This window comes from Aedes albopictus, chromosome 2 (genome assembly GCF_035046485.1).
Source record: "Aedes albopictus strain Foshan chromosome 2, AalbF5, whole genome shotgun sequence".
NCBI lineage: Eukaryota > Metazoa > Arthropoda > Insecta > Diptera > Culicidae > Aedes > Aedes albopictus.
The window spans coordinates 226,989,878-227,134,056 of record NC_085137.1 but is presented as its reverse complement, the minus strand read 5'-3'; the positions used below and the strand labels follow the sequence as shown (position 1 = coordinate 227,134,056).

Below are 144,179 nucleotides of genomic sequence, written 5' to 3'. Positions count from 1 at the left end.
TGTGAATGACCCCTCAAAATAGTTTTTACGTTATATCCTTTTCTAGGGATTTTTGGTAATTTTCGTGTGTTCTACAAAGTTGTTCTTTGTTATGAAATTCACCTCCTTCTGCTTTTTTATCATTGGAATAACGCTCCAGGAGGAACAGAGCCTGCATCTGAAGAAATTCTTACTGGTATTACTTCAGGAATATTGCTGGAATTTATTTATAAATTTCTGGTAGAAATTATCAGGAACTTTTGCTGGGATTACGCAGGTATCTCTCGCTTCAGATCATCCTGGAGTTCTTTCAGCTGAAAATGCTTGAGAAACCCCAGCAGTAATTTCTGGAGAAGCCCTAGTAGTAATATCTGTTGCTATTCTAAGACATAGTCCTGAAGGAATTCTTGAAGAAATCTCTGGAGACATAGCAAGAGGATTTTATATAGGACCCCTTAGATAAATCTCTGGAGGATTCCTTGTAAGGATATGCAAAGAAACTATTGCAGACACCTTTGTAGCAATCCCAACAAGGATATTTAAGATAATCCCAACAGGCATTTGTTGAAGATTTCCAAGGTAATGTTTTCATAAATTTCTCTTGGATTGTCTCCGGAATGCCTGTTGGGTTCCTCTAGGAATTGCTACTGGGATTGCCATCCAGGATTCTTGCAAGGAGTCCACTTGAAGTTCCTCCAGGAATTCTTTCTGTGATTTGTCAAGGGATTTCTCCAAGTATTTTTTCATGAATTCCTCCAGCAATAGTTCTTCCAGTGATTCTCTATAGATACTTTCAGAAATTGCTCTCGAAATTCCTTCATAAATTTCTTCTGTAGTTCCAATGATTCCTTTATATTTTATTCTTCAGATTGCTCCTGCAATTTTTGCAAGGATACTTCCAAAAACTCTTCTGGGATTTTCACTAAAAATTCTTGCTGGGATTCCTCAAGCGATACCAGTATGGATTTCTTTAGAAACTATGTACTCCTACTAGGAATCATCTTCAGATTATTTTTGGAACTACTGCTGGGATTGCTACTGGACTGCTGCTGGGATTCTTCTTTAAATTTCAGACTGGAATTCTCCAGTATTTTTCCTGAGTTTCCCACCTGCAGGGAATCATCCAGGAATTCCTGGAAGATTCTCAACAGTAATAATGGGGCTGTCCATAAACCACGTGGTCATAGAGGGGGGGTTCGGCCATTGACCATTTTGTATGGACAAATTTAAAAATTTGTATGGACAAATGACCACGCGGGGGGGTGGGTGGTGGGTGTCGAAAAGCCCCAAAAAAATGACCACGTGGTATATGGACAGCCCCTAATTGGAGATGCTGAAAATACATGAAATTTCTCAAGAATTCGAAAAAAAATCAGTAGGAGTTCCTGAAGGAATCTCAGCAGTAATGACTGGAATACAATAAGACATTCCTAGAGTTATCTTTCACAAATTCTCTTTATAGCAGAAATTTCTGGAAGAATTACAAGAGATTCCCTTGAGGAATCCCAGGAAGAGTTTTCAGAGACACCCCAGCAGGCTTCCCAAATCTTTTGAGAAATCCTCTTGGAATTCCTCTAGAAATGTTTGATGGGTTCTCCTGGAAATTTCTGGAATTTTTCCATGGATTTCTCCTAGGATTCCTCCGCAAATTGCTTCGGTCATCCTTTCAGGGATTTTCCCAAGGATTCCTCCAATAATTTCTCTCGGAATAACCTTAGAAATTCCTTTAGGATTCATTCATGAACTTCTACCAGGATTTCTCCATGTATTCTTGCTGAGAATTCTCAAGCACTTCTAGATGGTATTTCTGAAGTTTTTGCTCTTGGGAATCCTCCTAAAGTATTTCTAGCAGGAATTGCTAGAAGAGTTCCAGCAACACTTCTTGTAGGGTTCCCACCACGAAAGCCCGGAAAAACCACAGTACCATTTCAGGACCAACAGGAATTCTCAAAGAAATTTGAAGAGGATTTCCAGAATACGAAGAGGAATTCAGAGAAAAATCACTAGAGGAATTCGGCAAAAAAAAACCCTGGGTGAGTTTGTGAAGAAATTATTTGATAATTTTGAAAGAAATTCCTGTAGGAATCATATGAAGTAATCTTGGCGGAAACTCAGCACGCATTCTTGAGTAATCTTCATGGTGCATTTTTGGAGGTACCTTTTAAACATCTCTGTAGCAATCACAGAAGGAACTTCTGCAGGAATCACTCACTTACTCATGTATCCTGAGCACCTCTGGGGGTACATAGGGCCAACGTAAAAGATCTCCATCCTGGGCTGCTGCTGGTTTCAGCCTTGACCTCGACCCAGGTCAGGTTCGCCTTCTTTGATTTCCTTGTTGAGGCTTCGTCGCCACGGGCCCCTGTGTCTGTCTCTGCTGCGATGTCCTGCCGGATTCCAATCCAGCGCTTGCTTGCAGATTTCGTCTCCGTTCTTTCGTGGTGAGTGGTCGACTTCCTCTATTTACGTTCTCGAATTTCTGTTGATATCGGTTTCAAATGACATCGTCGATGGAGCTCAGTTCTCGGAGTCCAGTATTGAGGCCACCAGGCCCGGATTATAAACCGCAGACATCGGCTGATGAAAATCTGTAGCTTTTGTATGGTCTCTGCTGACACGCACCACGTTTCGCTGGCGTACAACAACATAGATTTCACGTTGGAGATGAAAATTCGAGTTTTGATGCGTTGAGTGATCTGATTGATTCAGATTCAGAAAGCAGTCCTAGCCGTCTTGATCCGTGTTGATAGCCAACGATTTGGTCTTGCCGACGTTGATGGTAGAACCGCCGTAGAGGAGCGTTTGGGATCCGATAGAGCTCCGGTATGCAGGACTCTGCATGTAAAAGTCTCGTAATGTGCTTCCATGAGATTGACGATTTTATTCGAAACTCCTTTGCGTCTCAGGGCGCCCCACAGATTTTCGTGGCTCAGACGATCGAAAGCTTTTTTGTACTCAATGAACACCAAAAAGAAGGACTCTTGGGATTCGTTCACCTGCTCCAGTATAATACGGAGCGTGACAATATAGTCAACACAAGATCTTCCGGCACGGAACTCCCTTGCTGCCGCCGGAGAGCTGCGTATGTTTTCTCTTGTATCCGATTCAGGATAACTTTGGCACAGAACTTTGAGAACAACACACAATGGATCAATGCAGAAATCACGGTAGGTATCCTAGAAGATTTTCTAGAGGAATTCCTCAAGAAACTCTTGGAGAAATGCGCCGAAAATGTCAAGAGGAACTCTTGGGAATATGAAGAAATCTTTGGATAACGTCTCAAGGAATTCCTGCTGAAATGCTGAAATTCTTGCTGAGATTGCTCCAGAAGTATGTCCACGTTATCATATTCAAATTAATACTGTGATTTCTCCAAGGATTTCTATTGATATTTCCAATGATTTTTCCAGATTTCTCTCTTTAGGAATTTTGCTTGAAATACTACTGGAAATCCCTGAAGGAATCACAGCAAGAAATTTTAAAGAAATATTTGGAGGATTCACAGCAGCACCTTTGTAGGAATCTCAGTTGTAAATACACAAGACAAGGGACTTGCCCTCTCCTTCATCCCGCATTTCTTAGTATTTATCAAAAAGAATTAATGAAAAAAGAAAAGGCTGCCTACGCTAGTGGTTCTTATTGCAAGGGGAATTCCTTCAATAAATTCTGGAAGAGACCTACTATCATTCCAGGTATTTCTATAATATTCGTTCCATGATTCCACCAGGGATTTCTCCAAGAACTCATTAAGAAAATCTATTTATGTTTTTCTTGAGATGCAGGCTCTGTTCCACTTGGAGCGTTATTCCAATGATAAAAAAAGCAGGAGTTGTATTTCATAACAAAGAACAACTTTGTAGAACACACGAAAATTACCAAAAATCCCTAGAAAAAGATATAACGTAAAAACTATTTTGAGGGGTCGTTCACAAAAAACGACACATAACTCTTATAATTAAGCAAATAAGGTAATAGCTTGTTCGGCAAACTTTCCAACAATACATTTTTCTACAACTTTGCAGAAGACACCAACACTCTATCTTCATTTTTGAAAAAAGTGAATTTCTGTTGCACTTTTAGGTGGATTAATCACAAAAGTGAAAATCCCAAAATAAAGAGTTCAGTATACAGAACAAAATCTTCTAAGACACTATACCGCTAAAGTCAATACATAGAGCTGCAAAAAATGGGTTATGGTTGTGTACCCCAGTATACAGTATGTGGCAGGTTCCTCCGGAGATTATGTCCGGTGGCCACATCCGGTAGTTCCTAAACGGTCAAAAACTGTGTGGAATCAATGTTTGGTTGCAGAGGTATAAGTTTTAGTGAAAATAGAGTGCGTTTAATAGCGAATCATAATGGAAAACACTCTGTGTACCGAAAAACAGCCCTTTTTATACGAATCTGACCCAGTGACCCACCGGAATAACTCCGGCCATAGGGACCATTCCGACGTTCTCTGTCCACTTTTACAAACAAGACATATGTACGAGTGCACTGTCAAAAAATTATTCAAATCCGTTGTGTATTCGCTGAACGGCGACATTTTTAGTTCATATGCGCTGACTCAGGCCGATACGGGTTAAGTAAATTAACTCTTCATGTCATCGACCTAAAGTTCGGGGTCACCCCTCAAAATGATGTAACGGCCAAAAGTTTGGGGTCACTCTCGTAAAACATGGAAAAGTGGTTTGTTGATATCTTTGTCATCTTGTATTCAATTTTAATTCTTCTTGGCTTATTTGAAACAAAATGAATGATACTTACTGCATAGACATTGAACCACACATATTTGTTGAAATTTACATACTAAAACTTAACGTAAAGTGGCCTCATTTTTTGAAGTGTGGTGAAATGTGTCAACTTTACATAACATTTTTATATATAAAAATCGTTAAATACGTTAAGTTAAAGATATCACGTAAACACGTGTAAGTTAATTATCTTTGAAATGAGCCAAAAATAATTAAAATTGAACTATAGATGACGAAGATATCACCAAATCACTTTTTCATGTTTTACGAGAGTGACCCCAAACTTTTGGCTGATACATCATATTGAGGGGTGACCCCAAACTTTAGGTCGATGACATGAAGAGTTAATTTATTTTAAAACTTTTTTTCTAGATTTTTTAGCTAAGTTCTGTAAAAAGCAGTTGAGAGCTAATAGAAAATGGGTCATATTACCACTGTCATCTTAACATTTGGTTTGAGGGGGTGACCCCAAACTTTTGATCGGAAGTGTACATACTTTACAATGATAAATCTATACATTTTACTCTCGAGTGACCATTTGGAATGTGAGAACTTCCGAGCGATCACTACTTTGAATGCTGCCCACAAAGTGCTATCCCAGATCATCTTCCGTCGTCTGTCACCTAAAACTAATGAGTTCGTGGTAAGTTATCAAGCCGGCTTCATCGACGGCCGGTCGACAACGGAGAAGATCTTCACCGTACGGCAAATCCTTCAGAAATACCGTGAATACCAGGTCCCAACACATCACCTGTTCCGCCTTCAGAGCGGCATATGACAATATTGAACGCACAGAGCTATGGAAAATCATGGACGAAAACGGCTTTCCTGGGAAGCTGACTAGACACATTAAAGCAACGATGAACGGTGTGCAAAATTGCGTAAGGGTTTTGAGTGTACTATTCAATTCATTCGAATCTCGCCGGGGACTGTGACAAGGTGACGGACTCTCATACCTACTCACTCTTCCACATCGCTCTGAAAGGAGTGATGCGACGATGCCGACGAGCTGGGCTCAACAGCCGAGGAACGATTTTCACACAATCCGGTCAATTTGTGTGCTTCGCGGACAACATGGATATTATCGCCAGAACATTTGGAACGGTGGTAGAGCCGAACAACCGCCTGAAATGCGGAGCAGTTAAGGTCGGACTGGTGGTGGATGCCTCAAAAACAAAGTACATGCTGGTGGGCGGAACTGAACAGGGCCGGATCCGTCTGGATAGTAATGTTACGATAGACGGGGATACCTTCGAGGTGGTGCAGGAATTCGTCTACTTCGGATCCTTACTGACGGCTGACAACAATGTGATTCGTTACAGCATTTTTGAACTCGGTAAGCTGATGATCGTTTTTGGTGTAGAATCATGCTCTGAGTTCGAATACGCAAAGGAAAAAAATACAGTAGAGCGGAATTTTTTCGACTTTTCATACAAGGTTGATAATTTGAAATCGATTTTTGTTCTATTAATCATAGTCGCTCACTTCCAACCCGGGAGCTTCTTGACAGCTGCCGAACAACGTCAGCGTACCTAAAAATTTTGGTCCGGGTGGTACTGTCAGATTCAAAGCGGCAAGCGCTTCTTTTGAAAAGGACGAAAACCGACAATAACAAACCGAACAAAAAATATTGAAACATTAAACAGAAACCTTTATTTGTTGTTTCCACTTTTTTTGTGGTAGATAACTGCAAATGAGGTGCGGCATAATGAATTTGTTTACTAGAAGCGAAAATTATATCTATAAAACAAGTAAAGGCAAAGTAATCGGCTTTCATAAAATTAATAAGAAACTTATGTTTTCTTCTAGTGCGGTTATTAAGCACCAGCAAGTAATAAATTAGATTACTTATGCTAACATTTTACAGCTACATATCTGGTGGCCAAGTAAAAATGGAAGTTAAAAACAATCATTTGCAGATGTTCTTTTTTTCGAGTTTGATCTTCGGTTTGGCCTAGCATGCGCAGTCACCAATTAATATGGAAGACCGTTTAAACATGTGCTTTTATTACATTTCTTACAACAACAAAATGAAAAATCAAAATAATTTCAATTTAATGAAAATTAGTTTTTGCGCTTCTGTTGAATACGTCCTTTTCATACGAAAGGCTAGCCTCTTGTTGACTTCCACTCATTATGAAACAAAAAGATGTTTTCGCATGGACAAAAATTGTTGCGTCAGTGAAGGATGGACCCGTTGTTTACGAACAGTAGCGACATCTGCGATTTGCAAGTAGGTACGCGAAACTGAGCTTATCTGTCAAGTTACGGAGGGGTTGCTCACTTCGCACATCTCATTCTCCGTAATCAATGCTCCGATAGAGCTGATTTTTTTTACTGTAACTCGCCTGCATATAATACGTCAAATAAACGTTGATAAAGAATTTTAAAATTGTTTTTTTTTCGTATTGAAAAAAAAAATACATTTCCTCATATATTTTTGGAAATTTTGCTAAAATTTAAGAAGATCGTCCCCAAAACTCGCCAATATCTTGAATTTCATCAATCTGACGCAAAACCTGCATTCAGATGATCGAATGATATTATATTTAGCTTTTAATTTATAGAAAAAATATTTAAAATTTGTTGAACAAACGCAAGTTATTTGAATTTTATTGAATTCCTTATTTTGAAAAGTTGTAAAACTCGATATTGAGCTAAAACTCGAAAACTTTACTACTTAAAATTTTTTGTAGCGCAGTTTCGATATCAGCACTAAATTATGTTTCAAAAATTTTGGTCGTTGTCACAAGTTCACGACTTTCGTTTTATTTTGTAAACTAGTGTAGGTAATCACTGAAATGAATTTTTCGAAACATTTCTGCAAGGATTCTTCAAGAAGTGTCTCTAAGTATCAACTAAGAGATTCTTCCTAGAATTTATCCAGGAAAATTTCAAAGAATTCATTGGATAACAACTCATGAATTCTTCTACAGAAATTCCTCTAAGAAAATCTAGGATTATCCTTTCGAAAAATCCTGCTAGAATTCCTCCAAAGAATTGTTTAACATCCATCTACCGTAAAAGTTTCCACGAGGATTCCTTCAGAAATTTTTGCTAGCGCTCCTCTAGGAACCCTTCTAAAAATCCCTATTGCGATTTTTGATAAGCCTCCTTCAAAATTCTATCGAGAAAGCTTTTGATAAATCATTCTTTGTTTTCATCAAGCATCTTAGTAAACAATTCGTCAGGAATTGTTAATGATTTTTCCAGGATTTCATCCAAAGAATTGGTTAAAAAATAACTCTAAAGATTGTTGGTAGAGTCCTTGTGCCTATGGTAATCTAACGATCCCAGATTCATCCCATTAAAAAACAAAGCGATTGCAGCACTGATTGATTTCGTATTTTTGTTGTAATTCGCAAAGCACTTATTTTCTTTGTTTTGAGTAGCATAAAAATGGGAGCGTATATGCCTAAATAGTAAAGGAACAGATACCATTTTTTAAAAAAATAATTTCTTCGGAAGTTTCTCCAAGGATTCCTGTATGAATTCCTCCTAAGACTGTTTTGCCGCTTTTTTCAGGAATTCTCTAAGATTGTCTAGAAGCATCCTTTAAGTGATTAATGCGATGATTTCTTAAGTATGTCTTCCAAAAATCTCTTGAAAATTATCCAAAGATTCTTTCAAAATCTCTTCCAGGATCTTGTTAGAAACTCATACAAAGGTTCCATTCATCGGATAAAGCATACCTCGTTTAGTTTATTGAATATTTTCACCAAAGGTTCTACCGAGGATTACTTTTGGGATTTTTCCTGGGATCGCATTCGGAATTCTACCTGTGTTTTATTCCAAAATTCCTGAGGAATTCCTTCAAAGGATCCTTAAGAAATTCCTCCCAAACTTTCTTTATTTTCCAAAGTCTTCTTAGTATCCAATAAATCCTCTTGCGATTTCTCTAAAAATTCGTTAAGAATTTGTACAAGTATTATTTTAGAACTACCTACCATACATGATTTCCCCATGAATTTAACAAATAATTTTATACAAGAAATTCTTCGGGACTTCTTTCATGCTAGGATTCTTTATGTATTTCTATAATTCAGGATTTTTTCGAATATTCTTACGATATTTTCTCCAAGAAATTCTACTGGAATTCCTTCAACGAATCCAAAGTTTCCATCGAGCAATTTTTCTACATACCCTAAAACTTATTTTTGTGCCCTTTAAATTTACGCACCTTTTTTTATGCCCTGCATAAAAAGAGGGAAAGCTACTCAGAACCAAAATTTTGCATAAGAATATTTAATAATGACGGGAACTATTGCAACGGCGGCCAAGGGATGTTTATAGGGGAGAGCAAAGGAAGGTTACAGGTACGTTTTTGGGTGTTTCCGAAGGTCTCATGTGCGTTAAGGGGGTTTCGAAGTCTATTCAGGAAGTCGCAGATCATTTTAGGCTGGTTTCAGAAGCGTTGCGGAGGCGTTTGAAGGGGGTTTGGTTTAAGGAGAATTTTGGAGGCATTTTAGAAAGCTTTAGAGCATTTTCGGCGTTACGGAAGCGTTACGATGAGTTTTTGCAGGTTTCGGACCGACTTGGGTGCGTTACATGGGGTCGTGAGGGTTTCAGAGGGATCTTGTAGGCATTTCAGGAAGTTTCAAAGGATTTTTAGAGACCTAAACACAATAACTTTCAAAACATCCCTGAAAAACCCTTTGCTTTAAAGATTGTCTTGAATCCCCCTGATACGACACTGACCTGAAATGCCTTGAAACGCCCCTGAAACCTCCGTAATTCCATTGAAACGCCCTTGAAATCATCATAATCAATTTGAAATGCCTCTAAAACCCATTTGGACGCCTTTAACAGGGTTCATGAACCCCTAGAAACGAACCTGAAATGCCATCAAACGCCCCCAAAACGCCCTTAAAATGTTCCTGAAACACTCTGAAACTCTCTGAAATACCTTAAAACGCCCCTCAAATCTCTTGTAACGTCCTTCAAAGGCTCCTGAGACCCCTTGAATTGCCCCTAAAGCCCCTTGGAACGCCCCTGAAACCCACATAATACCATTGAAATACCGCTGAATTCCCCGTAATCCCATGAAAACCAGGGTGGCCACTAAATTTCAGTTTTGGAATCCCCGTCTTTTTCCCGGTTTTCCCGGTTTTTCAAAATGGACATTTTTGAAGTATGTAACACCCAACGGCAGCACGAAGAAAGTGTGATTGCTGAAGCACAGGAAAGCATGAACAGGAACGATATGCGGATGCTTTATGGAACTGTAAATGGTGCGTGGCACAAGACTACGCCAGTACCCGCTATGTGCAATGACCTGGAAGGAAGTTTGCTGATAGACAAAACAATGGGGGAAGCAATGTGGAAGGAGCACTTCGAAGATTAGTTGAATGGTAGCAGTGAATTATAATGGATGACAGTAAGTAGTGGAACCAACAACACTGATGAGGTTAAGAAGACCACTAAGAAGCTGAAAATAGCAAGGCTGCTAGGAAGGACGAGTTCCCGGTCGAACTTCTTAAGCACGGAAACGAGCAGCTACATCAATCAATCCACCAGATTATTGTAAACATTTGGGAGGATCAAAAATAAGACTGAGACCTCTTGAAGAGTCCTTCGTCGAAGAATATCAAGCTGAATAAGATGAACATTATCTTGACATTGTAATGTGAACGTTGAACAGATAAACGTAACTGGTACACTGCTTCTTCTGAAATGCTTACTTAAACAACATTTTCTGTAAAATGTTTGTAATGTTGGTATAGTAAGGATGAACCAAGATATCGCATTTTAACTGGATTTTTTATGTAATTTTAGCAAAATTGGCTACATCAGGATGAATTTTTGCATTATTTGAAAAAAAAACTGCTAGAGATTTCAATGAAATCGATTATTTGAAATTAGCTTGCTAATGCAGATATCGGTAAGGTGTAAAAAAAAAGAAATATGGTCAGCAATTTTCTCTCAACAACCATTTTCCCGGTAATCATCTAAAATTCCCGGCTTTTTTCCCGGTCGTTCCAAATTCCCGTCTTTTTCCCGTTTTTCCCGGTTCGAATGCCCTCCTGTAAAACACCAAAAAATCTTGACAGAACGCCCTTAAAAGGCTCCTCAAATCCCCCGAAGCATCCCCTTGAAATGCCCCTGAAGCCCATTTGGAACTCCCTTTTTGGGCTCTCTGGGAACTTTCTGGAAACTCCCTCAGCCCAACCTCAACTGCCCGGAGACCTGTTCGCGCGAACTAGATTCTCTAATTAAAGCCCAAACTTAATTTAAACATAAATTTTCCACTTTTTATGCCTTTTTTTAATTTATGTACATTTTTAATGTATGCAGTCCCAGCCACGTGCATTAAAAGAGGTTCCAGTGTATCTTCAAAGATTTTTTAGCGATAACACCAATATCTTCCGTATTTCCTTCACGAAACTTCTAATATTTTTTTGCCATCGATTTCATCAAGCATTGCACAGTGGGAAAAAATAGGTATAAAACGCGAATAAATTCAATATCTTTGCTCGGAGTTTACGGAATCGAATGAATTTTTGACACACACTGAAAAAATCTTTATTATTTCAAATAAGGAGAGTGTCATCCACCGTACGATGCTGGAAATCAGTGTATTGAGCTCGTTTTACCCCGCGCTCTCTCTCTCTCACACCTTTTTGAGAAAATCCTCATCTATTCCAGACTGGTGTGCAAAATAAGTGGCTTATTTAACTCGTGTTTGTGTAGAAACTTCCATAGTATCGGAAATTTGCATATGATTGGTCCTTCTCTTGTCGATTGCGTTCCACTCCGGGCGAAGATGCATGTGAAAATTTGAAGAAATAGGGGATATCGGGGTTATTTGACGATATTCCAATTTTTTATGCCGTGTGGTGAGCCAAACCAGCTCCATTTGATACTACGGAAGTTTTAACACAAACACGAATTAAATAAATCATTTATTTTGCACGCCAGGATTTTTCCAAATAGTTGAAAATGAGAGAGCGCGGGTTAAAACGGGCCCGATCATCTGAAACTGTAGAGATTTTGGCAGTTTGTGTCAAAATTTCATTCGAATTCATCCACATCGAGCAGAGATGTTGAATTTCTTCGCGGTTTATATTCATTTTTCTCCCATCGTGCATTGATTATAAATGAGGAACTCAAAGAACTTTTTCTTGGATATCCTTCACGATTCATCTAGGAACTGCTTCAAAGAATTTCTCCAGTAATATTACCAAGATTTCCATAAAGTATTTCCTTGAGATTTCCACAAACGATTCATTTGAGGCTAGGAATCCTTTAGAAATTTCTACGAGATTTTTTTTTAGATTTTTATCAAACGTTCCAATGCCTCGAAAGGTTTTTCTAAAAATCCTTTCAAAGATTTAGAAGGAATTTGTTCAAGCATTTTCTTATCTTGAAGGGACAAACGGGGACTTCAAAAAAGGAAACTCGCGGTTGAACAAGTAATAAAACGGAAGGTTTATTAAAAGCGTTTGAACTGCACGAAGTGCGAATACGGAATGATCATGTTTGTTAATTTTCACAAACAGGTAATGTACGTTGCTAGGGTTACCTAGCAACTACACGTCTCAGGGGAGCAACGGCTGATTGCCTACTACTCCAACACCCCCTCTCAATCGGCCAGTCCTACTACGTCCTGGTAGCTTTACTACGCTGGTTACGGAAGTTGCCCGATAGCCGCCGATCCTATCATCAACACGTTGGACATCTTGTGAACGGATCGTCTTCCTCGATTCCAGGGTTTCTCTTCCTTGAGGCAACTTGATGAACGCCGGTATTTGCTTTCTGCTAGCACCAGGTCGTCGCCTCGCTGCCATCCACATAAATTGGCCATCACGTTCGTGTCCTTCGTCAACCGATACAGGCGCATCTGCGGAAACCAATTCGCCAGAAATTTGTCTATATTCAAAATAATCGTTACACTTACCGAGGAGCAGGCGCTCCCGTCCGCTGGGCCTCGACGGCAATTCACTTGGAATGTTGCGTCTTTCTGTTCGCGAAGGGAGCGCATCTTCTTGCTCGCCGTTGGCTTGATCGAGATCATGTCGTCGTTGGCTGTTTCCTCCCTCTTGTTCGAGCTGCCAGGGAAAGGACAACGCACCAAACTTGACGTTTTCAGTAACCGTTCGTTTGCCTGGACCCCGCTTTCTATGACCATTTCGTCTTGAAACCGACCTCGCGAATAGGACCGAACGGGTAGCCTCACCGTCTGTGCTCCGGGCAAGCTGGTGTACGGATCCACGCACTTCAGGAACATTTCTCCTCAGCAACCGGTTGGCTCTCACGCTTGTTCTATGTGATGGTTCATTGCGGCCCTCCTCCGTCAATATTTTTGCATCGGTTTCTTCTAATAACAGGTTGATCTCATAGAAACTTCCTCGTAGATGCCCAGTGGCCAGGAGCTTGCCAACCTTCTTCAAAACGGCCACGCTTCCAGAAAACAGCACTTCGATTCCGGCCCTGGTCAACTTCTTCACCGACATCAGGGTTGAATCAATCGGCACTCGTGATCAACTGGCTGATCTCTTCACAAAATCCCTGGAAGCCAGCCGGTTCCAACTGTTGACGACCTACCTAGGAATGTCGGATTGAGAGGGGGTGTGAAAAACTTAGTAGTCTGGGAGTTTATGACTTCCGGAATAACATTGCGCATGCGTCGTGGTCATCATCATCATCATCATCATCGAAATGGTAACCACGGCAACCGAGTAAACAACTGGTGGGGTATAAATATGAGGCTTTTCACCTCGGCCGGTTCAGTTCAAAACCAACCGTCAAATACCTTGTAATTTCTCCGTAATAAACCAAGTTTTCGTAACACGTGTTTCTCTGCTACCTACAAGATCTTATTTATACCTACTAATTCCTCGAATAATTGCTGTAGGAAATATCCAAAGATCTGTAGGAGATTTCACAATTCGTCCAAGAATCCGATAGAAAGTTCCAGTAAGGAAATTAAATTTATCTTTTTCTTCAAGGATTTTTTTTAAGTAACGTTACAAATATTCCTTGAAGATTGTATTTTTATTTGCATCAAAGAATTTGAGAGGAATTCTTTGGAGTTTGATTCGTTGATTCGTTTGAGTAATAATTCAGGCATTTCATAATAAATGCTTCCAAAATTCCCATACCTTAAAAAATCTTCAAGAATCCTGTATGCAATTCTTTTAATACTTCTGTTCAAGCCTCACGTGTAAAAAAGCCAATAACAAACTTGTTTCGAACGCGCGCCACTATCAGGAAGAACACACATAACGGTATTAGTTAGTAGCAGGTATAGGTATGTGAGGGTGGATCAAGATAATACCTACCCAAACACGTTTGTTTACTAAAACGCTCTAGAGTTCTGTTCACATGTTATGCTAGAATTCATAAAGTTCATTTTTTTTCAAGAATGTAATTAAAAATACCTTCAAAATCAACCCAATGATTCTTTCGTAATACATCTTAGAATTCATCTAGAAGATTTTTTGAGGATTCCTTTGAAAATTTCTTTAAAAATTCCTGCAAGCATTCTTACAATGATTTCTTCTGAAACTCATCCACAATTCCTTTAGAAAATCTCCTAAAGATCCATCTAAAACAATGTTTCCCAAACTTTTAGGAGGTATCGCCCCCTTGGAGCTTGAGAAAAACATTTTCGCCCCAAAAAAAAATTTTTTTTCCATGATAAAAGGCTGAAAATTTGATTAGCGGAACTACTATTTTACACTTTTGTGGCAAAACCGGTATTTAACAGGGGGAGCGACACTAGTTTTGCCAAGCAAAAAAAAACTCAAAAAAAAGCTGAAAAAAGCCCAAAAAAGTAGTTAAAACCCGCAAAAGTTTTGCGGGTTTTACCGGTTTTTTTCGACTTTTTCGGTATTTTTTTGGGGTTTTTCGGTTTGGCAAAACTAGTGTCGCTCCCCCCGATATTTAATATATATCTAAATTAGTATCGCTTTCATTTTCATTGAGTTGCTTTGCAAATGCATCGATTTCTTGCATTAGAAAAAAAATACTGCATTATCGCATGTAAAAACAATACGTTTTGAAATCATGTATGTGCTGTACATATTCTTGAACAAAATCGGGCAAAACAGAACGTTATCTTCAACCAGATGTTTTACTAGTGTTCTAAAAGGGTGTTCTTCAACACGCGAGATGTTTGGTTACAAGTACTCAAATAAGACTGGTGGCAAATTGAAAAAAAAAACAATTACAAAACTATACAAAAAGTACAAATCAGGAACATATTGGTGTATTTTCAAATGTAGTCAGCTTTGCTCAGTAATCGAAAATAAAGAAAAGGCCAGTGATCCAAATTGACAAACTTCCTCTGAATTGGAGAACTTTTTATTGTCAAATAAGTAGACATCTATCAGTCATTACTCGGTTTTGAGAGAATTCAACGCTGAATTTGTGGAAAATTTGCATATAAGCTGCTAGTAATAAGCAATGTCTTGAATCCCTCCGGGAAGCTTCTCTGGAATATTTTCAAACAATGTATGACAAATTTCACCCGAAAAGTGTTCTAAGATTCATCTTAAAATTCATGGTTTTGATAGAAATTTCCATAAAAACGCTTAAAAACAAACTTTCTTATCAAGTCAAAAAAAAAACTGTCCCTTTCATGATTTGGACAAAAATAAATAAATAATTTTCTCCACCGAAGTTTCTTCATATACATTTTATTAAATCTTCAGAATCCCTAGCAATTTTTTCGAAAATTCGTGTAGCTTTCTTATTTGCTTTTTTTCTTGAAATTTTGCCAAAAAGTCCACATAAACATCACAAATTCTTCAAAAATTCAATCGATCTCTAAGCAAACATTTTTTAATAATCTTGGAAAAAAAACTTGAAATGCCAGGGAATTTCAATGATTCAATTGACATTCTGGACTTGTATTTTACTACTTCTGATATTTCTCAATTAATTAAAAAATCGCCCCCCATTTCAGTATTTTCGCCCCCAGTTTTGGTTTTTCAAATTTTCGCCCCCTTTGGCCTGATTTTCGCCCCCTGGGAGGCGATTTCGCCCACTTTGGGAATCACCGATCTAAAGGATTCCTTGAAGAACTTCATGAAAAAATAATCCAAAAAAATCCTTGAAGGATTCTTTGAGATATTTTTGAGTAAATTTCTAAAGAAATGCTTGGATGAGTTCCTAAAGGAATCATTGTAACTATTTCCAAAGCAATGCTTAGAAGAATTTTTGAAGCAACCCCTGAAAAAAGTTCTGAAGTAAATCTTAGAGATTTTTTTTGTGGAGGTCCTTGAAGTAGCTGCTAGATGTAACGTTAAAGGTATCTCCGAAAGAATTCATGGAGTAATCCTTCATAGAATACTTGTAAAGAAAATCTTGATGAAATCATTGGAATACGTTGATTACACTTTTTTGTTAGCTGGCGGGAAGCACGGGCATGCTGGTACATATTCGGGGATCCATATCAAAGCACCCCAATAGCGCTATAGAAGGGTTCCACTTGCAGTCCTAAAGGCTACTGGTTGGGGATCGGGATTCTATAACCTCATCATGACAGGTAGGATGGATACTAGGAATGTTGCATGCTAGTATTTTGAGTCCTGGACAAGTATCAAGGCATTAGAGGACTTTTCAATTTGTGTGGTCACTTCTTGGGCCATATATTTTCTTCTTATTCTTGGCGTAACCTCATCACTGGGGCAAAGCTTGCTTCTTATCTAAGTGCCACACTACTGTCTACATCGTACGAAGACTTCGTTGTAGTTGATCGAGCAGTTCACGCAGTTGCTGGATTGTGCAGTGTAAGTACGATAAACAAACGGAGGAGTCCTCAAAGCTAGGTACGGTTAAGGACAAACTTCTTGAAATCCCGCTTCAACAGTGCATCAGATCTTCAGACGCACAAATCTCAAGAAGCAAGCTTCAAACATCAGTGCATTTAATTATTCTGTTCTTGCTCACTCATAATAAGCTTAAAATAAGAAGATCAGATGCGCTAATTTTGTTTACGAAGAGATTTGTGCGCTTGAAATCGTGAGTAGGTGCCAAAGTCGGCCATTGTGGCGGCCATTTTGGGATTCTAACAAGTCTGTCCTTAAAGTGGCGCTGAATTTCCGAAACACGGTAGGGAAAAAGAAGAATGATCTTCAACTTTTTTTTTTCCTGTTGGGGACATAGTACCACTGCGACCATTAATTTGATCTATTGTGGTGTCATCCTCTTTATTTTTGCCGTACTGAAAAGACTCATCACTATGGAGAAATGATCATCCTCACAGCTATTGGCGTGTTTCCCAATCAGGTACTGCATTTCGTATGGAATCCAATACCTGCTTGGGATGAGAGGCCCAGATTTCCCAAGGCTCCATCAAGCCCTTATCAAGGTAACCGCGGCGCTTTTGGTAAAGTGCAGCACACTCACACAATAAATGCTCAGAGCTTTCGCTCTCAAATTTACAGAAACGACATTTGTTATCTTGTACTTTCCCAATTATACTTAAGTAATATTTGCAAGGGCAGTGGCCTGTTACTAGTCCAGTGTAAATACTTAAATCATGTTTGTTCAGGTTCATTAACCTTAGTGTTTTAGATGCATCTGGTTCTATGAATCGTTTAGATTGACGACAATCTGAAGTATTCGACCAGATAAGTTTTATTTTAGTTTTTTCAATGTTTCTTAATTCCATTTTTAGGGCACAAGGAGCTATTCCAAAAAATGGCTCAGGCCCAATGAATTGTATGGATGACCATATTTTTGCTAACTGATCAGCTTTTTCATTTCCTTCTATTCCGCAATGTCCAGGAACCCAGTACAGATTAACCTTATTGCGATAGGACAACTGCTGCAGTAGCATGGTACATTCCCAAACTAGTCTTGAATTGTAGATTTTGGACTTCAAAGCATTTATAGCTGCTTTGCTATCCGAACAAATACATATATTAGCATTTTTGTAGCGCCTTTTGAGACAGATGTCGGCACATTCCAAAATAGCATAAACTTCGGCCTGAAAAACTGTCGGCCACCTTCCTAATGGTAGTGAAACGTTAACTCCAGGGCCATGTATTCCAGCCCCTACCATGTTATCTTGTTTCGAACCATCAGTAAAAAAGATTGTTGAGCCAGATCGAAAATTTGGTTTTCCAGCTGCCCAATCCTGACGAGTCACGTCGGGAACTCGAAATGAATGATCAAAAAATTTACGTTTTACCATGAAATCTTCATTCATTAGGTATATTGGACGGATATTAAAAGTTTTTAAAATGCTCATATGTCCTCTTAGATCACTACTGGTGGCTCTCGAGGACCTTCTTAGTCTCAGAGCACTTTTAACAGCATCCATTTGTATAAATTCGTGTAAAGGAAGAATATTTAACATCGCGTCTAGGGCTTTAGATGGTGTAGTACCCATTGCCCCAGTTAGTGAAGCAGTTGCAAGCCTTTGAAGCTTGTTCAACTTGGTTTGCGTAGCATTTAGATTGGTTTTTTTCCACCAAACAATAGAAGCATAAGTAATAATAGGTTTCACGATGGCCGTATAAATCCATAGAATCATCTTTGGTTTTAGACCCCATTTCTTTCCAAAAGTTCTTTTGCAGCCCCAGAAAGCATTTCTTGCTTTTTCTATCTGTTGTTCAACATGTTTGTTCCAACACAGCTTGCTATCTAGTATGACTCCTAAAAATTTTACATTCAAAAATAAAGACAGCTGAGCATCACCAAGTTTCAAAACTGAAAAGGTGATTTTGCGTCTTCTGGTAAACGGGATTATTGTAGTTTTTGCAGGGTTAATATTCAACCCTTCATTTTTACACCAGGTTAAAGTGAAATTTAACGCTGTTTGCATCCGATCAGAGATAATCTTATCGTTTTTTCCGCGGACAACAATGACAATGTCATCTGCAAAGCCAATTACTTCGAATCCATGATACTGTACTTTGTCAAGGAGATCATCAACAATTAGGGACCAGAGGAGGGGAGAAATGACTCCCCCTTGAGGACAGCCCTGAACAGCTGTTACTTTTACAACTGAATTCCCAAGATATGCTGATATTTCCCTTTTAGACAGCATCACTTCAATCCAATCAATTATAAGTCTAGAAAAGCCTCTATTTCTCATGGCCCTTTTCATCGACGCAAAACTAGCGTTGTCAAACGCACCTTCGACGTCAAGTACTGCTGCCAGAAGTATTTCTTTATGTTCAAAAGTTTTCTCTATTTTTGTAATTAATGAATGTAGAGCCGATGTTGTTGATTTGCCCGTTTGGTAGGCAAATTGAGCTCTGTTTAATGGTTTATCATTAAGTATATTAGACTTGATATACTCGTCTATAAGTTTGTTTATGCGCGCGGGAAACGGATCAGACTTCGGACACTGAAAAAATCACTTCGCGACGTATCTTATTGAAAGTAACTGTACACTTAACTTCTACGGTTTATTGAAGAACGATAGGTGTCGATACAAAGGACGTCTATTTCCCGGCGAATCTGATACAAAACTAATTTTTATTGCCTATGTACAACTTGAGCTGCCTGATGAGAGACTTCAATTCTCCTAACAGGCCTTTTCTCTTATCTCCTACGTAACTTATCTCATAGCGAAAGGGGTAGATAATACACATGTGGCAGATAGGGATCAACTATATCGCTACCTGTGGATCACGTTTGAACTTCTCTCAAAATCTCTCATGATTAACCCTCGCGTGACCATACCGGCCGCCTTGAAATCTCGGCTATTTCAAAAACACTACCTACTCCTATACTACTTATCCGCTAGATTCTACTGTATTGGTTTGTTTTGTTTACGAATTCACTTCTTTCTTCATATGCTGAACATTGTCGGTCGCCGGGTTGACCGCATTATATACTTCTGCTGCTGCTGCTGCTGGAGCCGGACGTATTGTTCTGCTACTGCTTCGACATCGATTAGACTGGATACGACCTTGACCCTTGTTCGTTGGTAAACATTGGACTGCTGCCGTTGATGCTGTGCGACGTGGATCTGTTGTTGCTTTCAGGAACTGGACATGATGATTGACTTCGGATGGATTTGGCTTCTTCGCATGACACTCGGATGCTGGATCATTCTCGCTGCTGTGCTTTATCTGGAATCTTCTTCGTTCCAGGGCTGTGGACTTCACGACTGCGGGCTTCGACTCGATGCGGATACGGCTACAGTTGGACTTCTGGTTGGTTTGCATACTCGGTTGCTCGGTGGTGGTCCGTCTTCGTTGATGAATAGACGAGGCCCCTGTGGCCGCCGTCGATGGTGCTATAAATCAAATGAACGGGTGCTTTTTCAAACTGAATTACTGTACAAAACAAGGACTTGCCTGGAACGGAGGCCAGTTGGCCTCCGCGGCGCCGCCAGGCGCTGATGATACCCCTACACGTCACGATGGTGATTGTCGGTACTTGCTGGCGAGTTGCTCATGTGCTGACGGAACATCAAAATGCCGAGACCGTTGTACGAGTTGGCCATACTCGTTGACGACCTCTTCGTTGGTTCCTGGAGGATGAATAGCGCTCTTCTACCTCCGCTGCGGGCTCGCGTACTTGTACCTCAAATAGCCAAGCGTGGAATAGTGTTTAGCAGGGTTTCTGATAGTGCAGTCTAGGACTGCCACGGTAACTGACTTCACGGACAAATTCTGACAATGCTGAACCTGGTTCAGACCGACTGCTACATGCACCGTTCATGCAAAACCACCACCAGAACAAAACAGATTACCTCGATAATTGGAGAGACCGGATCGAATAGTGACTGATTTCCATCGTTTCTTGGACTGGAAACGAGGACGGAATGTGGCTACGAATGAAAAATGAGCCGATTAACTTTTTGAATTTCGATAAAATACTTAACTTAACTGGTCTGCGGAGGCCTTTCGACCTCCGCCGGTGGAGGAGTCCTAGTTCTCCCCTGCTGACGATTGGAAATTGTCGCTGATTGGAAGGATGCAGACCTTCGAGATTGCTCTTTTGTAGCAGCCATCCTTCGTTCGAACAGTCACTACCCGAATGTTTCCGTCTGCTCCGGTGTGTACCTCTGTTATCCGACCCAGAAGCCAACTCAACGGTGGTTGATTCTCGTCCTTCAGCACCACCATCGTTCCGACCTTCACGTTGTCTCGCTTCTTGGTCCACTTCGTGCGATTATGCAGGTTCGACAAATATTGAGTGGACCATTTCCTCCACAAAAGTTGCACAAAATGCTGCACGGTTTGCCATGCAGACAATCGGTTTTCCGGTAAGCCATCAAGGTTCGGCTCCGGAATCGCTGCCAACGGACGTTGGATGAGGAAATGACCCGGTGTTAGAGCCTCGTAGTCACTGGGGTCGTTGCTAACCGGAGTGAGCGGGCGAGAGTTTAGAACTGCCTCAATCTGCGTGAGCAGTGTCTGGAACTCGTCGTACTGCAGGGTTTTTGCCCCGATGGTTCGTTTCAACAGTGTTTTGAAGGACTTCACTGCGCTCTCCCACAATCCTCCGAAGTTTGGGGAGCGGGCGGGGATAAAACGAAACTCTATATTGTCGTTCGCTGTTTCTCTGACCACGGTGTTCTGGAACTGCTGGTCGATGAAGAGCTTCTTCAGTTCTGCCAACTCTCGATTGGCCCCGATGAAATTTCTGCCGTTGTCACACATGATGAGAGACGGTCTTCCGCGTCGTGACGTGAAACGTCTGAGGGAAGCTAGGAATGCCTGAGACGTTTGATCAGCTACCAATTCCAGGTGGGCTGCCTTCGTTACCAGGCAGACGAAAACGACGACAAAGCATTTCACGGGACGGGCAGAACGCTGAGGATATTTCATTTGGAATGGTCCACACAGATCAATGCCGACGCGTTGGAAGGGACTACAAGGTGTAACCCTCTCTGACGGAAGATCCGCCATCAGTTGCTCGTGAATCTTCGGCTTGACACGGAAGCAGCGAACACAGTCGTGGATAACCTTTCGAGCTACATTGCGAGCATTTGTCGGCCAGTATTTTCCACGAACAGACGACACTAGTAGTTGTTGGCCCGCGTGGAACAGATTCTGATGGTATTCAGCCATGACGAGCGTGGTGAACGGATGACGATGATCAATGACATATGGGTGTTTCCGGCCTGCAGGAACCTTGGCGTTCCGCAACCGGCCGCCGACGCAAATAATGCCATCTACCATCTCGGGATTCAGTGAAGCGATACGGGAGGAATCTTGAACCGTACGACCACGTGACAATTCGGCGTATTCTTGCGGAAAGGATTCTTTCTGGGCGAGGCAAACTAGCAAACGAAGCGCTGCGTCACGTTCGGCGAGTGTAAGATGAGCTTGCTTGCGACGCTCCCGATTTGTGGCTCTCGCATTGAAGCAGAACCGTTGCAGGAAGGCTACCAGCGTCACAAGATCTGTTAGTGATGACCGACGACTGAAGATTTCGCTAGGCTCCGCGCTGGGCAACAGTGCCGAAACAGCTCCCTTTTCCTCCAGAATCGACGGCTGAAGTTGACTTGTGTCTGGTTCAGAATTTGGCCAGTTTGCTCGGTCTTGGAGTAGCCAGTGAGGTCCATGCCACCAGAGGGACTCGTACTGTAGCTGTGGGGGTGCCATGCCCCGAGAAATGATGTCTGCTGGGTTCTCTGTTCCGGGAACGTGATTCCAGGTCCCGGCCTTGGTGACGTGCTGGATCTCCGATACACGGTTGCTGACGAATTCTTTCCATCTGGAGGGGACTGACGCTAACCAGTATTTCACAATTGTCGAATCTGTCCAGAAATGCGATTCCACGGTCATGTGGATGCTGTCGATAACCTTCTCGTAGAGATGTGCGAGTAACAGTGCCGAGGAAAGCTCGAGTCGTGGAGTGGAGAGTGACTTCTTCTTCTTCTTGAGATTCTCTAGAGGAGCAACTCGAGACTTCGCTGTAAGCAACCGTACGTCTACGGTACCATCATTTGTAACGGTTCGGATGTAAATGCACGCGCCGTAAGCCTTTCGTGAAGCATCACAGAACCCATGTAGTTCGACGGATTCCAGTGACTTTGTGACTCCAATCCAACGTGGAACCGTGATTCCGTCCAAGCCGATCATGTTTCTGCGGTACTCTAGCCATCTTTCCCTCAACTCTTCGCTTAATGGAGTGTCCCAGCTGCATTCACGCTCCCAGAGCTCCTGTACGAACAGTTTTGCTTGAACGATGACTGGACCGATCAATCCCAACGGATCGAACAAACGGGAGATATCCGACAAAACTGTCCGCTTGGTTACAGCATCTGACTCGTTCCACTTCGGAGTGCTGAAGCGGTAAGCATCTGTTCGTGGTTCCCACTGTAGCCCTAGCGTTTTCACAGTGGAATCACTTGAATCTAGCGTGAGAATTGTTCGATCATCGCGAAGATGCTCCGGAACGTGGCGTAATATTTCCTCGCTGTTGGAATTCCACTTCCTTAACGTAAAACCACCAGACTGCATCAAATCCACCATTTCTTCTACAAACTGCTTTCCTTCATCTATCTCGTCGACTCCTGACAGCATGTCATCGACGTAGAAGTCTTCCTTCAGAACGGCTGCTGCCATGGGATGGGATTCCTTTTCCTCCTCTGCTAATTGCACCAGACATCTAGTAGCGAGATATGGTGCGGACGCTGTTCCATACGTCACTGTCGCCAACTCGAACGTTCGAATTTCTTGGTCGGTGTTGCCCTTCCACACGATCCTCTGCAGCTTTCGATCGGGACCAGAAACAGCTATCATGCGATACATTTTCGCCACATCCGCAACGACAGCAAAACGATGAAGACGGAATCGGAGATTTATGTTGATTAGCTCATCTTGCACTACCGGGCCGACCATCAATGCCTCGTTCAGCGATACTCCTGTTGAGGTCTTGCACGAAGCGTCAAACACCACTCGTAGTTTGGTTGTTGTGCTCTCTGGCTTCAGCACCGCATGATGAGGCATGTAGTATGCAACTCCTTCACAGTCCTCAGAAACCTCCACCATGTGACCCATATCCAGGTATTCTTGGATGAAGTCGGAGTATTGAGTTCGCAATTCCGGGTTCACAGACAAACGCCGCTCCAAGCAGTTCAGTCGTCGAATGGCAATGGATCTTGATTCGCCTAGTCTCTCGACGAGATAATCTTTCTTCGGTAGTGTAACGATGAATCGCCCAGTTTCGTCGCGCACTGTCGTTTTCGCAAAAATCTCCTCGCAAGCAGATTCTTCCACGGAATGATTGCTGACCGTACGACAGGTTTCAATCTCCCAGAATTTAGTTAGCTGGTCTTGCAACTCCGTTGTAGAACAAACGTTGACTACGGAACGTGGTTCGTTGATTGGGATATCCGGAACTCGGCCAGAAACGATCCAGCCGAAAACAGTGTTCTGCAGTGTAGGTCCATTCTCCGTCGCTTTCAGCCGTCCATCGGCCAACAAATCCAGGTAGTACTCCGCCCCGATTATCACATCCACCGGCCCAGATTCGTAGAAGTCTGGATCCGCCATGAACGTCGACTCAGGAAGGTTCCATTCCGATGGGTTGAAACTGGAGGTCGGCAGCGAAACAGTCAGCTTCGGCAAGACGAAAAACTGCATCTCTTCTTCGAACGGAGAAATCATTCGCGACCTTGGAGAAACTTCTGCGCTCACTCGCTTGGTAGACACACTCTGTGCAGACCCAATGCCTTGCACTGATAAGAATGTGGGGGAGACTCGGAACTTGAGCTTGTTCGAGAACTCCCTAGTCATGAGACAATGTTGGGAGCAAGAATCCAACAAAGCTCGAGCAAGCATAATGTTTCCAAAACGGTCTTTGACTCGTACGAGTGCCGTTGACAAAAGAATGTTGTGGGCAGGTGTTTTGGGTAGTGCAACGTAGTTGTGGCTTGTGTTGGGTTGACTTGTGCTTGGCTGTGGTCTATTGATTTGTGAGTTGGCAGTGTGTGTGGGTGCATTGTTTGACTGAGTGTGTGCTTGTTGGTTCGGTTGCTGTGGGTTTGATTGTGGTTGACGTTGTTGTGGGCTGGCTTCTTGATTTCTCGTCTGCGCGGGTGGAACGGAGGATCTTACCGGGGTGAAGTGCAGCATGGTGTGGTGTTTCTGCCGGCAGTGGTGACAGACACCTTTATCGCACGTCCTAGAGAAATGACCAGGATGCAGGCAGTTCCGACACAGCTTGCTCTTCATCACCGCTTCGTTGCGCTCCGTGACCTTCATTTTCTGGAACTTGGTACAGTGAAATGGAGAATGCCAAGACTCGCCACAAAATGGACATTTGTTGGACATCTTCACCACAGCGTGGCACACAGCAATCTTCGACTGGCGTTGATCGGAACTGGTAGACTTCGACGGAGCTATTGACTGCAGGACGGAACACTGATTGCGAAGGAAAGTTACCAAATCCTGGTATTTCGGCACGTTTTTGGAATTATGGTGCGCTTCCCATAAACGCAACGTCGCTGTATCCATCCGGGCACAAAGCATGTAGGCGAGAATAGTACTCCACTGGGCTGTTTGCTCGCCTACCTTGTCCAACATCTGCAAGTTCTTTTCGAACTCGCTGACGAGGTGATTCAGTCCGTCGTACGACTCCTTCTTGAGTGGCTCCAGTGAAAACAGCGCATCCAAATACGCTTTAACGATCAGCTTCTTGTTTTCATAGCGTTCTTGGAGAACCTTCCACGCAACCTCATAGTTGGCAGCCGAGAGTTCGATGGTGTTGATTTCCTTCAGAGCATCTCCCGTAAGCGACGTCCTCAGGTAGGTAAATTTATCCATCGGATTCAACTGCCCGTTTTGATGGATTAGGCTGCGGAAAGTATCACGGAACATCACCCACTCTCCTAGTTTTCCACTAAACACAGGTAAGCTTATTTCCGGCAACTTCACCTTGGAATGAGTAGTGGCTTGCTCAGCAGGGGTTCCACTGCTGCGCTGGGGTGGATCCTTTGGTGGAAGCAGTTTCAACAGGGCAACTTTCAACTTGCAGTAGCGGTTTTCGAAGTTTTCGGCGGCAAGAAAATTCTGTTGTTCACGGTTAGTTGCATCCTTCTCAGCAGGATCGATGTCGTCTCCATCGTCCTCTTCATCCTCCATCAGCAACTCAATCTTCTCACGTAGCACGAAAAACTCCACATACACTTCTTCTAGGCCATTAAGTCGCACTTCTACTTCACACTCGTCACGATCCTTGTCAAATGCTATCACAAACTTCTCCACGATAGACACCTTTTGCTGAAGCAAGCGTTCACGCTTCAACAAAGTTCGCAAATCACTGGCCATCACTGCACTGGTCAAATCTAATCAAATTCAATCACGCACTGATCACCAATCACCGGTATAATCTCACTGTGACAGATCTACTCGACGTTCCACGATCGCGAATCAAACAGACAGATTTAGGACTGTGCAACCCAATAACAGCAGCGAGGGGGAATCAACCACAGAGAACAACAGCCGACAGACCCAAGCGGAACTTCGAGACCAACAGGAAAGCGGACACAACTCATGCACCTTGCCAAAGAAAGACTCACATGCATTTACAAATTTTATTTTCAGCCTTGTCTCGGTTGGCCACATGCAACAAGCCACTGTAAAACTACATGCAAAACACTTCCCCGTATTCGATTTGCAGCTCCGTTGATGGCGCCGACCTCCGCTGCTCCGCTGCTATTCAATCCTGCTTCGATGGCGCCCGGTCAGGGGTTCCTTTGTCGCCCTTGATGGCGCTCGAACTGCACCAGCGATGGCGATTGACCGCGTCCGAAATGGCACTTTCTTCACGGCCGGCCTTTCTTCACAGGCGGTAGGCCACTTTCTTCCTCACAAACGGCAGTTTCACGAAATTTCGTAGCCTTCCGTGGCCGTTACTGTCCACTGCACAGTTTAATGTTACTCGCAAGTCTATTGCAACTGCACTGTCGTGCTCCACAGGAGTGCATTCACAGTTCACACACTTTTACTAAAGTTCACGGGTCCCGTGTCCGAAAACCGATCCTGGCCGTCCTCGATCCGGCTCGAAGGACCAAAATGTTTATGCGCGCGGGAAACGGATCAGACTTCGGACACTGAAAAAATCACTTCGCGACGTATCTTATTGAAAGTAACTGTACACTTAACTTCTACGGTTTATTGAAGAACGATAGGTGTCGATACAAAGGACGTCTATTTCCCGGCGAATCTGATACAAAACTAATTTTTATTGCCTATGTACAACTTGAGCTGCCTGATGAGAGACTTCAATTCTCCTAACAGGCCTTTTCTCTTATCTCCTACGTAACTTATCTCATAGCGAAAGGGGTAGATAATACACATGTGGCAGATAGGGATCAACTATATCGCTACCTGTGGATCACGTTTGAACTTCTCTCAAAATCTCTCATGATTAACCCTCGCGTGACCAAAGTTTTTCCATTAGTTTTAGAAAGATCGACGTAAGACTTATTGGCCTATATGACTTCGGCGACAATTTATCTTTTTTATTAGGCTTGGGTATGAAAACTACTCTAACTTGTCTCCACTTTGTTGGAATGTACCTCAGTAGAAAACTAGATTTGAAAAGTATTATCAAAATTGGAATAATTTTATCCTTGCACTTTTGTAAATGCACTGGTAAAATTCCATCTAAACCTGGAGTTTTAAATGGATCAAAAGAGTCTAGTGCCCATTCGATCTTTGAATATGTGAAAATGTAGTTTGCTAGGTCAGTGTTTTCCGATCCATTAGTTAATCCACAAAAACTGACATTTCGACTGCTTTGAGCAGAAGGAAAAGGAATAGATCCTGGAAAATGAGTTTCCATCATTAAATTCAAGGTTTCTTGAGAATTTCCAGTGAAAGACCCATCAGTCTTTTTTAGCGTTCCAAGACCATTAGCATGATCTTTGGAGAGAACTTTTTGAAGTCTTGCAGTCTCAGGAGTACTTTCTATGCCTTCGCACATGTGTCTCCAATTAAACCGCTTTGATCTTCTAATTTCTCTATTATAGTTTGTTAAAGCCTCTCTGTACGGAGACCAGTTTAGGGTGAGTTTTGCTCGATTGAATTGTTTTCGAGCAGTTTTTCTAAGTTTTTCTAATCTTGGATTCCACCAAGGAACGTCTCTGCTACTGGAGCGTACCTTAGTTGGACAGCTTTCATTGTAAGCCTCTGTAATTGAAGTAGTGAAGCAGTCAGCTGCTTTTTCAAGTTCAATGGAAGTGGTAATGACATCCGAAATCAGTTCATTTTGATGTAGTAGTCGAGAACAATATAGTTCCCAATTCGTTTTTCGAGGATCTTTAAACGTTTCCCTTAGAAATTCTTTTGCTTCAAGCTCGAATAGAATTTGTTTATGATCTGACAATGAAACTTCATCAGATACACTCCAATTTTCTATTCTACTTGATAATATTGAGCTACAAAGAGTTAAATCCAACACTTCTTGCCTTATGGCATTAACAAATGTAGGAGAATTTCCCCTATTGCATATGTCGATGTCATTTTGAGTTATGAAATCAAAAAGGGACTCACCTCTGTTGTTGATTCCCGTGCTACTCCACACAGTATGGTGGGCATTAGCATCGCATCCGATGATATACCCTCTGTTCTGGCTTCTGCAGTGGGACACAAATGCTGCAACTTCTGGAGGAGGTACTTCCTCAACATCGCCAGGAAAGTACGCAGATGCAACAAAAATTTGTGTTTTTCCTTTCGCGGTTGGCACCTCTAGTGAAATTGCAGCAATGTCCCTTCCGATGAATTCTGTAATTGGTGTAAAATTAGCATTGCGGTTTATTAGGATTGCAGCTCTTGGAGCAAGCTGAGTATCATCATAAACCAACTTACATCCTGTAGTTTGTATTCCTAAAATCTTACGGTTTCTTGTCCATGGCTCTTGCAGGAGCGCCACGTCCAGTATGCCTTTTATAAATGTTTTACTTAATATCGCTGAAGCTGCCTTTGCATGGTGAAGGTTTTCTTGTATGAATTTTATGCTTCTGTTAGTCATTTCTTATAGATTTTTTTTTTCCTAAGCTTTAGTTGATTTATAGGCAGTTTTATCCGCCATTGTTTCATGCTGTTGATCTTCAACTTACTTTGTTCACTCTGCTACATCTTTCGATTTAGTGAAAAACAACGAATAACAGATAGTTTTCCGACGAAACTGCTTAGGCTGATTCATGCAACGCTCACACTAAACGCTTTCAGCAATATTTTGCTAAATTTTGCCGAGCTGAAGGGTCCAGCAATTTTTTTGCTGAACTTTCAGCAAAATTTGCTGAATTTCAGCAAAACGTTACTGATGATCAGCAGAGTTTACTGAACAAATCAACAAAATTTTGCTGAATTCCAGCAAAAATTTTGCTGATGCCTCCAGCTCGGCAAAATTTTGCTGAAACTCTCAATCGATTTTTGGTGTGCTGGATGAATCAAAACCATGTGATCGGGAAACGGATGAGATTTTCACGTCCTTTGTAACCTTACAATTTACTTTCATATCATCGGTTATAAATACGATTCAAGATAAAATAGAGCCCCAAGTGTTTTCTTTTCTCTCATACAAGCTTCAACCCTACTAGCCAAACGTTGCTAATAACACTAGCAATCACCATAAAATATTCATCCATAAAATTCAAAGTGGCATTTAGTGTCGCTTTCGTTCAAAATCAAGACATGCTCTGAGACATCTAAATCCAATTAAACTTATCAAAAATGTATCTTCCCGGCTCTTGAACACCACCCGTTGAAATCATACCTAGTTCATCTCGTCAAATGTCTACGCAACCGACGAGCAACCAACAGTCATCATGATACAGTTCCACGAGGAAACCTTGATTCTGTCCCCATTGCATTGAAACAAATAAAAACAACCACCGTCTCCACTTACCAAGCCGCGTAATCTCGATATAGTCTGGGCTGGGACACTGACGACGCACGGGGTGATGTCTATCCGTCTGGCTCTCAGACTCAGGTCTGACTCTGACTGTCGTTGTCTGCACTTGCCCGGTGCGCCCCGTTTCTGTGAGAACTTTGCGCTCGGTGGGTATGTGCGCTCTCAGCGTAATTAAATTATGCGCAAAGTATATAAACAACAGTCGCAACAAATTTCAGCCCACATCAAACAACAGCAAGAGAAAAGAAAACAAATCTCATCGAGTGTCTCGTTTGGCGTCGTCTTCATCAGCGGACAGAGAAGTCCCACATATTGGCCGGGTCCCGACTGGTGATACCTAGATTTGCTTGTACGATGAGACATCGGAACGTTGTTGGTTCATTCGGAGATGGGGCAGTGGAGGGTTTCAACTTTGCTGTGGTTGTATGCGTTACAGTTATCAAGGACCTGGGGTTCGCAGGGTGATCTTTGGATGTAGCAAAATAATATAAACAAGTTTTGATTGTGGGATTACTTTTGTTTTGTTTACATGTTGGAAAGAAAACTGCTTTCAAATGGAACATTCCTAATTAAAGTTAAATTGTATGGACAGCAAGGACCTTGAACATTGACAGTATTGGTTTCCTTTGGATCAATGAGTCAATCATGTAAACTAGAAGGTGTTGGAAGTAGTTATCTTTGCAAATCCAACCTGAAGTTATTTTAAAAAACCTTCAAATTGTGAGTGATATTAAAAAATATCCTTAATTACGCCACTATAGACTGATTTAGAAACTGTAAATACACTAACAAGCAAGACTGCCATTTCAGGGCTGATGCATATTGTGTTACTTGGAATTTGATTCAATTTCCTTTGAACATTAATTCAAAATCAGTGATTTTGAATTCAACCATCGCGTAACAATAACGACAATATCGCAACCGGAATTTGTTGCGACATTCTATCCAATGCGACATAGGTTTGTCCCAACTTGAACAGAATGGGACAAAGATCGTGCACAACGAGTTTAGAGATGTTTAGGGCTTGCATTTTGATTCTCGAGCGGTAACTTCGAGTCGGTAAACACTGCAATGCTGCTGAAGATGTATCATCAAAAAAGTTCGATTTTAGCTTGGTAATAATTGATTACACTAGTTTACAGCATTTTTGAACTCGTTTAGCTGATGATCGTTTTTGGTGCAGAATCATGCCCTGAGTTCGAAAACGCGAAAGAAAAAAATTACAGTAGAGCGGAAATTTTTTCGATTTTCCATACAAGTTTGATGATTTGAAATCGATTTTTGCTCTATTTTTATGCAAAGTCATTCACTTCAAACATCTCATTCTCCGTAATCAATGCTCCGATTGAGCTGAAACTTTTACTGTAACTCGCCTACATATGATATGTCAAATAAACGATAAGAAAGAATTTTTAATTTTTTTTCTTATTGAAACAAAAATACATGTCTTACAATATTTTTGGAAATTTTGCTAAAATTTGAGGAGATCGTCACTAAAACCCGCCAATATCTTGAATTTCATCAATCTGACACAAAACCTGCATTCAGATGATCGAATAGTATTATATTTAGCTTTTAATTTATGAAAAATGATTTAAAATTGGTTGAACCTAACGCAAGGTATTTAAATTTTAGTAATTCGATATTGAGCTAAAACTCAAAAACTGTTCTACTTAAAATTTTTTGAAGCACGGTTTCGAAATCAGCACTAAATTGTGCTTCAAAAATTTTGGTCGTTGACAGAAGTTCACGACTTTCGTTTTATTTTGTAAACTAGTGTTATTGTTGTTGTTATTATTGAGTTGAAAAGTACGCAACAAATTCAGCTTCCGTTTTGTCTGCAACAAAAATTTTCGAGATCATGTCATTATCTGTTACCAGTTCGGATAAAGAGTAATCGCTGCGTCTTCTTTGTTGCTTGTTTTGAGCCTCTTTTGTCTCTCTTCACTGGTATTTGGATTCTCCTTGTTGGTCCCATATTGTAAATGTGAATGAACTAGAATATTCTTTTATTAGTCTAAACATGCTGTTTCTGGCCATTTTTCATGATTTTGTTAATCAAATAGCGAAAAAATGATTTATGACCGCCTCCCCGAACAAATGGAACCACTGTGCAGTGGGTGCCATCAGAAGAATCGGCTTGTTGTGATGATGATGATGTCAACTTGAGTTTGGGACACCGCTGTTAAGGACAAACATCTTGAAATCCCGCTTCAACATTCCATAGAAACTTCAGACGCACAAATCTCAAGAAGCAAGCTTCAAACAACAATGTATTTCATTATTCTGTTCTTGCTCACTTGTAATTAGCTCAAAATAAAAAGTTCAGATGCACTGGTTTTGTTTACGAAGAGATTTGTGCCCTCGAAATCGTGAGTAGGTGTCAAAGTCGGCCATTGTGGCGGCCATTTTGGGATTCTAACAAGTCTGTCCTTAAATACAGTCGCCGCGGCGCGCTCGTTTTCATTTGTATATTATTGTTTTTTTTAAGCGATCCGATTATTTTTCAAAGCTATTTGTTGCTTAGTGGGAAGTGATAACAAGTGATTAGAAGCAAAGTCCGATTAAGATTGGTGAAAATCAGACCGCAAACAGTGTAACAAAAGTGCATCTACGTCGTGAGTAGGATAAATACTTGCCCTTACTTTGTTGTTTTGCGTGCGATGTGTTCTATTGTGTTTTACAGCCGGGCAACCCGAGTAGAGAAAAGTACCAACAAGTGAACAAACCGTTTTTTTCTGATCTCAGCTAGAAGTTTTATTTTTTAAGCAAAGTGACTTCTGAATCCTCTATAAGGATTCGTTGAACGAGCATTTCGTCCCCCGCCGGCATGGCGCTGGCGGGCAACTTCCCACCCCTCAGAAGAGACCCAGGGGCCCTGGAGGAGGTGGAGGATCGTCGAATTGGATTAACGGAGAGTACACTGGCACTCGATGAACCCGGAAGGTCCTGCAGGACCACTGCAATACCTGCAAATGGCAGCAGTCTTCGGAAACATGCCACAGGATCCTTTCCTACTCCGAACTTCTATTGAGAGTGCCATCGGTGGCAAAATCGATGGAGCATTCAAGGAGAACCGAGGAATGGCATACGTCCTGGAGGTAAGAGGCCCTGAACAAGTGAGGCGTCTCCTCGCGATGAGCAAACTTGCAGACGGCACCGAGATCAAGATCGCTGAACACCCGGCACAGAACCAGCGCATTTGCGTAGTCTCCAACGCCGACGTCACAAGCTTCTCGGATGATTACATAACGTCACAGTTGACTCCCCAAGGAGTAAAAGCAGTTCGACGAATCCGGAAGAAAACCGCCAACGGTGACTGGGAGAACATTTCAACAATCATCTTGACGATTTCAGAAAAGGGAACGGTAATCCCCCCGCACATCGATTTCGGTTGGTCGCATTGTCGGACGCGTAATTATTATCCATCTCCGATGGTATGCATCCATTGTTGGGTAAAAGATGTCAACAGCCAAACCGTGTTTGCGAAAGTTGTTCTAGAGTCCACACCTCCGACCCTAGTAATCTGAAGAGTATCAGTTCAGCCCAAACAGGAACCTCGACACACACAGTAGAGCAACGTATACAATGCACTGAGTCCGCATTCTGCAAACACTGCAAATCGAATGATCACTCGGTTTCCAGTAGGAAATGTCCTTACTACCTCCGCGAGGTAGATATTCAGCGGATCCGCATTGACGAAGGAGTATCATACCCACAAGTCAGCCGAATCTATGAGGGCCGGATAAATGCAGCAAGCAGCCGAGATACCTACTCCGGAACAGTGAACGCTAGCAAGGACGACGAAATTAACGCGCTGAAAAAGAACAACGCTCGACTCGAGGCTAATTGAAAAGCCCTAGAGAAACGTCTCCAGGAGATGGAAAACGCGCTTAAGCCCGGTAACGTGAGTGAGAGGATCGATGTGGCCCGAAACCATGGAACCATTGAGGACCTTGTCCGGCAAGTGGCAAAACTTTCCGCAACGGTCAAGCGTTTGGAGCAGACTCTAGTCAGCCGGGATGCGGAAATAGCTGAAAAAGATGCCGAATTAGCCAAACTTCGTGAAATCTATTCCGTGTTAGGTTTGACCATCCAGATAAGTACATACGGCGCTTGGACCAAAGCCGTAAACATCACTCTGGATTTAAAATCCCTCTTGGCAAGACGTCTGTGTATCTTTTTATTTAAAGACCCATTATCTCTCTAAAGAAACCGTGCCGTTTGCTCTGCTAGGGCCAGCTGCCTGGAATGTCCAACTATATGACCAGCTGCTACGAACACGCTATGGACATCATGCCGTCATTGAAGCAGGAGTGTCTCATGAGCATCTCAGGCACTCCAACCCAAGCTGTAAGTCACAAACTGTGGCCGCGTCAGGGCCAGAAAAACCCTGCTGTCTTCGCTATCCAGTGGAATATGAATGGCTACCTAAACAACCTTCCAGACTTGGAGATATTATTGCACCAGTACCAACCTGTGGTAATCGCACTGCAGGAGATTCACCGTGCAGATACCACATCAATGAACAATACCCTTCGCCGCCAGTGCCGATTGTACACTAAAACTGGAGCCAACATATACCAGTCTGCTAGTCTGAAATCCCAGCCGACTGAATCTCCATTGACACGGACCTTCCCATTTTCACCTTGCGTCTTTCGTGGCCTTTCCCTGTATCGATAGTTTCACTCTACTTGCGCAACGGAAAACTGGTCAATCTTGGAAAGAATTTCTACAAAGTGTTCCGACAAATTCCAGGTCCGTTGGTCATCCTTGGGGATGTAAACGGTCATCACACGACATGGGGTAGCCTCCACATAAACACTCGCGGATCTCTCGTCGCCAGGCTAGCATATCAGTTGGAGTTGGTGATCCTTAATGACGGTTCTGCCACTTTCTCCCGATGGCGTTCAGAAACAACGGTGGACCTTTCATTGGTTACGGCGGCTATCACGCACCGCTTCCTATGGTCGACCGAATCGCACCTACACGGAAGTGATCATACACCGATCCTTCTGAAGCTGAACGATACTGCTGCGCCAGAAACAAGCCGTCGTCCCAGATTATTATTCGACAAGGCGGACTGGCCGATTTTTGGAGCCGTCGTCGAAACAAAACTCGACTCCTCACCACCAAAGTCTATTCAGGACTTCATGATCCAAGTCAGCTCCTCCGCCTACGATACGATTCCGAGGACTAGCCCTAACCATGGTCGCCGTGCACTCCATTGGTGGAGCCACGATGTCCGAAGAAGCGTCAAACTACGTAGAAAAACACTAAGAGCTGTACAAAAACTACGGAAGAAGTTACCTGCTAACCATCCCAACCTTATTCAAGCTCTGGAGCAGTATCCCACTGTTCGCAACACGTGCAGGCAGGTCATACGTGAAGCTAAGGAAAAAGCATGTACAGAATTTCTCGATGGAATCAACGAAGACGAGCCTGCGTCTGAACCATTGCAGATGCACTTGTGGATTATTTCCACCAATTTTCCTCCTACCAGTGCTACCCGGACGGTTTCCGAGTAAGTCATCCATCTCCAAATAAAGCCATACGATGATTCGTGGTACCTGTAGAAAATGGTCAAAACTTAAACCTTCCGTTTACACTTACTGAACACGAATACGCCCTCAAAAAACCAAAGGGGACCTGATGGCATCGGGTATCCGATGCTACAAAACTTATCGTTAAATGGCAAGGTCGCTCTTCTCGATATGCTCAACCAGCAGTGGACCTCCGGAACACTCCCAGAAGCTTGGAAGCATAGTTGCATGGTAGCCAAGCCATCCCTAAAATACTGGACCGGCCTCTGATTCCAGTAGCTACCGTCCCATTGCCCTCACCAGTAGCGTCGTGAAGGTACTGGAACGAATCGTTAGCCGTCGCCTAGTAGATTTTCTAGAAAATAATCAGCTGTTGAACAACAGGCAGCACTCGTTCCGTCCAGGCTTCGGAACAGGAACGTATCTGGCATTCCTCAGTCAGATCCTGGACGAGGCTTTAAAGGAAGGTGAACATGTCGAACTAGCATCTCTAGATCTGGCAAAGGCCTACAATGGGTATTGGACACCTCGTGTTCTCCAAAACCTGGTAGGCTGGGGAATTACTGGGAACATGCTGGCGTTCCCCGAGCAGAAGAGAATAACAACAGCATAAGAAAATGTGTTATTTTGACAAAATAACTGAGTAATGAAATAAGTTATTTTCATGTTATTAACATAACACATTATGTTATGAACTTGGCTGTCATAAGCGGCAAAATAACAAAAATCATAACAAAAAAAAATTCCTGGAAGACCAATTTAATAAATTGTAGAATGGCAGTACGGGTTTCAGGAGCGTTAGAGGAGATTTCAACCCCCTCAATCTAAAGGAAATGCCTTCGAAATCTTTCTGAAATTCCCTAAAAAGCCTTGATACGCCTTTGATGCATACCTGAAACTCTCTTCAGAAGATTTTTTTTTTTCTAAACCTCTCAAGAAACTGAAAAATGAAAATCTAACATATTTGTAATAGATACATTAAAATTCAACTGCAGTGTAAACCGTTCAACAATAAGCGACAATCGGTCAACATTAGGATAAGCTACCTTAAGCTTAAGGAAGTGTTCAACATTGTGGTTTTCGACTTTCGTTATAAAGCAAAGCAAAGCAAAGCAAAGATAACCGTACACATCGTAGTTGCTACTCCGTGATTGACCAGAACAATCGAAGTTGCACAGAGAGCCAATGAATGTGAAAGCTTGGGACTACCCTACCCTACTAACCACCATTCCTTCCCGTGACAACTGTGGGGATGCTGTGGATTCCACGGTTTCTAGTAGCAATGGTTGTCGAACTAACATTCCTTCCCTTTCCTGATGACCGTAAGGACGTGGCCAGCGCCGTTATTGACTTTAAATAGCTGAACTCTCGAATTGTGCACATTGAGAATAGCAAAAATTGTTTAAATTTAAACTAAATGTAAATCATGATCATTGTACATTTACATTGCTGGAATCGACAAAATAGTTTAAAATTGCATTAAAATCAATGCACATATTTGGAGCATGAAAAAGAACACAATTTTAAAGTTGTTTTGATACGATTTTAAAGCAAAGTGTATTATTCAATAGTGCCCCCAAAATTGCATCGAATACCGTTTATTTTTCCATTGATCGTGTAAAATTACAGCGCATTACATTGGCGAAACCAAATATGGCCACCTGGAGCAGTTGTTTACAACTAGAGTTTACCGTGATATTTTTTTTTCTGTAACAGTGCCTAAGTGTTTTAATAGTTGAACATTTAAGAAAATACTGGAGGATAAGAGCCAGAACGCATTCTACTATTGGTAAGATCAATGCAGCTGCGGAACAATAATATGATAATTGAAAACTGATATTTTTCAGGTAAGAACCCAGGCGAGATAGTTGCAAGCAGCAGCAGCTAATGACGATTACGGGCGGCGGTGGCTGAAAATGATAGAATGGGAGCCGGCTTAAAATTTTTGGAACCTTAAACCAGTTTTCCTGCATTATTGTGAAATATAGTGAAAAGTGTCAGCATGAAATTAGCAAGAAATAAAATGATTGAAAGTATGTTTATGTGTTTTCTGTTTTCTGCTGTTTATTTCGTTGTCGGGGAAAATCCATTCAATGGGAACAAAAGGAAAGGGAACAACACAAACCGGGAGAGCGGTCGTGTAAAAATCAACGTCGTTTAAATTTACTTGTATTTCATACTAATTCAAGTCGTGTAAAATTAAAATGTGATGCAATTTTGCGTATAAATCGATGCTCCAAATATGTGCATCAAATTAAACTCAAAATTACATTTTTATTTTATCTGTGTAAGGTGTGGATCTAGGAGCCACCTCTGTTAGGTGATATGATCCACTAGTTATATGGAAATACACGTCGCGGTCTTCATCACGATTATGATTTATTTGATCACGATGACCACTGATCCCGGATTTCGTGCTCGTGTTTCCATCGCCCTACCGTGGAAACCGACTGATCTACGATTATTGTAGCGCGATTCTGAACCCGGATTTTTCACTCGCACTTCCATCGCCCTACCGAGAAAACCGACTGACCAACGAATATTGTAGCGCGATTCTGATCCCGGATTTTTCACTCGCACTTCCATTGCCCTATCGAGAAAACCGACTGACCCTGTGGTTTCCGACTTTCGTTATAAATATGATTAAATCCCTTAGAAAATGGAATTTAAGAAAATTCAAATTACCGTCGAACTATGCACGGAAACCCAAATGAAAACAACAACTCCAGTATAAAACGTTTAAATATTGGCGAATTACCCCTGTCTAGAAAACGAAATGCTCAACAAAGCTGAAATTTCGACTGATTAGTAAGCAAAGTTGGATTGACCAAATGTCAAAATTTCAGCTTTATATATCATTCCGGTCCCCACATATATGTTCAAGATACTTCAAAACACAACTCCGGGTACCGTGCCATGCCCTAATACCGTGACCTTAAGGATACTCTTCACTTCAAAGAGCCCTGTAAAAATCAATAATCTACGTTTCTTGATTTTTCAAACGCTATATTATTGCTTATTGTGTGTATTATGTATAATAAATATGATTAATGAAATTCCAAATGTTTAATCCATTGTTAAAATCAAAATTGTAAAACATAGCATTGTTCCTAATACCGTGTATGTGACTCGCATACATTGGTGGTCCTTTGAATCATCACCATATCAATCATACTAAGTTCATACTTAGAAGAACCTATGCGTCAAACGTTGCCTAGAGGTTTGTGCAATTGCTTCATAAAGTAAAAAGTATCAATAATATTTTCAGTTTGCAAGTTTTAGCCGAAACACGGTATTTGGAACACTAAAGGAACCATGCCCTAATACCGTGTATTGTTACTTTGCACTCACATTGTGTAAATATTTTTAATTGCTTGTTTTTGTGAATATGTGCCAAATTTATCACGCCTAACATGAGAAGGTTTGATATGCTAATGATTGAACTAGTTACTCAGTTAAAAAAATAATACACTTAGTAAAATATTTGAGTTTGTTGTCAAATACACGGTATTAGGAGGCACACGGTATTAGGGCATGGCACGGTAATCGAATTTGATCTGTATCATCAATAATTTATTCTTTAAAATTCTACAGAAACATATTTAAAAAGATTATAGTGTGATAAAAAACAACTACTATTTTCGAATTCCTTACTTACAGCTGTTAATTATAATTGTAGTTGCATGCATATCAAAGACCCAGTCGTAAACCCGGAGCTTCGACTTACCTGAAAGAAGAAAAGAGAGAAAAAATATAAATAGGAACATTTAGAATTGTATTATGCAAAAAAGAACGAATCAGAAATCACAACGAAAATCATCAACAACTTTGAATGTGAGCTTGTGAGCCCTAGTGGACAATATAGCTGCATGTATACATGTATATTAGGTTAAGCAGTTGAGTAAAAATACGGAGCAATACCCGTCCACATCATACGGCTCCGTGCATCGTGCGCTGAAAACCCCTCCATCAAACCGAGCTGGCATCAGATCACAGCAAATCCGAAGAAATTTATGTTTTCTCGCTGCGGTGGATTCGTACATTAATACCCTTCGCCAAGTCGGTCGATCTCCGATGCAAATGCATCCACCAAACGCGCACACATTTCGTATAGGTAGGACAGTGGATGCGGCCCAGTACGCAGCGCTCAAAACGGGTTATTAATTTATCAGCCTGGGATAATCGGGTCCGATGTGCGAATGACCACCGCAGGAGGGATTTCAGTACCCCGACGATCCGGGATGATCGGACCATCAGCAGATACCTCCGGCTGAATCTGAATGAATTCGATACGCTTTTCCCGGCTCGAATCTCACTTTGTTGTGGTGCAATGTTGTAAATACCTACCTACCTACCCACTTCGAATGAGATGGTTGCGATTGGGGAAATTATGAACGAATCAAGCACGGTTCGTTTGGCCGCTGTTGGGGTGCAGTTCGTCCGCAAGTCAAATGTCACCAATCAATATGGAATCAGCGAAAGAAGGTGGAGGCGAAAACTTGGAGGTGGATGGTTAACATGAAGAAGATTTGGCCTTATTTTTGGGACGGGACAGTAAACTGGTCATTGGAGTGTGGGTTCAAAAGAAATGCCAAAATTGACTGAAGTTTATGTGATGTGTTGTGCTGCCGACGAGCGTGAGAAACAGCGAATTCACCGTGGGGTTTTGGTTCGAAAATTGGGATGAAGACGCAATAAACAGATGCTTTTGAAGTACATCGTACAGCACTAGCATGCAAGCCGTATAATTTAGGAGTCCATATACATCTAACCAGGTGGCCAGAACTGAGGAAAGATACATGCTCTGATTTATATTTCTTAATGATCATTGGTTGAGTTGTGAAGTTGTGAGTCGACAACCTGGAGCGTCCAACGTAGCTCTTTTTTATAGAATGAGGAAATCTGCTGATCAGATACCCAAGAGATGGGTTCTTGGGTGATGTGGGGATTCCTCATTCACTCTCTTCCATATCTTTGCGGTATGCCCGTTCGGGGTGACTTCGAGAAGGTGGAGGCGTAAATGAGTACTATTTATTGGTTAGCGTTCCACCAACTACCGCCTCAAGTTGTCCTCTCTTCCCTGGAAGATTAGGGCCTGGCTAGTACTAGGGTACTAGGGATGTAGTACCGGTACTACCGGTACCGAAAATCGACGAGCTTTACGCTCGGTGGAAGTTTGAACCTCAAATACGCCATCATACGCCGCGTTCCACTGACTGTACCGGGCCCAGGATGGAGCCCTGAGGTACCTTCGCAGAAACGTTGTAACTCCTCTCGCCTTCCTCGGTGTCCGGCGAATGTCCGGTAAATTTCAATGAGGACCGAGCAACGAGGCATCACCGAGGCGTCAGATTTTCGATAAATTTCGTGAGTACAACAGTACAGAATCCTTCTTCTCAACCAAATTATGAAGTCGCTAAAGCTTGTGATCTCGCATCAATCTTATATTGAAAAAACCCAAATTAATCCACCTATAGGTGATAGTGCCTTTCTCGTCGTATATGTTCTCACGATCTTTCCGTCGACGTAAGTCAAAGTGTTCCTGAATCCTGATATTTTTTTAGAAAAGCAAGCATTTTATCAAAGCCATCATTGAATTGACTTAAAACTTATTGATGGCACATACTCCGACGTTGTGTTCAGCGTAAAAGCAGAGCTGAATAATATCAGATTGCTCAGTTGACTGCTTGAGTACCTTCACTAACATTGGGAGCTGATCAATATCAAGACGATACTAACAAGCTAAGATATAACTTTTTACACATTCACAGATCACTTTGCATTCTTCGATAAAGGTTTTTCTGCACATTCTAGGTTATATTTGATTGGCCGTTGAAAACAATAACGTATCCCAAGTAACAATCCTAATTCTATTTGGTTTTATTTGTTTTTATGATAGTTTTATCGGAACATTGCATATTCTAGTTGATCTTATCGGAGTTTCAGCTGAGCACAACTATTCTTCATCAATATGTGGTTTTAAAAACATTTCCAAGAATATTTGAGGTTCAGTTCATAAAACCATAAACACAACAAGAACTGTTGAACTTATTTTCAGTTCTATAAGGTTCTTGTAGTTATCTTCAATCATCCATTCATGATCAAGAGCAACTGTTCTCGCATGAGAACAGTTTGGTACATGAAAAATACAAGAAAAAACTCAAGCATCAGATTTTGATTCTCATCGTTTCATTATTGCTGCCAATCAAGAACACCTACCCGGAAACCCAACCGCGACACGGTGCAGTGCCAAGTTCCTCCGGTTGCAGCATCCGAAATGAGGTTGGTTTGGTCATCCAGGACGTCGATTCCCTTGTAATCGGGAGTCAAATCATCGACCTGCAAAATCACTTACCTGTTGGAAATGCTGACCGGAGGAATAAGGCGCTGCACCACATCAAGGCCGGTTCCCGGAATAGGTCTGCCTGGTTGGCAACGGTACCGGGCTGATGATTAAATTTATCGCACGAAGTTCACAAAATCCACCGCGGTGCGATAATTTGTTGTTTGTTTACAATTTGGCGTACATGATTTATGACGTTCTTGGCCGAGTTTGCATAAACCTTCATCAAGAACGTTATAAACCTGAGTACTCTTGAGTAATACTTCTTACCCTTGCATAAGATGAAATAGATTTAAGACGTTCTTGATGGAGGTCAACCAGGCTGCATTGAGAACGTTATAAATCCTAGTATTCTTGAGTTATGCTTTTAGCTCTGGCATGAGTTGAAAGAAATTTAAGACGATCTTATGGTGATGTTGATTAAAACCATCGATGATGGACCGACCACCGGCCTAGATTTCAATGGAAGCCATGTTGAGAAAACTCATGAGCAATGTTCGCATGACCAGGAATAATATTTTTAAATATTTTATTAATGCGTTATAATGGAAGCGCGTTGCAATTTTTGGAAGTATCTTGCAACATATATACGATGAATTTTGCTTGGCATTTGGCATCCTTGCTACATCCCGAAAATATTTCCAATTTGTGTAATAAATTAATCCCGATTACAATAATGTGTCATTTTCATTGTGCTTTTAATTTCAATTTAATTCACCAAGCTTTTCTGTCAACATAGAAGCTGCATCAGCAACAACACTGACAAATTTATTATCGTTTTATCGTGCACTTGAAGATTTCTACAAGGAGAGAGCAATTCGCCTTGAGGACAACTTGGGAAGTACAACAAGTTTTAAGAGAAATTTTAAAACAATTCTCCAAGAGCATCTTAGGATGGGCCTCTTTGATCTTATGGCGGGTTTATGGTTGAGTTGATGTCGTGTTGTAGAGCAATTGTGGAGCCTCGTAGCCGTGCGGTTAGGGTCACCAAGCTTATAATCGCACCATGTTATGGGGTGAGGGTTCGATTCCCGCTTCGGGCGTTGAAACTTTTCGTGAGAATAGTTTCTTCCCCGTTTCCACTGGTGCATGCTCCGTTTGTCCGTTGTCTAGTGTTAAGTTTAATACAGTCTGTACAGCCGAAAGCTGAAGACGTTGTCCGTGTCTTTTTTTTTTTAATTTGGTTTATGCATGGTTTTAAAGAACAGGTGTTGAAGAATACTTCAAAAGCATTATAAAATTAATTTTGTTACTTGGGAGTGAGTTTAGTGAGACGTCTGTTTGTATGTGGGTTTAATATGTCAAGATTTTGTTCTCTTACACATATTTATCGCTTGCATTGATTTTATTTTGTGAATGCCGCCATCGCGTTGCTTCGCCACCCCGTAAGGCCACAGAAGAACCGACAGACACTAACCGTGCACGTCGGCATCGTTGAAGACCTGGAGGAGTACACTGTGTGGTGGAGAGAGGTGGAAGGTAGAAGAAGGGGCCCCTAATAGATGAAAAGACAGGTTAGAGTAGATTAAGAATGTGGGAATGTGCAGGGAGAAGAAGAGGCCGGAAAGTCCGGGAATAAATGTGTAAATGTAACGTGACGTGAGTTTTTATGTACGACAGTGCGAATATTCCCTGCCCGCGAATAACTGGTCAAGAAGCATGCCGACCCTGAGGTGTTGTTTCAGGGAGTCTCAGGAAGGCTCCCCTCTTGAGCTAGTCGGCAGTTACACTTTGGCGCCCAACTTAAAATCGTCTTCTTGACAGTTTTTTGGAAGGGTCAGTTTGGAAGATCGCACTGGATCAAACTGGTTTCGACGGAGGTCTCTGGTAAAACTTCCAGGCCTTCACAAATTTAACTTACCACATTTGGACTTACTCTTTCTTCTTACACAGTTCGCAAAATCATTTCATTTGCGACGGAGGGGTTTTGTTGTCCAGAAACACAATGAACATAAACAAACGATTGTTCAAAAAAGAACATTAGATATCAATACTAGTCATTTTTAACTTTTTACTTTTGTTTGAAACAATTTTAGTGTGTTGTGATGTGATTTCGGATGTGTGTGAAATGAAAAGGCCAAAAAGAACGATAATTTTTATTAACAACAAATTTTGTGTGCTTCTTTTGAAGCGTGTGCAAATAGGATTTTCAAATTTACTAGGTTTTTAAATTTTATAGCATTTTTCAATTTACTAGGTTATCAAATTCTAATCTGTGATACTTTTAGCTCGTAAATAGTTCTTTTTAAATTCTAATTCCATTGCGAATTGGCGTGCAGAAAACGTCCTGAGTCGGTGATTACTCGTACTGTCATCGTTCAGTTGAATGAGCTAAAATGAGAGAAAAGTTTAGATTATTTCAATGAAACATTTCATGAATGAAATGAATGAGAATTTGCAAGAGTAGGGGTAAAAAGAACTAAAAGAAGATGCAAAGAAGAAGTAGCAGAGAAAAACATGCCTGGTTAATGGTTTCACACGAGAGAGGAGTCTGGTTTCCACATACAAGCTAACGTTTGAATGTCGGAGACAGTTTTTATTACTGAACCATTAAGAAAATCTAATTCTTTTAGGTAAGAATTTCTAGATTTTTCTACAATGTTGTTCTCCCAGCCAAAACTCAGCTTTTGACTGGTTTGTTTGTTTTTTGTGTGGTAATAGTCCTAGTGCTGCGAATTTGAATTCGAGCACTACGGCCAAATGTTTTTCAGACTCGGTTGAGAGTAAAAGTGAAGAAAGGTGCTCAGGGAAGCATAGATAGGTGGTACTAGATCACAAAGTTCATCGCTTACACCAACAGCGGACTACACTACGATGAACTGAGAAGTCAACACTTCTTCTTTCTCAGGGATTTCGGTAGAAAGGTGTTGGTGAATGTGGTTGAATTGCGTGTATCTAGTGGCCTAAGTAGATGGTAGGAGCAATACAAGTTGCTGGATATACTCACACAAAAGTGAGATAGTGAGACCACACGAGTGCTGGGTCACTCTATATAGGAAGGTTCGTCTGTAGCACGGACATAGTTCCTAAAAGTGAGACAGATGTGTATGTATAGGCAAGTGATAGCGAAGGGTAGTACAACTGACAAGGATAGTTACCTCTGTTAATACATCGTCTAGAGATGCTATTCCTTCCAGTCTTCGTACGCGATGCTCTTCGGATGCTTGATCTTCATGACGTCATCTGGTCTCGATGCTGCGGAGGCAGTAGTTGTAGAGAGATTCCTAGGAAGATTTTAATGTGTGATTAATGGGCCCATGTTTTATGTGAATGTCTGCTCACTCAAGACCCATTGTGGGAGTGAGACAACTTTGCGCTGGATATCTCTTTTTCAGTAGCTAGTCTGATTATCAACAATCATCTAATCAGACTTAGCGAAAATCTGAATGGAGAAGCGTTAAGTGAATGGTAGAAGTAGCTGAAAGCAAAAAGCATTAAGTGCTTGTATAATTGTGTTGAGAGAGATTTGGTTGCGGAGTATCTCCTGTTAATAGCTTTGTCTAGGAGAACTTCTTAACACCAAATTCTCGCTAAATCAACCTAAATTGGAAAGGATTTCCTTGTAAATTTTTGTATATATTTTGCATGATGGCCATTTCAATATTTTAATCTGTTTTTGCATGTTTTGTAAAGTTTGTAGAATTTTGTTGATTTTTATCATTTCATTGTGTAAGTGTTAGTCATAGGAATTTACTTAGTTTAGTCAAAAAAAAAGGAAATAAGGTGAAAACTGATAGTAAACCCACAGACCAAAGAATAAAAATAACCAAAGTATAATGAATCATAAAAGCAATCAATTTGATCATATTTATTGCCCAGTAAATTTTTGCACAATAACCTCACTTTTCATTAACGTTCAGAAATTTTTGTATGCGATGGAATCTGATTTGGGAATTTAATCTTTTGCAGTGGAAATCCATTTCCGGATTGATTTTGGCCATCAATCTACGGGGATTTTTCACTCGCCGGCTAAGAAATAATTCTTAAATTAAAATCCATCGTACTTACCTTATGCTGATCATATCATCACCGTTCTCATCCATTTCACACCAATCAATAGTTTGACAGTTCGAAATCATCTCAATACAAACGCACACCAATGGACTATTGTTCGGATGGAATTCGAAATAGGTAGTACTAGAACGATCACAACTCCGACAAACCGGTGAAACATTTCAAAGCCCTGATTTTACCGTACTATACCGTAGCTTTGTTAAATGAAATTTTAATCTGTAAATACTTGTAAGTAATGTAAATACGTAGTGTAAATAGAGCATTGTCATTTGTTTCGTTGTGTAAATAGCTTTTTAAACAATCGTATGGACAAAATGTAAGTAAGGTACCCCGGGGCAAGTGAGAATCGGGGGCAAGTGAGACCTATAGCTAGTATTTTTATTATTATTTATTTTTAAGACTAACATTCTTCATGGAAAACATAGGTATCACACCTACGGATACTTTGAGTACAAAAAATGTTATTGTTTCAACCATAAAGAGACCATATACGTTATTGTTGTTCATATGTAATTTTCAATTCACTAGGTGAGATTGACGTGCTCTTCTACATTCGTCGTTTAAAAATAGATTTGTCATTATACAAATACTTTTTCGGTTTCAGGATAGTATTTGGAGTTCTTGCAAATGATTTCAAGCGAAAAAGCTGTATTTTGTTTCTATTTATTACCTTTAGTTTACTGCTCTCACTTGCCCCAGTGCATTTCGCTATCTGGGGTAAGTGGGACCTATGAGAATAAACAAACACAATTGTATGGGTTCATCTTGCCTTGTCCAGCCTAAAATGAAATTAGCACGAAAGTCAATAAAAATTAACGCGTTAAGTAATCTACTGTTGAATTATACTTTATTACCTCTATTTAGATGATGAAACTCTTGTTAAAAATGGTAAAACCTTGGGTAAAATAAAAAAAAATCAAAAGCATGTATTTTTTATGTTTTTCTCTAAATATCTTCCATTATTTTTTCTCTTAACGCTGCATAATGAATTCTTTTGAGCATTCAGGAACCGTCCATAAAAAAATAAAATAGGGAAATGACCTTTTCAAAATTGATGATTAAAAAAAAACATTATTTAATGATCGTAAGATTATGTAAGGGAGAAGATATTACTGAAAATCTCGAAACCCCAGATTTACTTTTGGCGAGATTCATCAACTATATAATATAGAGATCAAGTTTCAAAATCTTTTGTCTCTTCACTTTACGGCGCTTTTTGTATAAAAATCAATTTATTTTGCATGAGCTGTAAGTATTTTTTCCCCAGCGATTTTTTATGTGTTACGTAATTTATGCACGATACCATAAACCTCTTCTTATTTTAATCTCTAAAGATAGTCATTCATACAAGAGATTTATGATTTATGTTACCTTATTTGTTGCAACTTATATTAAGCCCTTTGAACAAATACTCTGAATAGGTCCCACTTGCCCCGTGAAACGCAGTAAATGAATATCTGCTACACTTTTCATTATATGCATAATATATGGAATTTTAAAATTTTGAAACAGTTTTAATGCACGTGAATAAGTACAAATATACCAACAACGTCTTTTGGGTTCATTGGAATTATTAAAAAAAATGTGATCTGAAATTTTTAGCATGACAAAACCAAATTAGCATTTTTTTAGGTCCCACTTGCCCCGGGGTACCTTATTACAAGAGGTTGCCAAGCTCAATGTTTGCGCATTTGATCGCTGGAGACCAGAGCAATCGTGTTGATGGTCAGTACAGAGTTAATCTCTAAATTGTGAGGAGTTGGTAACAACGATGAAAACCTATGACCCCGATACTCTGTAAACGTACTTACTGGTCCTTTACAATGTGTTTCATTGATGTATTTCTGTATGACTTAATCTAGTACGTTTCGAGTCAAGTGTTTTGTGAACTACCGTCGGTTGAAGTGAATTTGTTCTGGTGTTGAGTGGTTTGTGTTGGTAGGTTCAGAGGTACGTGTAACCGGGGAAGTCTTGTGTAATCTGTGGAAAAAATATTTACTTTGTAAATATTTTTTACCCGAGCTGGGGGAGAGTGTAAGTGTTCGCAGTTCAGTGTGGAGTGTTTTTGAGATTTTGTGTAAATTGTATATCGTGTTTAATATAAAATAGTGCAGGTAGTGTTCGTATGTGTTGTGCAGTTTTCTTCGTCAATGAGTTGTCAGGCAAAAGTAGGATAGTATACCACTTACAATTTATTTTCGTAGTTTCGGCGAAGCATGGGCCTGTTTTCTAGTTAACCGTTCATCTGGTTATTAAAAAAGCCGTGATGTGATGTGTCGCATGGTACATTTTGTTACTTTCCGGAACAGGTTCCGGAGCACCACCGGGTCTCCCAAATATAGTCTGAGGCAATATCATTGCTAACGTACATCAGGTTACCTAAAAAAACACGATTTGATTTATCTTATGCATGGGTACAAATCACTTTTACATTTGACCACTTCCAGTGGGACACCCAGAACTAGTTTCGGGACACTACCGGTTGTCTAAAATATGGTCTGAGGCTATTTTCTTACGAATCGATCATCGTGTTATCAAAAAAGGGTCTCCAGTTGGCCTAGTGGTTAAGGCTATGAATCGCCAATCCGGAAACGGCGGGTTTGATTCCCGTTCCGGTCGGGAACATTTTCTCGACTTCCTGAGCATAGTGTATCATTGAACTTGCCTCACAATATACAAATTCATGCAATGGCGGGCAAAGTAAGCCCTTCAATTAATAACTGTGGGAGTGCTCTACAGAACACAAAGTTGAAGAGAGGCAGGCCAAGTTCCCATGCGAACGTCGGGCCATGAAGAAAAAGAAGTTATCAAAAAAGCTGCTATTTGATGTACTGTCAAACCCCGCGTATTTATCACTCTTCGACATTTGCTGAATTAAAAAATGATCAAATGTCACAGTGTAATACTCTGTAAATACGAATGATCCGATATTGTTATGTTACTTACACCCGCAGCGGCTCCTCGTGCAGCTGCTACTTCCGAAAGTTCTAATTTGGTGCATTCCAACACCTGATCCGTTTGGTGATCAACCACAGTGAATCTCGGAAGCCAACAATCGTAAAATGTACAAGCTATCAATTCGTACCACCACAATATCTGTAAGATTTGTGTTCAAAAACAAATCAAACAATCTAAACAAAACTAAAATAGAGTTAGTTTATCGAATTGAAAGTTTACACAGGTAATTTGACAGCAATCATTGTCGAATTAGCGTGGTTTTATGGTACGACACGCATACATTTGATTCAATTTCACATTAACAACTTTCGGTTCACATTTTACCACTTACCGATTGTCCCTGATGTGGTCTTAGACTATTTTCATGCAAATCATTAATCAGTTCTCCTAAAAAATCGCAAATTGATGTAATGCATGTATGGGTTTGGTTCATTCGTGCATTTCGCCAGTTCCGGCGAGGCACTCGAATCTGGTTCCGGAACACTACTGACCTGAACTATTTTCTTGCTGACCGTTCTTCGCGTTATCGAAGAAGCCGTTATTTAGTGTGCTGCGTGTATGCGTTTGGTTTTTTTCTACATTTGACCACTTCCGTCGGGGCACCTGGAACCGGTTTCGGCACACTATTGGTTTTCCAAAGTATGGTCTATGATTTTTGTTGTTAACCGTTCATCAGCTTACCTAGAAAGTCATTAAATGTGTCGAATTTATGGGTTTGGTTCTCCTTTACATTTGACCACTTCCGATGGGGCAACTGTAATCGGTTGCGGAACACTACCGGTTGTCCCCAATATGGCCGGAAACTTGTTTTTTGTCAAATCAAGATGCCTTAAAATCCGCGATTTGATGTGTCGCTTGCATGGGTTTGGTTCCCTTTTATATTAAGCCATTTCCGGCGGGACACCCGGAACCGGTTCTGGATCACAACCGATTCAGATATGTTCTGAAAATATTTTTCTGCTTACTGTTCATCAGGATATCAAAAAAGCCACGATTTGATATGTCCCTTTCATGGGTTTAATTAACTTTTATACTTTGCCACCTCCGGCGGAACATGTGGAACCGGTTCCGATATGGTCTGAGAATGGTTTCCTGCTTACTGTTCATCAGGTTATCGAAAAAGTTGTGGTTTGATATGTCTCATGCATGATTTTATTTCACTTTTATATTTGGCCACTTCCGACGGGACACCCGGAACCGGTTTCGGGACACAACCGATTCAGATATGGTCTGAGAATATTATCCTGCTTACTGTTCATCAGGATATCAAAAAAGCCACTATTTGATATGTCACATGCATGGGTTTGGTTAACTTTGATACTTGGCCACTTCCGGAGGGATATATGCAACCGGTTCCGAAACACTACCGGTTCCGATATGGTCTGAGAATATTTTCCTGCTTACTGTTCACCACATTATCAAAAAAGCCGCGGTTTGATATGTCGCATGCATGGGTTTAGTTCACTTTTATGTTTGGTCACTTCCGGCGGGACACCCGGAACCGGTTCCGGGACACATCCGGTTCAGATATGGTCTGAGAATATTATCCTGCTTACTGTTCATCAGGTTATAAAAAAATTTACTATTTGATATGTCACATGCATGGGTTTGGTTAACTTTGATACTTGGCCACTTCCGGCGGGATATATGCAACCGGTTCCGGAACACTACCGGTTCCGATATGGTCTGAGAATGTTTTCCTGCTTACTGTTCACTACATTATCGAAAAAGCCGCGGTTTGATATGTCGCATGCATGGGTTTAGTTCACTTTTATGTTTGGTCACTTCCGGCGGGACACCCGGAACCGGTTCCGGGACACTACCGGTTCAGATATGGTCTGAGACTATTTTTCTGCTTACCGTTCATCAAGTTATCGAAAATGCCGTGGTTTGATGTGCCGCATGGATGGGTTTGTACCGTTTTCATATCTGGCCCCTTCCTGGGGTACCGGTCCGGAACACCTAAATGGCCATAACTCCGGAACGGCTGGACCGATCTGAACCCTTTTCAATAGGAAACAATGGGACCAGATTCCGCGTCGAATGAACCATCGGTCAATAAAATCGGTTGAGGTTTACTGCCAAAAAGTGATGTGAGTTTTTTTGTACACACACATACACACACACACAGACATCACCTCAATTCGTCGAGCTCAGTGGATTGGTATATAAGACTTGACCCCTCCGGAGGCTCTATCAAATTTTCGTTTTTGGAGTGAACATATAGCCTTTCGGTACACCTTGGTGTACGAGAAAGGCAAAAAATGAGCTCAAGCATTCATAAACATCCATGTCACATCAACAAGGCTATCTCTTAAGTTGATTTACAAAAACCTAAACCCAACAGATTAGCACACTGGTCATTGAGAATATTTATCGTTTTTATGGACCCATTCCCACAACGGGCAAACAAACACTTGGAACAAACAGCGCCATTCAATAGATTAAAAAGTATGTTTTGTTTAGTCGCGAACTCGCTCGCTGCCTTGCCGAGGAGGAGCCACTGCAATCGATGACGCGACGCCCGGCGAGACCCATTGCCATAAATTCGTTTAAAATCACATCTTCTAACCTAGTTCTTTTTATATCGACCCAGACGGTGCGGTGGTGAGGAAAACCTTGACTGGCACTCCCCGATGTGGAACTAAATTGCACAATTAGCGATCGAATTTATCTGCGACTGGCGCTGAATCTTTCGAATGCAAATAATGCGCTAATGACGCTGCATACAACAGGGATGGAGCGCTTTCCACGTTGTTTACGATGCGCTTTTTCGGTAAACAATAGCATGACCCCACTATTTGGTTTGGTGTCGTCACCCCACGGGGGTGTCGTTCTCATTTACCTATAGCGTGTGATACTCAATCCAATGCGAATGTGGCTGGGAAACGTTTATGGATTTACACATTAGTTCGCGACACGCTGATGATCTTCCCGTGCAGAGTCTCCTGTGTCTAGACGACGACGGTGCATATGCGCGCTGGTTTGTATTTGCCAAACATTACAGGCTGCGTGTGGTGCACTTTAGAGACTGATAAATGCTGCTTGCCAATTTCTTACGGCTCGTTTCCGCCAATTACATTTCATCGCGAGTGCTAATATGCTGTAGGGGACTTCAGGGCAATACAGTCTTATGCGCCACCGGTCAGGCTGCGAGGAACCTTAAGAAGATCGAGTAACTATCGATCGCCATTTTGAATGCTACCAGTGCTATCCCACGTCATCTCTCGTCGTCTGTTACCTATAACCAAATAGGTTCGTGAGTAGGTAGGTTTAACCCTTTGAAGCCGGAGTTTTTCCAAGCGTTATTATGGAGTTTTTTCTACGTTTTTCTGTTGTATTGTCTATAAAAAAGTGCTGCCGTTACATAATCCACTGAACTTACCAAAGCAGTTAGAGGAACAATACGCGTTGTTATATATTTTTGGAATATTATGGGCTTCCTTACTGTTATGCAGCCAAGTTGATAAAAACAACCACTTTTATTTTCAGAAGACTTACTGCACCTGATAGATTACAAATCGTAGCTTTGTATAATGACAGATGTAACACCTTAACGTAGTGGCAAAAGCTATTACCGTCTACCCCCGTTGGTTTAAACGACTCCTCATGCAAACCAACGTGGTTCATTTTTAATTTGAACTTCTAGTAACCCTGTGTGCATCGAAAAACACACTGATGGCAACCCTTTTTGCTGTTTTGTTTTGATTCTGCGTTCCGTTTCACCCCGTTCCATGAGCAGTATGACGTTTGAACCATTTTTAGTTTGAACGATATGCAGATTAGAGGGGGTCAAATTAAACCCAAGCAACACACTTGGACATTAATAAGTTCCTGTAATTTGTATACAACTATATTGAAAGTTATGCCATTTAAACCAATCGTCTTATTAACGACTAAATTGCAACTAAAAAAGCGCAAGAGGTGGAGCCAATATAAAACATCCATTCGTGATATAAACGGTTTTAATACGCAATCGAATTATAATCAAGATACAACTTATAGTCGACTTAAAAAATGGTAACCGATTCGACAACTAGTCAGTTAGTCACCACATTCGTCACTGCCAGTTATTATGCATCAACAGTTTCGTTCAGGTGAATAATAAATTGTGTGCATAAATATGCCGCAAATAAGGCTGACCGAGAACGTCAATTTGTGTGCCGTTCCAGATTTATCGGTAAGTTACGCATTTTAGCTCCGTATTCTCAACGCGCCTCAGTCTACCTATCATTTTGTGAGTGAAAATTAAGACATTTGTGGTAAAAATTAACTCGCCATATTGCTTTGGCGGAGTGCATTTCAGCAGCTTATATTATGCACCCATAAAATGCTTAGAATTAATTTTAGAATTTAGAAAGATACTATTTGCTAAATCATGTCTGTGGGAATCCGTATTGACAAAGTACAACAATGCTGCACATGGTATACGGAACCGCCAAACTACCAAAAATTGGATTCTTTTGACGCAATCCTATAGTTCGGCCCAATAAGTCAACATTTGAGTGAATCGATTAAACTCACGCAAGGTAAATTGCCTTTACCTCCAACTAAAAGTATATTCAAAAGTAGGTAAATTCAACCTAAGACCTCCTTCATTCAACCTAAATTTGATTAAATGTTAATTTACCCAAAATTGGCTTATTGGCCTCAGGGACCCCCATTGGATAGACGCATCTTTGTTTATTTACGACAACATCTGTGGGGGAGAGAGGAAAAACAACCTAATTTTGGGTAACTAAGCAATTTGATATACTCATTTTAGGGTAAAATCGACCCAAAACAAGTTAGTTTGAATTTTCCGTGTAGGACATAAATAATCAAAAAAGCAGACACTTGGACGTGTACTTCCCATTTACGTCGACAAAAGGCTGTCCATTTATTACCGAAAATTTCACGTTTTTTGTAAAAAAACCATTGTAAAATATTTCGTGGGAAACTTCTAATATTTTTGTACGTTACGTTAGATTTCTCAAAACCCCATATATTCAAATTTTCCCAGTGGAAGGTACCAGTCGTTCAGTACTGCGAAAATGAGGCAGAATTTGTTTATTGGATCAATAAGATAAGGTTACATTTTATTTGTACATGATTGCGTTATTTTTGAAACATTTTGGTTTTTTATAGTGCATTTTATATTTTTCGTGATCACAAAGACATTTTGCCGCACGTTTTGGAACTTCTATCTCTCCTGTCAAAATTGTTCGTTATGTTCTAAATAAGTTCCAGGTGCAACATGTTTATAACAATCAGAAGCAATGTTTTGGTTGATTTGGTTTGTAAACGGTTGTAACTAAGATTCGTTGAAACAATCAGATTATACTTCAGTTTCAAATTGGTTTCGCAAGTTTCAACTAATGATGACGTTTGTTTTCATTTTGCTAGTTGTTATAAAACTGTTACACCTCAGTTTGGTATTAACAACAGGATTTTAATGGGTTTTAATTTTGTTTGCAGGTGCTACTTGGGAAAAGTGTTCAGATTGGATGCGGTCAAACCAACGGGGGTAGATGGTATCACAAATGTAGACCTGAAGCTATGGTCTCCGGAGTAGTGATGTTGATCTGGAATATCTCAAAACTATCATTACAGATTGCAGTCTAAAGTTCATTGTGAGACTAACTACTGTTACTATCAAGAGCTAAACTTCAGGATAGTTTGGATGACCCTCAATGTCCCAAAGGTTCATAAAAATATATAGTAGACTTTAAGTTGGTCCAGTCACCGCTATTGATTATGAAACGTTACTCAGTATGTCAGATATAGCTGATGTTACGAGTGTAGACCTGAAGTTCTAAACTCATGGATAGTTTGGCTGACCTGGAACTTTCCCATAGTGACTCTATGACATTTGAGATTTCAAAAGCGAATCCCAGCAGGTTATGCAATACTATTATTTATGGCGAAAACACATAAAGTTATTCTTATAGATTTGCAGGACTTCTTTATAGAACAGTTTGGACGAACCTGATTGTCCCAAAGGTTTATAATAAGAAAAATTTACTTCAGATTGGTCCAGTAACTACGGATAATTATGTAGCGTTTCTCAGTATAATAGATATGGATACTGTTACGAGTGTAGACCTGAAGTCCTGAACTCCAAGGTAGTTTGGCTGACTTGGAATAACCCTGTAGTGTCTCTGAATGGCATTTGATATTTCAAGAGCTTCGCGGACCCCAGTAGATTATACAATGCTATTATATATGGTGAAAACACATAAAATTATTCTTGTAGATCTGAAGGACTTCATTATAGAACAGTTTCGCTAGGGTCCCAAAGGTTTATTATAAGCTCTTAGAGTTCAAATTGCTCCAGAGACTGCGATTGATTTTGTAGCGTTTCTCAGTTTAACAGATATGGATACTGTTACGAGTGTAGACCTGAAGTCCTGAACTCCAAGGTAGTTTGGCTGACCTGGAATATCCCTATAGCGTCTATAAATGACATTGTAAATCAGCTTCACGGATCCCAGTATCTTATGCAATGCTATAAGTTGTGGCGGAAATAATAAAATTATTCTTATAGATTTGAAGGACTTCACTATAGGATAGTTTGGAACACCTAGAACATCCCAGAATATAAAACACCTTTTGATATTCTTGATGAAGGCTAAATGAATACATATAAACAAAACCCACATTCAAGTTTAGCTGTTAGAACAACTGGTATGTCAATTTTTTCGTTTTTTTTTAAATCTCATGGTGTTCAGGATGTTCTAGATTATCAATGAAGTCCCAAATACAAATATTCCAATTTTTTCCTAATAGAGGACTCAATTTGCAACATCTTTGCCGAAGACAGTATTCTGTTTTATTGAATGGGTGAATTTATACAGCCGTTTCTATGTTGGGGTCACATATGACCCCTCCGGCTCCAAAGGGTTAATGCTACGAGCCACGGTATGATTTTTACGCATGCTATGGATGATCCTCAACGATTTGTAGGAGAACGGTGTACCCGCAGTTCCCCCATGTCTGTTACATGTCTACTTTGTAAGAGAGGATACTGTTTGAGCACCGTCGGGTTTAGCAACACTGAATAAAGATGCCGACTCGCCAGCAGCCGCCACATGGCCACGTCAATCACCTGAAGTTTCCTGGGCGCTGCGTTTCTCTACGACAGAGCCCGCCACGCCGACACGATTTGATGCTATAGTATACCTACAACCCTACGAAAGAACCGATGTCATTTCTAAAGGAACGCATCATCGTAATGACCGTTGAAAGCAAAAGTGTGCGAGTGTGAATGCTGTTTTCACTTCCGGGATTGAGCATTTGGTTCAGAAGTTGGCGCATTTCTTTTTCTTATTTTCATTGGCACTACATTTCAAATGGGATGTGCCTGATTTTCAGTCTAGTATTCTATGATTTGCTCTACAATTGCTTTAAGAGTTGAAAATATTGTTATTTTCATATTTACCAAGTCCACAACGAAAAAACCCCAACCGAACCGAGACACGAACTCGGTCGTCTTTAGTGTTGTGTATGCGACCTTATAGTTCACATAGTTGCACTGTTACCGACCGACTTGTCGAAGGCCCTTCATCCTGAACATGGAACCGATGAGCGATGCCAGTTTTCGATGCGCCACATTAATAGTGCGTTAAATTAAAGCTAGAAGTGCGAAACGGTTTGCCACACCCGGCAAACAGGCAACTCCTTCGTCATCGAGCTGCGTGTGAGTCTGTTTCGATACGGCCTCAGCAGCTGTTTTCCGTCGGATGTTATTAGCAGCGAGCGATGTTTCGATTTGCGTGAGGATTTGCACGGTGTGGAATTGGTGTGCACATGATTGTTAATTCCAGAATGTCGAATGGGACTTCTAATCGATTCAAGATCGTATGTGAGAGTATAGTAACACTATATTGCGATAATGAAAATTTTGTTTTTTTCTTTAGACGTGTAGTAAAAGTATTTATGTTTTTTAGCTCTTGTGAATATATTGGGGTATTAGGGGCATAATGGACACCCTAAGCAAATGAGTACGTTAGGCCTGTATAACAGACAAAAACTTAACATATTATCAGTTGGCTTACAACTTTAACTTGTTTCCTACGTATTTCAATCATTTACAGCTGGTAGAATGTCATTATTGTGACGAAATAATGAATTGAAAACCGTGTGTTTTTTGGGGCTGGCAGGGAAGGTACGGGGCGAAACGGACACCCATCGGGGCATAATGGACACCCCTGCATATTTTATGTTGTATCTTTGAGAATATCGACCAGTTAAGTAATTTGCCAACGGAGATCAATACCACAAATATAATACTCAATCTTAGTCGAGTTTACAAAACTTCAAAGTTAATTAAATAAATTTTAGGCTAAAATAATCGGATTGATTTTTTCAAACTCTCTAAAACGCCTAACAGTATGCAACGCGCGTACATCCATTCATAATTGGCTTCTTTAGCGGTGTTGAGATAATTCCATATTCAGAATCTGCATGCAAAACTGAGCCGAAATCCAAATTTTCATGAATTTCTGTGCCCGGGAACCTATTTAAAAATCAGTTTGAAGTTTGTATGGGAGCGATTTGTCGAATCACCCCTCGTCGCATTTTGTACTGGGCGGAGCTGTCAAGCAGTTGGCCAGCTGTCCAAAGGGGATTTCGAAAATTCTCTTCGAAATCAATTTTAGGTGCCAAAATGAAGTTCTAAAAATCTGAAAAAAATCATGGTGGTTCAGAAAAAGGTGCTCTTTCGCATAAAATCAAAAAATCAATACATTTTTCTTAATTTAAAAACCCAATTGCCAGTGTTCATTTCGCCCCGAACAGACTACAACATTGAAATTGCTATTTTCAGTGTGAACTGATCAAAAATATAATACTTCATCCATTGCTAAATATACGTATACATGTAGATACGCTAACAATACACTTGTTTGTATGGTGGACATACTCAATCACTCGTAATACCTTATTTGCTGCTGCTTCGAAATTATAAGAAATCCACCATATGAAAAACATACTTCAATTTCAATGATATTTTGGTTATTTTGAAGGAATATGAATGGTACCCTTGAAAAATAGAACAATGACTTTTTCCTTTACAGTTATGCATTGAAAGTTTTACATAAAAGACAACGGTTTCGGCAAAAACAGGGGTGTCCATTTCGCCCCGGGTGTCCATTATGCCCCTAATCCCCCTACATCGCATATATTCCTTTCGTGACAAACCAGCACAATTGTGCTGTTGAGCAGTTACAGTTTTACATATTTTTTTCATTTTCTTAGACTTTGTTTTATGTGATGTAAACTGTTTTAACAATTCAGTCATTACTTATACTTGTATGTGTGCGAATAAACTTTCATTTGCGTTACCTATGAAAGTAAACAAAAAGTGGTCAAAACCCGTAAAACATGAAAAAGTGTTATTTGTCGCATATTTTTTATTCCCAATTTATCTAGGTAGCCAAAGCTAACAATCGGAAGATAAAGAGTAGTTCTTTCAAATAAGGAAAAAACTATTGTTGCTTTTCTGGGAAATCTAAGAGTTCTGGAAAGCCAAAGTTGAGCCATTTGCATGGATATTTCAATTTTTTGCGCTCCGTCCCGAAAGGGATATGCCATTATGGCATTTTTTTAATTGATCCTTATATTTTTTCTTTTTTTTTTTTTTTTGAATATATAGGGTAATTCGCCAATTGTTGAACGATTAGTACTGGCATTTTCGTTTTCGTTTGTTTTTCCGTGCATAATTCCACTTTAGTTGAAAAATATCCAGTGAACGTCTAGATCTACTTATTCCTTATACTGCCCATTTGATATGTATTCCCTTAATTTCCATTTTCTAAGAGAAAATAGAACATTTGTATGGGAAGTCTGTAACCCAAATGTTGAACGCTTCCTTAAGCTTGCTCATCCTAATGTTGGACGGTTCTCGCTAATTGTTGAACGGTTGAAGCTTTGTTCGTAATTGATGACGTATAACCCGACATAAACCTATCATTCACCTGTTTTTATTATGGGCACCAAACCCAACATAGACTCAACAGTTATCCGATGTGGGTCCAACATTTGATAAAATTTGATCCGACTTTGACCCGACATCCAATATTTTTTCACTCTGGCGGAATTTTTTCCGTTTTTTTTTTGTGTTTTGCGCCCAGTTAATCATTCGAGTGACAATTCATTCAAATGAGGGAGCGTTCATAAAATACGTCACGCAATAATTGTCCATTTTTATCCCCCCTCCTCCTATGTCACACCTCTGATTTTTTGAACGGGTCGTCACACTTTGCCGAACTCCCCCCCCCCCTCAAAGCGTGACGTAATTTATGAACGTTCCCAAGGAATCGCTTCCCATTTGAAGAGAGCTCCAGTGGACTGAAAATCGTTTTAAACAGAACCAAATGCAAAAAATGGCTGAAAAGATTTGACTAGAAGCGAAAATGACAGAAGAAAACACAGTTCGAAAAAAACCTGTAAAATTATGACGGATCGAATGTAACAAAAGGACCCCGTCATATATGATGGAATTTTTTGTGTGATCTTAAAATTACATTGCAGATATTTGTTTGAAAATATAAAGAAAAATTGAAATCCGAGCGAGAATTGAACTCAGATCCTTGGAGTGTGAGTAGCACGCCCGAGCTCTCTCGGCTATCTCAGCTTGTTGAATAGCAGACAGTCAAAGTTAAACTGCTTCTACCATAATGCACGCATTCCCGACATGCTCCGACTGCTGCAAAGAGTATTAAGAGAGACAACGAGGAAACCGCCACAGCTGCGAGCTGCGACGGAGAGTGGCTGGCATGGTTTATAGCAGATGCATGTAAATTTAAAGCGAATATGCTTTAAAATCTGTAAACAAGCCGTCTGACCGCAGCGGACTGCTCGGCTGACGTTGAATGTTGGCTATTTACATTTTTCTGTCGCAAATTTCAGTTGATCTTCAATTTACGTGCTGTTTAACTTTCATATTTTTTTGCTGTGAAGAACGTATTCGAAAGCCCCTCAAATACCCCTGGAAACCCATGGGACCCAGTCAACTCCCTAGAATACCCCTGGAACAACCCTGAAATACATTGAAAACCCGTGGATCGCTCCTGAAAAAGGTGCAGTAAAAAAAAATCAGGCAGTCATTCTAACATCGTAGGTTATGCTAGTGTTCAACAATTGGATCTTAGCTGCATAATGGCAGTGTGATAAGAAAAATATTTTTTTCAAATGAAATTACAATGAAAATGTGATTTTAAACAATGTTAAACTGTTATGGAAATCCTTCCAGTTATTGTAACTACGGTGTGACTTTGATATTTGTGGTCGATTTGCCAGCAAAGCTTATTTCGTAACAGCAATTTCTTAAAATTAATCTTAAGAATTGTGCAGTTTTCGTGTCATCAGCGGTACAAAATTTTCAATCGATATTTTTGACGTAAAATATGTATAATTTTGTAACTTTATTGGAGCAATATCATGACACACATGTATAAGCATCTAGATCATACGTTTACGTTGACGGAAAATTACTTAAGTTAAATTTATAATAACATTTTCAAAAACCGTTCAACATTTGGGTAGTGTTCAACAATTGGCGAATTACCCTACGTACACCGAGGTATTTTTTTTTCTTGCTCCCTAACGTACAGAAAACCTCTGTGAATAAGGGTTGTAGGACAAAAGGTCGAAGGTCAAAAGGTCGAAGGTCAAAAGATCGAAGGTCAAAAGGTCGATAGGTCAAAAGGTCGAAAGGTCGAAATTTAAAAAAAAAAACTAGGACTAAAGGTCGAAAGGTCGAATTGAAAAATTGATGAAGGGGAACAATGACGATGATACAGAAGATCAAAATAACCATAAGTATTTTCTTGTCCCTTCCTTCTAACTTTACATTCTCACTGCAGCTAGGCCTGCATCTTTTCAACTTAGTGTTCTTTTAGCACTTTCGCAGTTATTAATTAAAGGGCTTTCTTTGCCTGTCATTGTATGATTTTTTTATTGCTGTGTGCATTCGAAATGCAAATATCAAATGCGGGAGCACCAAATGCGGTAAGATTATCTAACAAGTAACCCGATGTCAGTGGGAGCTTTTGAATCCTAGGTTGGCGGTGTTTTTGACTATGGTTGCTAAGTTCCCTTTGGCAACACCGTGTTACCGCGTTTGGAGCGCATTTGGGCACCGTTTTTGCATCTTGAACGCACACAGCAATATAGTATATGACAAGCATACACTATTCCTAAGAAGTCGAAAATATGTCCTGACCGGAACGGGAATCCAACCTTTAACAGTGGATTTTTATAATAGTTGACGTTTTCCTAGTACTAGTTTATTGTAGAATGCATGATTCATTTGAACAATTATTGGCGTTACTACTAATAATTTCTTTTATAGAATTTAGCCTTTTTTCAAAGATAAGCTGTTCTTTCTAGCAACGCTTTTTGGCAGATGTTTACATAATTACTATATTTTTTCAATAGCAAATAAACAAAGCCTGTTCTTTCTAGTAGTGCTTCTTGACATTTTTTTGTCTACTTACTAATAATATATTAGTTTTGATTTTGATCTAAATATCATTTTTCGTCATCTAAAATCAATTTAAACATGTTTTGGAAGATGATTCTTTTTAATTCTCGATTTCGTGTATTTCAGTTTTTGATTTTTCTAATTTTTATTTTTGAACATCCCCACACTTTTATATTTTTTTCTGGAAGCCTATTTGGGGTACGGATTTTTTGAGATGAAAACATTTTGAGGTTTTATGATTATTGTTGAAATATTTTTATTTTAAATTTTTTTCATAGGAAATTTTATTTTCCGTGTAATTTTAAGGAAAATAATTTTAGAGTGTATTCGATTCCCTTAAACTATTAAACTAGGGTAGAATGATTTGGGAAAAATTTAAAATATGTTAATTGTAGCGATTCAATACAAAATAAATAATGACTTCTAAAAGGTGACTAGAACATCAATTTTTCAATGATTTAAAAAAAATGTAAATACGCATTAAAATACACCAAAAACCATTTTGAGATATACAAAGCAGTTCTAAATATTAGCCAAAAATATAAAAAAAAAATCGTTTTCTAAGAAACAAAAATTACAAAAATGCTCAAACTATACCCCGTCTAAAGGCGGGGTTGGGTATTAGAGGGTTAATATTAATTTAATTTTATATTTGATGAGATATTTCACATAATACTTTGACCCAATATCGCCCTAATCTCGCCAGAGCACCTCCTGCAGCGCTACAATGCTGAACCCGCAATTCTACAGCACATTGGAAATTATGCGTGTACCCCCGATGAATTTTAGAGATCTCCAGTTCCACTTACCAAGTTTTCAATCGCAAGTCCCATTTCGTCGCTGTGATCGTCGCCAATTGTAACAGTTCATGTCTTCTTGTCATTTTTTCCGGCCGACTTGAAGGGCCTAACACCACCTCTGGTTTGCTGTTTGGAGAGGCCTAGTAGGTTTGCCGAATAAAACTCACCTGTCCCTGTCAGCATTCGACCAAAGTTCCCACCAGGGTTGGTTCTCTGATCTTCTCTTAGGTTGCTCGTAATATCCCGGTTTGTTCCTACTAGCAGATAGAGATCCGAGCAGCTGCGTGACAGGAAGCAGAAGGATCTTATAAGAGGTCTGAATCGCATTACCAGTCTTCACCACGCCTAGATATTGAAATATAAAAAATGCAGAAATGATCGGCAAAGGAAAGTGGGAAATCAATCAGTTAATAACTGTAAAAGTGCTAATAGAGCACTAAACTGAAAAACAGGCTCTGTCGCAGCTGGGACGTCACGCCAAACAGAAGAAAAGGAATGGTTGAGATTTCTGGTACTGGTACTCCTCCGTTCGACAGCATCCATAATGCTTTAATTATTCAGCCCAAATTATTTTTCTTTTTCCAAACCCAAAGCATGAATGATTCCGGATGTGTTCAACCGCCGTCGTACGGCAAGTACTTCCGAAGGGAACGGGTTTCCTACGCACATGGTCTCTCTTTCAAGTTGACCTCAAAATTGGAGCGGGTCTTCCTATCTGTATGTAGGTAGGTAGAGAGTTTCGTGGTAGCCACACTCGTCGTTGTTTGAAGACTGTTTGCACTGAGTAAACATGCTTACCGAAGAATCGGTTGCGTTGTTCCAGGAAAGCGAAACGGAACATGAGAGCCAAAGTAAGGGAAAGTGTAAGTGCCTACTTGTAAATTTGAATGAATGAATCATCGTAAGGAGTAAAACAGTTGAGAGCATTGTTTAGTTGGGCGGAATTGAAATGTCTGTACTCAGTAATTATTATACAATAATGATAAAGTAACAACTTTTGCGTTCGACAACTAAATAAAACAAGAAAATTTAAAGGACACACTGTTTCGTCTGTCCACAGAAAGTACCCAATACAAATAATTGAAATCAGATGAGCGTAGGAAGTGGTTCGGTCGTGAGTTTGACCATCTCGGCCTAAGGCGGAGAGTTGATTTGTTCAATTCTAGCACCGTCTGGCAGAGGAGGAAGGCGATCCAACTGTGAGACAGAGGAACCTTCGGCTTTAGGACTGATATTGAGGAAAGAGCCGTCTGGATCGATTCGCGTCTGGACTCCCCTCTAAGTGAGAACACAGACACAGCGTTTGCAAAGCTGATGCCATTCGGAGTGCAACTTTGAGTTTAATTGAAAATAAATTTCCGCAGAATAAGTGCACCGCGGCGATACGCGCGCGGTGATTCATGCTTCCCGGTGGGATAATGCTTGCTGCTGGTGCAAATGTTTCGATGTGTCAATCGAACGAAGTGTCTTAGAGTTCAAACTAGCGATTGGTTTATGCCGACGCAAGAGGAAGCCGGAGAGATTTGAATTGAAGTCATGAATCGTCTCGAGGCTGGTCCATGATAATGAATGCAAATTATTGCTGCGGTCGTTTTAGAACTGTGGGTACAACGTTCGAAGTTATTGGTTAATCTGAACACGAATTGATTGATAAAAGCTGATGTTTGTCTCCTCAGTGGTACACATAATGAGCGATGATATTAGCAATCTCAAAGATGCCCTTATCCCACCCAAGTAACAAATTGACAACCTTTCAGCTTTCGTGGTAATTTATAAAGGTTTTTATGCAATTCAGTATCATAATTTACATTTTATTTAACTCATTTCGGTATCATAATAGCCATTTTTTCGAACTTGTTCATTATGCAATTGAAATGAGTTGCATAATGAAAAATACTTGTATAATGTTCATAATGCAACTCATTTGAGTTGCATTATGAACATTATACAACTCGAATGGGTTCATTATCTAAAAATCATTACATAAAATTTTGTATGGAACTCGTTGCAAAACTCGATTTTTTCAGCACTCTTTGTATTTATTCAACTCGGCAAGGGATTTCTAATGTGGTTCTGTTAAAATTTGTTATACCTAGAATCGCTGGAAAGTTTTCTTTGAAATACTTCTGGCTGATCTTTTTCTTTTTTATTGTTTTTCTTCTTCTTCTTTGTGGCTCTGCATTCCCATTGGAGCTTGGCCTGCCTCTCTTCATGTTAGTGAGTACACCAAAACCTCCATTTAGGTTATGAGTAGGGACTGCCTAAATAGAATTTTTACCTAAATGGATTCATTACCTAAATGGATTCAGTTTATTACCTAAATGGATTACAACGTTGCAAAGAAGTTCAACAAGGGAGAGTTACTAGGAGATTTAAAGGAGATCATGCGGAGTTTCAGATGGCTTTCAAGGAGTTTCAGGAGGGGGTGGGTTTCAGGAGGGGAGGGACTTCAGGGGCGTTTTCGGGGGTTTTGGAGGATCTTAGAACAGAATTGTCATTCAAATGACTAGCTGGGCACGAAACACGAAAAACCTTGCGAAAAACCCTGCAAAATTCCGCCAGGCTGAAAAATTATTGAATGTCGGGTCAAAGTCCGATCATTTTTTATCGTATGTTGGGCCATTGTTGAACCAACATCGAACAACTGTTGGGTCTATGTTGGATTTGGTTGGAAACAGGTGAATGATAGGTACTCTAGGTATGAAACCCGAAACGGGATGCCCGATTAGGATAAGTTTTCCTATACAGAACCAAGCTATGAACACAGCGGCAAAGACTGTGAACTGAAAGGCGAAATGCCATACAAAACACGAGTTCCAGGATGACTGATGGACCTAGAACAAATATGAAACCTCGTCATCCTGTGATCGGAAGATGTTATCAACCTTGATAACATGGCATATTTGTGTTACGTGGCGTGCTGCGTCATTTGTGATGTTTGTAATGTGTGCATTTGTAAGGTTCTATATGTAGTGATGTGATGATCCTTTGAAATAATTAATTACACAGCGCAACATTTTTTTTTGTCTCAAGAGCAAACTTATGTGTCTCTGACAGATTTTGGGCCGCTGAATCCGAATCTGCACTCAGATTTGTTCCAGCACGTCATAATTTCGAGCTATACCACAATTTATAGGGCAAAATATGCGATTTTGTGCTTTTTTGACTGCAAGCCATTAGGAATGGAAACATTTTTTTAACCAATCAAAGGATAAATTGGTCAATTAACATCTAAATTATCAACTCATGCAAATTATTTCGTTTTACCAAAACAAATTTGATAGATTTAAGCATTTTATGTCAGTATGTGAACTTGCATGCAACTTTTGGAGGGTGACTTGTATGGGAAATATCGTACCTATGTAACATAAATCGCTTAAAACTATCAAAACGAAATATTTTGCATGAGTCGGTTATTTAGATGTTAATTGACCAATTTATCCTATGATTGGTAAAAAAATATGTCCATGCCTAATGGTTTGCAGTCAAAAAAGCCCAAAATCGCATATTTTGCCCTATAAATTAAGGTATAGCTCAAAATTGTGATAGGTAGAAACAGTTTTACATTTATTGTTTGTCACACAACTCGGTAATACAGCAGAGAGGTATAGTACGATCCTCTCAATCAGCGGACCAGAGTTCGAATCCAGTTCATTATTTTACTTATATTTTACTCATATGTTTTATATCTTGCTTCGGCTCTAGCGATTGCTAGCTCAACTTTATTTGTAATAGAAGACGTAAATTTATGTCAAACGGGCCGCTCCTTTTCTGTCCATCCAAAAGAATTTAAATTTACATGATTTTTTCTAAGAGTGTATATGGTTTCGCATTATGCGTTTTGCACAGTGTATTTTGTGCATCCTCGCCTTTGGCGCACTCAAATCGATACCGATCTGGCTTTATTGTTGCTGTTCTTTTTTGTACTGTGATTGTTAAGAGTTTAATCTTGCCTAGTTTGGGTAGTGGCTATGGTTAGGATAGCTCAGATCAATCTTCAGCACAAAAGAACAGCAACGTTCAATGTTTGTAGAATTATGCAAAATGGTACAGCCCAAGTAGCGTTAGTCCAAGAACCTTACTTTCGTAAGGGGAATTTTTATCTAGGAAACCTTGTGAATCCAGTGTTTGCTACCTTCAGCAAAAATGAAATGGTAAACTCACGTGTCACGCCTCGAACATGTGTGCTTGTCAACAACGCAATAGTTGCTACACTCATCTCTGAACTAACTACTAGAGATGTATGTGCTATCACAATCGATGTATCTGTTGGAAACCTCAACAGGAAATACGTGTATTGTTCGGTTTATTTACCACATGATGAACCATGACCAACCAACCCTACGGATGCTTTCAAGCAAGTCATTGTATACTGCACTTCAAAAGGCCTTCCGCTAATTGTTGGTAGTGATGCTAATGCTCACCATATAATCTGGGGCAGCTCAGGCATCAGTTTGATGGAATACTTAAGTAGTACATATCTTGGATTACTTTACATAGGCAACCTTCATGGTATCTGCTAGAGAGGAAGTAGCTGACCTATTGGCATGTGTCAGATTGTGTCTGCCCATCGCTACATCTTGTTTGAACATGTGAATGTTACTTCGGAAACATTGTGTATCAGGAACCACCGGTCAACCAACTGGGATCTCTTAACCGATTTGATTGCAGCCAAATTTCATGGATATTCACCATCCATTGACACTCCAAGTGATTTAGATGATGCCGTTGATACTACAACGGCCTTCATCATGGAAGCTTCTGAAGAAGCATGCCCTCTGCGGTCTGTGAAGACCACAAGAGGAATCCCTTGGTGGAACTCCGATCTGGCGAAGCTCAGGAAACAATGTAGAAAGAGTTGGAACAGACGACGTTCGGCTGGATCTGAGGCTTTCAGGACGGCTCGCAAGGTCTACCAGAAAGCTCTTCGGCCTGCTCAACGTTCCAGCTGGAAAAACCTTTGTACAAATGTTTCCAGTCTGAGTGAAGCCAGTCGACTGAACAAAATCCTTGCAAAATCTAAGGATTTTCAAGTGAACGAACTTCGTTTGCCAAATGGTGATTTTACTTCCTCTGATGAAGAAGCTTTGGAATATTTATTCAGTACACACTTCCCCGGATGTGTGGATATTACATCTTCGGATGAACCTGATGTCTTTTCTTGTAGTTATGATTCTTAAGCTTCGGCTCGGAGTTTAGAATCGATTGAATGGGCACTTAATAGCTTTGCTCCTTTCAAATCTCCTGGGGCAGATGGGATTTATCCCATTTTGCTTCAGAAGGGATTTGATCATTTCAAACATGTTGCAACTACTTGTTTGCAGTTCTGCTACAGGGTATATTCCCAAATCCTGGCGGAATATTACTGTAAAGTTTATTCCGAAAGTGGGTCGTGCGTCGTATGCAGAAGCAAAGAGCTTCAGACCTATCAGTTTGACCTCTTTTCTTTCGAATTGCTTAGAACGCATTGTCGATCATCACATCCGTGATGTTCATCTGGCCAATGTATCTCTTCATATGAACCAACATGCTTACCAATCTGGAAAGTCCACTGTGACTCTTTTACACAAAGTTGTTTACTATATCGAGAAGGCATTCGCTCAAAAACAATCCTGCTTGGGTGTTTTCTTAGACATCGAGGGTGCCTTTGACAACGTGCCTGCCATATTGGAAGCCGCACGGGGTCATGGTATATCTCCAATGAATTCCAATTGCATTCACCAAATGCTCAAAAACAGACATCTCTTCTCGACATTGCGCAAGCGGCGATTAAGAAATTGAGTGTTTGTGGATGCCCCCAATGGGGAGTCATATCACCACTTTTGTGGAATCTCGTAGCAGATACGCTATTGAGACAACTCAATAATAGCGGTTTTCCTACTTATGGTTTTGTCGACGACTACCTTACATTTTTGGTCGGTATGTGCATCAGCACCCTTTTCGACCTGATGCAAAACGCTCTTCAGGTAGTTGAGGGTTGGTGTCGTCAATATGGCCTTTCGGTAAATCCAAGCAAAACATATATTGTTCTTTTCACGGAAAAGCGAAACCGTAATGGTGTTCGACCTTTACGTCTCTCCGATTCTGTTCAATGTGACTGAACAGGTAAAAAACGATGGAGTCATTCTTGATTCCATGCTTTCCTGGACACCTCATGTTGAGTTCAGAATCAAGAAAGCTCGTATTTCCTTCGGGCAATGCCGGCGAACCTTTGGTACAACTTGGGGTCTTAAATCCAAGTATATCAAATGGATCTACACAACTGTTGTTACACTGTTACACTGATGGCTCCCTTCTCGAAGGTCGAGAAGGTGCTGGTGTTTATTCTCTTATTCACTTGGTAGACACTGCACCGTTTTTCAGGCCGAATTCGTTGCTCTTATGTGCGGAGTGCAATCAGCACTTCAGCAGCACGTAATGGGCAAAGTAATATACTTCTGTTCAGATAGCCAGGCTGCTATTAAAGCACTTGCTTCGGCCAACTCCAGGTCGAAGATAGTTATCGCTTGTCGAACTCAAATCGAAGAGCTGAATTCAGCAAACGCTGTTTACCTTGTATGGGTGCCTGGCCATTCTTCCATCGCTGAAAATGAATTGGCTGATGAGTTAGCACGCACTGGAGCATCACATGACTTCATTGGCCCTGAGCCAGCTATTCCTGTATCCAAGCTTCAGATTGACACCTGGGCTGCTACTCAGCACAAACAATACTGGAATTGTTTAAAGTCATGTCGTCGAACAAAATTGAATTGTACTGAGCCATCGCTAGGGGAGCCTTTCTCAGGGCGCTGTTTGAACCCATTGTGGTACGCTTATGCGTAATTACAGTGTCCTTTTCAGGACGCTATGTGAACCCATTATGGTACGCTTTTGCATGTATGACGATCCTATTCCCTTACCTGTCCTTTCCCCTGGCCTATCCTTTTTCCTCCCCTTCTCCGTCAGGTAAATGATGAATAGGCTCGTGTTCATGGCGATGGCACAAATTTCCCAAATAGAGGAGAACGTGCCTCTGGAGCCGACCTACTGATACCTGATACTAATGAATATTTTATTCCAGGAAGTTTCAGGTAAATGTACCATTTGATATAGGAGGATTCAGGTAAATCTATAATCTTCCTTTCTATTCCAGATTTGAAATCAAACACCTAACAATACATTGGGTAAGGAACCAGGCATCAACCAAAAATATTGCGAGCACTTGAACGTTGACCAAACCTTTTCATTGAACTTTACCCTTCCACTAACATCCAAATTCCCGTGACGCCTAGGCCTGAAAGAATGTAGAGGTCTCTATGTCTGTGGTGCTTTCATAGGTGTCCAACTATTCTTCCTTTCCCATCCCTCAGCTGTTGCAAGGACGTGGCCAGGACAGCATTCGACCGTTGAAGGATTGCGTCAACCTTGTCTAAGAGTCAGAGATTAGTCCCAAATATTTTTGCTTTGGTAATGGACAGGAAGGATGCAACCCTCATAACAGCGATCCAGGGCTGTACCACCTACGAATTTGTGCGACTTGCTTAATGCTAATGCTAATGCAAAGATCTAAATTTGTTCTTATGTAGAAATTTTCAACTATTCCGACAAGAACAGTTATTGCAAAACTGATATCATATCACTTTTAGCTATTCGTGCGATATTTATTAGATTTTTTAATAACACATCAAAATCACATGAAGCTATGAGCTAGAAATTCCCCTTACGAAAGTAAGGTTCTTGGACAAACGCCACTTGGGCTGTACCATTTTGTTTAAATCTGCAAAGATTGGTCGAGCTCGCGGCACTCTTCAATGAACCTAGTATCGGGAAGGTTGCAAAAGCTTGAAGGATATGATGGGCAGGACATGTTGGGAGAATCTCGGACAACAACTTTACAAAGTTGTTGTTCATTAGGATCCATTTGGCTCATGAAGGTGTGATCTGGATATCACTGGGCGTGGCCAAGAGTTGAAAGCGGCAGCCACACATCGAGTATTGTGCTGTGCATTTCATGTTGAATGTGTTTTTAGAGAGAATAAATTAAAAAAGAAAGCCCACAGACCAATACCTTTATGACAGAGTGTCCCAAAATAGAAAAAGTGTCGTAATTTTTAGATATTTAAGCTTATGCCTAATGTATGAAATCAACATCGATGACTTAAATTCCCACCTAACTTTGTTTGCGTGACCCAGAGCTATGATTTACTGAGATTGATGAATTTTAGTTCTTTTATTTTTGAACTTATATGAGCATTTTTTGGCAGAAGTACATATCTACAATTGTCCATTTTCCATAAAATCGATGCGTGCAACCTCTAAACATTTTTGGATTGATTTGTCGTCTATAGAAATATTGTTACTAAGACCCTAATCTATCATCTAAGGGTGAGCAAGTCAATAGAACATAAAGCTGATGAGCAGGTCGGTCATAGAATTTATGACCAGAAAATTGAAAAAAAAAAAAGAATTTCCAATCAATGAGCAGTGGGCACTTGCTGCGTACTTGCCTCAACTCGATACGCCACTCCCGCAATTAATGAGTGCTGCCCACGGAATTCCACAAACCGATCAGTAGCGAAGCGTGACACTGCAGTGGCAGCATCCCGCGCTTCATTGAGCACATTCGTCCACGGCTTCAACAAAAAAAAATCCACCACTTCGCCAAGAATGAAGCATTAGATGCCATTAGTTTAAGTGTCAACCGTGGTCAGTGTTTAGTAACCTCGGTCACGTACCAACTGGGCATTGCTATTCGGCAACTGCGCAACCGCCATGCCATCAGCCAAACCACATGAACGAACCTCAAAATGTGAATCAAGTCAAGTCAAGTGAAGTGGATTAATGATTCCAGAAGCCGGCATACCGATTCGTACCTACATGTGTATGTACATATTTGTCCACCAAGGCGGGGAGGGGGCGACCGAGGCCTCAAGCCTAAAACGTTGGCAATAAAGATGATCATTGTGCGAGCGAGCAGCCAGCAGCGGTGATCTTATAAGTATGCGGGGGAATGGCCGCTAAACTGAAACGCTTTCCAATGTTTTGCGCAGACAAACAGTGGCCCCGGTTCGGTTAGCAGTAAGTAGTGGCCTGGCCTGTCATCTAATGCGACACGCAAAAGGCGGGCGGCACAAGATCTCTAAAGTGCGTGGAACAGCTCTTGTGCTGTCGGAAGAATTTTAAGTGGAGTGCAGAAAGTTGAATGTTATGGCACAATGGTGGAGGGAGGATGATTTTTGCACAAAATTATCTTTCATAACTACTTCATCCTGCACTTTACCATTAGAACTTCCCAAGTAACGTTTTAAGTTTTGTTCGGCTCTATAAAAGATCTTCATGACATTTTTTATAAAACTTGCGAAAATACTGATTTATACATCAAAACCTTTTGATAACCTCTTTAAGAGCATCTTCCGGCTAAGTGGACCACTCTCGGGAAGGGTTTTCAAACCGCTTTAAGAATATCAATAAAACCGTTTTAAAACCTAGTTGATTTTTTTCCATTCTCGAAAAGAGGTTATGATGATTGTTGTTGTTTGTTTTTCAACAAAATCTATGACAGCTCAAGATGCAGAGAAGCTTCTTCAATGGCACGTAAAGTTTAGGAGAATACATCATTCGTAAGTAGAAAGCGATAATTTCAAAGAAATATTTTAGTAGTTATTGTGTTAGTAGTTAGAAGGCTTATGCGCATTCAATTTCACCGTGAAAATTGGAGTTGCAGACACATAAAGTTAATGAGCTTCGAAAATGGTGAATATCATCATCTTGGAATGAAATAAATCAATTTGTCAATATAGTAAAACTATCTCGAATCACAAAAAAAACTCAGCTGAGAGAGTTTATTTATGTGAGCATGTTATGGAAATGACGGTAAACTATCAATTCATTGCTAATTTGAGCAAAAATAATTATTTTTCATTCGAGTTAGCTAATTCTTCATAATAAGCGGCGACGACCATAATTAACGAAAATAAAACGAAAGCAAGTTTACTTTTATGATGACCGCAATAAACCTAGCAGTGTCGTAGTTTCTGCTTTTCCACCAACAGATGTTGTTACTAATCGAGTGGATCGCCATCTGTTGAGATTTTGAACAGTTTTATTGTGATAATAATGAATGCCAAAAGGTTTACATATCCGAGAGTTTTGTTTTCTCTTAAAATCTGACTTTATGGATATTCTCAAGTATACTATAAAACATTTCATTAATGGTTTTCATAAAAGCAATCATAAAACTGTGAGTTTTGATTATTGCTGTAATAAAACCCTAATAAAATCAAACAAAACAAAACAGACATTGACTAATCTAAGATACTGACAACGCCGGGGCCCATGGCGCAATGGCTACACGTTCGCTTCATAAGCGGATGGTCATGGGTTCGATCCCAGCCCCGGCACTTCGTAAGTTGCTCTTCCCCCCGAGAGCGGCTGGCACTTGACCCTCTTCTGAGCTCTCATAGCTCAAACGGACCCGGATAACCCAGCCAACCACATATCGTAAATCATAGTGTGGGAAAAATCGTATATTTTCATTTATCGAATCAGAATTGTATATTAATATGTATATTTGTTGACAATGATTGCGTAAAATCGCATTTCATGCCAAATAAAATTTCAATTTCGATTTCGTTTCATATAGTCATCTCCGATAATAAAAGGTGCTAGATACTATCGGTAGGATCCCACAGATTCGGAGAGAATCGTAAAAAATCATACGATCTGAGTGTCAAGCTTCAAGTTCGGTAGCATCGTATATGTGATTTCATTGCATCGTGAAAATTGTCGTTTTTCATCGTATATAAATCTGCTAAATCCAGCTGACTTCCTAGAGGTATGATCAAAACCGATGCAATCGTATACAACGATAAGAATACGGTATATTGATCGATTGCGACATACTTGCGTCGTATACGAAGTGAACGAAATCGTAGAAATCATATATTCATATTTACAGTCGCATATGATTGTTACTGCACTTTTAACAGCCAATTTTTAATCTCGAAAATCGTAAATGTTTTTTTTACATATTTGTATGATGGAGGACACATGATAACTATGACACATGATAACTATGATGACACATGATAACTATGACACATGATAACTATGATAGCAATATTCAACCAAATATGTAGGTTTTCATACTACATATTTGTATACAGCAGATGACTTATAATAAGTGGTGTATAGATTCCAACAACGATGTGAATTCCAAGCCTCTTGCAAGGCACCACTTTTGGTGCCACTCAATTCTTTATTACACCAACGAACCTAACCTCAAAATGACTGACAATTCACAGGTCATTTTGACAGATGCAACATGAACATGAAAAGGACGGCAACAAGATCGATAAAGTAGAATATATGATCTGTCTTTTTCGTGCATGGGTGTGGTCTGTCAAAATGACCTGAGAATTGTCAAAGATTTTCATGGCTAGCTTTGTTGGTGTAATGAAGAATGCACAACAACAACGCTCCCACCACAAGTCTTGCACCGTATCATGCTAATTGTTATTCGTTCCATCCCATTCACTTTGAACTCTCTACTTCCAACTTGGCAATATAGCCAACAGAGATAACGCGCAGTTCTCAATTAAAGGACCTAAGTTCGATTCCCACTGAACACCAATTGTTTTTTTTTATTTGAAAGTCTTGAGTCGTATATTGGTACACTCAATCGTAATAAGATCATGCATAATCGTACATTTAGACAGATAAAATCGGCGAAATCGTAGAAATTTTTCGAGAAATTGTAAATCATGTTGGATGAAATCGCAGTAATCGTATATATGTTTCGATATGGCCTCCACTTTAGTATGTAAATGCCTGTTTCGTGCATTGAATACGATTTCTTTGATGCTATATATGTGTGACTATTTTAATTGCAATTTCAATATAGACACCAAATTGCTGGCTGGGAATTGGATATCGGCGAACGGCAACCCATAATGGACGACCCCCAATCGGACTGGAAAAGGAACAACAGCCACACAACATTTCATCATTGTGCTCATCATTCTACCAAGGACAGGGTAGAAAAGTGAAAGCAGCACAGAGGCAAATCAGTTCGATATAGTAGAATAAGTAGTAGAATACATTCAGGCGCTGTACAAAGTGTAAGTGCAGCCGCCAATTGGAATCGCTCACGGAGTGTCCTAGTGGACAAAAGAGCTGTAAAATAGGTTAAGTGGTTAAGAATAAAAAAAAAGATACTGACAACCGTTTAACACAGAATAATATCGACCTCTTTGAGCAACTGCATTCATGAGGTCAAACACCGATGTATTGAGTCAACTCAAGCTTGGAAAACGAAACCGAAAAGTCATTATAACATTTTATTTTTGACCGTTCTGTAACATGCAACGCGACCAATGTGCACAAAGAATCGCCGCCGGTTGAAATTGCTACCGAAGGCCATTAGATTCTTAGTATGGAAAGTAGAAATGGTGACAGGAATAAATTATTACACATTATCAAGCAAACTTACGTAATTCGGTGTTGACTCGGTGCCAGTGAGGTTTCTTCGAGCATTTGTACCTCGTCACGTAGACGTAGTGCTCGTACATAGGATAACCATCCTTTTTCTGGCGAATCTTCTCCTCGTAGTCCGTCTGGTTGTGCAGATCTATGTCTCCATCGTAGATCAACTCGGTGCTGTTATTAGCTACGTCATAGAAATCTTCTCCGTCAGCAACTTGATCATCGGAATTCTCATTTACACTATTAGCACTTTTTCGATCGCTCACTTGGTTAACTCTTTTAGCACCTTTCCCAACGCTAGCATCGGGCACTGTATAAGCCTTCTTCTTCAAGCTTCTCACCGGTCTATCGATTTCATTTTTGTACAAAATTTGCTCCAACTTCTCATCACTGAGCTCAACTCCCGCATCCTCACTAACACCTCTCCCCCGCAGATCACGCCGTTCCCGGGCGTTGAATTCTTCGGGATTTTCCGTCACAGCTGGACCATCATGCACCCGTTGCGATATCAAGTACAGGCCCACGGTGATCAACCCCAGTACCGACAGGGTCAGCAGGGCCCGTCCGAAGACCAGCCAGCAACGCTTCCGCTGCTGGTGGGCTTGCTGGATTTCCATCTCGATCATCGATTCGCACTGGTACCTCCATCAGCTGATGACCGTATTCGCAGCCGCATCTTCTACCGGACGAAATCTACGCACACACGCACATACATATGCTCTTCTCCAACACACTGTAGATAGACATTAGACACTGATTAGAGATATTGCCGGAATTTCGATTCGATGAATGCGATCCACGGCGTAACAACGGGGTTCTTCGCTTATCAGCAGGGCTCGTATTTGGCTACTTTTTGCTTGTAAGAAAACACACAGAAAAGACTGATTCCAAGTGGATGACATAATGTTACGGTGTTGTTTGCAAGGGGGATTACATGCATGAGAGCGGTGACGGCGGTGGAAAAGAGGTGGCACGCGACGAGGTAAATTGAACTCAATAAAGATAACACACGCTACTCGAGGCTGCAACATTGTGATAAGGTTATGAATGTTTGATTTGATGTGTAGTTGCCAATAGTCATGGGGCCGCGAAACGAAAGGGGACTGAACTGGGTTATAATTAAATTCAGAAAATTATTGCGTTTGTGATAGGTCTTGCTTCCGCATTGCATGGTTTATTTAAGGACAAACGTCTTGAAATCCCGCTTCAACAGTGCATCAGAACTTCACACGCACAAATCTCAAGAAGCATGCTTCAAACAACACTGCATTTTATTATGCTGTCCTTGCTCACTTATAATAAGCTTAAAATAAGGAGATCAGATGCGCTGGTTTTATTTATAAAGAGATTTGTACGCTCGAAGTCGTGAGTAGGTGTCAAAGTGTATATTTAATATATTTCTGTATTAAACCAACATTTTCTCAAACTGTGAGATAGGTGAACTTGAAAGACACATTCAAACTTAAGTTTCCGTAGCTGTATTTCACATGTAATACATATTCGATTTAATGCTTCTAGGTGTCAAGTATTCACTAAACCGAAATTCGTCATAAAAAATCTAAAAATATTGAAATTTGTGCATAAAATTATACTTTTCGGAAGTAATCACATGTTTTGAGTGGAAATTGCATACCTTAAGGCGTTTTCCTAAGATGTATTAAACTTTGAACTTGCATAAATAAAAATATAGTGAACCTGTAAAAATCTTTCCAGATTGGGTGGTTGATTCAGGTGCAAACAATATTTTTAGCTCTTGCAAAGACATTGAGTTTGATCATATCGATAACAATGCAAAAACTAGACGCCAAAAACTGTGAATGAAGATCAATTTCACCCGAAATCAAGGCATGTTTTGAGATGTGAAAACAATCCGAGCATAGGAGAACAATAACGAAATCACATTAACACTTATGTATATCTTGTTTTGCTATTATTAAATATGTAAGGTTTAACTTTTTAATTTTTCCTGGGAGAATTCTCTGGAATTTTCTGGAGAATTCTTCGGAAGCACTCCTGCTAAAATCCCCGAAAAAGAAGAAACTTTTAAAGAAATCTTAGGACATACTTCTGGTCAAAAAATTGCAGGAATTTCTTAGGAAATCCTTGGATGAATTTAGACTAAATTCTGGAGGAATTTCTAATAAATCTTTGGAATCCGTTTAAGGTTCCGCCATAGAACCCTCCAAGAAATTCTAGAAGATTTTCCAAAATAAATATAAATGAAGAAATTTAAAAACGAATTGTAGCAGAAATAAAAAAAATGACCGCGAATTTCCGAGAGAATAGTTGGAGAAATTTCTAAAAAAAAATCCTCGGAGAAATCACTTGAGAAAAAGTAGAGGAAATTTCTGACGAAATCCTTGAAACAATCAATATTAGTACTCTAGGAAATCTTGCAGAATTTTTTGCTGGAATTCCTGTAGAAATGATCAGAGAAAGATCTCCAGAACTCTAGCTGTATCCTGAAGGGACTTCCGTCATTATTCTTGAATCCATGGAAAACCTCTCGAAAATTACCCAAAGTTCGAGTGCAGAATTAACTCAAGTTAAATTAGGCTGATACAAATTTATTTTTGACTTTTTGTCTCCCCCCCTTCAAAAATTTTTGACTGGATTTCGCATTTTGAGGGGGCAGATGAAAAATATTTATTAAAACATCGGGTCTTGTTGAAAATTCTTTAACAAATCCGATGAGTTTTTAATATTTTTCAGAATAAATGCTTTATTATTTTTATCCCCCCCTCGCCCAGCCAAAGAGTGGTGGGACAAAAAGTGAAATAAATATTTGTAACGGCCTTACACAGAAAACTTAAAAAAAGGAAAATTTTCATTTTTTTTATCTGTATTAACGAGATTTTAGCCTTGGGCTAGTTGTTCATCTCGGGACCCACACTTTACTTCCCTTCCGAAGGGAAGTGAGTTTGTCGGGTGTTGCACTCGAACCCAGGTCCTCGGTGTGATTTAGCATCACACCAGGACCACGCTACTTCAATTATTTGTGAAATGTTGTTACGTTTAATATGTTATGCAGGAAAAAATACATGTAGGCATTAGCGATAAGGGTAGAAACGAAAATAAGATTCGCTCAGTGTAGTATGTTCGAACACTAACGGTCGATTCGAATGCGCCGCCAACACAACCATCTGCTGCTGTCAGACATCGGGCAACACCGCTACTGACACGAGTGCAACTGTTCGGTCGGGGTAGGCGCGGATCTGGAAAAAAGAAAGTTCCACCATTCCCGTTCTATCTTCAGCCCGGCACGTTAGCTGGTTCTCGCAATCAAGTTTGTGTTAGATTGTGCAGTTGTGAAACCGCGTGGTGATTTGGAATCCAGGAATAATTCGTTCTGGCGGGACCGCCAGAAAAACGGGACGCCGGAAAAGCTGCTAATTGCGGGCAAAGAAGAACGGATTCGGCGAAGTGCTTCTCACCATATTTCAAGTCGACGTCACACACATCCGTCGAAAAGGAACGACGAGGAACCAAGGGAACGGAGCGACATCCAAAAGTCAGACACGATTGCCGAAACAAATAACGGGATTCGACGCTCAGGTTCCGTTTGGTTCACGTCGTGGTTAACAGATTACGGAATTGACCAGAAATCAGCCGATCGTCGTTGGCTAAGGACGGGTGAGCGGAAGCCGTAGGCGACAGATTGCTACCCGCACCCTAACCTATATCATCCACGAGGACCGAGGAGCGCCCAGCTAAAATCAGCCAAGACCATCGTCGGGATAGTCTGCAGTCAAACAAAGGACCCCACCACAGGGGTTCTTTTATATGGTGCCATCATCTCCTCGGGACGGTGATTCCGATTTGAGCACCCTCTCCGGCGGATCGGTTCCCGTGGTGTCGGGAAACAACGAGAGCGGCTAACGGAGGCGATCGAGATCGATTGAACCCGCTCAATTCGTGAGTCCGAACCACGAAGCTTTCGCCGTAGACCGAGATTCGGACCTGGCCACCCGCGCAGGTAACGGGCGCAGGTCGATCGTTGAGGAAAAGGTGAGCCAAATTCCGGCCGGCTAAACCACGAAGGAGGGAGGCGAGATTCCACCGTGAAGGCAGGACAGGAAGTAAGGGACGACAAGGGCCAGCGGTGTCCAACGACCGGGAAAGGCGCGAGCGTGGCCGGAGGTGCCGGTTGCCACCGGAGCCAAACAACCCCTTCACAGCGGAATGGAGCGGAGTCAGGTTGGCGGTGCCGTGAGTACCGATATCATTTAGATGCATAAGAGAACTAAATGTTAGCATGTAAGAGCAGACAGTACTGTCGTTAGGAGATAGGGGCCAATAGGCCAATTGCCACACCAATGGTACCAGTTTGATGAGCCTAAATAGACATGTAAAATGAATTTTGCCGTTTAGTTGTTTTGTTGGAGCATTAGCCTTTTGGTGTTTGGGACCCTTTTAGTCGATCTTGGTAGTTTTGCTCTACCAGGCTGGGATTCTGCAACAATGTTTTCAATACACCATCAATTATTATACAACTGTCAAACATTCTCAAAAATCTTTAGAAAACGATAAAATAACACGAAAGTCATGAACTGCTATCAAAAATTTTATTTTTTAGGCATGATCACGTGTTACGAAACCGTGCCTAAAAAAAATAATGAAAGTAGAACAGTTTTTAAATTATAGCGGGAAATAGAAGCATACATCTACCATTACATGCGAAAAGGGCCTTACTTTTCTTCGTGTTGGAAATACTTAAGGCGAAACTTTTTGATTTTTTATAAAATAACGAAGCAATATTTTCAAAATCGGTTTTCGAGCACATGTAGAGTATGGATCAAGGTATCTTCTGATTTTTTTTCGTGGTGGAAAATGCTTTTCGTTTTCGCAGAAACCATTTTTGAATAAAATTTCACAAAAAATGGTTTTTGCAAAAATGCAAAACTTTTTCCACCACCAAAAAATAAGGAGATACCTTGATTCATACTCTACATGTGCAAGAAAACCGATTTTGGAAATATTGCTTCGTTATTTTATAAAAAATCAAAAACCAAAAAAATTAGAAAATGCTTCCAGTTTCGCCTTAAGCCATGACTTCAAGAACTTCTTCGCATTTTTTTTTTTGTATTTTTTTAGGAAATTGCTTTGGAGAATCTTTCAATTGTTTTCTTTTCAGATTCCTTGTTGTTTATCCGACAACATCTTTGAAATTCATTTGGATATTCCTTCGGTAGCTCATTTGAAAATTGTTTCGGCTCAATTAACATATCCCAGGAAACGTTTATGTTAATTTCTTTGGCAATGCTTTAAGGATTACAAAAGGCAATTGAATTGTGCATTTTTTTTGAGGAATTCTTGGGAATAATCTGGAAATTTTCTTCGGTTTTTCTTTTGGGAATCCCTTGAGCAATTTCTTCGGAAATTTATTACAGAGTTGATACGGTCACTCATTTAAGATTTTCGTCGGTAAATTCTTTGGATATTCCTTGATCAATTTCTATGCAAATCATCAATTAACTTATTTGTAGATGATTATCTAGGGTGTCCGAATAAGAAAGAGAATATCGATGATTCATGTTCGGTTACTTTTGATCTAAAGTTCTAAAATTCTTACTAAAAGCTTCTAAAGAAATTGAAATAACATTCAAGGATGCCCATTCAAATACCAAACTTCTGCAACTATTTTTTTTCATTTTTCATTAGATTAATTTAACATCGCTCCAAAAGTTTCTTCTAAAATTCTTCTAGAAGGATTCAGTGATGCCCCCAGGGGATTCATCGGGAATTCCTCCAGATTTTTTTTTAGAGATTCCTACAGGAATTTCTACTGGGATTCATCCAGAAGTGTTCTCGAAGATTCCTACAGAATTCCTTCAAAAATTCATACAAAGATACCTTTAAAGTTGCTATCATCGATTTCTTCAGAAGTTCCTTTATAGTTCGCTCCAAAGGTTCCTTCAGAGATGGCTCCAATTGTTCCTTCAGGGATTCATCCAGGATGATTCAGGGATGTCTCCAGAAGTTTCATCATGGATTTTTTTTTTTCATAAGATATCTAAAGTATTCCAACAGGAGTTCCTTCAGATATTATTTCAACAGGATTCGGGGATGCCTCCAGGAAATCCATCCAGAAGATCCATAAGGAATTCCTTCTGAAGTTTATTCAGGAATTAAGGAGCTCCTTCAGGTTTCCCTCTATAAATCCAATCAGGGATAAGGAATCCTTTTGTTCTTTAGGAATCTTTTCATGAGTTCCTTAAGGGATCTCTCCAGAAGTTCCATCAAGGGTTCCTACAAGAGTTCCTTCTGGAATCCCTATTGGAATGTCGTGTCCCGGCCCAGTATCTACAGATTCCTCTGGGAACACCATCTGGATTCCCTCCAAGAATTCTCTCTGGAATTTCTTCAGGGGTTATCCTAGGAGTTCCTTCAGTTCTGGAAAAGTTCCTTCATGGAATTTCATCACCAAAATAGCATTTTCAGATCGAGTACATTCCAAAAGGTTGAAAAGACCAAAATAAAACCATTTTGGTTTCACGGCGGTTCTCAAAACCTCTTGAAAGTTATTGTTTAGGCAAGGACTCGCCCTGAAATTCCTTCGGGGATACCTGGAATTTCTTCGGAATGCCTCATGGACATTTTTCAGATATTCTGTTAGGAGTACTCTTAGGGGTTCCTCTGGCAGTTCTCTCAGGTATTCCTATAGAAGTTCCTCCAGGGATTAATCCAGGAGTTTCTCTGAGGAGAATAGTAGTTCCTTCAGGGATCTCTTCAGGAGTTCCGTTAGGAATATCCCCAAAAACTTCAGGAGGATTCAGGATGCTACCCGGCTTATTATTAGGGATTCCGTATGAAATTCCCTCAGCTATTCCAACAGAATCCCTCAGGTATTACTCCAGAAGTCCTTTCAGGGATTTTTTTCAGAGAGATTCTGAAATACTTCCAGAACATCCATTAGGAATCCCTGCAGAAGTTCCTTCAGTCCAGGAGTTTCTTCAGAGATTCCTCCAGGAGTTTTAGGGATTCAAGTAGATGTTTCTTCAGGGATTCCTCCTGGAATTATTTCAGTGGTTCCTCCAGAAGTTCCTTCAGAAAGGCTTACAGGAGGATCCAAGGACATCTCCTGGAGAAGTCTGCGTTTTCCCAGAAATCTCTTCAGGAACTCCTGCAGAACTTCATTCAGGGATTAGACCAGGAATTATTTCCAAGATTCCTCCAGTATGTTTAGCAGGGGTTCCTCTAGAAGTTCTTTTAGGTATTCTTCCAAGAATCACTCCTGGAGTACTTTCATAGATATTCAATGGAGAATTCGTAGATGCCTCCAGGAGTTACCTAAGATATTTCTCCAGAAGTTTTTTCAGGAACTCCTGTAGGAGTCCTCTCAAAGGTTCTTCTTTGAGTTTCTTCAAGAATTTCTTTAGGACAGTAAACAGGAAGATCTCCAGTATTTTCTTATGGAGTTCCTTCAAGGATTCCTCCAGGATTTGTTTCAGGGAATCGTCTAGGTTTTCCGTCTGGAATTCTCCCGAGAATTCTTTCGGCGGCTGCTTACGGGATTTCTCCTGGATATCCTTCGAGGATTTATTCTGGAAAAAACTGCGGAGCAACTCCCTGGAAAGCTTTTGGGGATTCTTCCTGGAATTTTTTCGGGGATTCTTCTTCAGGATTTTGCTTGAAAATCCTTCAAGTAATCCTCCTGGAAATCCTTCGAGGATTCGTCCTGGAAATCCTACAGAGATTCCCTCTAGAAATCTATCAGGGATTTCTCCTGGAAATCCTTCCGGATTTCATCCTAGAAAAACTACGGAGCATCCCACTAGAAATCTTTCGCGGACTCTCCCTGAAAATTCTTCAGGGATTTTTTTTTTTTGAAAATCTTTCAGGGATTCCTCCCGGAAATCCTTCGGAGATCATCCCTGGAAATCCTCCGGTAATTCCTCCTGGAACTCCAGGAAGATTTATCCTGGAAGTCTTCCGGGAACTTCTTCTAGAACTTTTTCGGAGATTCCTCCTGAAGTTCTTTCCAGGTTTACTCCTGGAATTCCTTCGGGGATTCCTCCTGGAATTTCTTTAAGGGTTTCACCTGAAATTCCCATTGGCGTAACTAGGACTTTTTCCTGGAGGGGGCCCAGGGGGGGCCTGACTTGAGATGAATTTTAATCAAAATGACTGTTTTCCTAGGCATGTATTTTCCTGGGATATCTATAGGTTCCTCCAGTAATTTTTCCAGTGCTTTTTTCGAAGTTTCCTTCAGGAATTTCTCCAGAGATCCTTTAAGGTATTTCTGCAGGTATTCAGAGATTTCTACAGGGATATCTCCATATATGCCTTCCAAAATTCAACTAGAGATTGCTCCAATAATTACATCTGGAATGATTCGAAGTATTTCTGCAGGAATGTATTCCAGAAATTCTTTTAGAAAATTTTACTTAGAGATTCTTAAAAAAACACTCCAAGAATTGCTTGAAAAATTTGTACAAAAAACCTTTAGGGATCCTAGTGTTTTTATGTGTATTAACGAGATTTTTAGCCCTAGGCTAGTTCATCTCGGGGCCCACGCTTTATTTCCCTTCCGAAGGAAGAGCTCACATTTTGCGAGTTTGTCGGGAGTGGGATTCGATCCCTCGGCGTGATAGTCAAGTGTTCTAACCATCCCACCAGGTCCGCTCCACTAGGGATCCTAGTATTCCTTCAACAATTACTGCAGATATTGATTTCTTCATTTTTTTTGTCCAGGCATATTCCTACAAAAAATATTCCAGGTATTCGCTAAGAAAGCTCTCCTGAGATTCCATAAAGAGTTCCTAATGGGGCTTGATTCCGGGATTCCTCATCGGGTTTCTCCAGAAATTACTTCAAGAGTTCCTCCAGGGATTCACCGGAAATTTCTTCTGTTATTCTTACAAAAACGAATTCCGAGATTATTTTAAACATTTCTAGAAGAACTCTTATGGGGATTCCATCAGAAACTCCCGCAGGAATTAATCCAGGATTTCAGGATTTCCTCAGGAATTTCAGCGGTTTCTTCAGTATTTCCCCTGAGAATTCTTCAGAAAATCCTCCTGGAATTCCCTCAGAAATCGAACTTTGTATTTCATCAGGAATGAATCTTGAGATTCCTCCAGGAACTCCTTCGGAAATTCCTCCCGGATTTTTTTCAAGAATTATTCCAGGTATTCCTACTGGCATGCCTCTAAGATTTCATTCAGGCATTTCTCCAGAGACTTCTGCAAGAGTTCTACCAAGAATTTCTCCAGGTATTACCCCAGGTATTTCCTCAGGAATTACTCCAGGAATTTATTCAAGTTTGGATCCAGGAATTCTTCCATGAATTCCTCCGAAAATTCTTCCAGGAATTTCATCTCTTAGGTTTCCTCTACACATTCCTCCAGGATTTATTTCATGGATCCCTCCAGGAATTCCACCGATGATTCCTGCAGTAATTCCTCCAGAAAATTCTCCTGGAACTCCACCAGAAATTCCTTTCTGAATTCCTCTAAAAATTTCTCCTTGATTTCCTCCAGAAATTTCTCCATGGATTCCTTCCAGAATTCCTCTATAGATTCTTCCAGGAATTCATTCAGGGATTCTCAAGATATTCATTTAGGGATTCCTCCTGCAGATCTTCCATGAATAGTTCCACGGATTTTCCTCAAGATTTCCTATAGAGATTTGTCCAGGAATTCCTCCTGAGGTTCTCCCAGAAATTGTTTCAGGGATTCCTCCAGTTTTTTTTTTGCAAGAATTCCCCCTGGAATTCTTCCAAGTAATTCTCTAGAAATTCCTCTAAGGATGCCTCCAGGACTTCCTCAAGAGGTTACTTAAGTATTACCACAAGAATCCCTTCAGAAAGTCCTCCAGGAATTGATTCAGGAACTCCCATAGGAATTCCTTTAGAAATTACTACCGCAATTCCTTCAGGAATTCCTCCTGGAATTCCTCCAAAAATTCCTCTAGGAATTTCTCTAGAAATTTCTCTTGGATTTTCTTCAGAAATTTCTCTTGGAGTTTCTTCAGAAATTTCTCTTGGAATTTCTTTAGAAATTCCTCCATTAACTGCTTCCAGAACTTCTCTCGAGATTCCTCCAGGAATTTATTCAAGAATTCTTCCAGGGATAGTTCCAAGGAATTTCCACAAAAAATCCTTCTCATATTAATCCAGGAATTCTTCCTGGGATTCCGCATGGAATTTATCCAGAACTTCCTGCAGGAATTTGTCCAGAACTTTCCAGGCATTCCTCCTGAGGTTTCTCCAGAAATTGCTTCAGGGATTCCTCCAGGGATTTTTCAAAGAATTTTCCCAGGGATCCTTCCAAGAATTTCTTTAGAAATTTCTCCAGGGAGTTTCTCCATGGACTCATCTCAGGATTTCTCCAGCAATTCATCTAGAGATTGTTTCGGGAGTTCTTGTAAAAACTCCAAACTCCACTAGATTGCTCCCAGAATTCTTTTGAAAACTCCACCAGGTACTCATCTAGAAATGTATCCAGAGATTACTCCAAGCATTAGTCCAGGAATTTCTCCAGGGATTTTTCAAGGCAATTCCCCAGGGTATCCTCCAGGGATTTCTTAAGGAATTTCTCGAGGGCCTGTCCATAAACTACGTAGACTCTTAGGGGGGGACGGGGGGGTCTGGCCAAAGTCTACGCTCTATACAAATTTCGAAAATTTTGTATGAACAAAAGTCTACGAGGGGGGAGGGGGGGGGGGTCTGAGATGGCCGAAAAAAAGTCTACGTAGTTTATGGACAGCGCCCGAGAGATTCCTCCAGGAATTGATACAGGCATGTCTCCAGGAATTTATCCAGGGGTTACTCCAGGCATTCCTCCAGAAGTTCCTCCAGTGATTTCTATAAGGATTCCTCCAGGCATTAATCCAGGATTCCTTCAGAAATTATAACCGCAATTTCTCCAAGAATTTATCTAGAAAATCCTCCAAGGATTCATTTAGAAATTGCCCCAAGAATTCCTCTCGGAGTTTATCCAAGAAATATTCCAATAGTTCTTCCTGGGATTCCTGAATGATTTCCTCCTGAGATATCTCTAGGAATTCCTTCAAATATTTTTTCAGGAATCCTCCAGAAAATCCTCAAGGGATTCTTTTAAAAATTTCCCCACAAATTCTTTCTGGAATCTATTCAAGAATTATTCCAGGTATTCCTCCTGGGATTCTTCCAGGATTTCATCCAGGCATTTCTCCAGGGACTCCTCTAGGAGTTCTACCACGAATTTCACCAAAAATTACCCCAGGTATTTCTTCAGGAATACTTTCGGTAATTTAATCAGGAATGGATCCAGGAATTCCTCCAGGAATTTCTTCGGAAATTCGTACAGCAATTCCTTCAGGAATTGTTCAAGGAATTCCTCCAGAAATCCTTCCAGGGTTTCCCCCAAGAATTAATCCAGGAATTTAGTCTCCGAGGCTTCCTCTACACATTCCTCCAGGAAATAATTCATGGATTCCTCCAGAAATTCCTCCGATGATTTCTCCAGTAATTCTTCCAGAAATTCCTTCTGAAATTGCTCCTGTAAGTCCTCCAGAAATTCTTCTGGAAATTTCTCCTGGAACTTCATTAGAAATTCCTCTCAGAATTCCTCTAGGAATTTCTCTAGGAATTTCTTTGGGAATTTCTCTATGAATATATTCAGAAATCTCTCCATAGATTCCTTCCAGAATTCCTCTAGAGATTCTTCCAGAAATTCATTGAAGGATTCCTCAAAGAATTGATTAAAGGATTCCTCCTGGAATTAATCCATGAATAGTTCCATGGAATTTCCCCAAGATTTCCTATAAAGATTTGTCCAGAAATTCCTTCTGAAATTCCACCTGAAACTTGTCCGGAAGTTCCTCCAGGAATCCCTCCTAAGGTTCCTCCAGAGTTTCAGAGATTTCTCCAGGGTTCTTTCCAAGAATATCTCCAGGGATTCTTTCAAGAATTTTTGCAGAAATTTCTCTGAGAAATTTTGCGGGAATTCCTTATGAGGTTTCTTCAGAAATACTCCTGGAATTCCTTCAGAAAGTCCTTCAGGAATTCATATACGAATTCCTTCAGGAATTCCTCTGGGAATTTCTCAGAAATTACTACCGCAGTGTCTCCAGGGGCTCCTCAAGAAATTCCACCAAGATTTACCGTAGGTATTTCTTCAGAAATTCCTACAGGAATTTCTTCAGAAATTGATCCAGGAATCCATCCAGGAATTTCTTCGGAAATTCCTAATGCATTCCTCCAGGAATTTCTGCAGGAAATCCTTTAGAGATTGCTTCCGATATTCTTTCAGGAGATTCTTCAGGAAATTCTATAGGAATTTTTCCAAGGGATTCCTCCGGAAAATCTTTCAGGTTTCCTCTAGGAATAAATCCATGAATTTCAACTCCAGGGATTCCTCTAGAAATCCGTCCAGGAGTTATTTAACGGGTTCTTCTAGAAATTCCACCAGGAATTCCTCCAAGAATATACCAGAAATTCCTGCAGGGATTCCTCTAAGGATTCTTCCGTGAGATTCCTCCAAGAATTCCTCCTGGAATTCCTCCAGAAATTCCTCTGGGAATTATTCTAGAAGTTTATCTTGGAATTTCATCAGAAATTCGTCTAATGCTCCAGGCATTACTCCAGGAACTTCTCCAGGGATGCCTTTTTCAGAAATGTATCCATTAACTTTGGAGCCAATGGCTGAAAGTCTCTTTAAAAAAGACAAATCAATCAATCAATCCATTAACTTTTCCAGGGAATCCGCCAGGAATTTGTCCAAAAAATTTTCTAGGATTTCCTCCAGAATCCATCTTGGAAATGCTGAGAAAATTTGCTTATGATTTCACAAAAAAAAATGTGCCTATGATGCTTCGTTCTACGATTTTTCAAAGTAGGTGGTGTCTGTGGAAAATGTTTGATTTTCACTGGAGTTTTCCGGAAAATTAGGCGACCCTGATTTTTTTTCAATTTAGTTTTTTCAAATATACAGTATCGGACAATAAAAATGCACCAAAGCCGTTTTCCCATACAAACTAGTCAACTTTAGATTGCCATATCTCAGTTACTTCTCAACCAATTTTTTTCATTTTTCTGTGACGAACTACAAAACATTTCAATTTTCAAAAACTATTGAAAAAGTTCAGTGATAACTATTGTTACAAAAGTTACAGATAGGTTGAATTTTGACAATAAAAATGCACCAAGACAAAAAATGTTATAGCAAAAAATGGTTACGTCATATCATTATGGTGTCTTCGGCAAATATGTTTCTTGTGTGATGACGAATAATTTTGCTGAACAGACCAACATGATTTGACTTCAACATTTTTTGCTATACAATTTTTTGTCTTGGTGCATTTTTATTGTCAAAATTCAACCTATCTGTAACTTTTGTAACAATAGTTATCATTGGATTTTTTTAATAGTTTTTGAAAATTGAAATGTTTTGTAGTTCGTCACAGGAAAATGAAAACAATCGGTTGATAAATATCTAAGATATGACAATCTAAAGTTGACTAGTTTGTATGGGAAAACGGCTTTGGTGCATTTTTATTGTCCGATACTGTATATGATCCCTACCTTATTTCATTAACCTTCAGAAACTTCATACCAATTTGTACGAGAATAAAAAAAATCCCCTAATGCTTCAGGCATTAGTCCAGGAACTTTTCCAGAGATTCCGCATGGAATTTTTCCAGAAGGTTCTCCCGGATATCCTCCAGAAATACATCTAGGAACACCTCCTGTGATTTCTTGAAGAGTTCCTCTAAGGATTCCTCCAGGAATGCATCCAGAAATTCCTCCAAGGATTCATCTAAAAAATTTTCTAGTAATTTCTACAGGGATTTCTGATGCGGATTCTTCAGATTTTTTTTTGCTGAAATTCCTAGTATAATTGCTTTTCGTATTCCTCCAGGAATTCATCCAGGGATTCCTCCAGGTATACTTTCACAAATTACTCCAGGGATTCCTGCAGGTATTGCTTCGAGAATTCTTGTAATGATTTCTTCCGAAATTTCTCTAGGGATTTTTTTTTTTAATTATTCAGCAATTAGTTAAAAAATTACAGTATTCCGTTCATAATGTTTTTCAGGGATTCACCCCAGGGTTTTTTCAGGATTACTTGTAGATTTTTTGAATAATTTGAAGGATTTCTAGAGGAATTCCTCCAGCGATTTGTATTTAAATTCTTTTAGATAATTTTAGAGGGACATAGAAGCCAAAAAATTCTCCAAGAAGTCATCCAGGAATTCTTTCACAATTATCTCATGAATACCAAGTCTTTTACAAGTAAAATCATGAATACCTTCAAACTTACGATTACATCTTGCAAGCTGGTGCTTCCTCAATGACCATTTGAATTTGTGCGTTGTTTGATAGACGCAAAAATACACCTGTTCGCGAACATACGCTCGCGACGACGTCAGCAGCAAGCTGGGATACGCAACCAAAACCAACCATCGCATCGAAACCGTCATCGACTATTATCACAATGCCCGCGCACTCACCCGAGCCGACGGAACACTAGCAGCAGCGAGAGAATGAGTGCGGTGAGATCCAACCGTGAGTGCAGCAGCGAATGCCGCCGCCGTAGCTACCGTCATCATCATCATCATCATCGACTCTCGTCGCCCTGCAGCCAGCGTGTTGATGATGAGTCGTTCCACACGCGTCGCGTGGTTTCTACGCGCGCGTAGAAATTTCCACGTTTTTCGAGAAGATTAAAATTTGGATATATAAACGCGACCCGTTCGCAGTAGCGAGACAGTTTGAATTTACAAGTGAAATAGTGACAAGCGTACGCGTGGCTTAGACAACGCGAAATAGTGAAATGTAAATAGTAAGCAGTTAGAGAATAAAGTAGTGAAAGTGTGAAAGTGATCCAGTGATTTTCTCCCTATCCGAAACCCATCCGTTCTCTACTGCCGTGCCATACAGTCCAGTGCCTTTGCCTAAATTTCTTGTGTTCATTGCCGAACAACACCTGGCCCACGAAATAAAAGAAATTAATAGTGACCGACTAGAAATCACCTCCAGCATGGTTTTAATGAATACACTCGCGTTTACGCTTCAGCTACGTACATCTATTCTCACTAGGAATTCACAAACTTTTGCTGGAATTCCATTGCAAATTCAACCAGAGTTTTTTTCCCACATGATACTTGATTTTCATAAAGAAGCACTTAACCATATTTTGCAGTAATGCTGCTAGAAAATTCAAAGATTCTGGATACCCATCCAGGAATTCCTGGAAATTATCATTTAGATTTAATTTCTCAGCGATTTAAAAAAGAAGATGTACAAAGTATTGCTTGTCTCCAATAACTGTCAATTTAAACACATATTATGCCAAATAAATTTCTATTACTGTACGTGCAGTTGAAACCCGGCATTTTCGACTAGCGAAGTTGGGTTTTTCTCCAAATCCGTGCGTCGGACCTAATTTCGGAAGTGGTGCGCTGTATAGCTGTTTGCTATACAGCGCACCACTTCCGAAGTTAAGTCCGACGCAAGGATTTGGAGAAAAATCCAACTTCGCTAGTCGAAAATTCCGATGTTCAACTAAATTGAGAATATAGATCTATGTTTGTCACCACGACAGTGGTTTTCAGATTTTTTCTAATTTCCATATATAAAGTCATGAAAAATTTCTGGGGGGGGGGGGCCTGGCGGATTCTGGGGGGGGCCTGGCCCCCCTGGCCCCCCTCTAGTTACGCCAATGGAAATTTCTTCGGGGATTCCTCCTGAAATTCCTTTGGAGATTCCTCCTGGAATTCCTTTGAGGATTCCTCCTGGATATCCTTCCATGATTCCTCCAGAAAATCCATCAGAGATTTCTCCTAGAATTTCTTTGGACATCCCTCCTGGAATTCCTTTGGGAATTCCTTTGGTAATTCCTTCTAGAATTTCTTTGGGAATTCCTTCTTCAATCCCTCCGGAGATTTCTCCTGGAATTCCTTAAAATATGTCTTCTAAAATACCCTCGCGTATTTCTCATCAAATTCCTTTGGAAAGTCCCGCCAAAATTCCTTTAGGGATTCCTGCTGGAATTCCTTTGAGATTTCCTGCTCGAATTTCATTGGGAATCCCTGTTGAATTTCTTTCGGAGTTCCTCCTGGAAATGATTCTTTCAGGAATTCCTCTACAATTCCAATCAGGGATTTCTTCCAGAAATTAGAAGAAGTAACTGGTCAAAATTTCAGCCAAATCCATTGAAATTAAGAGGTGCATCAAATCAGTTTTGTGTTTTTCGTTTTTTAACTTCAAAATATCATAAATACACTAAAACTTGTCAAAAATATATTCTTTTAGCACTAATTGAAAGATATGCTTGTAGCAAAGTTTTCCGAACAACGTACGTCAACAAATTAAAGGAAACATATTTAATTATCACATTTGTAATAAGAAAAATCTCAAAAATATTTGTTGATAGATTTTGTACTGGAACACCCTAATATACGTAATAAGTTGGATATTTTGAAACGTCATCATATTCTCGTAGTAATAATAGTAGTACTTCTTTTAGGATGCCAACCAAACTATGGGGACGGACTTGAGAATCAGAGAACGTTTTTGAAAAAGTGGACAGGCATACAAGGAAAAAGGGAAAAGATTCTTGGGATCTGTCAATAATATTCCCACATTCACAGTGAGCCAAAGAGCTGTAAATTAGGATAAGAAAAATTTAGAAAAAAAAAATGTTATTGCAGAATGAATTCACCTTGATATAAATGTCTAAATTATATCAAGGTGAATTCATTCTGCAATTTATTTTGTAATTTCCTTCGGTAATCTTTTTGGAAATTCATGCGAAAATTTCAAGTTCTTTTTCGGCAATTCCTTCGGGATTTTCTACGAAATATTTGTGTAATTCTTTCGGAAGTTCTTTAGGTATTTTTCCCGCAATTTTCTGGGAAATGCTGTCTTCCCTAGAGGCTTCGGAAAAAAAATTGTGGTTTTTTATTTCAATTTTTATGAGTAATTTATCACATATTCTATGTGAATTTATCAGCCGGTCCTCTTTGGCTTTGGAAATTCCTTTTGTGGTTCTTGTGAGATTTCTTCTGCCAATTTTATCGATTAATGTTTTGAAATTTGAGAATTCTCTAACGAATTTCTTATAGAATTTCCAAAGTTGCAAGACAAAATTCAGAAATGAACTGCCGAATATAGTTTTAGAGAAAGTACCGTAGAAAGGACACTGAGAAATTCAAGAAGGAATGGAGAAAGAAATTGTTAAAGCAACATCCGAAAACACTCCTTTTGGAATTGCAAAACAAATTATGAAAAGAATTGCCTACCCAAAAAAATTGAGAGAGGATTTTCCGAAAAAAATACCGAAGAAATTTTAAAAACAGTTTCTAAAACAGTGCTCACAAGAATTTCTATGTAAATTTTTCAATAGTTTGCTCAACAGATGTTCCGAAAAAGAAAATTCAAAAGACATTACTGAAGAAACTATCATGGGATGAATCCTAATATGACGTCCATCATTTTTCGGCAATTTTAGACCCCCCTCACCCCTCTGTCACGCTTTTTCGTATACTTTATACATAAAGTGTCACACTTTTTCAGATCCCCTCTCTCCTAAACTATGGACGTCATTTTCGAATGACCCCCAAATGAATTGCTGAAGAACATCCCGAACACAATTTCCAACACAACAAAAATTACCAGAAAGAAGTAGAAAATACGGCAGAAGGAATAAGAAATATATAAAAAATATACATATATAACATAACATTACAAATGCTATATAAGCAGAGAAAATTTCAAGAAAATGTTGTCTAAAAACTGGAAATTGTAAAGTTCTAACTAAATGTTCACCATTCATTGTAAGCGAACGTTCATGGAGCATCATGCTTTAAAGACCAATTTGATCTTTAAAGCATGATGATCTCCTGCTAGATATATTCCTAAGAAAATTTAACCTTAAAGGATATAGTTCTTCTTCTTCTTCTTCTTCTTCTTGGCGTAACGTCCTCACTGGGACAAAGCCTGCTCCACAGTTTTTAACTGAGAGCTTCCTCTGCCAATGACCATTTTGCATGTGTATATCGTGTGGCAGGCACGAAGATACTCTATGCCCAAGGAAGTCAAGGAAATTTCCTTTACGAAAAGATCCTGGACCGACCGGGAATCGAACCCGTCACCCTCAGCATGGTCAGAATCCAATCTTATCGTTTATTTTTCTTTTATCTACTGGTGCAACACTCAGATCATTTCTCAGACACCACCCAAACCGTGTGAACCAACTGCCAGCAGTTCACCAAAACGTTTACCTACTCTCCCAGACTGCGGCGCTGTCATAACAATCATCATAATCATGTGGCGCCGGCCGTTGCCTCCCCCATCGAAAACATAGAAGAGCTGACGTCGTCCGGTTGAATCCATTGCTTCATTTTTCAACCGACGAACCCATCTGGACACAATCGAAACCATTCTTCGGTAGAGCGGAGGTTCGAGACTGATTGTCGTTGGGCTGGGTTGGTCAACAACCAGACTCTGAGGTGGGTTCTCGTGACCGGAGAATTAGCTGGCAGCAAATCATACACGACAAGATGTGCCACAACAAGATAAACACACCGCGTTGACATTCTGCATACCGGAGAGTTGCGTGGCAGGGTATTTCCTTTGGACCTGAAGTAGATCATGTCGGAGATAGGATAGAAGTGTGCGCTGTCCGGCAGTGAACGCTAGGTTGGGGATTAGCTGGGGAGCTCAAATTCGATAATTTATGTTTGTTTTGTCACATCTCCGGCCAGTCGGCAACGATTAATAAGATAAGCTTTGGCTTCCGGGTCGGTTAACTACTTGAAAGATTTAGTCTTTAGTTCGGTAGTTAGTTGCAATCAAATTTTAAAGTGTGAGACTTAACTGCTAATATCCATATAGCTCAGCTGGTGAACACGTAGATTTTTGGCGTGTCAACGCTGAGGGAGTGTGGATAAGCGCGAGAGATTTTCTTTCTCATACATTCATTTCTTCGCCTTCAAATTACTTTTGTTCGATAAGTTGGAACAAACCTGTTTGCATCACCAACCCGCATGCAAATTTCACTGTCCAGGTCATTGAACACTCCCAAAAACTCCAAGTCATAGAAACTAATCATCATAGTTCATAGTTCTTGACTACTTCGCTTCTGACTGTGTTTTGTTTTGTATTTTTTCTAAATCGCACTTGCTTCACTCCCCATAGGTACTTGACCTTGCTAAAACCGAATCAATTATTGGTCCAAAAGCGGCTCACTCGCCTCTCGATCTTTCCTAGGTCTACGAGTTTATGTCTGCGTTTCTGCCATTATTTTCGGTAGCCGTCATGATCCACACTGGGACCGAGCCGAGCAGCAACCCATTGAATGCTGCTTCTTCCAATCCTCCTCGTCACGTTCGATCCGCCGACCGCCACTACGCCGGCGGGGTCCCTCGACGACCGACCAGGCGCAGAACGCACCGTCAGTCTGATGTCACTCTGTAAATAACCCCCCGTGCGCACCTTCTTGGAGGCCACGACCGGGAAGCAGAAGGCGTTTCGTCTTTTTCGTTTCGTTGCGGTCTATCTAACCGGCCGGCGCGCGGCGGTGCGCCTCCCGAACTGGTTGGGTATCAGGCGTCGCGTCGTCATAGTCCTTTTGTGATGAGTTCTAGTTTCTCAGTTACCAACATGGAGCCGTACATGGACTACAATCGAGCGGGCGGGCGAACGATGACTGTTTCGGCTCGGTTGCTTCTTGGAACTTGGACTTTTGATGGTCGTTTTGACCTTCAGTATGGAAGCGTTTATGAAACTGCGGCCACTTTTGGAGGTCGTGATTCCCAAATACAGCGGTGGGTCTTTTGTTAGGTTTAGATGAATGCTGGGAACGTTTCTCTGAATGCTTCCATCTAGGAAGCAATCAGGAAAGTATTTATAGTCATGTTCATTTTCAAGTTCAGAATTAAAGATATCTACAAAATGCGAATGATTCATCTAGTCGAGCTCCCTTTTGGTAATCCTTGCTTTCTTTAACATTGACGTTGACCAAAGAATCAAAAGCGTGGCCAACCGAAAGGCATTATCCAGATAAACGAACACCTTGAACACACGAGACAGCATTTTCCATCTGTTTTTGTCAGAATGACATCACCACAGATTACAACCAATTCACACCCACCAAGTGAGATCGCCCAGTAGTCAACCGAGCCGGATACCACCCCGTAGTTTCCCATGTCCAAACTGCGGATCACTAATTCAATTATGACCAGCTTCGTCGTGTTCGGAAGCAGAAAAATTCCGAACCTCGGCGTTCTAATTTGATGATGATAATTTAGCCGGTGGCCATGACGACGACGACGACGACGAACGTTGCGGTAGGCCCCAACAGCAGCAGTTCGGAACTCCCCGTGCTCCCCCACCTTTCCACAGATATTTTGGCCACACGGCGGCCGGCGGTGTGGCTTCTGTTTTCGATCCACTTTCGGTGGTGTGTCTTCCTTGTGCATATAGTTTTTTTTTTGTTCCAATTTCCAACCCTTTTCAGTTTCGTCTCTTCAGCGCGCTTCATATTTTTTCGACCAGGTTCAGTGTTCCTTCCTATGCAATAATTTTCTCATGCCGTGTCTTCTTTTTCACCAATAAACATCTTCGACACGCGGCGCGGCTCCTCCGTACTATAAGTCAGCCCTCTAGTAACGAAGGAGAGCAGTAGAGTGGCCCAAAATTTAGACTTCTAGACATTCCACCCTAAGCCTTAGAAGTTGCCTTGTATGGGGAGTCGAAAAAAATTCCGCTCTACTGTTTTCCTTCACGTTTTCGAACTCAGGGCATGATTCTACACTAAAAATGATCATCAGCTTAGGGGGCGTCCATAAATAACGTAGCTTTGGGGGGGGGGGGGGCGGAGTTGTTTCAGGTGTATAGTTTCTACAGGACTTCCTCGAAAAATTCCTCCAACAATTTCTTAAGGGGCTCCTCTACCAGCTTTGTAAGGAATTTCTCATGGTGTTCTTTATAGTTTTCCCCAACAGAAGAAGGATAACATTTCGACAGGAATTCCCGCTGGAAATCCCAGAAAAAGCTTCTGAAAACGTTTCTAAATGATTTGGAGGAATCTCAGAAGGAATCCCTGAAGGAACTTCCAAAAGAATTTCAGAAGGAACTCTTGAATCTTGAAAGGAAATCATAGAGAAATTCCAAAAGAAATCCCGAGAAGAGTTCCAAGAACAATTCTAGATAGAACTTTTGGAGAAATCTTGAATAAACTCCTGGAAGAATCTCAGAAGGAACTCCCGGTTCAATTTCTGTAGAAAACACGGAAGAATTTTTTTGTGAAATCCCGGAAGGAATTTCTGAAGCAATGCGGAAAATAACTTTTGGAAAATCCCGGAAGATATTCAGAACTCCTGGTGAAAATCCTAGAGGAATTCCAGAAGGAACTATGGGAGGAACCCGTAAAGGGACTCCTCGCGGAATTCTAAGAGATCATGGATAAATCCTGAAGGAGCGAATGGATGGAATGCTGGAAAAAGTTCCTGGAGAAGTCCTGGAAAAAATCCTGATTAAATCCTAGAAAGAAGCTCTCGTGGAACCCCAGAAGAAACTTCCAAAAGAAACCAGGAAGGAATTCCTGAAGGACAAAAAATCCAAAAAAGAACTTCTGGAGGAATCCCAGAAGCAACTCCTGGAGGGGTTTTGAAAGAATTCCGGAGGGGTTTCCTACAGAGATCTCGGAATGAATTCCTGAAGGAATCCAAGAAGGAACTCTTGGAGGAATCCCGAAATGAGCTTCTTTGGGAAACCCAGAAAGAAGTACTGATGGAATCTCAAAAGAAATTCCGGTTAAAATCCCTGAAGAGATGTCCGAAGAAACTGCTGGTGGAAGATAGGGGAAGAAAACATTGAAAGAACTCCTGAAGGAAACCATGGATAAACTAAAAAAAAAAACATAGAAAAAAAACTTCCGGAGAAACCTCAGAAAGAACCATTGGTGGAATCTAAGAAGAAACTCCGGAAGGAATTCTTGGAGGGATCTCTAAAGGAACCCCTGAAGAAATAGAAGGAGGAATTCTCAAATGGAATCCCATTGAAAAATCTTGTAGAAATCTCAGAAGGAAGGGCTGGAGGAATTCAAAAGGGTGTAAGTATCAAAAATGGGAATCCCAAAAAAAAAAACTCCTTGAGAAATTCCAGAATGAAGTGCAGAAAGAAGTTTAGAAGAAACTCCTGCAGGGCCCCTCAAATGTCATGGTGTATTTTATTCTAATTAAACCAATTTAATATTCTTAAGACCAAGCCCACTCATGGGCTCCATCAAGCGTTTTAACGTTAAGTAGAGCCCCGAACAAAGAAGCGAACCGCACCGGTTGCTGCTAAGTAGGGCTCGAAAGCGAAAAGTTTACGTATGGTTCGTAGCAGGGCTTAGAATATAGAGACACGAAAAATACGGTCTCTATCCGTAGGCTCGTGCGCTCTCTTGCGTTTGGCTCTCTGGGTAGCGTAAAGAGGAGACGAAAGAACATGAGTATGGATTTGTTGCCAGGTTTATAGTTTCTAGAGAATGATTTTCTTGTTTTGTATAGATAGGAATTTATTTTAGTTTGCATCAAATATTTAAAATTTTTATTTTTACTTGCTTTGAAATTTTCAACCAAATAATATCATAGATCGTTACACGAACAACACAACAAATTGTCTGACATACAATTGCGATAGAGTGACATTACAAACGCAGAAAAATAATAGGTTTAAATTGACAAGCTTTGCTTAAGTATGTTATGAATAAAGTTTTCCCTTCTTCGCCAATTTTAGGATCATGCATAACGAAAATGTATTGATTTTCTCTTAAAAATAGTTACGATTGTTCATAATCGCACCTTTAGTTTTTGATTTGGCCGATCGTTTCGAAACTAATATTTGAAGAAATGTATAGTGATTCAGTGAGTTTTGCTATTTTAACACGTACATGTTTGAGCCGGGGTTTCTACGCAGCAAGTAAAGTTTGGTTTCGCACATTTAGAAAAATGTCCAAATAAATAACTCGCGAAGTTCGTTCCGACAAGTTCCAAAATTATCGTCATCCGTCGCAGATTCCGGTGAGAATATGTGCGTATTTTCTAACCCGAAAAGGTACCATTTGACGATAATAGGTGACCACAAGGTTTTCTTTCTTCATTTTCCGGGCTGAGATCCCCCGCTTTGAAAGAGCTGTGCCTCGCCTTTCGTTTTATCGTGTATATTTCGAAAAAGGCAAAAGAGTTTCGGTTTGATTGCTGTTTTTGAAAATGGTGGTCGTTAGCGGGTGGTTTATTAAATATAAATTTAAAAATATAAATTTAATAAACGAGACATTAGGAAGAAAGTGTGCGAAATGGGTAACTTCACCCTTGTAGATACAATAGGGCAAAGCAGAAAAAATCTGCGAAGACCCCATGGGAATAACACCGATCATACAGAATAGGAGGTTCGACATTAGATCTATAAAAACAACCCAACAATTGGGGAGATCTTTCCAATATTACACATTTATTCATAGCTCTATTATACACATTTTCATATATTTAAAACATATTCATCAACATGCAATATGATACAATATGTCCACGCATCCTTCCTCCTCTGTAAATCCAAGAAGTACCTTGCCGAAAGAAAATATTCTGTACTCCAAGTATTTCGAAGAATCATCATCTTCGCGCGTAAATACAAAGCAGTAGACCTGGTCGCTTTGATGCATGTGCCATATCTCTGATATGCTGCAAGCATCAATATTGACAAGAAAAGTAACACGATTACTTTCCAGGGTGATTCCGTACTGGCTGCGTATGTATAAGATTAGATAAGAGTAGTTACGATTTTTCAAAGATGCTTTGACTGTACCTAACTCAATTAGAAACATTAATCATACCGATAAAAATCTAAAAAACCAGATTAATTCACCTAGTGGTGATAGTGCCTTTCTCGTCGAATCTAGAGTACATCAAATATTCTCATTTTTTTACAGTAAGTTCATCAACTAGTTGTGTATCAGTGGTCAAAATTTGGGAAAGATCGGGCCATTCACGAAGTTATAAAGGTTCTAGAAAAAGGTAAAATTATCCGATAGCCAACTTTGAGTTGTTATATCTCCGGATTCAATGATCCGAATGCAATAAATTTTGATCATTTTTGACTTACATAATGAGCTATCAAAAACTTTTGACTAAACTTAAAATTCTTTACACGAATAAAAATTATTACGATTAGATTATTTTTCTAATATAACACCAATTTATCCAAAACTTCATCATCGTTTCAAATTTTGAGATCGTAATTATAGTTCATTTGATTTCCCTCTAATTGACTTGAATATATTTATGTTTCAAAGGAAAGCAACCAAAGAGCCGGCATTTAATTGAAAAAGTAATGGGATGCATATGAAAAATAGATAAATTTACTAAAAAAACATGGAATAAATGAAATCGTCATAACTTTTTTTCTTATTAATAATTTCAAACTAGGTCAACTGTTTTTCAAAATTCATTATATTAGTCATAAATGATCAAAATTTTATTGCATTCGGTTCATTGAATCCGGAGATATAACAGTTCAAAGTTGGCTATCGGATAATTATACCTTTTTCTAGAATCTTTATTACTTCGTGTAGAATGGCCCGATCTTTTCCAAATTTGAACCACTGATACAAAACTAGTTGATGAACTTACAGTAAAAATTTGAAAATATTTGATGCCCTTTTCAAAAAGTTACAGCGAGTTGAATATTTGTTGAAAAGTGAAAATTTTACCTGTCCCAGTTATTTTGAGTATCCCCTGTATGTATTTAATGAAAAAAAAATCAAACAATTAAATAAAACCGCTTCACTCATCGGATTTATTAAGAAATTTTCTGGAAGACTATAATTTCACCTTAAAATAAAAAAAAATCTTGGTTTATTTAATTGTGCCCTTCCTCAAAATGTTGAATTCCGTCCAAAATTTCCAAGGGAGGACCCCTCTTGGCCTAAGAGAAAATCGAAATTTGTATCGGCCTTATTCATAAAAGCAAGAATTTTATCAAAGCTGTGCTAAACGTATAGGCAGGGCTGAAAAATATCAAACCACTCAGTTGACTGCTTGACCACCTTCACTAGCACTGGATGCCGATCATTATTAAGATATTTCGGCGAATGTTTTTCTGCACACTTTAGCCTATGTTTAATTATCATTGGTTATGAGATTTATGTAAAATTTGACAAAAAATTCAAGTAAGAGAAATTTCCCATACCCATTCAAATTTCAACCATGTTACAGAGCGCGAGGGCTCAACCAGTTGCATCAAAATTTGTTCGCAGTAACTTTAGCCGCAAAAGGGGATTGGTGCTATAAAATTTATTTTTTTCCATACAACGTTGATCCATCCTATTGTATAATGAGCTTCAGGAATCTGAAATGGTGTAATTTGACAAGATCGCCAAAATTTTTATCAAGATTTTGTTTTTTTTACGCATATTAATCGCTTGTATCGATTTTGTTCACCTTCCTAATTTCAGCGATGCATCCAACCCTGATTCTGCAACACTGCCGGTAATCTTAGGTGTGGTCAGAGACTATTTTCTTGCTGCCCGTTTATCTGGTTATCCAACATTTTTAATGATTTGATGTTTCGCATGCATGGGTTTGGTTCAATTTTTGAATTGGTCACTTCCGACGGAACACCTGGAACCGGGTCCAAACACAACCGGTTCAGATACGGTATGAAACTATTTTCCTGCTTACTGTTCATCTGGTTATCGAAAAAGCCGCTATTTTATGTGTCGCATGCCTGGGTTTGGTTAACCTTTTTAATTGACCACTTCCGGCAGGACACCCGGAACCGGTTCCGGAAAACAACCACTTCAGATATGGTCTGAAACTATTTTCCTGCTTACCGTTCATCTGGTTATCGAAAAAGCCGCTCTTTGATGTGTCACATGCATGGGTTTGGTTCACTTTTTTAATTGGCCACTTCCAACGGGACACCTGGAACCTGTTCTGAAACACAACCGGTTCAGATATGGTCTGAAACTATGTTGCTGCTTACCATTCATCTGGTTATCGAAAAAGCTGCTCTTTGATGTGTCGCATGCATGGGCTATGTTCACTTTCATATTTGGCCACTTTCGGCCGGACACCCGGAACCGGTTCCGGAACACAAACGGTTCAAACATGGTCTGAAACTATTTTCCTGCTTACCATTCAACTGGTTATCAAAAAAGCCGCTATTTGACGTGTCGCATGCATGGGTTATGTTCACTTTCTTATTTGGCCACTTCCGGCGCACAGTGGGAAAAATCGACCGAAAAAAATGGATCTTCTAACGCCGCTGGTTTCGGTACGTGAAGTTGACCATTTCTGACGTAAAAAATTACGAGAAATCGATTGGTGCTAAATTCATTCACCGCACGGCACGGGAAGTGGTCCATTTTGCCCTATTTCCCCCTTTTTTCATACAAAAAGAGAATCAAAATGTACTTTTAAACAGCTAACGCGACTGTAGATCATTGAAAATAGCTGCAGGTGTAATTAAAGGTTAATAGAAATCATAAACATACATGAAAGATCCTTATCAATGCTTATTTTGCCCCATATGCCCCAACACCTGCTGGAAATCCTGAATTTTACATGATTATGAATAGATTTCTAATGTTACTGATTTGAATTTCATTTTTGTTGCATTAACAAAAGGCGCTAGATCTGTTATCACCAGAATCATCTTCGGGAGTTGTCCAATTTGCCCCATTGTGCCCTATTATCATAGAAAAATGAGATTTAAAATGTATTTATAAGAAACAGATACTGTAATGGAACGTTGAAATTAGTTTTAGTTGCAATTGGAAGCTAACAGCTATCATGCGCATAAATGAAAGATATTTTCCTATTTTGCCTTACATGCCCCTAAAACTGCTGAATGATAACATTATTCTATTGTCTTGTAATGTCACTGGTTGCAATACATGAAATCCTGGATCATTTTTATATGTACAAATACGGTTTATCGATAAGTTTTAAAATCATCCACGGGAGGGTATAAATAGCTGTCCATTTTACCCCAATTTGCCCTGATTTGTTGTCGCCTCATGATTTCCCCCATTTGCTTATGTCCGAATTGATGGACTTTTGTTACCAATCGGAATCGAAAGGACAGTTAAAACACATGACTCTGGTGGGGAATGAAGGGTGTAATAAGCATTAACCTTTATCTTAATTTGTGGCAAATATGCACGCAACTCATTAAATGAGGCATCTTAAATATAAATAATTTGATGCTTTGAGACGCCCTATTTAGTTAGTTTAGCGCATATGTGACATATTTTATAAAATGCTTATTATGCCCTTAATTCCCCATCAAAAGCTGAAATTATAGAAAAAGTCATATATATGTCTTATGTATTGGTTACAGTATCAATGCTAATAAGGAAAATTTATTTATTCATTACTTGACAAAAAATCAGGGCAAATTGATTTGTTCATTACATGACAAAAATCAGGGCGAATTGGGGTGAAATGGACAGCTATTTATACCATTCCGAGAATGATTGTAGTAGTATTTGATAAACCGCATTTGTATACATCAAAAATGATCTAGGGCTTCACGTTTTGCATCCAGCGACATTACAAAACCATACAAAATATGTTATTATCCAGCAGTTTTAGGGGAATGTAGGGTAAAATAGGGAAAATATATTTCTTATATGCGCATGATAACTGTTAGTTTCCAATTACACCTAAAACTAATTTCAACGTTCCATAGCAATATATGTCTTTCATAAATACATTTTAAATCTCATTTTTCTATGATAATAGGGCACAATGGGGCAAATTGGACAACCCCCGAAGATTATTCTGGTGATGAAATCTCTAGCGCTTTTTGTTAATGCCAAACAAATTAACTTCAAGTCAGTAACATTAAAAATCCATTCATAATTAGGAAAACTGTGAATATCCGACAGTTGCTGGGGCATATGGGGCAAAATAAGCATTTAAAAGGATCTTTCATGTATGTTTATGATTTCTATTAACCTCTTATTATACCTGCAGCTATTTTCAATGATCTACAGTCGCGTTAGCTGTTTAAAAGTACATTTTGATTCTCTTTTTGTATGAAAAAAGGGGAAAATAGGGCAAAATGGACCACTTCCCGTGCCGTGCGGTGAATGAATTTAGCACCAATCGATTTCTCGTAATTTTTTACGTCAGAAATGCTCAACTTCACGTACCGAAACCAGCGGCGTTAAAAGATCCGTTTTTTGGGTCGATTTTTTCCACTGTGCGGCGGGACACCCGGAACCGGTTCTGGAACACTACTGGTTCAGATATAGTCTGAGACTATTTTCCTACTTCCCGTTCATCAGATAATCGAAAATGCCGTGGTTTGATGGGTCGCATGCATGGGTTTGTTGCATTTTCATATCTGGTCCCTTCCTGAAGTACCGGTCCGGAACACCTAAATGGCCATAACTCCGGAACGGCTGGACCGATCTGAACCATTTTCAATAGGAAACAATGGGACAATGTACCCCATCGAATGAGCCATCGGTCGTTGATATCGGTTCATATTTACTTTCTAAAAATTAGGTGACCTTTTTGTACACATACACACACACATACACACATACATACACACATACACACACATACATACACACAGACATCATCTCAACACGTCGAGCTGAGTCGATTGGTATATAATACTTGACCCCTCCGGGGGCTCTATCGAATTTTCGTTTTTGGAGTGAACATATAGCCTTTCGGTACACCTTGGTGTACGAGAAAGGCAAAAATGTAGTCGAGCTGCCAAGTTTCACAATTAAAATAGGCGGTGTGCAGGACTGCCATATTGTAGGTTCCTCGTTATAGAAAAAGCAAGGTGTTGGATGTTAAAATACAACAATTGTTGTATGAAGTGCCAAAAAGGAGAGTGGGCTCATTATGTACTTTGACAAATATGCAGTCTACTTCAAGCGCATAGAATCTGCTTCCAACAAAATATTCATGTACCAACATCCAAAAGATCGCAATATGTATTAAGATTTCTGATTGATGCTTTGTAACTTAAAGTTTTTTTTTTTTTCATTTTTATTAATGTGTATTTTAACTTAAATGCTAATTCTACACTCAAGTAACTTAAAAGTTGTAAATGAGTATAGAATTAGCCTATGTTAAAATACTCGTTAATGAAAAAAGGTTGCACAAACTTATCGCAGATTGTTAGAAGACAGCTTCTACTATGACCAGGATTCAAGAATCTTGACCTACGCGAAGTTGTAAAGGAGACAACTACGTTATATGTAAAAGTGTTGGAAATGCAAGGAATGTAATTATTCAATAAACCTAATTATTAAAAAAGATGCTCAAAATCTCAAATTCAGATAAATTTCTTGCGAGAAAGGCAACATGAATATTGAAGAGATGGATATTATTTTAGATAAAAATTCAACCTACAAGTCATACAGTAAGCAACAAACATATAATTAAAAAAAAAAGATTGCTTGAATTTCGGGATTAAATACAATCATACATTATTGAGAAAATGATATCTTTAAACGCATCAAAACTGGAACAAATCTCCAAGGAAATTATTGATTTGAGTTCTATTTTTACTAACTGTTTTCAGTCTTATCCAAAACCCCTTCTTTCAAAATATGAGCACAGATTATTATACTGAATAAGATTTGGAATGACACCATAGAAATATACAAAATATTACGACGATTTACAGTAAGGGTATGCGGTATAGGATTTTTTCAAAGCGAAACGAAACGAAACGATATGTGAAATTTCTGACGCAATGCGGTATGAAACGAAACGAAATTCAAAAATGTTTCGTGAGATCGATACGAAATCCGAATTCACTCGGTATTTTTCGAAACGAAACGAAATTTTCGAAAAAGTTCCGCGGAATTTTGCAGTTATATCAAATTGATCAGGAAATGTATGCTGCGTGCTTGATTTTTTTTCTAGCGTTGGCGTGGCGGTGTTTCAGTTTAGTCTCATCTTCAAGACTTCATTTGCCACAGTTATATTTTTAGGTTTGTTGCTGGGGCTGCCGTTTTTCTACCGTTTCTCACATCAAACCCGAATTGAATTTGTCTTCGGTAAGATAAAATGCTAAAATAATACATTTATTAGAACAAATATACACATGAAAAATAGAACTACTCACAAATTCGGTGATCTAATTTGGAAACACCTCCTCACAAACCTTACAATTTTTTTTTTATCTGTTTTAACGAGATTTTTAGCCCTAGGCTAGTTCATCTCGGGACCCACATTTTACTTCCCTTCCGAAGGAAGAACTCGCATTTTTGCGAGTTTGTCGGGAGTGGGATTCGATCCCAGGTCCTCGGCGTTATAGTCAAGTGTTCTAACCATCACACCAGGTCCGCTCCACAACCTTACAATTGAATTCCTATTCGCATGCATTTTATACAGAATGAATGACTAGGGGTGTTCAAATATAATTTGATATTGTGCGTTGCAAGCAAAACACAATTATGGTGATTGCTTTCCAAGGCCTTCAATGATGAACAAAATTCAATCGCAGTGCAAATGCCACGTGCAGTTGCAGCAGTCATCACATCATCCGCCCATGTGGCGACCTTTTCAAGAATTATCAAAGAGCGCTATGATGGAAAATTTAAAAACAGGTCTGTTTTCTTAGGCGACTGTCTCGCGCGTAAAGACTACTCTGACTGCGGGTAAAAGTAGTCGCGAAAGTAGATTTTATTTTGATTCGTATACTATGTCTAAACATTTCAGATAAATATTGGATAAATACCAAACTTTGCCTAACAAGGGTGGAGGACCATTTGGGCCCTGGGCCTTTGAGCTGTAAGTCAGCCAATATTGTAGCAATTTACTTGGAGTTTTGCACATCTCACTGCGTAAAAAAATCAAGTCATTTGTACAGATGTTTCTTTTTCAATGAGTATTCAAGATTTGGTGCAACTTGCTAGTGGAATCTAAGTAGAATATACATAGTCAGAAAATACCCTGTAAAACTCACAGAGAATGCTTACGAAATATATGCGGTAATCATTGAAGCATCCGCAAACTTGATCCGCAATCCGCAAATTCTAAAAATAAAATTACAATCATCTCTAGATATTAGGCCAACAATTCTACCAGATAAAACTGGACTCAAGATTCTACATGTTAAGCGGACCTGATGTTATGGTTAATGTGCATGCCCTTCTCACCGAGGGCCTGGGAACAACAACCACTCCGAAAAAAAAAAAATAAAAATTGTGTTCTACATTCAGGTCATTTGATTCGGGACTAGCCAAGGGTTATAGCTTTATGAATCGTACATGTATAATTTGGCCAGAAAATTCTACGGGATTTTTTATTAACGGAAGGAATAAGAGCTTAACCGTGAATAGCGTTTCGTCATATACAGGCCCGGATCAAGGATTGCCCGAGGCCCAAGCGGATGCGAAGATCCCTTGGTGATGAGCATACAAAAATTTCTTTGTTTTAAAACAGTATTTCAGCAATATGAAACCTAAAGTTGATGTGTACATAATAATCATAAAAGGTCTTTGTAGGGGGGCCTAAAATGTGGGGGCCCGGAGCCCGAATAACCACCCCCGGCCACCCCCATCCCACCCGTACATCCAGCCCTGGTCATACAGATGTAATGGTAAATCCCTTTCAAGAGTTCCACTAAAAATTAAACTCTTTCAAAAAAGGCATTTACACAATGAACTTGTTTTCGAAATTTATTAGACATTCCGCGGAATTCCGTTTAATTTCGTCAAAATATATTTTTTGAAGGCAAAATTTTTAGAATTTGACGAAACGAAACGAAATTCAAAATCATAAATTTCGCCTGGTTGAATTCCGTGGAATTCCGCGGAATTTCGTTTCGAGGTGCATTTGGCGAAACTTTTCGGTATACCGCATACCCTTAATTTACAGAAGTGCAAGAAACAGATGGTACGGATAGAATAAAGACCACCGGTGCGCAAAGGCGACCGATCATTATTTTACTCACATGGAAACGAACGACCGGTGCGAAAATGGGTGGATAACGAAATTAAAAATCGTTAACGACGTGCTGTTGCGTGTGTAGTATGAAGCCCACGAGTGGGCTTGGTCTAACAGATTTATTAGTAAGCAAAATAATATCTTCGAAAGAGCACCAACTTTATGTTCTTCGGCTTCAAGCAGAACGATGGGTGGTTTATTGAGTCATTAGCTTTGATGATAATCTCCACTGGTTACACCTATGATCGGCAGTCGGTAATTCGGCCATTTTCTTGCTATTGTTGTTTTTCATAATATTAGTTAAACATACAAGTTGAAATTGAAATCAGAACTGAGTCTCCACTTTTTTTTTGCTTTTTGACATGAACATCTTGTTGAGGGGGGAAGTGAGTTAACAAGCTACGTCATTTATAGGGGAGATCCAAATTTGTGACGAAATGCTACGAGAGGGAAGAAGGGTTTTAAAAATCGCTTAAAAAACTACGTCATTTATGGACGCCGCCTTACCGAGCTCCAAAATGCTGTAGTCTAGTGTTATCAACGTTTAGAGTAAGAGATCATTGGGTACACGAGTGGTGCTGCTTGAAGGAACTCAAAGGTTTTACGTAATGCCTGAAGTTCATAGGCACTATATGTGTTGAAAAATGGACAAATTGAGTGGAAAAATTTCGAAAAAAAAATCAACGTAGTTCTGGTGGGGTTTGAACCCACGTCTCCCCAAGTTCGCTACGGGGCGCGTTAACCAACTCCGACACAGAACAAGTAACAATTCTGTGAAGTAGAAAGCCAACCTGAATCCAACGCCCACCTTACTCCACGTTCTTTCTACGCATACGCATACGCAATTCCATATAAAACAATATACGCATTCCATATAAAACAATATCGATATTTGTCGTCACATCCCTCGTGACATCATATAAAACTGGAACGATTTTTCTACAGTTCCAATTGCATGAAGATGAGATTTAGGTTATTGAAAATTATCGGTATTTATAGCCCAAACGGTTACAAAGTGGTTTTTCTATATCAAAATCGTGCGCATGTCGCATTTGTAATAAGGTTTACAAACAGGCTTATTCTGCGCGGCGTGTGAGGTGAGACAGATGGTTTCGTCTCACGTGACGTGAAACGACTAATGTAAATCAAATCGGCGAGTCGACTTTTGTCACCTCATTCGATTCGTCTCACCTCACACGCCGCGCAGAATAAGCCTGAAAGTGATCGTGTATATCACTTAGCAAATTAAATTATTATTTAATTTTAACGTTTCCCTAATCATCCTTTCCCGAACAGAATGTAATTGGCCAACATAATTGATCTATTCTGGATTATTTCCACTACTGAGAATCTCACACATCAAATAAAACTGGGACGAGTTTTGCGCTCCAGGGTTTTTGAGTCACTATAATTTTTGATGGTTCAATGTAAAGAAAGCATGAAAGAAAGTTAATTCTGCTGAGTCGGTTGATGATGCCACAACCATTATAAAAAATCAATTGGTAGTTCTCCGATGTCAATTCATGATTTCATCTGTGAGTACTGTTCCATTTCTTTGGGTATTACCAAAAAAGGCGGCAATTACAAACCTGAAATTGAAGAAAATGTTTTTAAATATTTAATTCACACAGAAAAACTGAAGAAAAAACTTGCAAACAACAAAAGTGAAAATTTTTGACAGTTTTCTGAAGTTGAACTGAAATTTTCGACTACTCTGATGAGCTTCTGATGCTGCAAGGGCTGTCGGCAAGAATTGTCAAAATTGAATCACCCCTCATCATAGCGTAAAAAGCTGGATACCTCTTGAATTTCTCTTTTTTGTATAGCTTGAAGATTGCACTTTATGATAAGAGTGTTAATGTGCGTGGGTGGGTTTAGATAGACCTTGCAGAGACAGAATCGTGTTTGTTTACGCACAGTAGACAAGTCATTTCAAATTTAGGCCAGATGTATGTATTCTTAGATCCTTATCATTCAGAGATGACTACCATACCGTTATTGCAAAAGCAAACATGCATCTTGAATTTCTTAAAAAAAAATAAAGAATTCCTTAGCCGCATAGCCTACAAAGGCTGTACTATGCACTAGAACGACTCAAATATGGTTCCGTATTAAGAATTCCATTCACCAATACCTTAAAATCTAGAATATAGGCAATACAATCTTAGTTCACCAGATGTGCCTTAAATCTTTTCTCGTAGAATAACTCTGCTGGTCTTTCACCTCACAAGGATCATTGTAGACAATTAGAACTGCACACTCTTGCTTACAGCAGAAATTTCCATCTAGTCTTGTTTAAAGGCTCTTTAATTAGATTTTTTTTAGAATTCCCTCACAAATTCCACTATGAATTGATTTTGTGGTTCAATCGAGGAATTCGCTAAAATTTCCAGTCGGTTGTTGTTCAGATTTTTTTCCTTAAATTCCATTCGAAGCTAAACGTGGAAGATTCTTCCAAAAAAAATCAGGTATTTAACCAGAAAATCTTCAAAGAATTGATTGATTTGTCTTTATTATGGAGACTTTCAGCCCTTGGCTGGTTCGTCTCTATCCTAAACACCCTTCAAAAAAATCCCACACAATATTTCTGGATAGTTCTACGAAACTTGTTTAGTTAAGAGCCAGTTTCAACGAGGCTTCGCAGTGTAATTTAAAGATTTTCTAGGGAGGCTCTTCAGATTCTAGGGGGTCTAAGCCCTCCCTAGACCCCCCGTATTTACGCCAATGCATAAAATGTATTACAATAAAGTGGTGTTGCACAGATTAGTGGTACCCAAGCAGAGGCTACAAGCCATGCTAATTTCTCAAGTATCGAAAGTGCGATTAGAAAAAGAAAAAGGTTTTGAAATTCTGCTTCTCAAGAAGCATTTATCACAATAAACTGGCGTTGCAAATCTCCGTGGTTCTCAAGCTGTAGTCACGTGTCATGCTGATTTCGCAAGAACCGAAAGTCCGAGGAGAAGGTGTAAATGTTTTCAACATTCTGCATATCAAGGAGCACTTAATACAATAAATTGCTGTTGAAAAGCTCAGTAGTTCCCAAGCTAGAACCACGGGCCATGTCAATTTTGCAAGAACCGAAAGTCCTACGAGATTATGTGAATTCGTTTTGAATTATGTTTCTCCACACTTATTAGAATAAAGTGGTTTTGTGGAGCTCAGAGGTTTCCAATCTGGAGTCACGGCCCATGCAGATTTCTCAAGAATTTAAAGTGCGATGAGAAAGTAAAAATGATTTACAGATCCTGCGTCTCATGAAGCAATTGTTACAATGAAGTGACGTTGCAAAACTCAGTGGTGCTCAAGCTAAGCCCACGAGCCAAGCTGTTTTTGCAAGAACCGAAACTCCGAGGAGAAAGTGTGAATGTTTTTACGAATCTGCTCCTCAAGTAGTACTAATTACAATTTACTGGTATTGTAAATCTCAGGGTTTTTTCTAACCTGGGGTCACGGGCCATTAAAGTTCATCAAGAATCTAGTGCGACGAGGAAGTGAAAGTAAGAAAAACCGGCATCTACTGCTTGCTGGCAACGTACGGTCGAATCTTACAAAGTGTATTTTGTCCACAACACGTGAAACGATTCACACTTCCGTCCTTTTTTCCCTTCCATTAAAAAATGATGCAAACAACGAGGAATCACTTTGGGCTATTGATCCCGGATGCCACACTCGCGTCCCGATCACTTAATTGTCACTGCCGGATGGATACCAACCATTTCACTTTGCTACCGGTCGAATTACAATCAACGCGGAACGAGAAAAAAAACGTGACAGTTCTCCTTCAGAAATTTCTCAAGATTCACCAAAAATCTAATAGATATAGTGTTTCAATTATTTTAATTGCTTCGATAAGCTTTGCAGGCTTCCTAAGTGGCAGTAATAACCTTCCTTTGAAAATTGAATTCTGAGATTTTGCAACAAATGTCAGTCTATACAAAGTGTTGGTCACGAGGAAAAATTCATATTAGTTTCAAAATCTTAATCAGGATTTGGGTGAGAAAATTGCTCCAATTATTGAAAAAAAAAACATAAATTAAAAAATCATCAGGAATAATGTGAGAAGTTTTTCAAGATATGTACAAAAGGTAAAAAATTCCTTAAATATTACATTTATATTACATTCGGGTCTATCACAATGTTTTGTTAAAAATTAAGTTACAATCTATGAAAAAAAAAATAAAAAACTTCCTTAGTTGTTTTAACTCTTTTCATTTTACTTTTTATGAATTTTAAGGAATTTATGCGAACAATTCCTCTAGAAATTCCACAAGAAATTATTCCTAGAGCGCTTCGAATTAATATATAAGAGCTTTGCTGAGTTCGTTCCCCCAAAAATTTTGAAAAGATTTTTCAGGAAATCATTTTGGAATTTCATGTAACAATTGTCTTAAGATTTGTGCAGGTTCTCAATTGAAGCGGGATCTCAATTCAACTTATCGGAATCAATTTTAATACAGGTGGAGTTTTCATCTTGTTGATGAGATAATTTTCCCAACCACCCCACCCAAAACGTGATGCTGACAGTTATTTTATACGTTCCATCGATGTTTCCTATACAAACTTCAAGCTTCTGGCAGCAGAACTTCACAAACACAAATGAAATCCATTTTTCAGAAAATCAGCCTGACCGCTGCTCATTTCTTAAAATCACAAGTTTCCGGATTTGCCATTTTTGGGTCACACTAACGAAGCAGCCTCGCACTCTGATGGATGGATGGATGGGAACTGGAGTCAAGAAGGGCCCTACATGTGAGAGACCACCGGCAGTTACGACATCGTGAAAATCATTCTTCTTCATTTTTCATTTGTGTTCTGTTGTTTACTTTTCTTCTTGTTGTTGTTTGGCGTTTATTGTTGCTATTCACAATTTCATATTTATTCGAAATATTCCAAACACGATTTTACTGTTATGACTAATTCCGAGATAAGATCTACTTTTTTCCGCATGCGTTGACACACTCTTACAGCTTCTTATTCGTTCGCACCCACCGAATCTGTTCACTTGGGCCGCCTCACAGTGCCACCTCCTACAGGGCAGCGCCGCCAGTCTCACTCTCGTAGAACCAGTATCGGGTCAAGCCTCCTCCCGAAAAAAAAAACATCAATCAACGAATCATACTTTTTATGCTTCGTTTTTTGCCGCTGCCTAATGCTCACGCGCACGCCAATAAAGCGAAGAGATTTGACCGCAAATTACTAGATTAATTTGAGTCCAACCAGGAAAAGAGCCGTAAAACTTGAGATCCACCGAAAAACCAACTCCTCCTTTAACACGTTTTTAGGGGAGCGCTTGGATTTGGCTTTTTTACTAGATCACTTCCATAATTTGCTCAAGTCGGACACAACAAACAAGCACTGACTCCATTAGATTAGTCTTCGATTGTATTTCGTTTCCGTATTGACCTTAACAAACTAGAACACCATAAACTCCACACTGGTTTTGAATGCACTTACAATCTTTTATTCAAAGAACTTCAACCACCTCAAAACCGTTTAGGATACAATCACTCCTCAAACTAAGTCCCCAACACTTGAAACAAACCAGAAAAATATAAACTTCTAATCTTAGCAGAACAGACCACCGACCGGGGAACAAACGCGCGAACCAACGACCCACACGCTTCGTACCGCGAAGAAAAGCGCGTTCACTCGCGACGGACTCCACCGAGCAACTAACTGACTGATGGATGGCTGGCCCGGTCGGCGGAGTCGGATGGATGGTTCATTCGCGAAGCTTTAGGTCCACCAGCCAGCCAGCCCACCTTGCCGGGCACACGCCACGAGAGAAATCTTGTGTTGAGCGAACGAAATGTGCGCGTACTTACGCTCTCGCGTTGCAGAAACGTCCGTCGTCGCGACGCACGCGGTTCTTGGTTCTTATCGCGATGGTCGACGTCTTCGACGCAGTACGCGACGTACGGCGCGGCGGCGGTGCCGGTCCTGCTGGTTGATGCCGGTTGTTTGGGGGAGCGCACCTATTTGTACCTTGGCATTCAACGGCTGCAAAACACGCGGAATTAGAGAGAGAATGGATGGAGCAGGCGACGTCGTCGCGGAGTCGTGGATGAACTTGGGGCTTTTGCGGTTCAAGAGATGCGAAGCGATATAATAAGCATTACCACTTACGTTTGCTGATACGGTTTTGGTATTTCATATTGTATAGTGATATCGCTGGTAAACCGATACACATTGTCTATGAAAATGTTTTCTGATTTTCTGAAAGTTCTAGCTAAAAACAAAGAAAATGCATTTGATTGCTCGAATTGATTACTTACATCCACCTGTGGACCCTTCGGTTTTTATCAATGGTTGATACGGTTGAACACTCGAGTGTCATATATGTGCTGTCAGTGTACTCCGAAGCACGTTGCAGTTACGTTGCAATTAGCGTATGTCATTTGCTCGTTGCAAAGCAAATATGTTGCAACAAGTGAACGGCCGCTGTTATAGATGGCTTCCTATGAAAATATAGCGACTGGTCGTTGGTTTTTTGACGATTTCACAAAAAAAAAAGTTTGTCCTACGATGCACAGTGGTTCCACCATAGGACATTAATCCAAAAATGTGACCACAATGAAACTGTGATATCATTGCGGAAACATCAAGTTTAATGCTTTAATAACTAGGGACAATCATTACTTTTATCAAATGTATGCCGAAACTTTTCCGCAGAACTCATAAAAGTAGATGTTCTTGAGTAGATTTTTTTTATTCCTATTCGGGTTTGTCACTGCGACCAGTTTTTAGATCTATTGTGACATTACCCGTATCCTTAGTGTAGTGCATGTCGCATTACTCAATTTCCATTGAGGAGCAATAAAGTATCGATTTTGATACAGTTTTTGTTTTGTTTTCTTAGAAAACAAAACAAGAGTACTGATATTGGCCATGCATAGGAAACCTAGCATCACCCTTGTTTTACTGCTAAATTCTCCCCAGTAGGATGTTTAGGACCCGGGTTTTAACATTAGCAACAATATCATTCCAATAATGGAACATGTGTTCAGTAAAAAGGATCCTAGTATGTTCCTTGCGTACTAGCAATTTCCAGTCTTCGAAGAGTTAGTACATACATGGATCCCTAACCCAATTTGATTTCCTTTGCATTGGGTTTAGCCTCAGATGGTGAGGTTTTTAACTATATGCGAAGTAAAGTTGGTAAACTAAGTTTTATTCAAAAACTGGAAGTCACCAAAACACTAGTAGTAAGGACTAAATACTATAATTCCTTGAATTACCAGAACACATATTCAAAAATTGAAAAATAGGACGACACTAGATTTCGCTTCGGTTGATCTATCACCGCAACGCAACCCAAAAAGGCGATCTACCCACGCTACGGGCTTCGTTAAAGATCGAGCATCTTTTAAACCCCCTCAACAATTTATCCCTCAGCATGGGTCGCCTGACACCTTGGATTGGGGTAACCTGTTTGATGGACTTTAACCCACGGAACAGGTGGTCCGTAGTGCTATTCTAACCCGAACAGAAGGGAATAACAACAGCATATTAAAATGTGTTATTTTGGCAAAATAACTGAGTAATGAAATAAGTTATTTTCATGTTATTATCATAACAAATTATGTTATAAACTTAGCTGTCATAAGCGGCAAAATAACAAAAATCATAACAAAAAAATGTTCCTGGAAGACAAATTTAATAATATGTTTTGTTAGTTCGATAACAACATAATAACAATGAATTTGAAAAATATTTGAATGACAAATGTTTTTATTTGAAAGTTATTGATAACAATCCGAAAGCAAAATTGGTTATTATTAGTTTGATGTCACGATCGATCAAACGATCAATTCTGACTATACATGTCAATGGTTGCTCCTCCGTGATTGATCTGAACTGGTACCAATTGCACTGAGATCCAACTGAATAAGGGGCTGGGACATTCCACTTATTCTCAAAGTGTAATTTTAGCAGCTCATGCATATTTGATCAATAACGGCGCCGGCCAAGTCCTTATAGTCAGCTGGGAAGGGAAAGGAATGTTAGAGTGTACTGGTTGTTGCTACTAGAGACCGAGAGCACTCTGCGTCCCCACAACCCGCACGGATTGGGGTATTTGTTAGACGGAAAGGATGGGAGATCTGGGAGTCACCGTTGGGTCGGTGATGCGATCCATGGATAGGGGTTTTTATAGTGTTCGTGATAGATTGTGTGGTGAATAAGGTCAAGCGGCACAGTACGCTTTGGTTGCATAACTTATAGGCGTAATATATACACTGTGCTGTGAGTGGAAGTTGGAAGGGAGGGAAACGACTTTTTTCAATTCGTTTCTGGTTCTAGCGATGGCTATGAACATATGAATATACATGAGTTGTATATGTAGAGAAGAGAGAGTGAAAGAAAGTGGATAGAAAGATACAAAGTAGGATGAAAAGGACGAGCCAGGGATTGAACCCATGACCTTCTGCATACGAATCAGAAGCGGTAGCCACTAGACCACCAAGCCCGTCATAGTTATGATTAGTTTGATGTCACATAGTAACAGTTCGGACAGCGGCACGCGTGTAAATCAACGGGGTACCGCTGTCCGATCACTTTTGCACATTTTTCAACGCCTTAATATTAGTAGTTCCGTGTCAAAAATTCAGCTCAATCCATCAAAGCAAACGGCTGTTCGAGTCCGTATGAAGTTGATCATCAATATTAACTTTTTTTCTCGATCAGCCTAGATAGCTGTGTAGTGTTGGTAGCGATTGTCTCAATTGGCTAAGAATAACACTACGGACCGCCTGTTCCGGTGGTAAGAATCCACCAACAGGTGACCCCTAATTCATGGTGTGATGCGGCTTTATGCTTACCGTGCCTAGGAATGAATCCCAAGTAGCACCTGCAACTAAAATGAAAATGATCATCGTTGCAAACATGTTGCAACTGAGTTTTCATGAAACAAATAAAATTAAAACTTATTAAAATCCTGTTGTTAATGCCAAACTGAGGTGTAACAGTTTTATAACAACTAGCAAAATAAAAACAAACGTCATCATTAGTTGAAACTTGCGAAACTAATTTGTAACTGAAATATAATCTGATTGTTTCAACGAATCTTAGTTACAACCGTTTACAAACCAAATCAACCAAAACATTGATTCTGATTGTTATAAACATGTTGCACCTGGAACTTATTTAGAACATAACGAACAATTTTGACAGGAGAGATAGAAGTTCCAAAATGTGCGGCAAAATGTTTTTGTGATTACGAAAAATATAAAATGCACTATAAAAAACCAAAATGTTTCAAAAATAACGAAATCATGTAATTTGTACAATGTAACCTTATTGGGTCAATATTATACTTCCAATCAGATTTTTTTTCTTTTTTACCATTTTAATTTTATAAAATTTGGAATATGTCGATACATTTACGACATATTCCAAATTTTATAAAATTAAAGTGGTTAAATATAAAAAAATCTGATTGGAAGTATAATATTGACCCAATAAAAAAAAATTCTGCCTCATTTTCGCAGTAGTGAACGACTGGTACCTAACACTGGGAAGATTTGAATATATGGGGTTTTAAGAAATCTAACGTAACGTACAAAAGTATTAGGAGTTTCCCACGAGAAATTTTACAATGAGTACATTTTTTTTACAAAAAACGTGAAATTTTCGGTACGTAATAAATTCAAAGCCTTTTGTCGACGTAAATGTACACGTCCAAGTGTCTGCTTTTTTGGTTATTTATGTCCTACATGGAAAATTTAAACTACCTTATTCTGGGTCGATATTACCCTAAAATGAGTATATCAAATTGATTAGATACCCAAAATAAGGTTGTTTTTCCTCTCTTCCCCACAGATGTTGTCGTAAATAAATAGAGATGCGTCTGTTCAATGAGGGTCCTTGAGGCCAATAAGCCAATTTTGGGTAAATGAAGATTCACCCAAATTTGGGTTGAATGAAGGGGGTCTTGGGTTGAATTTACCTACACTTGAATATATTTTTAGTTGGAGGTAAAGGCAATTTACCTTGCATGAGTTAAAAAAAAAAGACAATTACACCGTCTTCGACCTTGCGACCTCTACAGACTTAATCGATTCACTCAAATGTTGCCTGTGGTATCCGAGCTCTCTTTTTCGGCCGAACTATTGCGTTAAAAGAATCCAATTTTTGGTAGTTTGGCGGTTCCGTGTACCACGTGCAGCATTGTTGCACTTTATCAATACGGATTCCCATAGCATGATTCAGCAAATAGTTCTTTCTGAATTCTAAAATTAATTATCAGCATTTTATGGGTGCATCAAACAAGCTGCTGAAATGCACTCCGCTAAAGCAATATGGCGAGTTAATTTTTACCACAAATGCCTAAGTTTTCACTCGCAAAATACTAAGTAGACTGAGGCGCGTTGAGAATATGGAGCTAAAATGCGAAACTTACCGATAAATCTGGAACGGCACACGAATTGACGTTCTCGGTCAGCCTTATTTGCGGCATATTTATGCACACAATTTATTAATCACATGAACGAAACTGTTGATGCATAATAACTGGAAGTGACGAATGTAGTGACTAGCTGACTAGTTGTCGAATCGGTTACCATTTTTTAAGTCGACTATAAGTTGTATCTTGGTTATAATTCGATTGCGTATTGAAACCGTTTATATCACGAATGGATGTTTTATATTGGCTCCACCTCTTGCGCTTTTTTTGTTGCAATTTAGTCGTTAATAAGACGATTGGTTCAAATGGCATAACTTTCAATATAGTTGCATACAAATTACAGGAACTTATTAATGTCCAAGTGTGTTGCTTGGGATGGCTAGGGGGGTCTAATAAAAACCTAACCGCTAACGGAGCCTGTGGAGTACCAGGGCGCCCTCCACAGTATGTAGCCCTTACTGCGCTAACCGGAGCAATGGTGCAGTGGACCTTGTGTTTCTCCGAGACAATCAGCTGCCCTTCTTTAGTCTCACTTGAGGCTAAATAAGGGCGGGGTCATGAAGATGTTGTTAATTAGTTTAAATTTTCACCTATATGGTTTCGCATTATGCGATTTACACAGTGTATTCTTTGTATCCTCGCCTTTGGCGTTTTCCAATCGATACCGATTTGGTTTCATTGTTGCTGTTCTTTGTTGTGCTGTTGTAGCGAAGAGTTTAATCTTACCTAGTTTGGGTAGTGGCTACGGTTAAGATAGCTCAGATCAATCTTCAGCATAAAAGAACAGCAACGATCAATCTTTGCAGACTTATGCAAAATGGTACAGCCCAAGTGGCCTTGGTACAAGAACCTTACTTTCGTAAGAGAACCCTTGTGAACCCGGTGTTTGCCACTTTTAGTAAACATGAAATGGCAAACTCGCGTGTCATGCCTCGAGCCTGTGTGCTTGTCAACAACGCAATAGTTGCTACACTCATCTCTGAACTAACCACCAGAGATGTATGTGCTATCGCAATTGATGTATCTGTTGGAAACCTCAACAGGAAATACGTCTATTGTTCTGTGCATTTACCGCATGATGAACCATCCCCTACGGATGCTTTCAAACAAGTCATCGCATACTGCACTTCAAAAGGCCTTCCGCTAATTGTTGGCAGTGATGCTAATGCTCACCATATCATCTGGGGCAGCTCAGACATTAACTTGAGAGGCTCCAGTTTGAAGGAGTACTTAAGTAGTACAGATCTTGCATTACTTAACATAGGCAACCGCCCAACCTTCATGGTATCTGCTAGAGAGGAAGTGTTAGATATAACGCTTTACTCTAGCAAAATTAGTCACGAGCTGACCAATTGGCATGTGTCAGATGAAGAATCTTTATCTGACCATCGCTATATCTTTTTTGAACATTTAAATGTTACTTCGCAAACATTGCGTTTCAGGAATCCTCGGTCAACAAACTGGGATCTTTATACTGATTTGGTTGCAGCCAAATTTCATGGATATTCACCATCCATTAACACTCCAAGTGATTTAGATGATGCCGTTGATACTACAACGACCTTCATCATGGAAGCTTTTGAGGAAGCATGCCCTCTACGGTCTGTGAAGATCACAAGAGGAACCCCTTGGTGGAACTCTGATCTGGCGAAGCTCAGGAAACAATGTAGAAAGAGTTGGAACAGACGACGTTCGGCTGGTTCGGAGGCTTTCAGGTCGGCTCGCAAGGCCTACAGGAAAGCTCTCCGGTCTGCTGAACGATCCGGCTGGAAAAACCTTTGTACAAATGTTTCCAGCTTGAGTGAAGTCAGTCGGTTAAACAAAATCCTTGCGAAATCTAAGGATTTCCGGGTGAACGAACTTCGTTTGCCAAATGGCGATCTGACTTCCTCTGATGAGGAAGTTCTGGAATGCTTATTCAGCACACACTTCCCTGGATGTGTGGATATTACATCTTCGGATGATCCTGATGTCTTTTCTTGTAGTTATGATTCTTTAGCTTCGGCTCGGAGTATTGTAACTATAGAATCGATTGAGTGGGCTCTTAATAGCTTTGCTCCTTTCAAATCTCCTGGGGCAGATAGGATTTATCCTATTTTGCTTCAGAAGGGATTTGATTATTTCAAACATGTTTTGAAAAAAAACTACTTGTTTGCAGTTTTCCTACAGGGTATATTCCCAAATCCTGGAGGGATATTACTGTAAAATTTATTCCGAAAGTGGGTCGTGCGTCGTATGAAGAAGCAAAGAGTTTCAGACCTATCAGTTTGACCTCTTTTCTTCTGAAATGCTTAGAACGCATTGTGGATCATCACATCCGTGATGTTCATCTGGCCAACGTGCCTCTTCATGTGAACCAACATGCCTACCAATCTGGTAAGTCCACTGTGACTCTTTTACACAAGGTTGTTTACGATATCGAGAAAGCATTCGCTCAAAAGCAATCTTGTTTGGGTGTTTTCTTAGATATCGAGGGTGCCTTTGACAACGTGCCTTTCGATGCCATATTGGAAGCCGCACGGAGTCATGGTATATCTCCAATGATTTCCAATTGGATTCACCAAATGCTCAAGAACCGATATCTCTTCTCGGCATTGCGTCTAGCAGGGATTAGGAAATTGAGTGTTTGTGGATGCCCCCAAGGGGGAGTCTTGTCACCGCTTTTGTGGAATCTCGTAGCAGATACGCTATTGAGGCAACTCAATAATAGCGGTTTTCCTACTTATGGTTTTGCCGACGACTACCTAACATTGTTAGTTGGTATGTGCATCAGCTGCAAAACGGTGAGTCGATAAAGAGAGCGTCCAATATAGCTCTGGTCCTCACAAGTTCCTACCTCATGCTTCCACGGGTCAAGCGATGACAAAGACCGCCAGTTAAGAGTTGTGTGTTTAGCTGGTAGTGCAGCCTGGGCACTGTTGTCCTTCTGACTTCAGCTAGATTGAGGAGGTACGATCCGAGTGTCTGTTCACCAAGGAGGTGCGGCTCAAACAGCGTCTGTTCTGGCATCCAGCGGCTGAGTAAGAAACGCTGCACCACGCCCAGCTAGATCCAAGGTGGTAGCCCCATCAGCGTGGTCGTCCCAGTGTTGGTTGGGACGTTAAACAGAACTGGCACGATGGCCCTCCGGCGAGACAGGAGTGTTGGCGTAGGCCCAATAAGCCACCCGTAAAAATCCCCATTGCGAATAACATAGGAGAAAATACGACTCGATACAATCGGCAAAGACCCACGCGACGAAATAAGGACTACGATTGGAAACTTGGAACATGGAATTGCAAGTCACTAGGTTTCGCAGGATGTGACAGGATAATCTACGACGAACTACATCCCCGCAACTTCGACATCGTGGCGTTGCAGGAACTTTGTTGGACTGGACAGAAAGTGTGAAAAAGCGGGCATCGAGCGGCTACCTTCTACCAAAGCTGTGGCACCACCAATGAACTGGGAACAGGATTTATAGTGTTGGGCAAGATGCGACAACGTGTGATCGGGTGGCAGCCGCTCAACGCAAGGATGTGCATGTTGAGAGTTAAGGACCGTTTCTTCAACTACAGCATCATCAACGTCCACTGCCCACACGAAGGGAGACCCGATGACGAGAAAGAAGCGTTCTACGCGCAGTTAGAGCAAACATACGATGGTTGCTCGCCGCGTGACGTGAAAATCGTTGTCGGCGACATGAACGCGCAGGTAGGAAGGGAGGAAATGTACAGACCGGTAATCGGGCGAAACAGCCTGCACGCCGTATCGAATGATAACGGCCAGCGATGCGTAAACTTTGCAGCCTCCCGTGGTATGGTACTCCGAAGCACCTTCTTCCCCCGCAAAGATATCCACAAAGCCACCTGGAGATCACCTGACCAACAAACAGAAAACCAAATCGACCACGTTCTAATCGACGGTAAATTCTTCTCAGATATAACCAACGTCCGCACATACCGCAGTGCGAATATAGATTCGGATCACTACTTAGTCGCTGTATGCATGCGCTCAAAACTTTCGACAGTTATCATCACGCGTCGAAGTCGAACGCCGCGGCTCAACATCGAGCAGCTGCGTAACGTAGAAGTGGCTCAAGACTACGCGCAGCAGTTAGCAGTGGCCCTACCAACGGAAGAGCAGCTTGGTGCAGCTACACTTGAAGATGACTGGAGGGACATCCGATCCGCCATAGGTAGTACCTCGGCTACAGCACTAGGCTTCGCGACTCCGAATCACAGAAACGACTGAAACGAGAAGAATGCAGCATGGGCGAGAATGCTGCAACACCATACGACAGCGAATGAGGCACGTTACAAACAGGCGCGGAACAGGCAGAACTCAGTCTTCCGGATGAAGAAGCGCCAGCAGGAAGAACGAGATCGCGAAGCGATGGAAGAGCTGTACCGCGCTAAGGACACACGAAAGTTCTACGAGAAGCTGAACCGCTCGCGCAGAGGTTATGTGCCACAAGCCGACATGTGCCGAGATAATCACGGGAATATTCTCACGAGCGAGCGTGAGGTGGTCGAGAGGTGGCGGCAGCATTACACTGAGCACCTCAATAGCGACGTTGCAAGTACCGAAGGTGGCGTGGTAACAGATCTAGGAGTATGTACACAGGACGAAAGACTTCCGGCCCCTGACCTTCAAGAGATTGAGGAGGAGGTTGGCCGGTTGAAAAACAACAAAGCCGCTGGAGCAGATCAACTACCAAGCGAGCTTCTAAAATACGGTGGAGAAGCACTGGTGAGAGCACTAAATTGGGTCATTACCAAGATTTGGGAGGAGGAAGGATGGAAGGTATCGTGTGTCCCATCTACAAAAAGGGCGACAAGTTGGATTGCGGGAACTACCGCGCGATCACACTACTGAGCGCTGCCTACAAGATACTCTCTCAAATTTTATGCCGCCGACTATCGCCGATTGCAAGAGAGTTCGTGGGGCAATATCAGGCTGGATTTATGGGTGAACGCGCTACAACGGACCAGATGTTCGCCATCCGCCAGGTGTTGCAGAAATGCCGCGAATACAACGTGTCCACACATCACTTGTTCATCGATTTCAAAGCGGCGTATGATACAATCGATCGGGAACAGCTATGGCAGATTATGCACGAATACGGATTCCCGGATAAACTGATACGGTTGATCAAGGCGACGATGGATCGAGTGATGTGCGTAGTTCGAGTATCAGGGACACTCTCGAGTCCCTTCGAATCTCGCAGAGGGTTACGGCAAGGTGATGGTCTTTCGTGCTTGCTGTTCAACATTGCTTTGGAGGTTGCGATAAGAAGAGCGGGGATAAACACGAGTGGGACGATTTTCACGAAGTCCGTTCAGCTGCTTGGCTTCGCCGATGATATTGATATTATTGCTCGTAAATTTGAGACGATGGCGGAAACGTACATCCGACTAAAGAGGGAAGCCAGGCGAATCGGATTAGTCATTAATGTGTCGAAGACAAAGTACATGATGGCAAAGGGCTCCAGGGAGGAATCACCGCGCCCGCCACCCCGAATTCATATCGACGGTGATGAAATCGAGGCGGTTGAAGAATTCGTGTACTTGGGCTCACTGGTGACCAACGACAACGACACCAGTAAAGAAATTCAGAGACGCATTGTGGCAGGAAATCGAGCTTACTTTGGACTCCGCAGAGCTCTACGATCGAACAAAGTTCACCGTCACACGAAGTTAATTATATACAAAACTCTGATTAGACCGGTAGTCCTCCATGGGCACGAAGCAGGGACCCTACGTGCAAAGGACCAACGCGCCCTTGGAGTTTTCGTACGGAAGGTGTTGCGTACCATCTACAGCGGAGTGCAGATGGAAGAAAGGACTTGGAGAAGGCGAATGAACCACGAGCTGCATCAGCTGCTGAGAGAATCAACCATCGTCCATACCTCGAAAATCGAGAGGCTACGGTGGACATGTCACGTTATTAGGATGTCGGATAGCAACCCGACTAAAATGGTTCTCGAGAATCATCCGACCGGTACAAGAAGACGTGGTGCGCAGCGAGCTAGGTGGGTCGAACTAAATCTTCATTTTAACAGGCCTGCCCAACCTTTAACGATCGCGGGCCATAGTTTACACTCTACACCAGTTGACGGGCCAGAATTGAAATTTTAAATTCCTACACGTTTTCCTGAAACATTTCTTGCAAAGGTTATGGTTAATTTCTATTTCTTTTCGAATCTCAAGAAGAAAATTACATTTTTTCCAAATTCGTGTAAATTCTCGAAGAAATTTGTAGTTTGTGTCGAAATTATTAAAATTTGTATTCATACACGAAGATTCTTATTTTTTGTTTTGTCCCTGAACTTGCGGAATTTTGAGATTATAAGATCTCAAAAATACACAAGAATTATTATTGAATCTCGTATTCATTTTGAGATTTTTTTTTCCTTCCGCTGTTGGAGAAAATTGAGCCACTGTGTCCAATAAGCTGAATTTCTGAACGGAAATTTAAAAAAATAGTAGAATTACTCTGAGGTTACGCTGAAATTTTTTTTCAATTGCTATATCAGCCAGAATTCTCAAAATTTTGCAAACATTTCAAAGTTCATTGTGAAAATTTGATGCCTCTCCCAGCCGGAATTCTTACAGAACTCAAAATCAACTGATTGAAAATCATTAAATGTACTCATTTAAAAATTGAAACTAGTTTTGAAATTATATGGGAAAATATTCGACTGGGATTTTTGATAGCTACGGAGTTTTTCGGCTTTCAGTCACGGGAAAAAGCGTTGATAATTTTATATCATTGCCAACGTTTCGATCCTTGGGTTGGATCTTCCTCAGGGCCTGTATTTATTGAAGCATATCTGTTAGTTGTGTTTAGAATTGTTAGTTTTGTCCTCTACTCACTCGATCTTAATCAACTTGTAAAGATCGTACTTTGCACACGATCGTTTGTCTGGTTTTTATTCCATGAAACACTGCACCTTTTCCGCTGTAGATTTTAATAAAATGCTTAATGGTTCTAACGGGATTGATGTTATGAACTTACTTCATCACCAGCACCCCAGTAGGATGTTGGGTGGGTGGTACGAATCGGGAGAAATTCGAAAACTAGAAATCAGCGGAACACAAGAATGCGGCTGTTATCAATCGCCGTTCGGGTTTAACTGTGGGGTGTGTATCTTTTGGTGTTATTTGGGTGGTAGGGTTTGTTAGTGTAGGTTAGGGTGTTGGATCAGCTGTTTCTCGTCGGTTATTTTGGATTGTTGACGACGCACTCCTCTCTGCTCTTTGGTTTTTGATTTGAGCGAGGAGGTGTGCGTACGCACAGCTTAAGTTGTCGGTATCAGTCCGATGGTTGACCGTGTTGGAGGTGGTCGTGATGTGACACATCTCCAACACTTGCAGAGCCTGTTTCTTATGTGTTGTATCGACGATGGAGGGGTTGCTGATATTGAATCGGTGTTGTTGCTCAATGCAGTGCTGGATTAGCGCAGATTTTTCCTGGAGCTGCAGTATTTCTGGATCCGTGTATTGGTGGCCTTCCGATAATCTTCGCTCTAGTGTGTTTACGTGTGTTTGATGTCCGTACATTCGGTTCCTCAGCTTGTTTGTTGTCATTCCAATGTATGTACTTGGGCAGTCTTTACAGTCGATCCGGTATACGACGTTACATTTGCTGAGATCGGATACCGGATCTTTTGCATTTTTATACAGATGTCCTACTGTATTTCTGTAACTGTGAGAGATCCCTATTGCTGTGTTGCTCTTGTGGAGTATTCTCTTGATGCTAGAGCTGAGACCATGAACATATGGAATTGAACGGTAGGTTGCTGGTTTCTGCGGGTTGTCTGTACGAGGTGGTTGATGAAGGAATCGGTTGATAAGATTGCGAGGGTAATCGTTTTTGCTGAGGTGCTGATGAATGAGTATGACTTGCTCTTCTCTACTCCGAGTGGTGCTCAACCTACGGACCCTGTCGATGAAATTGTTGACCACCGCCAGTTTTTGATCGCTCGGATGGAAGGAGAAATAGTTAAGAATCCTGCCGGATGATATTGGTTTGGCATACCAGTCGGTTTTAACACTACCGTCCTCTTGCCGTATCACTAGCAAATCGAGAAATGGTAGTCGTCCATTTTCTTCAACTTCGCATGTGAACAATATCCTCGGGTTTTGTGAGTTGAAGGTTGCCAACACCGCATTCACCTGGTCTTTATGTAAAACCAGGAATAAATCGTCAACGTATTTGCGGATAAGCTCCGGGAGAATATTGGCCGCTGTTGTAGCTCTTCTCAACAAATTCTCCATCACTATGTCGGCAAGAATGGGGGAGAGTGGGCTCCCCATAGCTGTGCCTGATATTTGGACATAGAATTTTTGCCGGAAACAGAAGCAACTGGCTCCTATGCAGAAATCAACAATTTCGAGGAACAAATCCAGATTTATGTTGGTGTTCCCTCGTATTTCATCCCACATGGAGATTATGTCATGGATGACCACCTCTTTCGTTACGTTTGTAAACAATGACACCGCATCGAATGACACTAGCACGTGATCCGGTGGTATCGTTAGTTGATTGGCATATTCGCAAAACGTTTTTGAGTCGACCGCGTTGTACTGGCTTTTGAAGGATCTCTGGAGTATATCGGCAATGTATTTGCAAAGATGGTACGTGGGGGACGTTATGTTGGGGACCACTGGCCTGAGCGGTAAATCAAGCTTGTGTGCTTTGGGTTGTCCATATATTCGGGGGCATACAGCGTTGTAGCTAGTGAGTGTGTATTTTGTTCGGGTGTCTATCAGTTTGAGTGCGTGTAGTCTGTGTACGATGTTGTTGTTTTTCCGTTCGTATCCACCCGTCGGATCTGAGCTCACCTGCTTGTACGTGTTGGTGTCGCCGATCAGCTGAGCGAGTTTACTGTCGTATTCTGCTAGGCTCATTATGACGGTGCGGTTGCCCTTGTCTGCTTCGGTGATCAAGACATCTGGGTTTGTTTTGATAAACTTCTTGGTGATGTTGACGGCAGATTTACAGAATTTGGACAGTGGATCGCTGAACGGTGTGTTCCGGTTGATGAAGTTTTGGATCTTGTTGATAACCTGGCATCTCGTCTGGTCTCGGATCGTTGACTCGGTGTAAGCAGATAAAGTGTTCTCCACATCAGCTATCAGGTGGAACCACGGTACCTGTGTAGTGTCGTTGTATGGCAATGCGAATTTCGGACCAAGGCTGAGAAGGATTCGTGTTTCTGGAGGGACAACTTTGTTGGTGGCATTTAGGGTAGCGCTGGGATTTTCCGTCGGCATCTGGTGTTGATTAGCTACCACGGACATGTTCATCAGGCGGTTGTATTTTTGTGTGGTTTGTTGTGATTTTCGCCGGAGGTTCTCATGATACGCAAACTCTTGTGTGAGAAAAAAGTGTGCGTATGTATCTGGATCGGTTGTGTGTACGATTTGGCCTCTCAGATTGTCCAACTCTTGGTTTAGAGTACGAACTCTGTGGAAGGTGTCCTGAATCTCGATGTTCAACAAACATTTTTGGAATTTCGATACGGACGTGGACAGCTTTCGGTTGTAGGGGCTTCTTGATGCGACCAATTCATGCGTACATTGGAGCGAGTGGACGATATGCTGTGGTGTAACTCCGGTTCGCCGACACCTGAGCAGGAACTCTTTGCGGCTTTGCATGTTACCTAGCTTTGTGTTGCTGTTTGCGTAACTCTTCAGGAGCCGAACAGCCTGTGGTCCATATCGTTCGCTAATTTCTGTGTAGAATGATGTGCGTGTATTCGTCGCCATTGCAGATTTGGGAAAATATTCGACTGGGATTTTTGATAGCTACGGAGTTTTTCGGCTTTCAGTCACGGGAAAAAGCGTTGATAATTTTATATCATTGCCAACGTTTCGATCCTTGGGTTGGATCTTCCTCAGGGCCTGTATTTATTGAAGCATATCTGTTAGTTGTGTTTAGAATTGTTAGTTTTGTCCTCTACTCACTCGATCTTAATCAACTTGTAAAGATCGTACTTTGCACACGATCGTTTGTCTGGTTTTTATTCCATGAAACACTGCACCTTTTCCGCTGTAGATTTTAATAAAATGCTTAATGGTTCTAACGGGATTGATGTTATGAACTTACTTCATCACCAGCACCCCAGTAGGATGTTGGGTGGGTGGTACGAATCGGGAGAAATTCGAAAACTAGAAATCAGCGGAACACAAGAATGCGGCTGTTATCAATCGCCGTTCGGGTTTAACTGTGGGGTGTGTATCTTTTGGTGTTATTTGGGTGGTAGGGTTTGTTAGTGTAGGTTAGGGTGTTGGATCAGCTGTTTCTCGTCGGTTATTTTGGATTGTTGACGACGCACTCCTCTCTGCTCTTTGGTTTTTGATTTGAGCGAGGAGGTGTGCGTACGCACAGCTTAAGTTGTCGGTATCAGTCCGATGGTTGACCGTGTTGGAGGTGGTCGTGATGTGACACATCTCCAACACTTGCAGAGCCTGTTTCTTATGTGTTGTATCGACGATGGAGGGGTTGCTGATATTGAATCGGTGTTGTTGCTCAATGCAGTGCTGGATTAGCGCAGATTTTTCCTGGAGCTGCAGTATTTCTGGATCCGTGTATTGGTGGCCTTCCGATAATCTTCGCTCTAGTGTGTTTACGTGTGTTTGATGTCCGTACATTCGGTTCCTCAGCTTGTTTGTTGTCATTCCAATGTATGTACTTGGGCAGTCTTTACAGTCGATCCGGTATACGACGTTACATTTGCTGAGATCGGATACCGGATCTTTTGCATTTTTATACAGATGTCCTACTCATTCATCAGCACCTCAGCAAAAACGATTACCCTCGCAATCTTATCAACCGATTCCTTCATCAACCACCTCGTACAGACAACCCGGAGAAACCAGCAACCTACCGTTCAATTCCATATGTTCATGGTCTCAGCTCTAGCATCAAGAGAATACTCCACAAGAGCAACACAGCAATAGGGATCTCTCACAGTTACAGAAATACAGTAGGACATCTGTATAAAAATGCAAAAGATCCGGTATCCGATCTCAGCAAATGTAACGTCGTATACCGGATCGACTGTAAAGACTGCCCAAGTACATACATTGGAATGACAACAAACAAGCTGAGGAACCGAATGTACGGACATCAAACACACGTAAACACACTAGAGCGAAGATTATCGGAAGGCCACCAATACACGGATCCAGAAATACTGCAGCTCCAGGAAAAATCTGCGCTAATCCAGCACTGCATTGAGCAACAACACCGATTCAATATCAGCAACCCCTCCATCGTCGATACAACACATAAGAAACAGGCTCTGCAAGTGTTGGAGATGTGTCACATCACGACCACCTCCAACACGGTCAACCATCGGACTGATACCGACAACTTAAGCTGTGCGTACGCACACCTCCTCGCTCAAATCAAAAACCAAAGAGCAGAGAGGAGTGCGTCGTCAACAATCCAAAATAACCGACGAGAAACAGCTGATCCAACACCCTAACCTACACTAACAAACCCTACCACCCAAATAACACCAAAAGATACACACCCCACAGTTAAACCCGAACGGCGATTGATAACAGCCGCATTCTTGTGTTCCGCTGATTTCTAGTTTTCGAATTTCTCCCGATTCGTACCACCCACCCAACATCCTACTGGGGTGCTGGTGATGAAGTAAGTTCATAACATCAATCCCGTTAGAACCATTAAGCATTTTATTAAAATCTACAGCGGAAAAGGTGCAGTGTTTCATGGAATAAAAACCAGACAAACGATCGTGTGCAAAGTACGATCTTTACAAGTTGATTAAGATCGAGTGAGTAGAGGACAAAACTAACAATTCTAAACACAACTAACAGATATGCTTCAATAAATACAGGCCCTGAGGAAGATCCAACCCAAGGATCGAAACGTTGGCAATGATATAAAATTATCAACGCTTTTTCCCGTGACTGAAAGCCGAAAAACTCCGTAGCTTTGAAATTATAATTCATTGGAAAAGGAAAACCATTCAAAATTATTGCTCCTCCGGCCAAAAGTCATAACTTTTCTTCATCCGTGCCGCGGGCCGCATGAAATGTCTTCGCGGGCCGGATGTGGCCCGCGGGCCCTACGTTGGGCAGCCCTGTTTTAAAACAATGCGTACATTTAGCTAAGCTTGTCTCATATGCTTAGATCAAATGTACTGCAGCTCCTGATTAAGGTAGCAAGCAAAGGCTTCTAAAATACATAAAACACACTAACCCGAGAGAAAATATACGAAATTAATATTCCGCAAAGAGAGTAAATTACGAGTGCACACTGGGAAACATGATCTAATGCTTTCTATTTATGGCGTTCATAAGATTAGATCGTAGCGGTTCCGTGTTGCTTGAGCTTCTATCGCCAAAGTGGCCATTAGAAGCGCAGGCGATTCGAGTAGGGCTAGGGATATCTTGCAGAGGATGGTTAACTTATGATAAGTATGTAACCGTGCTTGAGGGACATCGCACTCTCCCCGCAAGGAATCAGGTTTCATTTGGCGTGTGAGCGGCCACATTTTCAGACACCGACATGACACCAGCTAGTGTTGGCACAATTTGCAGAGTTGCATGATGCTGAAAGAGAAGGCATACCGCTCCAGAGCTTCCATCCACAGGTTGCATCAAGAAGGCAAAGGTTTAGGGGGCCGCCGAGGGATTAATGACGGGTTCGGTTGGGGTGCGAAAAGTGCTGTTGCCCAGTCTCACCTTTTTATGAGCGACATCAGGATTAGAGGCATCTAAGCTGCATCGGGCACCATCAGCTCTGCACACATCGCGTGATGGGCAGAAATAAATCGACAAATTACTCCAAGGCATCGCAGGTTAATGTTAACTGCAGAATAATTGCCTTTCTCATGAGCTTTTCTCGGCGGCTATTAATTAAGTGGCTGGCTCCCTAGAGCGGGTATTTCAAGCGATGAGAGAATGGAACCTGCTTGGTAGCATAATTGTTTAATCTTCTTTTGGTGGTTTTTCACTGTTGAGTAGCAATAGGAAATTTGATTAAGCAATTTTTGGGGCTAGCAATAAAATTAACTGTAATGTACCATGATTTCAAGTGAAATTGATCGTTTTTCTTAGCTTATGGTGGTTAATTTGTGTGCGGTTTTCGACATAGTTAATCTGAGTGCTTTGTTTATTTATTTTATTTATGTTTATTAATATTTTATGTAATAAATAATATTCAAAATGAAAAATCGACATTTCTGCTCTCGGGGTAAAGTTAATCAGTCAGTGAAGTGGCCTTACAAGAGCTGAAAATGATTGTTCACCGGATCATTTCTTCCCCGTAATTTCTCGGTAATTGTTTCACGAAAAAAATTTCAGGAGTTCCCTATAAATTCTTCCAAGAGATCCTCGAGAATTTCTCCTGGAGTTCCTCAAGTAGTTTCCAAGAGGTCCTCGGAAAATCTTCCAGGAGTTCCCCGGAACAATTTCCCCTCTATAAATTTCCTCCTTAGGAACTCCTACAGAAGATTATCGGGAATTCCTCGGGGATTTCCCCAGGAGTCCTTTGAATTATTGCAAGGAGTTCCTCAAAAATTCTTCGAAGAGTTCCTCGGGAATTTCTCCGGGAATTGCTCTAGGAGTTCCTGGGGAATTGCTGTGGGATTTACCCCGAATTTTTTAGGAGTTCCTCAAAAATTACATCAAGAGATAATGGGGAATTTTTCCAATACTTCCTCGAGAATTCATGAGTTCATCGGGAGGGGTTCTTCGGAGATTCCTCCAGAAGTTCTTTAGGAATTCCACCAGGAGTTCCTCGGAAATACCTACATGAGTTCTACAAGAATACCACCATGAATTTCTCGGGAATACCTGCATGTGTTCCTCGGAAATTCATCCAGAAGTTCCTCAGGAATTCCTCAAGAAGTCCCTTGGAAGTTCCTCTAGGATTTCTCGGGGTGTTTTTTTTTTTTATTTAATCAAAGTGTATTTTATCTTAAAGCTAATTCTACCTTTTCCTTGAAAATTGTTGTTGAAGTTTTTTGAGAATTTCCCCAGGAAATCCTCAGTAATTGTTTCAAAAGATCCATGGGTATTTTTCCAGAAATTTCTGCAGGACTTGCTCGGAATTTCTTCCAAAAGTACCTCGGAAATTCCTCCAGGAGTATCAGCAATTTCTTCAGTTATCACTCAGGGATTTCCCCCTAGAGTTCCTGGGAAATCCTCCAGAATATTTTTGAGAATTCCTCCAGAATTGCAAGAGAAATGTCCAGGAAACTCCTGGAGAAGTTCCCAAGGAAAATGACCCGAGGAACTCTTGAGGAAATTTCGAAGAACTAAATACTGGAAGAATTCCCAAGAAACTCTCGATGAAATTTTCGAGGAACTCCCAGAAGAATTCCCGAGGAGCTCCTGGATGAATTTCCGCAGAACTTCTGGAAGAACTCCCCAGGATTGTTGAGGATTTCCTGGCAAAAAATCCGTGGATATCATAGAAGAATTCCCGAGGAACTCCTGGACGAATTTCTGAAGTACGCCTGGGGAAATTCTCTATGAACCTCTGAAAGAATTCCTAAGAAACTTCCAGAGGAATTCTCAAGGAACTCCAAGAGAAATTCCATAGGATCTTTTGCAGAAACTCTTCAGAAACTCCTGAAAAAAATCCCGAGAATCTCTTGCAGGATTTTGGATGCAAAGGATGCAAAAGTGGAGGCGATATACGCACACTTTTCACGTGGTTATATGGAAGCAGGTACGCATATGATCTCCGCTTTATCATCCTATTCAACATCATCATATAAGACTTTGTGTTAGCTGGGAAATGAACTACAAAGGAAGGAGGTATTCCCGGAGCACGGAAAAGGGCTCTTAAGAGGAATCCCAGATGGAACACCTCGATCAATGTTTGGAATATTTCTTACAGGAACCTCAACATAAACTGCGGGAATCCCTGAAAGACCATCAATAAGAATCGCGGAAGAACTTTCGAGAACGGTCCAAAACGGACTCTTGGAGTAATCACAGAAAAAAGTTCTGCAGGAATTATAGTGGTACGCATATTCTGAAAGGACCTCCACTTGGTAACGATTGTGCAGAAATTCTTTGTCCAATATTTCAATCGTTACAAATGTTGGCCGCACACATTGTTTTTATAATGATCAATTTGAGTCCGGTTTACGGTACATTTATAACAAGTGAACAGAAAAATAAAAAGTAGGCAAATATTCGGTGTTGTGATTGCTAACTTCGGGAAGAATGATTTTTAAATCGCTGGATCGCTTTGAAACTGTAATTCAATTATTAGTTAAAGTTAATTATTTCATCAAAATTGTTGCAGTGATTGACTGTTAAGTTTTATTTTTCCTTCGTAAGATTATTTTTATGACGTTTTTTTACGGAAAATTCTTTGAAAAATAAACAATACATTTAAGACGTATCATTACACTACCAAATCCACAAATCTAGCAACAGAAACTTAATTTCAAGTCTCTCTTTTAACCAAGTGTTGGCACTCCTCAAGAAATCATGAATGAAACCACCTTTTTGTTTTCACCCAAACACTGCACAATAGCACGCAGCGCAATCTGGTTTGTACAACTCTCGGCGACTAAGAAAAAAAAAAGCTTCATTCATAAATTCAGCCTGCCTGACCGGAAAGACCTTAAGCCAAACAACCTCAGCAGCATGTGTGATCATATTTTTCTCCTACCGCAGCAGCCACCAAACCCCCCCCCCCCCCCACACACAGTCAATAGCAATCGGTGCCACTTCTGCAAACCCCCAGTTCGCCTCTCAGTTCCACCGGTCCACGCTACTACCGAACATAATGCGTGGGCAGAGCTCCACGCCGGGTTCAGGTTTCACATAATCGCTTGTATTTTTCATTCACTCTCCCTTTTCGATCTCGTTTAAATCCTCACATCGTTGAGTTGAGTTGCCTGCTTGGCTGCGAGCTTCCTACTCACCGGCTAAGTGTGTACCTTTCACACCTGCGCTCTATCCACAAACCGATGCGATCCGATCGACGACGATGGGCAACAGAAAGCTCCTTTTTCGTTGATCGATGGAGATTTTGTTGCTGCTGCTGTTGCAGCAGTATCGGGGTGCAAATCCTCAAAGGCCACGTGCGCATTGGTTACTCTGGGTATTGCTCAACCCGGTTTTTGATGACAACGAACGGCACGAGTCGTGGGATATAGTCGGCCGTGCAGCAGTCTCGGCTGATTCAATTTCATTCATGAAATTCTGTAATCGCCAATCGCGAGTGCCAGTTTACCACGCTTTTGGTCTCGCGAATTCGATCTGATGCACTTCGTCATCGATTGCGTTGGCAGTAGCTGACACACTACTGGTGCTGTCGTTGTCACTGCAATACTGGTTCTTGATGGGAGAGTTGATCATTCGGTTCGTTCTGGACGACTGTTTTCGTACTTATTCAGCTATTAACAAGGTGCACTCTTAATAGATTTTAATGATCAAGTTGCTGCTCAGATGAGCTTAAATTGATAGTTAAACTATTGATGGCTTTGATCTCCTTTGCAGTAGGATCGTAAATTCAATTGGCGCGTTTGATATGGTTCGCATTCGTTGTCAATTTTATTGCTTTTGTTACCCTCGTTAAGACAAATGATTATAGTGGTATTCGTTCAACTAAATTTTCCGTAATAATTGGCCATCTTGTTTACCTATTAACCTTCATCCAGCCAACGTACATTTTTCACCATCGGAAAAGCACAAAAATGGTCATAACTTTTTTGTTTTTAGATTGATTTGGATTTTGATGAAATTTTCACAACTTTCTGAAAAACTCTTCTAGTTTAGGATTCCGGGACATGGGTGCCTGGTCCACATATTTCCGGAGTTATTCCGGATTGTCTTGGGGTACCAAAATTTGCCACGAACTTTGCACAACGTATACATCAAGATCCCGATGAGGTAGAAGTATAGTGTCTTCGGCGAATTTGTTCAGCAGGTTAAGAACTAATTGGCAACGGCAACTTTAGTTCGCGATTCAGCCGCTAGGCGGCGCCAGTGTCAAAAATGTTCAAACTTTCATATCTCAGAAACCTGATAAGATAGAATGATGCAGTCGTGGGCAAAGTTCTTCAGTAATCTCAGAAGTATCTGATAGTAAAGTCTTTGGTTTGGGATTTATCCGCTAGGTGGCACCTTGCGTCTGAAAAAATCGAACACGTATATCTCGATACCCTAATAAGCTACAAGCATGCCGTTTTCAGAAAAGTTGTTCAACAGGCTAAGAACTATCTGGCAATTACAATTTTGGTTAGAGAATCGTCCGCTAGGTAGCACCAGAGTATAAAATGTTCAAACTTCTATATCTCAGAATCCTGATAAGATAGAATGATGGCGTTTTCAACAAAGTTCTTCAACAAGCTAGAAACTGTTTGACACTTGAGTCTTTGATTCGTGATTTATTCGCTAGGTGGCACTTTGTGTAACATATTTAAACACGTGTATCTCGATACTCTAACAAGCTAAAAGCATGGCGTTTTCTGGAAAATTGTTCGGCAGGTTGAGATCTATCCGGCAAGGAGGACGCTAGGTGACACCACCCAAGTAACAAACTTGTCACAGAAGAGTTACGGCGGCGCAAGTTTTTGTTGTACAAAGGTCACTGTGACTTACTTCTAACAAATAAAGACTGCCTTGCTAGATGTAAGTCACAGTGACTTCTGCGCAACAAAAAACTGCGCCGACGTAACTCTTCTGTGACAAGTGTGTTACTTGGGCAGCAATCAAAACGTTCAAAGAAGTTTATCTCAAAAATCTGAAAACGTTCAGCACATTGTTCCGAAAGTTCCGAAAGTTGAGAGAAAGAAAGACGATGTCTGGTGTCCTTGGTTCTGATATTATCCGATAGGTTCCGTCTAGTACCAAAAAAAACTTGTATGAACATCCTAATGAACAAAAAGTATTCCGTTTTCAGCATAGTTGTTCAGTAAGCAAAGAGCTATTTGGCAGTATTGAAGGCGGTCGAGTACAGTGGTGCAAGAGGCAATGGAGCCTCGTAGCCGTGCGGTTAGAGTCACGAAGCTTCAAATCACACCATGCTATGGAGTGAGGATTCGATTCCCGCTCCGGGCGATGAAACTTTTCGTGTGAATAGTTTCTTCTCCGTATCCACTGGTGCATGCTCCGTGTGTCCGTTGTCTAGTGTTAAGTTCCATTCAGTCTGTACAGCCTCTGGCTGCAAAACGGTGAGTCGATAAGGAGAGCGTCCAATATAGCTCTGATCCTCACAAGTTCCTACCTCATGCTTTCACGGGTCAAGCGATGACAAAGACCACCAGCTAAGAGTTGTGTGCTTAGCTGGTAGTGCAGCCTGGGCACTGTTGTCCTTCTGACTTCAGCTAGATTGAGGAGGTACGATCCGAGTGTTTGTTCACCAAGGAGGTGCGGCTCAAACAGCTTCTGTTCTGGCATCCAGCGGCTGAGTAAGAAACGCTGCACCACGCCCAGCTAGATCCAAGGTGGTAGCCCCATCAGCGTGGTCGTCCCAGTGTTGGTTGGGACGTTAAACAGAACTGGCACGATGGCCCTCCGGCGAGACAGGAGTGTTGGCGTAGCCACCCGTAAAAATCCCCATTGCGAATAACATAGGAGAAAATACGACTCGATACAATCGGCAAAGACCCACGCGACGAAATAAGGACTACGATTGGAAACTTGGAACATGGAATTGCAAGTCACTAGGTTTCGCAGGATGTGACAGGATAATCTACGACGAACTACATCCCCGCAACTTCGACATCGTGGCTTCGCAAGAACTTTGTTGGACTGGACAAAAAGTGTGGAAAAGCGGGCATCGAGCGGCTACCTTCTACCAAAGCTGTGGCACCACCAATGAACTGGGAACAGGATTTATAGTGTTGGGCAAGATGCGACAACGTGTGATCGGTGGCAGCCGATCAACGCAAGGATGTGCATGTTGAGAGTTAAGGGCCGTTTCTTCAACTACAGCATCATCAACGTCCACTGCCCACACGAAGGGAGACCCGATGACGAGAAAGAAGCGTTCTACGCGCAGTTAGAGCAAACATACGATGGTTGCTCGCCGCGTGACGTGAAAATCGTTGTCGGCGACATGAACGCGCAGGTAGGAAGGGAGGAAATGTATAGACCGGTTATCGGGCGAAAGCCGGCACGCCGTAGGCCGAAACAGGCCAGCGATGCGTAAACTTTGCAGCCTCCCGTGGTATGTTGGTCCGAAGCACCTTCTTTCCCCGCAAAGATATCCACAAAGCCACCTGGAGATCACCCGACCATCAAACAGAAAACCAAATCGACCACGTTCTAATCGACGGTAAATTCTTCTCAGACATAACCAACGTCCGCACATACCGCAGTGTGAATATAGATTCGGATCACTACTTAGTCGCTGTATGCATGCGCTCAAAACTTTCGACAGTTATCACCACGCGTCGAAGTCGAACGCCGCGGCTGAACATCGAGCAACTTCGTAACGTAGAAGTGGCTCAAGACTACGCGCAGCAGTTAGCAGTGGCCCTACCAACGGAAGAGCAGCTTGGCGCAGCTACACTTGAAGATGGCTGGAGGGACATCCGATCCGCCATAGGTAGTACCTCGGCTACTGCACTAGGCTTCGCGACTCCGAACGACTGGTACGACGGCGAATGTGAACAGTTGAAAAACGAGAAGAATGCAGCATGGGCGAGAATGCTGCAACACCGTACGAGAGCGAATGAGGCACGTTAGAAACAGGCGCGGAACAGGCAGAACTCAGTCTTCCGGATGAAGAAGCGCCAGCAGGAAGAGCGAGATCGCGAAACGATGGAAGAGCTGTACCGCGCTAAGGACACACAAAGGTTCTACGAGAAGCTGAACTGATCGCGCAGAGGCTTTGTGCCACAAGCCGACATGTGCCGAGATAATCACGGGAATATTCTCACGAGCGAGCGTGAGGTGGTCGAGAGGTGGCGGCAGCATTACGATGAGCACCTCAATGGCGACGTTGCAAGTACCGAAGGTGGCGTGGTAACAGATCTAGTACAAACTCGAATACAGGACGAAAGACTTCCGGCCCCTGACCTTCAAGAGATTGAGGAGGAGGTTGGCCGGTTGAAAAACAACAAAGCCGCTGGAGCAGATCAACTACCAAGCGAGCTTCTAAAATACGGTGTAGAAGCACTGGTGAGAGCATTACACTGGGTCATTACCAAGATTTGGGAGGAGGAAGTATTACCGGAGGAATGTATGGAAGGTATCGTGTGTCCCATCTACAAAAAGGGCGACAAGTTGGATTGCGGTAACTACCGCGCGATCACACTACTGAGCGCTGCCTACAAGATACTCTCTCATATTTTATGCCGCCGTCTATCACCGATTGCAAGAGAGTTCGTGGGGCAATATCAGGCTGGATTTATGGGTGAACGCGCTACAACGGAACAGATGTTCGCCATCCGCCAGGTGTTGCAGAAATGCCGCGAATACAACGTGCCCACACATCACTTGTTCATCGATTTCAAATCGGCGTATGATACAATCGATCGAGAACAGCTATGGCAGATTATGCACGAATACGGATTCCCGGATAAACTGATACGGTTGATCAAGGCGACGATGGATCGAGTGATGTGCGTAGTTCGAGTATCAGGCACACTCTCGAGTCCCTTCGAATCTCGCAGAGGGTTACGGCAAGGTGATGGTCTTTCGTGCTTGCTGTTCAACATTGCTTTGGAAGGTGTAATAAGAAGAGCGGGGATAAACACGAGTGGGACGATTTTCACGAAGTCCGTTCAGCTGCTTGGTTTCGCCGATGATATTGATATTATTGCTCGTAAATTTGAGACGATGGCGGAAACGTACATCCGACTAAAGAGTGAAGCCAGGCGAATCGGATTAGTCATTAATGTGTCGAAGACAAAGTACATGATGGCAAAGGGCTCCAGGGAGGAATCACCGCGCCCGCCACCCCGAATTCATATCGACGGTGATGAAATCGAGGCGGTTGAAGAATTCGTGTACTTGGGCTCACTGGTGACCGACGACAACGACACCAGCAGAGAAATTCAGAGGCGCATTGTGGCAGGAAATCGTGCCTACTTTGGACTCCGCAGAACTCTACGATCGAATAAAGTTCGCCGTAACACGAAGTTAACCATCTACAAAACGTTGATTAGACCGGTCGTCCTCTATGGGCACGAAACATGGACCCTACGTGCAGAGGACGAACGCGCCCTTGGAGTTTTCGAACGGAAGGTGTTGCGTACCATCTACGGCGGAGTGCAGATGGAAGACGGGACATGGAGAAGGCGAATGAACCACGAGCTGCATCAGCTGCTGGGAGAACCAACCATCATCCATACCGCAAAAATCGGGAGGCTACGGTGGGCGGGTCACGTCATCAGGATGTCGGATAGCAACCCGACTAAAATGGTTCTCGAGAGTCATCCGACCGGTACAAGAAGACGTGGAGCGCAGCGAGCTAGGTGGGTCGATCAAGTGGAGGACGATCTGCGGACTCTACGCAGAGCGCGGAACTGGAGAAAAACAGCCATGGACCGAGTGGAATGGAGGCGGCTACTATGTACAGCAGAGGCCACCGCGGCCTTAGCCTGACCGGTAAGGTAAGTAAGCCTCTGGCTGAAGATGGTGTCCGCGTCTTTTTTTACAATTACACCGTCTTTGACCCCCTGCAGACAAATTTTGTCACCCCACAATTTTGCTTTTATTGCTCCGTTTTCCTTCCGGAAATGTCTCCGGGAATTTTTCCAGGAATTCTTCCAGAAAATTTCCCAGTAATTCCTCCGGGAATTTCTCGAAGAAGTCCCCTGGAAATTCCTCAAGAACTTCTTCAAGAATTTCTTCAGGAAATCCTTCGGGAATCCCTCTTGCACTTTCTCCAGAAATTCCTCCGGGAAATCCTCCAGGAAAACCCCCAAAAAATTTTTCCGGGGATTTATCCAGGAATTCCTTCGGAAATTTATCTAGAAACTCTTTCGGGAATGTTTCCGGAAATTTCTCCAGGAATTCCTCTAGGACTCCCATCAGGAATTTCTTCGGGTATTTCTACAGGAATTTTCCTGAGATTTTCTCAGGAATTCCTCTGGAAGTTTCTCCAGGAATTCGACCGACTTTTTTTCAGGATTTCCTCCGGAAATTTCACTGAAAATTTCCTCAGGAATTCCTCAATGAGTTCTGCAGGAATTCTCCTGAGATTTTTTCCAGGAATTCCTCCGGAAGTTTCTTCAGGAATTCCACCGGATTTTTTCCAGGGTTTCCTCCGGAAATTTCACTGAAAATTTCCTCAGGAATTCCTCCGAGAATCCTTTCATCAATTCCACCACGAATTTGTTCAGGAATTCCTTTGGGACGTTCTACAGGAATTCATCCAAGAATTTCTCCGGAAAATTCTCCGGAAGTTTCAGGAGTTTCTCCGGAAATATCTCCGAGAAATTCTTCAGGAAAATTTTCATTTTTTTTTTCTAGAAAATTCTCTGGAAATTTCTGCAGGAATCTCTTCAGGAAGTCTTCCGTGATTTTTTTTCAGACATCCCACTGGTTATTTCTCCAGGCATTCCTCTGGGAATTCCTCAACGAGTTTCTAAAGGAGTTCCTCTGTGCATTTCTCCAGGAGTTCCTATGGAAATGTATCCATGAATTCCTCCGGAAGTGTCTCCGGGAATTCATCCGGAAATTTGTTCAGAGAAATTTCTTGTTTTTACAGAAATTTCTCCAGGAATCTATTCATGAAGTAATCACTGATTTTTTTTTTATCAGAAAACCTTCTAGGAATTCTCCAGAAATTCCTCCGAGAATTCCACAGGGAATTTCTCCTGGGATTTCTCCAGAAAATCCTCCAGAAATTGTTTCGGGAATTTCTTCAGAAAATCTCCCAGAAAATCCTCCAAGAATTCTTCCTGGGATTCTTCTGAAACTCCTCCGGGAATTCCTTCAGGAAATCCAAGTATCCAAGAATTCCTCTGAGAATTCCTCTAGTACTTCCTCCAGCAATTCCTCTGGAAATTACTTCAGGAAATCCTCCTTCCTTGAGGAATCCGTGTAGGGAATTCCTGGAGAAATCACCGGTGGATTTCCTGGAGAAATTCCCGGAAGAATTCCTGAAGGAATTCCTGGAAGAAGTTCTGAAGAAAGCCTTCGGCATTCGCAAAACAATAAAAATTGTGAAGTCGTAAGTGGAATGAAATTCAAACGTAAAATTTTGCCTAATTATTCGATTTCCAGTGCTATAGGAATTGGTTATGGTAGTCTACATCTTTTTGCTTCAATCTAATGCGTCATTGGCAAAGGTTGAAATATCTTTGAATACACAAGTTTACAAAATAAAAGTCGTGAACTTCTGTCAACGACCAAAATTTTTGAAGTACAATTTAATGCTGAATGCGAAACCACGCTTCAAAAAAAATTTAAGTAGAGTAGTTTTTTGAGTTTTAGCACAATATCGAGTTTTACATTTTTTTTAAAATGTGGAACTTACTAAAATTCAAATATCTTGCGTTTTGTTCTACCAAATTCAAATCTTTTTTCCATATATTAAAAGCTGAATACAATACCATTCGATCATCTGAACGCAGGTTTTGCGTCAGATTAATGAAATTCAAGATATTGGCGAGTTTTTGGGACGATCTTCTTAAATTTTAGCAAAATTTCCAAAAATATATTAAGAAATGTATTTTTTTTTTTCAATAGGTAAAAAAAGCAATCTAAAAAATCGTTCTCAACGTTTTTTGACATATCATATGTAGGCGAGTTGCAGTAAAAAATTTAGCTCAATCGGAGCATTGATTACGGAGAATGAGATGTTTGGAGTGAACGACATTGCTTAAAAATAGAGCAAAAATCGATTTCAAATCATCAACCTTGTATGGAAAGTCGAAAAAATTTCCGCTCTACTGTAATTTTTTTTTCTTCGCGTTTTCGAATTCAGGGCATGATTCTACACCAAAAACAATCATCAACTTTCCGAGTTCAAAAATGCTGTAAACTAGTGTAAGCAAAGAGCTATTTGGCGATCGAGTACGGTGATGCAAGAGGCAGTGGAGCCTAGTAGCCGTGCGGTGTAGGTCACCAAGCTTCTAATCGCACCATGCTATAGGGTGATCACCCTCGAGGATTCGATTCCCGCTCCGGTCGATGAAACTTTTCGTGTGGATAGTTTCTTCTCCGTATCCACTGGTGCATGCTCCGTGTGTTCGTTTCTAGTGTTAAGTTCCATTCAGTCTGTACAGCCTCTGGCTGAAGACGGTGTCCGCGTCTTTTTTTTGTAATATATTTACACCGTCTCTGACCCCCTGCAGACAAATTTTGTCACCTCACAATATTGCTTATTTTGCTCCGTTTTCCTTCCGGGAATGTCTCCGGGAATTTTTCCAGGAATTCTTCCAGGAATTTTCCCAGGAATTCCTCCGAGAATTTCTCCAAAAGATACTCTGGAAATTCTCAAGAACTACTTCATGAATTTCTTCAGAAATCCTCCGGAAATCCCTCTTGCACGTTCTCTGGAAATTCCTCCGGGAAATCCTCCAGGAAAACCTCCAAAAAATTCCTCTGGTGATTTATCCAGGAATTGCTTCGGTAATTTATTTAGAAACTCCTTCGGGAATGTCTCCGGAAATTTCTCCAGGAATACCTCTAGCGCTCCCTTCAGGAATTCCTTAGGGGATTCCTCCAGGAATTCCTTCGGTTATTTCTACATGAATTCTCCTGAGATTTTCTCAGGAATTTTCACTGAAAATTTCCTCAGGAATTCCTCTATGAGTTCTACAGGAATTCTCCTGAGATTTTTTCCAGAAATTCCTCCGGAAGTTTCTCCAGGAATTCCACCGGATTTTTTTCCAGGATTTCCACCGGAAATTTCACTAAAAATTTCCACAGGAATTCCTCTGTGAGTTCCTCCGAGAATCCCTTCATGAATTCCACCGCGAATTTCTTCAGGAATTTCTTCGGGATGTTCAACAGGAATTCCTCCAAAAATTTCTCCGGAAATTTTTCCGTAAATTTTTCCAGGAGTTTCTCCGGAAATGTCTCCGAAAATTTCTTCAGGAAAATTTTCGTTTTTTTTTTTTTCTATAAAATCCTCTGGGAAATTTCTGCAGGAATCTCTTCAGGAAGTCTTCCGTGATTTTTTTTCTCAGACATCCCACTGGGAATTTTTCCAGGAACTCCTCTAGGACTCTCATCAGGAATTCCTGCGGGGATTCCTCCAGGAATTCTTTCGGTTATTTCTACAGGGATTACAGATTTTCTCAGGAATCCCTTTTTTTTCAGAATTTCCTCCGGAAATTTCACTGAAAATTTCCTCAGGAATTCCTCTATGAGTTCTACAGGAATTCCTCCGGGAGTTTCTCCAGGAATTCCACCGGATTTTTTCCAGGATTTCCTCCAGAAATTTCACTGAAAATTTCCTCAGGATTCTTCTGTGAGTTCTTCTGAGAATCCCTTCAATGTCTCCTGGGATTTCTTCAGGAAATCCTCCAGAAATTGTTTCGGGAATTTCTGCAGAAAATTTTCCTGAAAATCCTCCAGGAATTGCTTTAGGAATTCTTCCGGGGATTCTTCTGAAACTCCTCCGGGAATTTCTTCAGGAAATCCAAGAATTCCTCTGAGAATTCCTCTAGTACTTCCTCCAGCAATTCCTCTGGAAATTACTTCAGGAAATCCTCCTTCCTTGAGGAATCCGTGTAGGGAATTCCTGGAGAAATCACCGGTGGATTTCTTGGAGAAATTCCAGGAAGAATTCCTGGAAGCAGTTCTGGAGAAAGCCTTCGGCATTCGCAAAACGATGAAAATTGTGAAGTCGTAAGTAGAATGAAATTCAAACGTAAAATTTTGCGTAATTATTCGATTTCCAGTGCTATAGGAACTGGTTATGGTAGTCTACATCTTTTTGCTTCCATCTAATGCGTCATTGGCAAAGGTTGAAATATCTTTGATTATTGGAATTACATAGTGCATATGACGAGGTAAATTCTGCAGAATTTTATGGGCATGTCGGAAATCATGGTAGCCATTTCTGACAGACTTGTTTAGAAAACCTAGTACTAGTGGAAGGTAGATACATAATTCTTTGAGAAATCATTTGCAGAATTTTCGGAGGCTTAATAAGAAAAATTGATAAATAATTCCTATACGGGAATTCTGCTAGAATTTATTAAGTTATTTCTGGAAACAAAAGTTATGATGCCGTAAGCATTTCAAGACAAAATAACTTGTGGAACTCTGGGCAAGAGTTAGGAAAGGTTTTATGCAGAAATTTCTTCAGTGATTTTTGGCAAACAAAGCAGAGCAATAAGCCGAGGAAATAGCAAAGGTCAGCACTGAGACCAGATTTTTTCGAACTGGTATTTTTCTTTCAATATCGCAGAGCTTAAAATATCTGTTGCTGATTTTCCGTAACAATGTTTTTTTTTTACGGCTGGCTCGTAAGGCCAGACACCAACCCCCTACATTCCGGAGGACGATAGTGCACAGTAAAGCTCGGAGTCTTTCCCTGGCACTCGGACGTCGATCAGCCGCCCCTTACATGGAGATCAGACGTTGTTGTGAGCCGCTCCTCCTGGAAAACAGACACTCAGGTTTGCAGAAGCAAACCCCTCTTCCCTGTCAGCCTACGACCAAAGTTCCCACCGGGGCTGGTTACCCGATCTTTCCTAATGTTGCTCGCAGTCCGGTCGATTCCACGTGGAGGTAGGGATAGGAGTCTAGTGAAGAACGCAGCACAGGCGGTAATGCTGCAACAAGGAACCCGGAAGAACGTGGAACGTTACAAACAGAAACAGAAAAAGAAGTCATGTCTCTTTCAGGAGAAAAAGCGCCGCCTGGAAGAAGCGAATTGCGAAGAAATGGAGCTACTGTGCCGTTCCCATAAACACGGAAGTTCTACGAGAAGCTCCAGCAACGGCTTCGTGTTGCGAGCCGAAATATGAAGGAGTAAGGATAGGGATCTCTTTCCAGACGGACTTGAGGTGATCGAAAGGTGGAAGCAACACTTCGACGAGCACCTGAATGACGTGGATGACGTAGGCACGGAGGGAACGACTAAGCCAGCAAAGACGGAAATGAGCCAACTTCCACGCTAAGGGAAGTTAAGGATGTCATTCATCAACAAAGCAGCTGGTAGGATGGTATCGCAGCTGAATTCATCAAGATGGACCTGGAAAAGCTGGCCACCTGTCTGCACCGGTTGATAGTCATGTTCTGCAAAACCAAACAGCTACCGCAGGAGTGAAAGGAAGGTATAATCTGCCCCATTCACAAGAAAGGTGACCATTTGGAGTGTGAGAACTTCAGAGTGATCAATATTTTGAATGCTGCCTACAAAGAGCTATCCCAGATCATCTTTCCTCGTCTTTCACGTAAAATTTATAATGAGTTCGTGGAAAATTATCAAGCCGACGTCATCGACGGTCGGTCGACAATGGACCAGATCGTCACCGTACGGCAAATCCTTCAAAAATACCAAGTTACCTGCTCATCGATTTCAAAGCGGCATACGACAGTATCTACTGCACAGAGCTATGGAAAATCATGGACGATCTTGGGAAACTGACTAGACTAATTAACGCAACGATGGATGATGTTCAAGACTGCCTAAGGGTTTCGAGTGAACTGTCCAGTTCATTCGAATCTCGCCGGGCTCTGTGACAATTTGACGGACTATCATGCTTACTCTTCAACATCGCTCTGAAAGGTGTAATGCGACAAGCTGGGCTCAACAGCCGGGGTACGATTTTCACAAAATCCGGTCAATTTGTGTGCTTTACGGACAACTTGAAAGTTATGGCCAGAATATTGAGAACGGTGGTGGCAGAACTGTAT

General features: G+C 40.8%; 3 protein-coding genes and 2 long non-coding RNA genes across 8 annotated transcripts in view; all 5 read right to left on the bottom strand.

Moving 5' to 3' along the window:
- LOC109432877 (laminin subunit alpha-1) overlaps nucleotides 1–14,758 on the bottom strand; it is a gene marked incomplete in the record, with an annotated part of 122,199 nt that extends 107,441 nt beyond the window's left edge. Inside the window, 1 exon segment of the mRNA XM_062847986.1 lies at nucleotides 14,750–14,758. Within this exon segment, the coding sequence (XP_062703970.1) occupies nucleotides 14,750–14,758 (9 nt within the window).
- A 5,814-nt stretch (nucleotides 14,759–20,572) lies between these two features.
- Nucleotides 20,573–25,927, bottom strand: LOC134286375 (uncharacterized). The gene has a single exon (XM_062847985.1). The coding sequence runs from the start codon at nucleotides 25,925–25,927 to the stop codon at nucleotides 20,573–20,575; it is 5,355 nt and encodes a 1,784-aa protein (XP_062703969.1).
- An 11,242-nt stretch (nucleotides 25,928–37,169) lies between these two features.
- On the bottom strand, nucleotides 37,170–112,079 carry LOC115256877 (uncharacterized). 4 transcript variants are annotated; one of them, XM_062851241.1, is made up of 3 exons: nucleotides 111,465–112,079; nucleotides 74,113–74,961; nucleotides 37,170–38,789 (listed from the first exon to the last, which is right to left on the bottom strand). In XM_062851241.1, exons 2-3 carry the CDS (start codon nucleotides 74,729–74,731, stop codon nucleotides 38,713–38,715), a joined length of 696 nt encoding a protein of 231 aa, XP_062707225.1. In that variant the 5' UTR covers nucleotides 74,732–74,961; nucleotides 111,465–112,079; the 3' UTR covers nucleotides 37,170–38,712. The 4 variants fall into 4 exon arrangements, with proteins under 4 accessions (XP_062707225.1, XP_062707224.1, XP_062707226.1 ...); XM_062851240.1 differs by having other exon boundaries at nucleotides 74,113–74,838; XM_062851242.1 differs by having other exon boundaries at nucleotides 111,553–112,079.
- LOC109399211 (uncharacterized) lies at nucleotides 42,859–47,070 on the bottom strand. The gene is made up of 4 exons (XR_003892952.2): nucleotides 45,414–47,070; nucleotides 44,504–44,629; nucleotides 44,353–44,431; nucleotides 42,859–43,736 (listed from the first exon to the last, which is right to left on the bottom strand). It is a non-coding gene; the product is annotated as an uncharacterized LOC109399211 (long non-coding RNA).
- On the bottom strand, nucleotides 80,808–89,446 carry LOC134287940 (uncharacterized). The gene is made up of 2 exons (XR_009997650.1): nucleotides 89,018–89,446; nucleotides 80,808–88,427 (listed from the first exon to the last, which is right to left on the bottom strand). It is a non-coding gene; the product is annotated as an uncharacterized LOC134287940 (long non-coding RNA).
- Nucleotides 112,080–144,179: the final 32,100 nt, after the last annotated feature.

Excerpts from the sequence above, each read along its gene's own strand:
- LOC134286375 (XM_062847985.1), bottom strand. The coding sequence starts at position 25,927 with ATGGCCAGTGATTTGCGAACTTTGTTGAAGCGTGAACGCTTGCTTCAG.
- LOC115256877 (XM_062851241.1), bottom strand. The coding sequence starts at position 74,731 with ATGATCGAGATGGAAATCCAGCAAGCCCACCAGCAGCGGAAGCGTTGC. Across the intron at positions 38,790-74,112 it reads CCGAGTCAACACCGAATTAC|GTAAGTCGAAGCTCCGGGTT; the intron begins GTAAGTTTGCTT and ends TTCTTCTTTCAG.